Genomic DNA, 141324 nt, shown 5'->3' on the forward strand with positions numbered 1-141324 from the left:
AATAAACAGCTGGACACTCCAAGAAAGAAAGTATGAAACATATAACGGGATTGCAAGAAATAGGCTAAATGTTAGCATAACACCTTCCATTTTTTAACTATTTATTATTTTCTTCATTCAACACATATTTACACACACACTTACCAAACATGTTAAGGTTGCAACTGTCCACCAGCTTACCCATAGCAGGTATTCAGATTCTGTGAAGATTTGAACTGTTCCTGGGCAGGTGATTGCTGTCCATCCTAAATAAAAAATAATACATTTTTAAGTTAATCAGTTAACCACGCAGGCCAAGTATCTGATATAACAAAGTAAAAGAGTGAAAGAGTCGTCCGCTCGCTTGGATCGCGGCTGTAACGACCAAACACCTTCGAAACAGTATAGCCTGAATTAGGGTTCTGCGTTAAATCGCCGCAAACCTACGGCGTAGGGTACGTGGCGACGCGCAACGTACGGTGCGTGTCGCCGCGTACCCTACGCCGTAGGCTCTGCGTCGATTTAACGCAGAACCATAAATCAGCCTTAAAACACAAACACTCACACAGACCGGGTCGGATCAAAACACGGGTTTTATTCCCCACTTCGCCAGCTAAACGCAGTTGCTGGCCAGCTCTCTGCGGTGCAATTAACCCCAATCTTCAGATAAAACTAGTTTGTTGAGGAAAAAATATTAACTCTTATTTGTAGCTGCAGGGGAAAAAAATAATCTCACGAGGAAAACAAAAATATTGCTCACGCCTCGGAGCCTCTTCAACATAATATAGCAGTCAAAAAAAAGAAAAGAGAAGTAAGAGGGATACAAAACATGTACTGTATGTTGTACTATTATACAAATTTATTGAAACACATGGCGAGTCAAACATTTACCAAAGCAGCTGCCAAACACTCCTAAACAAGGGAGCCTAAGACGTGGGTTGTGCAGAACTGCGGCAGTAAATCCTTATAAAGAGTGGCACTCCGACGAGGAGCTCCACTCTTTAGTAGGGATTTCATATGGATCCAGACCGTTAATAATCATTATTTTCTCCATATACTGCTCCCTAGCTTCCTTGTTTAAGGTATCCCCGTAAATTCCAGTTCCTTTCCAGCAGTTTAACATCTTTTTTTTTTGCGTTCCGTCTGTTCACTTGGTGAAACAGAAAAGCGTCCCGTCTTCTCTCAAAACAAATGCAGCGACGGGACAGGAGTTTTCCGGCAGTACGCGCTGGTGCTCATGGGAAACGTAGTGTTCTTTCTGGTAAAACACTACCGCTTTTGTCCAAAAGATGCCGCCAAACTCAGAAAAGCTGAAAGTTACGTTGTGCTGCTTTAAAGGCTTCACCTTCTCCTCTGTTTGGTATGCTAACGCTTAGTACATTTAACAAAGGCAAGCGCATTAACTAAAATGGCAGGATTAACTGTTTTTTTTATGAGAAAGAGGAGCAACTCGTGGACCACATGGCCTAATGGACAAGGCGTCTGACTTCGGATCAGAAGATTGAGGGTTCAAGTCCCTCTGTGGTTATAGAGCCTTCAGATAGTTAGAGCTGGTGTCCTAACTCACATTCAATCTTTAGAGGACACTTTGGTTTAGCTACCCTTTCTGGTCATTGAAAAAATAGGGAGAGATTAGAAGTTCTCTTGAGTAACCCTAACCCTAACCCTTATTCACGAAGAAGAAATAAAGATGACTTTTAAACAAAAGGAATTTAATAAGTTTATAAAGCGAGGGGTTTATTTTTTATTTATTTTTTTTATTTATTTTTTTTCTCCCTTGTCTGCACACATATTAATGATTGATACCATGACGGTAGAAACCAAAAGTATATATATGTGCATTATTACTATATTTAATATATATATACATATATATACGCATACATATGCGTACACATACATAAATATACACATACAAACCCAGTGATTTTTTTTTTTTTTTTTTTGGGGGGGGGGGGGTGACGACATCCACTGCCAATCCAGGAAGCAGGAACACACGGAAACACACGTCAAGCACTGGAAATCTGCAACAAAAAACCACAAACATCTTGAGATCTGATCGCAGTCTGAGCTAAGCTATCGCTACCGCTACCTAAACCCAAAAACTAGAGAGCCAGCATGCAGGTGAACAAGCCAGTGTGTATGTCTATGTGTGTGTGTGTGTATGTATATGATCATGTGTGTGTGTGTGTGTGTGTGTGTGTGTGTGTGTGTGTGTGTGTGTGTGTATATGCATGTGACTAAGTGACTATGTGTGTGTGTGTGTGTGTGTGTTGTGTGTGTGTGTGTGTGTGTGTGTGTGTGTGTGTGTGTGTGTGTGTGTGTGTGTGTGTGTGTGTGTGTGTGTGTGTGTGTGTAATACACCAAACAAAGTTCCACCTGAAGTGTATCTATAGTGGGGGAGGGGGGGGAGCAACCCTGCCACACGCGAGACCAGAGGCCAACACGGAAGAGACCGGAACCCAGGCCACCGGCAACCCCACAGAGGGGAGAAGTAGGAGTGAGGCAACCCACCGCCTGCGAGTTTTGGAAACTGGGCTAAATCAGACCAGAGTGTCTACAATCCTGACAGTTTTCGGGTACTGTAACAATGTGGAACGGACAGTCATTCAAAATTAGATAGATAAATAAATACTTAAATTATTAAATATTAAATTAATATGACAATGACATAAATACAACATTAAGTTCAATTGAAGCTGCAAGCAGCGATGAACGGGCCCTCGCACCCTTGTGCACATTCAGGCCGCAGTGAAAGCTTGTATGACTTGATGTAGATTCTTCAGGCCTGGACATTTAACGGATGACACCACCCACGACTCTCTATATAAAACCATTCAAAAGTTATGGCAGAAAGTAGGAACTATCACATATCGACCAATCAGATGAAGGGGCGGGGCTAATTTGCAGCAATTATGTTCAAGGACTCAAAACTGAGTCCGATGACACCACCCACTGTCAGAGTTTGACATTTCCCACAGTCTGTGTTTTCCGTTCTGCTCCTCCTGTGTCCCATCTGCCCTGATTGTCTGCACCTGTGTCTCGTTATCCCCTGGGTATATCTGGTCTTGTCTTTCCCTGCTCCATGTCGGTCCGTACCGTTTCCTCCCTCCATGTGTCTTGTCAGGTTTTTGGTTTTTGCGCTCTTGTTTTTGTTAATCCTGCTCTGCAGCGTTTTTGGTTCTTTTTGGTAAGTAAATCCTGTTTTTTTGCAACTCCTGCTCTCCTGCGTTTGTGTCCTCAACAAATCACACCCGTGACACCCACGAGTCTTTATGTCAAACGTTATTGCAGAAAATCTGAAAACCATTCAAAAGTTATGGCAGAAAGTAGGAACTATCAAATATGGACCAACCAGATGAAGTGGGGGCGCACTTTTTGGCATCTATCGTCGCCACGGTAACGCTTTTGACTGAGAAAAGTAATGCGCGTCGTCGCAGGACGGAGACGCACATTTTGATGTATAACACACCTGGGTGCACGTTACGGCTCGGGCTGTATTAACGGCCAAAGACATGGCATAAATTGCGGCAAAATTACACGATTAATTCAAAATGGCCGACTTCCTGTTCGGTTTCGGCCATGAGCCAAGAGACTTTTCTTTAAGTTGCCACATGATACAGGTGTGTACCGATTTTCGTACATGTACATCAAACCGTATTATGGGGCTTGAGGCACAAAGTTTTTTCTGTATGGACCAATCAGATGAAGGGGGGGGCGCGCTTTTTGGCGTCTAGAGTCGCCACAGTAACGCTTTTGACTGAGAAATGTAATGCATCCAGCAGGAAGAACTTTACACATCATTTGGCTGAATGTGTGTTAAAAATGTTGTCAGAAATGGGATTTGAACCCACGCCTCCACAGGGAGACCAGAAACCTCAGTGAACATGAAGGAAATAGTCAGTCCTTGAGTCTGGAGCCTTAAGGGCTGAGTATGGTTCTGCGTCACACACACGCAGAGCACACGGCGCACCCGTGACACCGTCACGAACTGTTCAGACTTCTCCGTCTCTCCATTTGGTCGCGGTGCAGTACCCCCCGCGGCCACTAGTTAGCGATCTTTTTCTGAATGGTTTATCCGACTTTTTCCGGTCACAGTAAATCAAAGAAATAAGGACAACTATTGTGCAAAAAACAAAAACAAAAAAAATCACACATAAACGAAGAAAAAAGCCCTGGAAGTTCACTACTGCTTCAAACCGGAAACCGGAAATGCTTCGCTTTCAAACGAACCAATCACAGCCCTCTCGGTCTGCGTGTGGACGGCGTCTCCTCGACGCGTAGTTACAATTTTCGGGAGGTGCACGTCACTGACGGCGCATGTGACGGCGTGTCCTCTGCGTGTACAAAAACCACACGCCGTAGACACGGCGTCGTTTTGACGCAGAACCATAATTCAGCCTTTAGACCACTCGGCCATCCTGACACTGCTGCTGTCACTTCACAGAGTTACCAAGGACAAAATATGACAATCTTGGAGATAGATAGATAGATAGATAGATAGATAGATAGATAGATAGATAGATAGATAGATAGATAGATAGATAGATAGATAGATAGATAGATAGATAGATAGATAAGAATGAGTTTGGGTTTTGATGCACCTTCAGATAATTATTACGTTTTACTTTTTGTGTGGAGACCATTGTAGGTATTTTCTGCAGATTAAAGGAACAGTTATGCTTTTCTCAGGTTCATACTGAAATAAAAGGTCAATGCATGATGCAGGTTCAGGAAGAAAGTTTGTTTTGTTGACACATGACTTTGTCAGTTGGGTTCCTGTGGTGATCGTCTATGCACTGTGCTTCTCTATGCTTTTATTGAGCAAAGCTGTTCCCTCTTTCTTTTCTGTCTCTTCATTTTCTTTGAATGTTCAGGCTCAGAAGGCTCGAAGGCTCAGATACCTGAGATTATGTTGCTTTTTGCACGTGGAATACACTGCAGAATGTTAAGCAAAATGTTTCCGTTTCAATAGAAACAGCAGAGGGCGGTGTTGCTAACTTTGGTAACGTGGACATGTTATCATTGCCATCGGCAAATCAGTTACATGCATCAGATACATTGTTATGAATACGAACTCTTTCATCAAACCCTGGACTGTCATCAAAGACATGTGATGTCATTGATGATGTCACCAGTCTGTCCCAGTAAAATCCATCTCAGTGACCGGAACAGCAGTGGAGGTGATTCCTTTCTGCTCACCTACAACCTGGACTCTACACTTCAAACAAACTTCATAAGTGTAGCCGGGCTTCTGATGTTAGTGCATTAAAACAATCATCTAAAAGAAAAGAAAAATAATGTTTTAGAGGAGGAAGATTTTTTTTTCATAATGCACTTCGAGAAAAAAGTCAGAATGTCGAGCAAAAAGTCGAAAAGTAGAGATTAATGTCGAAGTACAATTTTGAGAAAAAAGTCGAAATGTCGAGAAAAAAGTCAAAATGTCGAGAATAATGTTGAAGTACAATTTCGATGAAAAAGTCAAAATGTTGAGGGAAAAGGGCCCTGTGGCTTAGTGGTCAAAGCGCCTGTCTTGTAAACAGGAGATCCTGGGTTCAACTCCCAGCAGAGCCTTTAAACTCACAGAACAAGAATTTGTAGATGATTCTTCCACATGTTTGGATCAAGTCTTCACCTTCTCCTCTCCTCACACAGTGACTGATGAGAGTTCAACACCATAACATTATCTTTGAGCTGTCAGTGATGGAGCACACAGACATTTGTAGTACATATGTATGAGACCCTGCAGAGACCATGACCTAGATAGAGACAATTAATCAAAGAAATGAAAAATATAAAAGGCATTAAAATGTCCCAAGGTGTGAAATTTGTTTGACAATAGAAACAACAGGCATAGTAAGGAAAGTATTTCAGCTACTGAGGTTCATTCAGTAAGGCAGTGTTTCCCAACCCTGGACCTCAGGTCACACTGTCCTGCATTTTTTAGATGTCTCCTTGGATCAACACACCATTCAAATCATCAAAGTCTTGCTGTTTTGAAATTAGGATGTGAAGATTTTAACTCAGTATTGCATTGAACAATTTTAAACATTGCCACCCTAGGTGGGACTCAAACCCACAATCCCTGGCTTAGGAGGCCAGTGCCTTATCCTTTAGGCCTCTTGGGCTGTGGAAACCCTGATGAACTGCTACTGATCCAAATGCTGCTCCTCCACACATAAACATATTTTTTTGTGAATAAAGAACCTGAAAAAAGAATAGTGTTCAAATAAATGCTGAGGAAGAGAACGATCATGCTGGTGTTGTTGACTGGTAAAAGCTGTTCTGTTCAAAGATGCTCTCAGTCGTACCAGAGGATGTACTGATGGTATCATCACAAGTTTCAGACTAAACCCTCCTGCCTCATGTAGGCGGAGTTTTAGGTCGTCTTCAGTGAGTCTGAGGAAGGATCTGCTGCCAGCTTGTGAAAGGAAGACGTGCAGGTGTGAGATGAACACCAGCTTGTGAAAGTAAGACGTGCAGGTGTGAGATGAACACCAGCGAGTGAAAGGAAGACGTGCAGGTGTGAGATGAACACCAGCTTGTGAAAGGAAGACGTGCAGGTGTGAGATGAACACCAGCGAGTGAAAGGAAGACGTGCAGGTGTGAGATGAACACCAGCGAGTGAAAGGTTCTAGTGCTGAGGAGCAGTGATGTGAAACACTGTGGTAACGAGCTGCACAGAAGTAAACTGCTCTGCTGCTCACACTGAAGTCCTCCACGGTTAATGTGCAGGTCTGGTCTTTATCTCCAAGTAGCAGTCATCTCAAGACATTTGAGTTTAGAGGCTACAGAAACTGTGCAACAGGTTATTGATCATCATTCAGTTTCTATTTCTATTTCCAGCCGGTAAGGCGTAGTCAGTAAACCCTTTCCCCTTTCTTTAATTGGGCTCATTTTTTGTTTTATTGCCCCAACCAATGTGCCTTTTTTAAATAATAAAATATTGTTTGTTTGTATTAATAATAATAATAATAATGACTTGGATTTATATAGCGCCCTTCTAGGCACCCAGAGCGCTTTACAGAAATCATTATTCATTCATATTCTCACCGGTGGTAAGCTACATCTGTAGCCACAGCTGCCCTGGGGCAGACTGACGGAAGCGTGGCTGCCATATCGCGCCTAACGGCCCCTCCGACCACCACCAACATTCACACACATTCAAACACATTCACACGGGGCAAGGTGGGTAAGGTGTCTTGCCCAAGGACACTACGACATTATTTGATTATTATTATGGCGAAGCTCTCGATGTACCGGTCAATCTACGCCCCTACCCTCACCTATGGTCATGAACTTTGGGTAGTGACTGAAAGGACAAGATCGCGGATACAAGCGGCCGAGATGAGTTTCCTCCGCAGGGTGGCTGGACGCTCCCTTAGAGATGAGTCTCCTCCGCAGGGTGGCTGGACGCTCCCTTAGAGATGAGTCTCCTCCGCAGGGTGGCTGGACGCTCCCTTAGAGATGAGTTTCCTCCGCAGGGCGGCTGGACGCTCCCTTAGAGATGAGTCTCCTCCGCAGGGTGGCTGGACGCTCCCTTAGAGATGAGTCTCCTCCGCAGGGTGGCTGGACGCTCCCTTAGAGATGAGTTTCCTCCGCAGGGCGGCTGGACGCTCCCTTAGAGATGAGTTTCCTCCCTTAGAGATGAGTTTCCTCCGCAGGGCGGCTAGACGCTCCCTTAGAGATGAGTTTCCTCCCTTAGAGATGAGTTTCCTCCCTTAGAGATGAGTTTCCTCCCTTAGAGATGAGTTTCCTACGCAGGGCGGCTGGACGCTCCCTTAGAGATAGGGTGCGGAGTTCGGTCACCCGGGAGGAGCTCGGAGTCGAGCCGCTGCTCCTTCACATTGAGAGGAGTCAGCTGAGGTGGCTTGGGCATCTGTACCAGATCCTCCTGGACGTCTCCCTAGGGAGGTGTTCCAGGCATGTCCCTCCGGGAGGAGACCCCGGGGAAGACCCAGGACACGCTGGAGAGACTATGTCTCTCGGCTGGCCTGGGAACATTTCGGACTCCCCTCGGAAGAGCTGGAGAAAGTGTCTGGGGTGAAGGCAGTCTGGGCATCCCTGTCAACACAGGCCTTTAGAAACAATTTAATCCAGTTAATCCAGTTAATCAAAAACCAGTTAATCGTGCCATGTTAGTTAATGTGATTGTTAAATGTACCAAGTGTTTGAACAAGCAGGTAAAACTAATGTGACCATTAATTAGCAATCTAAATAGACAACTTTGTGTCATTTACATGATTTCAATTGGTTTCTCTGAATATATCACAATCCTGAAGGTGGACTCTACACTCTGAAGTTGAAAATCACTCATCTTGGAGCATTTGGAGCAATCCAGCATTTTCTTTGTACATGTGCAACTGAGTACTTTCTTTAAAAATACTTACACATTTAATACAAGTTTCCATGAAGTAGAAGGTACATTAGCTGAAATAAGCTGAAATAAATGTGTGTTTGTTTGAATCAGAAACATTAGTCTGATGTCCTCGTTAGTATAGTGGACAGTATCTCTGCCTGTCACGCAGAAGACCGGGGTTCGATTCCCCGACGGGGAGAAAGCCTGTTTTGGATATGCATGACTGATACATATGAACAATGGTCAACAAGATAAAAATCACTCTTCTACCCACCATAGGCAGTTGTGCTTTTCCTGCTAAAAAATCTGTCATTGATGAAGTTCTTCTAATACAAAACAGTGCTGTAAATCTTCCAGTGGATGATATGCTCTGTTCACTGATACGTCCTGATCCAGAAGTTCAGCCAGACAAGGACCTTTTTCATGTGAGACAAACACGATAGCCACTAAACTACAGAAACTGTGACATTTTAGTCTATGGTTAATAAACTGCAAGTTGAACCTGCACGGGGAATCCCCAATGGATTTCAAGTCCATCGCCTTACCCATTCGACCACAATTTGGCACATGCTAGCTCGCTAGCTAGATAGTTAGATAGGGTTAGGTTTGTCAACAATTACAATGTTTCTCAGTGTAGTAAGTTCTTCATGTAACATTTCCTAAGCAGTAGAAAGCAGACTGAACTCATCACATTTACCAGCCCTCATGGATATTGAGGTGATTATTGTTGCTCGTCAGTGAACAGTCGTTGGCTGACCGTCACTGCCAGGGTTCTTGAGAAAGCTTTGATCCAGTCAGGAGTGGGTACAAAGAGAGATCTCTGTTCATTCAAATGTCAATGACAGTTGTCATTATCAAACCTCTCCAAGTCTATGGTCTCTTTCTAAGAGAATGTTGTAATGCAATGGATGACAACACATGTCTAACTGAATATACCTGCAAACATGCAGCTTATACAACAAGAAGTTGATCTATAAGCTAAGGGACAAATGGAGGTAAGTAGCTTGTGATATTGAAGAAACCATCAACAAAGAGTTACTTTCCCTGACATGACTGCTCACCTTCTCATGTGGCTGGAAAACTGTGACGTCTCATTCAGCTGTTTCAGGTACTTTCCTGCAGCGTTGTTGGTATAGCAATCAACATGGCTGCTTGCCAAGCAGTTGACCTGGGTTTGATTCCCAGCCAATGCAAGAAACATGAGGTCTTCATAAGTGTAATGCTTTTTGTTGGGGAAGAATATGTTTTGGACAATCAGACTTTATGTATGTGTACATGGCTTCAAACTTTTTTTGGAAATTAGACCTAATTGTTGACTTGACAGACATTAAATTAGACATATAGTCTCACACATATATATATATACCTGCAAACATGAAGACGGTAATCTAGAAGTTGTTGTATAAGCTGAGGGACAAATATAAGTAGCTTGTGATATTGAAGAAACTACCTTGAACCCTGGACCCTCAGATTAAAAGTCTGATTCTCTTCCAGCTGAGCTACTCATGTCATGTTTGGAGTGTTTTGTTACTTCTTTTTCTTCATGTTTTTACAAATATAAAGCATTTCAAAAAAAGTCCTGGAGGAACTTTCAGTGGTTGTTCCTCTTAAACATGACAGGAAATGCTGCTCAATTCTGCTTTAAACTTTGCAGGTTTTTCTTCCATTGAAGTCTTTCTGTCTGGAAAAAGTCAGTCTTCAGTTTTCCAGTATTTAAACTTAATAACTGTGTATCAATGTCATTGGAAAGTCAGTGTCCATCTCCTTTTAAACCTTTATATCGGTGCAGGGGATCTTAAAGACCACCCTCAACAGAACAGTAACTTTAGAATCAGGCCAGACAGCCATGACTGAAGTAGAATCTTCTGAATCCCAATTCACGCCTTTCTTTTTATTGCTAAAATTAGCCTATCTACATACATGTTTGTTCAACTGAGGGCCCTGTGGCTGTGGCTTAGCTTAGTAAAAGCGCCTGTCTCGTAAACAGGAGATCCTGGGTTTAACTCCCAGCAGAGCCTTTAAACTCACAACAGTAAGGATGTAACTCAGGTTAAGTTTAAAACCAAACAGTTTATAGAGGATTCTTCCACATTGATTTCTGTGAGTTATGAGAGTTCAACAGAGCAACCTTATCTTGGAGCTGCCAGTGTTGGGATGGAGCACAGACATTTGTAGTGCATATGAAAATATGTTATTCTAACATACGTGCATCAAAATTACACTTGCATTGTATTTTCTCCATTCACCTGGTTCAAAAGAACACTAACATACTTGAGTTGAGTCCAACTTTGACCCGGGGCACCTGGCTTTTCTTTGGTGGCATTTATGCTCAATTCTGGGCAGCCAATGTTCCTCAGTCTTGTTCGATAGTTTGCCATTTTATACTTCAAACTAATTTTCCATCCATAGAAGCCAGTAACTGATCCCTGCTCCTTTAAACAAGGATACGTTGTTATGAGGGCCTGGGCCACGTCATCCAACTCTGAACTTGAAGGGTAAACTTTGTATTTGACAATTTCTGATGCCAAACCATCAAGTATATCCGACTTTAATTTCAGACTTGGACTCAAAAGAGTACCACTGTTCAGGAAGGCTTGGTTGGCCCTTTCCAACTGAATCTGTACCTCATAATTAAACTGAGGTATCTGGAAATGTTGGGGCCATGGCTGTGACCTAAGGGAAGAACCTGAAGATGTGGATTCGGGGGAGGAAAGTATATCTGTGTCTGATGCTGTGGACAAAGAACTGTCATCTAACCACCGTGAAACAGGTTGACATGTGGTTGTGTCTGACTCATCTGTTAAGTAAATGACTTTAACAGTGCTCTTGTCTTTGATTTGTGAGATCTGTCAAGTTCACAAACTCATTATTGAATTCAATGTCTCTGTATTGTAGTCTGAAACTTCCAGGCAAGCTGAGTTTTCTTTTGATGTCTTCTTTGAGATCCTCTATTGAATCCGGCATCCCATTGGGCAGAGTTAGTTTTGCTGCGTTGTCCTCTCCAAGTACAACTCTCAGTGAAGCAGCCATCTTGTGTTCATTCTGAAAAACAAAAACAAAACCACTAGATAATTTTCTCACATAAATCTCATCGGCCTTTGCATAATCAATTTTAGCATTGCAACACTTTAATTAGGAGAATATATATATATATATATATATATATATATATATATATATATATATATAATGTATATGTATATATATATATATATATATATATATATATATATATATATATATATATATATATATACATATATATGTATATGTATGTATATATTGTAGCGACCCAGCTGATCTGACGTCATTAAATAATCCAGCCGTTCACGCCCCTCTCAATGCAACCAATGAGCACACGCCAACACCCCTGCAAATTACTTCAAAACACACCCATCCACTCTTGTCAGACCTGCGGTAAAACACAGCCAAAGACACAACTAGAGTTGACACAACCAATATTGATTGATCTTACCTGCTACGGGAAGTCCTTGTTCTTAAAGCCATTGTGCATTGAAGCCCACGGTAAGAACCTCCTGAGCATCTAGCAGTTACGAGCATCTTTCAATTATAACCCTTGGTAAAAATAAGCCTTACTGAATCCACAGAGTTCCTAGCTCCATGACTGCTTTGTCCCCCAGACTGACCAGACTTTGCTGACGGGAGGTACAGTGTCTTGTTTTATTTTGTCTTTAAAATCATTTTCACCGTGTGGTGTGTTTACCTGACACTGTTTCCTGGTTGCCCGTAGGGTGGGGATCCGTGGTAAAACCCGGACCGGATCTAATTTTTGTATACTGGAATACACAGTCGGGGATCGGGAGTGGAATGACCGGAATTCCGGGATTATATGGAATGGACTGAAATACAAAGAAACAAACGGAAACTTGTGTTGTGTCTTGTCTGAATAATTGTTTCTTTATTGTATGTTGGTTATTTTGGAGCACTATCACATTGTTGTACGGGTTGAAGGTCTGTTTATTTTTGAGTTGAAAGTTATTTTTATTTGTCAGACGTGACTCTGACTGGCACCCCTTAGACCAGCCCGTTACAATATATATATGTATATATGTATATATATATATATATATATATATATATATATATATATAATTGGCTACACTGATGGTAAGGAACTGTGCTTGAAAAAGGTGAAAAAAAAGTTGAAAAAGGTCCCTTGTCTGGTTCTACCAGGCTGAACTTCTGGATCAGGACCTATCAGCAGGGGTGTAACGATACACTAATCTCACGATACGGTACGATACACGATATTGAGGTCACGATAACGATACGATATTATAGCAGTATTTTTTAACAACCTTGATAGAGGAATATATGACTGGAAAAATTGTCTTTTATTTGAAAGACACAAAATACAAAACAATGCTGTGCGTTTGCCCTGTTGTTACAGTTTGTAATGCTTTATAACTGTTTAAGTTTTAAAGAGAAAGCCAGGCCAACCATTTTCCACAAACTGAACTAAAAGTAAATGTCAGGTTTGCATTATGCATCTTCAGTTTCAGACAATAAAAATATTTAGACACAAACTGAATAGTTTCTCTCATGTATGATTTGACTTTTTTCTTTTCCAGAAATTTAACAACTAAAATTGAATAAATAAATACAAGTAAATAATTACATACAATTTTACATAATAAAAAAGATTGATTCGTGCTCACCTTATAAGTGTAAGAGGAGATTTATTTTTGTTAAGAAGGTTATTTTGGTAATTCAGGGTTCATTATTTTATAAATATATTCTTTATATTCTGATGTAAATCAGGGACTATAATGACACTAGTCAGTTTATCTGTAGTGATTAGTCTGTTTTAGATTGGGCGGAGTGATACGCCACAGTACGGCACTAGGTGCTGTGTTGATGTTCTAAAATCCTACACTGTTGAGGGACATTAAAGTACACTGGAACTCAGCAGAAGTTTCCCCGTGTTTATCCTACTCACCACCCCAAAAAGGTTTAATTTAATGTAAGGCTTAACTCTACACCAGACTTAAATAAGTAAAGGTTCAGGGCTCAAAACAGGACCGCAAAACGGGACTACTTTCTTCTGAGCGGAGTAAGATTTTGGTCCGCGGGTCGAGGCGCGGTCGTGGTCAGATGCACGTTACTAGTCAACACAATAGATTAATATTAATAACCCAATATCGCGATACAGTTTGTCACCTCCACGACACGTATCGTGACGTTTTTGTATCGCGAAATTTCGTGGCACGATATATTGTTACACCCCTACCTACCAGTGAACAGAGAATATCATGCACTGGAAGATTTACAGCACCGTTTTGTCTGTTTTAGCAGGGAAACCACAACTGCCTATGGTGTGTGGAAGAGCCATTTTTATCTTATTGACCATTGTTCATATGTATCAGTCATGCATATCCAAAAACAGGTTCACTCCCCGTCGGGGAATCAAACCCCGGTCTTCTGCGTGACAGGCAGAGATTCTGTCCACTATACTAACGATGACATGTGTTAAAGTTTGATAGAGAAAGTACTCAATGGCACATGTACAAAGGAAATCCTGGATTGCTCCAAATGCTCCAAGATGAGTGATTTTCAACTTCAGAGTGTAGAGTTCACCTTCTGGATTGCAGATGGAGGTTCTGTGGCTTAGTTGGTCAAAGCACCTGTCTAGTAAACAGGAGATCATGGGTTCAAATCCCAGCAGAGCCTCTAAAATCAAATGTGTTGAGATGCCTGAAAGATCACATGTCTCTCACTGCTGGTTCTGGCAGTATTTCTCACACTTATAGCAGAGTACTTTGTCAAAAGTACTCCTGCTCTTAGTGAACGTGCACTCAGTGATGTTGTTCATGTTGTGGTACATCTACTATAACTATTACGTTTTTACAGAAAAAACAACATAGTTTCATTGGAATAACATGTAAGGCATTTCAAGGCTACAAAACACAGAAGATACAAACGAACATAACTATCTCACTTAAATCATACATGCACACAAAGATACTCTACGAGAGCCTCTAAACTCTAAAGTACTCCTGCTCTTAGTGAACGTGGAGGCTCTCTGTTTTGTCCTTCTATTGGAGAACTTCTAATCTCTCCTTATTTTTGTAATAACCAGAGAGGGAAGCTGAACCAAAGTGTCCTCTAAAGAGTGAATATGAGTTAGGAGACCAGATCTAACTATCTGAAGGCTCTGTTACCACAGAGGGTCCACGACGGTCCGGTACAGCGTCCGCTGCACCGATCCGTCTGTCAATCTCTGCTCCATCGTTCCCTCACTCGTGAACAACGAGATACTTGAACTCCTCCACCTGAGGCAGGACTTCTCCCCCCACCCGGAGAAGGAACACCACCCATCACAGGACAACATTCACAAATGCAGAACAATTCACACGTGCGTAGGACAAGATACATGCACTTTTGTTAGAATAACATATTTTCATATGCACTAAACTTAACCTGAGTTTCATCCTTACTGTTGTGAGTTTAAAGGCTCTGCTGGGAGTTGAACCCAGGATCTCCTGTTTACGAGACAGGTGCTTTGACCACTAAGCCACAGGGCCCTTTTCCCTCAACATTTCAACTTTTTTTTGAAATTGTACTTCAGCATTAATCTCTACATTTTGATGTTTTGCTCGACATTTGGAATTTTTTATCAAAATTGTACTTAAACATTATTATCGACATTTTGACTTTTTTCTTGACATTTCAACTTTTTTCTCAAAATTGTACTTCAACATTAATCTCTATATTAAGCGCAGAGGTTTCGCAGGACATTCACTCCAGAGAGTGCTCTTCGAGGCCACAGAAAAGACCTTGCGGTGCTTGCCGTAGGGGGGATCTGTGGTGCGCTACTTGGACACAAGCCGGGGATTGATCACCCCCGGCTGGGGGAGAAATAGACATTTCTTCCCTGACCGGGAATTGAACCCAGACCGTGGTGGTGAAAGCACCAAATCCTAGCCATTAGACCATCAGGGACACATGTGACATCATGACAACTTCACTGCAACTTCACTGCATCGCCAGTGAGTGTCGCCAACAGAAAAAGCTTTACAAATGTGCATACGTCAGAATTGAGCGGTGCATGAAGCACCACAACTTCTCACATTCAAGTCACTTTCTGAACATCAGACCGTGAGTGTAGAAAGTGGCAAGGCAGGTGATTGTGCAGACTTGCATAATTCCAGGTACATATCAAAGTTTTCTGTTGCAGCTAAAGTTTGTCTGGTTGGTGAACTCGTGAGGATGGATAAAACAAAACTGAAACTTCATTTTGACCCTGATGTGAGTTGAACACATAACCTTCTGATCTGGAGTCAGACGCGCTACCATTGCGCCACAGAGCCTTTTCTGATATTATCTGAGGTTGTACACCAATATGATCATAGCGGCACACCTTCAAAACCAAATAACTTCCGTCTTGTTTTCATGAAGCTTCATCCATGTTTTAAAGTTCTGAGACAGTCCATCAAGGGGTTCAGTGGGTTACTATGATGCAGAGAAAAATAGATGTAAAATATATGAGATGTTCTACACTTGGAGCTTTGTTCATTTATTTATTTTTAATTACATCCAGTGTTTGAACAAGGTGTGACTGACTTATCTAAATATAAAAAAAACCTTGGTTGGAACCATGGCAATGGGGAGGGCAGGCCTTGGCAGCTTTCCCAAGCAACGCTACGACCACACTCGTGGAAAGGAGAAGCGCCAACTGGTCCAAGAGGAGATACGTGCCGAGATGGAGGAGGAACGCTGCAGCAAGATGGCCAGCATGTCAGAGCAAGGGGCGTGGACAAGGTGGGAGCATGCAGAACCTCGCAAACTCACCTGGGAAGAACTCTGGAGAGCTGAACCTCTGCGCACAAAGTTCCTCATTCAATCAGTGTACGACGTCCTCCCAAGCCCGGCCAACCTGCACACCTGGGGCCTGGCAGATACGCCTGAGTGCAAGTTGTGCCAGAGGAGGGGCACCATGGAGCACGTTCTGAGCTGCTGCCCAAAGGCGTTAGGAGAGGGGCGGTATCGCTGGCACCACGACCAAGTTCTAAAATCCTTGGTGGATTCCATCTGCACGGCGATACAGAACAGCAAGACCCAGGTCGCCCCGAAGCAGTCAATCACGTTTGTTAGAGCTGGGCAGAATGCAAAACACCAGCCAAACTCTGCAGGACTCCTCGCTACCGCTCGTGACTGGCAGCTCCAAGTTGACCTGGGAAGGAAACTCAAGTTCCCAGCTAAGATAGCTGCCACTTCACTCCGCCCAGATATGGTATTAACTTTGGAGTCCACCAAGTAAGTGGTCCTGCTGGAACTGACTGTCCCCTTGAGGGCCGGATTGGTGAGGCCAATGAGCGCAAGAGGGCCAAATACTCTGAGCTCACCACAGAGTGCCAGAGCAATGGCTGGAGAGCCCGCTGCGAGCCAGTTGAAATTGAGTGCAGACGTTTCGCAGGACATTCACTCCAGAGAGTGCTCAAACTCCTTGGAGTTAAAGGACTGCAGTTGAGGAGAGCCACCAAGAACATCCTCAAGGCCACAGAAAAGGCAATCACTGATGACGTGTCCAAGTATCACCGTAAGGTGTATTCAAGTTGTATACATATGGCTTATATATATATATATATATATATATATATATATATATATATATATATATATATATATATATATATATATATATATATATATATATATATATATATATATATATATATATATAAATATCTAAAATTCTGGAAAGGCAGTTTCAAGCCAGTTATGTGACTATTTGTATAGAAATGATCTGTTTGAAGTCTTTCAGTCAGGGTTCAGAATGCATCATAGCACAGAGACAGCACTGGTTCGAGTTACGAATGACCTTCTTATGGCCTCAGATAAGGGGTTAGTGTCCATACTGGTTCTACTGGACCTCAGATAAGGGATTAGTGTCCATACTGGTTCTACTGGACCTCAGTGCTGCTTTTGACACTGTTGATCATGGCATTTTACTGCACAGGTTAGAGCATGTTGTTGGGATTAAAGGGACAGCTCTACGTTGGTTTAAATTATATCTATCTGACAGGTTCCAGTTTGTTCATGTACATGAGGTTTCTTCAGAACAGTCGAGGGTCTGTTATGGTGTTCCGCAGGGTTCAGTGCTAGGGCCAATCTTGTTTAGTTTATACATGCAGCCGTTGGGAAGTATAATCCAGAATCACGGCATACACTTTCATTGTTATGCTGATGATACGCAGCTTTATTTGTCTATGAAGCCGGATGAAACAGAACCGTTAATTAAACTTCAGGCATGTCTGAGGGACATCAAGGACTGGATGTCCAGAAATTTCTTGCTTCTAAATTCAGATAAAACAGAGGTTATCATTCTTGGTCCAGAGCATCTTAGGAAGGGATTAGATGGTGTTAGTCAAGCTGAACTTGAGATGCTCCAATGTCTCATAATGCCAAGTGGACGAGAGTAGGTGACATCATGCAGCAGATGCAGCAGAGAATTGCTCTTTTCTGTAGATTGCTCTTTTCTGTATTGCATGCTCCCCCGCCCTCTCTGAGCTGACGTCACGCGGGAAACAGAACGCGGGAAGCAGAACGCGGAAGCAGCAGTGCAGCAGTGAACACAGCGTTTTGACAGCGTGGGAAAAAAATCCTACCACTACCACTGAACTCATTCACCTCAACGGGCCCAGCACTTGGGCCCGTGTCGGTAAGTCCCGCTCTCTACCGGATCCAAACCCACCCGATCTGTGACCACACACCGCCGCGGACTCCTCTTGGAGTCCTCGCGCGTAAGTTCCATTTCAGAACTCATCAGCTGAGCTGTACAGCACACGTAAACCGCAGCAAAAGCACGTCAAACACAGTTGCTGCCGTAGTTTTTGTTTTCTGGTTTCTAGGCTACCCCATCTTCCGCCATGGCTCCACTCAACTCCCCTCACGACTGCGACAGCTGCCTCCGCAAATCCCAGAAGATTGCAGAGCTGGAGCAGCGCATTTCCAACCTCCACTGGATCAGGAATGAAGAGACTCGCCTGGACTCAGTGATTATTCTGGGCGCCGGTCCTCCTGCCAACCCCGCTGATCTGGACTCCACTCTCCCGCCGCCTGATGCCGGCTCCCCCACCGCAGCGGTCGCCCCAGCTGATCCGGTCTCCACTCTCCCGCCGCCTGATGCCGGCTCCCCCGCTGCAGCGGTCGCCCCAGCTGATCGGACAGCCCCTGTCACTCCGCCCCACACTGCTGCTGTCCCCACAGCTACATCCAGCCTAGCCTCCTCAGTCTCTGCTTCACACCCGCATCCCCTGGCTGGAGACACATGGCTCTTGCAGGGGGCCAAGCCGAAGCCAAAATGGGTGACTAACAGCCGAATTTCAGAGGCAACTTTCACCCTTAACCCGAACCCGAGGCTCGGGTCCCTCACGTCCACCCCTATCCAAACGGCACGGCCCACAGTCAATGGGAAAGAGCGAGGAACACCCAACCCGCCCCCCTCCTCCCCCCCTCCCCCCTGCGAGCTCCAGCTGGGAAACAAATACAACATCCTGAGCCTTGAGGATTTCCCTCAACCTGTCCATCCTCCTCCAGCCAGCCCCGTTACAGCCTCGCTGCCAGCAGCCCGAGGGGGTCGTGGGTCTGCTTCGGGTCCTCCATCGTCCCGGTCTGTGACCACCTCCTCCTCCCGTCGCAAAATTGTGAAGGAAGCTGCTCTCAGGGCGCGACGCTCCAGTGATCTACCCCGCTGCAAAGTGGCCGCAGCTGCACCTACAACCTCGTCAAGGTCCCCTCCAACAGAGGACCAGTGCCTGCCGCCCCGCCCTCCCCCACCCCTGTTTCCCCCAACCACCGCTATAGTGGGGGACTCCATAATCAGGAAAACGCGATTTTTCAACGCCTCCACGCACTGTTTTCCAGGGGCCACAGTCACAAAAATCATCAAAATACTTCCAGGTTTACTCCAAACACTTCCCCACTCGATTAATCGTATCATCCTGCACCTTGGGACCAACGATGTGTTCCGGAGTAACCCCGACGTGCTGAAACGGGACTTCAACAGCCTGTTTGCCATGTTAAAAAACTGTGGAAAATCAGTCTTCATCAGCGGCCCTCTGCCCACCCTGGGCCGCGGCGAACAGAACTTCAGTCGCCTCCTTCACCTCCACTTCTGGCTCCAGGCTGTCTGCGGTATCCATGGCTTTCATTCCATTGACAACTTTAATTTATTTTGGAACCGCCCTTCATTCTACCGGCACGATGGACTTCACCCGAGCAAGCTAGGCAGCCGCATGCTTACAACAAACATACAGCGCACTGTACACACCATTGATTACATACAGGACACCCATGCATGACTATTTACATGCCACGCCCACTCCCCCGTGCCACCAGTGCCTTCTTCTTCTCCTCCCTCCCTCGGTGAATCACTCCCCCTACAGGCCCCTGCTGTCACTACATCCCTTGCCATCTGTGAATCGCTCCTCCTACAGGCCCCTGCTGTCATTACACCCCCTGCTGTCGGTCGCCCAATTCATACCATTATAACTGTCAGACCCCTCCGTTTCCATGTGACTTTCAAGGAGCCACGCCCCCCTCCCCGCACAGACCGCCATATCAATCCTGTCAATCACAGTGTACTCTCTCCCCTGCCCAAAGCAGCTGCATATACACCACTCACCTGTCTCAAACTCTGTCTTCTCAATATCAGATCACTAACCAATAAGGCCCTTCTCATCTCTGATCTCATCACCGACAAAACTCTGGACATTTTCTGCCTCACAGAAACGTGGCAACAGCCGAATGATTTCACTCAGTTAAATGCAACCACCCCACCTGGCTTTTCCTTTTTTAGTAAACCCCGCACCACTGGAAGGGGGGGGGGCCTGGCTCTCATCTACCGTAAAAACATAAAAGTCACTGCTCTCACTGTCCCCCAACACTCCTCCTTTGAATGCCTAGCTGTAAAACTCTCTGGACCCAAACCCATCATCATCATTACCATCTACAGACCACCAAAACCCTCCGCTGTTTTCCTTACTGAATTCTCATCACTGTTAACATCTGTATGCACAATGTCCCCTACTGTTATCCTCCACGGTGATTTCAACATTCATATTGACGACCCATCCTGCACCCTAGCAAACGACTTCACATCACCCCTGAACTGCCTTGGTATCACACAACACGTCAACCTCGCAACACATAGCAAAGGTCACATCCTCGATTTAATCTGCTGCACAGACATAACTCCCGCCAACCTCACTATCATGGACTTCCCCATCTCGGACCACAAAGCCATACTTTATGACATCCACACCCATTTGCACAAAGTCAAAGAACAACGGATCATCTCCTTCAGAAACATCAAACACATCAACCCCACAGATCTGTCTACCCTTATCAGCTCCTTCCCCAATCCCCCCTCATCCTCCTCCCCTGCCGATCTGGTACAACACTACAATAACTGTCTCTCCTCCTCTCTCACGGCCCTGGCTCCACTTAAAACCCGCTCAGTTTCATTTACCCACTCTGCCCCCTGGTTCACCCCTGACCTCCACCAGCTCAAATCCACAGGCCGTCAACTGGAGCGACTCTACAAAAGGACCAGACTCACTGTGCACATCCAAATGTACTCCGATCACCTTCAGCTCTACAAAAATGCACTTAATACCGCCAAATCATCGTATTACTCCCACCTCATTAATTCTGCCACAGGAAACAATAGAGTCCTTTTTTCAACCGTCAACCGCTTACTTCAGCCTCCAAAAACCCTCCCTCCAGACATCTCCACTGACCAGTGCACCGCCTTCCTGGACTTCTTCAGCTCCAAAATCAACATCATTCACCACCAACTGGCCTCAACACGCTCTTCCACAAATGAGCCACCATGGATAACCACCACCAACCAACCCCTCTCCAGTCCTCTCACCAATTTCACTCCGGTATCAGAACACACCATCTCAGAACTCATTCGTAAAGCCAAAACCACCACCTGTCAGCTTGATCCCCTCCCCACCCTGCTTGTCAAAGCATGTCTGCCATCCATTTCCCCTATGATTACCAAAATAATTAATTCTTCCCTCACCACTGGAACCGTTCCCCCAATCCTCAAACTAGCTGCCATCACACCCACCCTAAAAAAACCAGGTGCAGACCCATCTGACCTCAATCACTACAGTCCCATCTCCAACCTTCCCTTCATCTCCAAAACTCTGGAAAAGGTGGTAGCAGCACAATTACAGTCCCACCTCAATCTAAATAACCTCCACGAACCCTTCCAATCCGGTTTCCGCCCCAATCACAGCACTGAAACAGCCCTGGTTAAAATCACTAACGACCTCCTCCGTGCAGCTGACTCTGGCCTACTCACCATCCTCATCCTCCTGGACCTCAGCGCAGCTTTCGACACCATTTCTCACCCAATACTCCTGGACCGCCTGGCTGGCATTGGGATCACTGGTGTTGCACTCTCCTGGCTTTCATCTTACCTCACTGACCGTCAACAGTTTGTCCAACTAAAGAACCATAAATCCGGGTGCACGGGTGTCACAATGGGTGTCCCCCAGGGGTCAGTACTGGGTCCACTTCTCTTCACCATCTACCTCCTACCCCTAGGTTCAATTCTCCGTCACCATGGGGTCCATTTTCACACTTACGCCGATGACACTCAGATATATATCTCGTCCAACCCCACCGCTGCCATTCCTCCCGCTTCCCTCACCACCTGCCTACACGACATCAATACCTGGATGAGCAATAACTTCCTAAAACTCAACGGCAATAAAACTGAGGCTCTTCTCATCGGCTCCAAATCCACCCTCACCAAGTCACAACCCTCTCCCGCCCCTCCCATCATCATCGACGGCTTCCCGGTACCCTTTTCCCCCCACGTCAAGAGTCTCGGCGTCATTCTGGACAATACACTCTCATTTGCACCTCACATCCACAACATCACCCGGACTGCATTCTTCCACCTCCGCAACATCTCCAGACTCCGTCCAGCACTGTCCCAATCCAGCACCGAAATTCTGGTCCACTCATTCGTCACATCCCGTATCGATTACTGTAATGCTCTCCTCACTGGCCTCCCAACCAAACTCACCAACAAACTACAACTCATTCAGAACTCGGCCGCCCGGATCATCACCCGCATCAAGTCATCTGACCACATCACCCCCGTCCTTATCCAACTCCACTGGCTCCCAGTCCAATACCGCATCATTTACAAAAACCTCCTCCTCACCCACAAAGCTCTTCACAACCTAGCCCCCACTTACCTCTGTGACTTACTGAAAGAATACACCCCCTCCCGTACCCTCCGCTCAACCTCTGCTGGACTTCTTTTCACTCCCACCTCACACCTTAGCAGCATGGGTGCCCGAGCTTTCAGTTGTACGGCACCCAGACTCTGGAACTCCCTCCCCCCACACATAAGACAAATAGACTCCATCACCACATTCAAAACGCAACTCAAGACTCACCTGTTTAAACTTGCCCATTCACTTTGACCGGTCACCACACACTACTTCCCACCATACTGTTGCGTTACCTGTACTGTTGCACCTCAGTTGTCCATTGTATATGTGTCTGTATTATAATTTCTATTGTATTTCTATTGTATTTCCTGTATTTGTATTTCTATTGTATTTTTGTTTTGTTTTATTCTGTAAGGTGACCTTGGGTGACTTGAAAGGCGCCGCTAAATAAAATGAATTATTATTATTATTATTATTATTATTATCACGTCACCACTCCCCCTCGTTTTCATCCCCACCCTGATCAGGAAGCTGAGAGCCAAAAGCTGTTTTAATTTCAGCTGTAGCGCTGTTAATATGCCACTTTATTAAGTTTTAATATTTTTTCAGGAAAAGTAACCTTTAAGATCCCCAACCTGGGCTCAGTTTATCCAAATAACGCCTGTTAAGAAATTTGATCTGAAAATGTCGGAATTTCTGCCTGTCTGCCGGCTCCGGAGCTGATTTATGGTTCCGCGTTAAATCGACGCAGAGCCTACGGCGTAGGGTACGGCGTACGGCGTACGGCGCCCGGCGCCGCGTAACCTACGCCGTAGGCTCTGTATCGATCGTCACACCATATGAGGAAGCCGACAGTTAAAAGCTGTTTTAATTCCTGCTGTAGCGCTGTTAATATGGCACTTTATTAAGTTTTAATATTATGCCCCGGGGCACAGCAGCTCCTCTCCTCTCCTCTCCTCAGGAGCTCATCTCCTCCTACGTAACCTACGGCGTAGGTTACGTAACGTACGCCGTAGGCTCTGCGTTGGTGTAACGTGGAACCAGAACCGCGGGCTGGGAGGCGTCCCCACGGGCCGGGAATTTTTATTAAATAAATGGATCGAGCGTTGAAGACGGCGGTTAAGTTAGCAGACTCTTTTATTATGACATCCATTTATTTAATAAAAAATCCCGGCCCGCGGGGACGGGCTGGGAGCGGGCTCGGATGCGAGGCTGCGCTCAAAACTGGTGCTACAGTAGCACCAGTTTTGAGCTGGGCCAGGAGCCGGTGCTTAGGCTGTGTAAAACCAAAGAACTGGTGCTAAGTCTGGCTCTAGCCCAGAACCAGCCCTGGAACCAGCTTGGTGGAAAAGGGGTAATTGAAGACAAAAGTCGAATAATTTGATACAATAGAAATGGGAAAAAAAATTAAAGCATTTACCTTATATAAATGTTATGCATGAGTTTTTAAGTCTCTGAACAAATGTACATAGATGTGTTCATGTAGGCCTAGTACTCTTCAGAGTGACTCCAGGTATCTGTTGTGTCTTTATCCTGTGCCATATGAATACATGTCTTTCTTAGGTTAAAGGTTTGGTTTTTCTTAGGTTAAAAGTTTAGAAATTGATGCAGCAGGTTAAAGATTTATTTGAAATTTCTTCTGTGCACTTGGAGTTTATCCCATTAAGATTACTATGTTGCTGGTGTAATCATGGTAAATGCCACAAATAAAGGATTGACAACATCAAAACTGTTAGACAACATCAAAAGTGTTACATATATTTAAGAAACAAATAGATTTTCACGTTACAAAATTGATTGATTAAATATGAAGGTGCAAAGTTTTCTCTTACAAAATCGATAACTATTTTATTTTGAAATATGTTGCGCGCACTTCCGGTCCAAAACGGCCTCACGCTGGAGGTGGTTTTATTTTGAAGGAGGAGGTAGGCCTGAGACGAGCATAGACATATAGGCCCAATCCCAATCTCCACCCTCGCAGACTCGTAGACTTACGTGCGCGCTCCCGCACCTTGCGTAAGGGCTTAGGGCTGTCCCATTCCTCAAGTGGTTAAGTGCGCGAGGGCTCCCGGCAGCCATTTTGAGCCCTTACTGCCCCCTTCCCGCAAGTCAGCATCCCAGCACACTCTGGGAAAGGGAATTACCCACAGTTCATTGCGTTGTGACATAAAAGGAGGTTACCAGGGAGAATGTAAACAAAACAGGGGGCGGAGGAAAAGGAACCATGTGCGACTGTGAGAAGAAAGTTCACCTGTAAATATAAATACATATCCCACTGGTGATTTAAATTCAGAAACTGTTGTCCCGTGATGATTTTTCAACGGCCCTATTATTTCCTTTACAAACAGGGAGCGACCAACAAACATATTATTTAACTATTGTTCTTTGGTTTAAATATATATATATATATATATATATATATATATATATATATATATATATATATATATATATATATATATATATATATATATATATATATATATATATATATATATATATATATATATATATATATATATATATATATATTTAGCATGTTCGAAATAAAGTTTTTCATTCACTCATTCATTCATTCAAACGGAGGAAAGAAATCCAAAAAAAGGACAAATGACGTTTTGGACTTTCTTCAACACTAAAGACAAAAAGAGAGGCAGAGGGAGCTGGATGAAAAGGAGGAGGAGAGGGAAAGGAAGAGGGATGACCAGTTATCTAAGTTAATTGACATTTGTGGGAAGATGGAGGACAAAATGTTGTTTTCTTCATCATTTTTTCATTCATAATTTGAGGTTCAATTTCATTTGTTTTCATTTTATATTAGACCAGTGTTTTTCAATCCTGTTCCTCGTGGGCCCCTGTCCTGCATGTTTTAGATGCTACCCTGCTTCAGCACACCGTGATAAAAGTACCTGTGTCATCAACAGAACTGTGCAGACCTTGGTGACAAGCTAATGAGGACCTTTAATTAGAATCAGGGCTGTTGGTGCAGGGAAACATCTAAAACATGCAGGACAGGGGCCCACGAGGACCAGGATTGAGAAGCACTGGATTAGACAAATCCTCAGTTGACCTGCTGGTGTTGAATAAACAAGACTTGCTTTTCTTTCATCTGAGTACAGTGTTTGAATTAAGATTCCCTATGTTAACAGAAATGCATACATGTAAATACTAGCAAGATAGTTTTAGATCCAACACAAACAAGTCAGGCAGTAATTTGGTTATTCATTTATTTATGACCACAAAATTTAAACAATTTCAGCAAGTTGAACAAAAACGTTGCAGTAAATAGTAATAATATAACTGAAATATTTAGCTCAGGTTACCATCAGTTTATACGCTCTCTTACAAAAATGAAATGACATCATGCTGAAAAATGGAAAGTAATATTAGATGGTCATAACACAGCTGGAATATTTAACTCAGTTTACACGCGCTTACAAAAAAGAAATTACTGGGCGATTGATCCTGGCATACTGGATGTGCTGGTATGGGTAGATTGAAAGAAAGACAATGTTAACAAGGAAATACATATTGTACTGTGCGCATGTTTAAATTGTGTTCTTTGTTGAATTTTATGCTCCTTTATATAGGCTACCACTTTGTTTTCAAACATCCGGATGATCATTCCCAAACTTATAATACCGGTAGGTAACATTTTGATCTGACTAGGAATTTTGTAAATTGAAATTTTAAATAAAGTTTATTGAAAAAAAAAAAAAAAAACAGACGTTTTTATCTGACTTGTTTCCGGTTTCTGCTAAGTGTGTCCCATTCCTATTTATACCATTTGGAGCCCTCACACCCTCTCACACTTGATCACGTGACGCTGACGTCACTGAAAGTCTGTGAGGGCTCAGGGCTGGAGGGTTTAGGGTGGAGTTTGGGATTGGGCCATATAAAGGCTAGATCAGGGGTTCTTAACCTTTCTGACCTTGGGGCCCAATTTTTTCAGTACAGAGTGGCCCGGGGCCCATTAAATATAAACACTGTATAGCAGGGGTATTCAACTTTAAGAGGTCCATTTAGAGAAAATTTACTCAAGCGAAGGTCCAGAACATCATAATATATATATATATATATATATATATATATATATATATATATATATATATATATATATATATATATATATATATATATATATATATATATATATAATATATATATATGTGTGTGTATGTATATATATTCAAGTAGCCTCATAGTTGTATCAACATCTGCATCTGACTGTTATATTAAAAAAAGTACATATTTGCCAATTTTTTATTTTTTTCTCTTAAAAATAAAGTAGATTTTATTTTATTTTTCAAATGCTATCTTATTTTATTTCTCTACCAGCAGTTTGAATTTCCCCTTTTCTTTGTTAATTGTCTCAACACATTTTTATACTAAATTAATATAAACACATCTTAACAATTTAAGGTTCAGGTTCAGGTTCTCATATGCATGTGGAGGTGCTCATTGATGAGCCTGAAACGATATTTAGTTTTAATTATGTTCACTGTGGAGAAAGCTGCTTCACAGCTGTATCTGGACCCAAACATGGGTGTTTTAAGATGGTCAGCTTATATTTCTGTGACTTCAGTTCAGACTTGAGTGGATATGTTTGATGAAAAACTTTGTGTTTTGTTTCACTTTCGCACTTTGAACGCCACGGTCTCTGAACGTATGAGACACTGGTTTTGTCCCAGTGGGAAGACTGAACAGGATGAATTTGTCCATTCCGGGTTGCATATTTAAAAATACAGCGAGGACAAAACTTAGTTTGATTTTACTTTAAGTTATTTACATTAATAAATTGTCAGGACTCAGTGTGTCGGGTTCATCCGAGCCTGATCAGCTGCGACGGGCACAGCCCGCACCGCAGCTCTCTGGTCGCGCTGCAGCAGTTACTTTCTGATGCTTTTTCGAAAGCCCGAACAGTCCAGTCCAGCAGACACGACAGCCCACGCATCTACATCTACCATCCTTCAGCAGTAACGACGGAGCCCACCGCCCGAGCGGCAGCCTCAGCCGACCTCCCCGGCCGCGGGGACGCGTCGGGATAAATGAGCACGCCGTGCTCGCTCGCTCTGGGCGCAGACCCAATTAATCGATCCCTGATCCTGGCGGATCTAAACCTACTCTGTGCAAAATGAAGGATTTTCTCTGTAAATACACACCATTTCTCTTACTATTACACCTAGAGCTAGCTGAGTGTCTTCTTCTCCTCATTTGGTTGGGAGTTGCTATGCAGTCCCGCGGCCCTCGCGGCCCACACGTACAAAACTGAATTTTTTTTGGCGGCCCACTAGATGGCGCTCGCGGCCCAAGTGTGGGCCGCGGCCCTATGGTTAAGAATCACTGGGCTAGATGACTCACGGCGGAGTCTCCAGCGTCGTTCACCCGCGGCCATCTTGCCACAGGAGACTCTCTGGTGCGCATGCGTGCGCTATAGTTGTTGCTGTTGGAGGGTGAGTGGTCTGTACAGACAAAAATACTCATAACTTGCTGAAATCTTGACGGATTTACAAACGGATTGGTTCATCATAAACGTCATTAACGTGGGTATAATTCGGGATGCTTGGACATGTTGAAATTGTATCTCTTCGTTGCGAAAAACGACCTAATCATGCAGCATATATGTGGCAGGGTGCGTGCCACGGGGGCCCGCCCGAAGGATGGAGAGGACACAGGCTTGTGCAGACCCTTTTTTATTTCTCACACAAAACACCCCAACACAGTGCAGAAACACACAGCAGCTCCTCCGACCCTTTTCTGCTCTCCAGCTCTGCGTTATAAAGGCAGGCCGGGTGGAGGCGTGGCAGCCACTCAGGTGGATGGGACACAGGTGCGTGTCCCGTCAACCTCTCCACCCGGCCACAATATACAATAGTTGTGTATCACCACTAACTAACGTTAACGTTACCTGCCCAAGTTATCAAGGGTGACCACCAGTACTCAAGTTGTAAAAAAAAAAAAATCAGGGGGGATGGTGGATTTGATCATATGGGGACAGATAATTTGTGCTGATTACAAATAATATAATATATTACAAATAATAGCAGTGACCAAAACACCTGCAGAAATACTGCAGGAATGACATAGCAGCAGTTAAATGCAGCCTTCTGTAAGCTTTAAATATCCACTGGGCTTACATCAAATACATCAAAACACAACAATAAAAAACACTTTTCTGAACTTATCAATATGACTCTGTCCTTCACAGGATAAGTTAAATGGATCACTGCAAAAACTCACAATCTTAACAAGAATATTTGTCTTATTTCTAGTTAAAATGTCTCATTTTAGTAAAAAAAATCTCATTACACTTAAAACAAGACTCATCACTGGAAAAAACAAAAATTTTCACCTGTTTCAAGTAGATTTTCATTTAAAATAAGTAGAAAAATCTGCCAGTGGAACAAGATTTTTTTGCTTATAAGAAGATAAATCTTGTCTCACTGGCAGATTTTCCTACTTATTTCAAGTGAAAATTTACTTGAAAACTGGTGAAAATTGTCAAATAAGTTATTTTTCTGGTCTTATTTTTCTGGTAATGACTCTAAATGTTGAAATAGCAGTAAAACCACATTCATTGATGAAATGACATAAGGGATGGAAAGGGGGGGTGGATGGGTGGATGGATGGATGGATAGAGGTGTGTGTATATATATATATATATATATATATATATATATATATATATGACACACATATGTAATGTCATGACGTAAATACATCATAATGTAATAATATATTAATATGTTATGTCATATGAATACATGTTATATGGTAATAATATGTGTATATATATATATATATATATATATATATATATATATATATATATATATATATATATATATATATATATATATATATATATATATATATATATATAATGTTATATGGTAATAATATGTTATAATGTAACTATAAATATTACTAAGAAAACTATAGAAATATTGATTAAATATGAAAACCATGTCAGCTATCTGTTTCTGGTTATTTTCATATAAAAGTACGTTTTTCAATGTTTATAATTATTCACAAGTATGCAGTGTCATAACTACATCTCTGACGTTCATGACAAACCAAACTGTTTGAAAATCTGTTGAGAATTGAGCAAGTTAAGGCTGTTTAAGCAGTACAGGCTCCATTGAACACAATGTTATTCTGAGCGAGCTCTCCTGTGGCAAGATGGCCGCCGTGTGACGACGTCGCTCTCCATTGGCAGCAGCGCGGACGAGTCATCTAGCCTTTATATATGTCTATGGCTCCCACGGCCAGAAATCAGATTCTGGCAGAAAATCATTTTACCTGCAAAGTTTAAAGCAGAATTGAGCAGCATTTCCTGGATTCTGGCAGAAAATCATTTCACCTGCAAAGTTTAAAGCAGAATTGAGCAGCATTTCCTGTCATGTTTAAGAGGAACAACCACTGAAAGTTCCTCCAGGACTTTTCAAAAGCTCTGAAATGCCTTATAGTTGAAAAAAATGAAGAAAAAGATGAAAAAAAACCCAGTCCAAACATGACCTGAGTAGCTCAGCTGGAAGAGCATCAGACTTTTAATCTGAGGGTCCAGGGTTCAAGTCCCTGTTCAGGTGCATTAACTGCTGACAGCTATTTCTGACTGTTAAGTAATGAATCATCATTTTCAATATCCATCTTAAGCTATTAAAAAAACAAATGGAGGAAAGACAGAAACAAAGTTCTCATGCGAGACCTCGGTATCTCAGATGTCGAGCATCAGACTCTTAATCCGAGGGACCTGCATGTTTCCAAACAATAATGTAACAATGTTAATGGCAGCAAAGTGGGACTTGTTCACTCTGAGCCAGGACAAAAACTAGTGAAAGTCCAGATTAAAGATAAGGAGGAGGAAGCCGGAGAACAAGCTGCAGCAGAACAATGTGAGAGATGTCCGATCAGGGAGGAAGAAGAACAGGCTTCAGGCAGAAGGAGATCCAGATAGATGGATGTCTCATCTTCCACCTCATTCATGGTTTTGCTACTGCTCCATCATCGTCTCCCACGGCACCAGGAGATGCTGGACTCGCAACTCGTGGACCACATGGCCTAATGGACAAGGCGTCTGACTTCGGATCAGAAGATTGAGGGTTCGAGTCCCTCTGTGGTTATAGAGCCTTCAGATAGTTAGATCTGGTCTCCTAACTCACATTCATTCTTTGCATGTCACTTTGGTTTAGCTACCCTCACGGAGGGTACGGAGTTCAATAATACACACAATATTTGATCATTTAAAAAAGGGTGGCATCTAAAACATTCAGGATTAAAGTACGTGTGCTACCGAAGTAACACAACAGGGAGTTCTCTGTGAGCCCCATTTAGATCCCCCTGGTGTTCCACCCTGGATTCCAATGGTTGCCTTACCGGAGGACAGAAATGGCCTTGGGAGTTTGCTGCCTCTAAGGCATTCTTTTGTTTCTTATTTATTTGTCTCTTAAATAATTAGTTGGTATTCATTACAGTTTGAAATGATGTATTAATCTGCTATAAGTTTAACTTGTTTAAAAGAACGATTTATTTTGGTATTTGGTCACTGATGACATCATGTCCTGTTAGGCACTTCCTGTTCTTGAGAAAATGGTGGCAGACATGTGCTGCATGCTCTGAATATAATCTGCGTCCGTCTGCTAGGAAACATCATAGAGGCAATGCTGTAAGTTGCTATATTTAATGTTTAGGATGTTAAAAAACATAAATAGTAATGCTTTGTTAAAAAATTACATTTGATGAACGGTTAAAAAAGAAAGTTTTATTTACATTTACTTACATGTTAAAAAACATTTTAATTTCTACTAATCGTGCATAGAGTGATGTAAATTAATGTTTAAATTCATGTACAATGCAATATTTAGTTAAAAACTGAATATTTTGTATTGTTTTATTCACAGTTTTCACCACGATGTTAATGAAGAAGTGTGACAGTAAACGCTCAACCTTACTACGACTCTGTCTTCATTAGCGATGGTTTAACTTGGTGTTTAGTCGGAGTTTCAACACACTGAACGAGAACATTGAGAAGCAGATGCAGCCATGGTGGAGGCACAGGTGTGGGAAGATGCTGCAGAAGTACATGCCATAATGGAAAATGGAAAATCCGAATCAGAAAAGGTTAGAATACAACGCACCAGCGAATCGAAATATGTTCAAACTCAGATTGACCTTCAAAATCAGTCTCCCTCCCCACAGTTACCGGATCCACCTGTCAAACCTCCAGTACCTGCACAATCACATGACAGCTTCAAGACATGGCGACCAACTGTGAACATTACAGAATCAAACCTACCTGAGCCAACCAGAGTTGAGGCAAAATCTGAAGTCAAAAAGGAAGATTCTCCCATAAACTTACACGCTCAGTACCACACTCCCCAAAGTAAACCTCCAGCTATCACACCGTCTCTCCCAGAATCCTTGGCACAGTACTTGGCACGACGAGATCTAGTTACATCAGGACTGTGCCAATTCAATGATAAGCCTGAGAATTTTTGTGCATGGCAGTCCTCATTCACCAATGCAGCAGCTGAAGTGCATCTCACAGCAATCCAAGAATTGGACCTCATGACCAAATGGCTAGGAAAAGAGTCTGGCGAACAGGTTAGACGCATTCGCTCAGTGCATGTAAAAAATCCCAACCTGGCTTTACAAAAAGCCTGGGAGAGACTACATGATTGCTACGCTGCCCCTGAAATAATTCAACAGTCACTGTTTCAGCGGTTGGACAGTTTTCCTAAGATTTCAGTCAAGGATCACACCAAGTTGCGTGAACTTGAAGATCTGCTTATGGAGATACAAGGCGCCAAGGAGGATGGATACCTTACAGGTTTGTCATATCTCGACACCTCCCGTGGAATTGGACCAATTGTGGACAAGCTCCCATATGGGCTTCAGGAGAAGTGGGTGTCGTCTGGGTCATGGTACAAAGAAGACAACCACGGCCGCTTCCCTCCCTTTGACTATTTTTGTGCTTTTGTGTGCAATGAGGCAAAGAAACAAAATTACCCTAGCTTCTTTCATCAAAGCAACAACACGGCCCTCGCAAAACCAGATACATTCACTGTGAAGAACTTTAATACCAACAAACCCATCACAGTACACAAAACAGATGTCTCTATGACCAACAACGACCCTAACAAGAACTGCCCACTACACAACAAACCGCATCCGCTTACAAAATGCAGGACATTCAGAAACAAACTCCTCAAGGACAGAAAGGCCTTCCTGAAAGAGAAAGGAATATGTTTCAAGTGTTGTGGTTCAACCTCCCACCTTGCCAAAGACTGCAAATTTTCTGTGAAGTGCTCTGAATGTGACAGCACCTATCATGATGCAGCCATGCATCCTGGCCCATCACCTCAGAGCGTCAACGCTCCTCCACATCCACAAGAGAATGGCGGGGAGGGAGAAGGTTATTCTAACGTGACTGATGTTACGACAAGCTGCAATGAAGTTTGTGGCCTAGGTCAGTGGGGTCGTTCATGCTCTAAGATCTGCCTTGTAAAGATTTATCCCAAGGGTTTCAAGAACAAAGCCATCAAAGCCTGCGTAATTCTTGATGACCAGAGCAATCGTTCCTTAGCTAGACCAGAGTTCTTCGAGGTGTTCAGTGTGGAGAGCGAACCATTCTCGTATCATCTCAGAACTTGCTCTGGCATTATAGAAACATGTGGCAAGAAGGCAGAGGGATACCAAATCGAGTCACTGGATAGCAAAGTCCTCATGTCCCTTCCACCACTCCTTGAGTGTCCTGAGATCCCGAACAACCGGATGGAGATTCCAACACCCAGCGCAGTTTTGCACCAGCCTCATCTCCTTCATATTGCCAAACACATTCCAGAGCTGGACCCAGAGGCTGAAATACTTCTGCTACTCGGAAGAGACGTGCTCAGAACACACAAGGTCAGGCGGCAGATAAACGGACCACATGATGCTCCCTTTGCCCAACGTCTGGATCTGGGCTGGGTGGTGATAGGAGAGGTGTGCTTGGGTAACGTACATAAGCCGACCGTTAACACGTTCAAGACCCATGTGCTGGATGGCGGTCGCCATTCCATTTTTCAACATTGTACAAGCTTTATGCACGTCAAGGAAACACAACCAAGCTTTAACGGGCCTGGCAGATCACCAGAGAGGCATCCTCTTAAAAAGAGACCATAGACTTGGAGAAGATTGATAATTGACATTTGGCATTTGAATGAACAGAGCTCTCTTTTTCTACCCACTCCTGACTGGTTTAAAGCTTTCTCAAGAACCCTGGCAGTGACGGTCAGCCAACGACGGTTCACTGATGAGCACTGAGAAACATTGTAATTGTTGACGAAAAGGTTCCTCCCTAACAGAGGAGAGGACTTTATCCAACCGTGTGGAAAACCCAGAAATGTGATACTTTTTTTACACAAAGTACGTGGTTTTAAACATTACAAGAGTTACATCCTTACCTTTGTCTTCATGACTTTAAAGGCTCTGCTGGGATTTGAACCCAGGATCTCCTGTTTACAAGACAGATGCTTTGACCAACTAAGCCACAGGGCCCTCAACACACGTCTTCAACTTGTTATAAAAACCCTGTTGACACAACAAGTTCATTCTACCTCTGGAGCAGCTTTATTTCACCTCACTGTGATATATTTAGTACACAAACCTGTTCCACTACTGTCCTGGCTTTATGTGAAGTAACAGAGCTATGAAGGATGGTAACTTTTATACTTACCATATATGGTTACCTGCCCTGAAAAGGGTTCAGTTAAAGCAGGTCTTGTGTGTTCCAGCAAAGATCTGATGTTGTCATTAGATTTGAATAACTCAAGACTTTAAGCTGGTCTGATTTTTGCTGGAACCAGAATTATAATTCAGGCTTCAATTCTGCCAGTATGTGATCAATTATACCAATAATATCAATTATATTGTTGTCAGCTTTATGTCAGTTTTATCTTCACTTGTGCCACAAGGTGAGGCACTGCAATTCTTCATGAGCAAATGTGTATTTCTTTACGTGGTGTCTGACAGATTTGGTCCCAGTGGTCAAAAGGGAAAGAGCCTCCCCCAAAGTCAGGGATTGTGTGTCTGAGTCACAACCTGGTTGTACAGCAGAGTGTTACAGCGGAAGCTGCTGGACCATAACCCATGTCTTATAATAAAGCACCTGATATCATTTACAAAGCACAAACAACAACAACATGTTTTGATGACATTGATAGTTCAACCATGGTGGTGAAATGGAGAAATGACATGTAGCTTCATAAGACAAGAAAATCAAATCGAAGGTTTCTTAACCAAACTTAATTCAAACATTCAATTCTTAAAGTTCTTCTAAGAGATGTGGACTGCTTTAGAGCGGGTAATGTCTGGTTCCTCTCCTTTTAGTCAGTTATGACTTCAATACTTTGCTGTTATTCCCCTGTGCCACAAGGTGGAAACTCCTCCAACTCTTCTTGTATTTGTATCTTGTATTATTGTATCTTGTATAACTCTACATACTGTATGAGACCCTGCAGACACCATGACCTAGAAAGAGACAATTCATCAACGAAATTAAATATATAAAAGGCATTAAAATGTCCAAAGGTGTCAAGTTTGTTTGACAATCAAAACAACAGACATAGTAAGTTAGAAAAAACAACTTCTGAGGTTCAATCAGTAATGATTGAATGAAAGTGCAAATCTTGCTGTATTAAATTAGGATCTGAAGATATTAACTCAGTCTTGCATTGAGCAATTTTAAACATGTCCACCCTAGGTGGGACTGGAATCCACAATCCCTGGCTTAGGAGGCCAGTGCCTTATCCATTAGGCCACTAGGGCTGTGGAAAGGATTCTTCCACATGTTTGAATCAAGTCTTCACCTTCTCCTCTCACACAGTGATTGATTTATCTGAATGTTGGACAGTTCACCCAGGGTGCAAAAGTATCCAGGACCAACTCTGAATTGTGCACGTTACCAAATGTAGCAACAGCGCCCTCTGCTGTTGTTCTTCTTCCTTAATCTTATACAAAAACATCTAAACAGGTATGAGACATTTAAAATTGCTGGTTCAAACACTTGTAGAAATGGTCTTCATGGCTGTTGTGCTTCAACATTTGTTGTGTTATTTTCTTGTTATTAGGGCCCGAGCACTTACAGTGCGAAGGCCCTATTGTATCTGTAGAAATTTTGTATTCTTTCGTCGTTGTTATTCTTTCTTCTGACGAAACGAGGGCCTTTTTTCCCCCTAAACGTGCCCAAAAAGTCACCAAATTTTGCAACAAGCCAGGCCTGGCAAAAAATTTGATATTTAATGGTTTACATTAATGGGCGTGGCAAAATGGCTCAACAGCGCCACCTAGAAAACTTTGTGCCTCAAGCCCCACAATACGGTTTGACATACATGAACGGAAATCGGTACACACCTGTATCATGTCGCAATTTAAAGAAAAGTCTCTTGGCGCCATGGCCGAAACCAAACAGGAAGTCGGCCATTTTTAATTAATCGTCTCATTTTGGTGAAATTTATGCCATTCCTTCGGCAGTTAATTCGGCCCGAACCGTATCGTTAACCCAGGTGTGTTATACATCAAAATGTGCGTCTCCATGCTGCGACAACACGCATTACTTTTCTCTTTCAAAAGCGTTACCGTGGCGACGCTAGATGCCAAAAAGCCTGCCCCGCCTTCATCTGATTGGTCCATATTTGATAGTTCTCCAAAAGTCACCAAATTTTGCATGCAAGCCAGGCCTGACGATAAATTTGATATTTCATGGTTTGCATTAATGGGCGTGGCAAAATGGCTCAACAGCGCCCCCTAGAAAATTTTCTCTGCCTTAACTTTTTAATGGTTTGACATGGAGAGTCGTGGGTGGTGTCATTTCTGATATGCTTATGGGGGGCGGTGGCCGTGAGTGTGAGGGCCCGTTCATCGCTGCTTGCAGCTTTAATTCTTATTTTATTCATGTAAAAATGTGCTTTATAAAACAGAGCTGATCAGCAGTTTTCATTCACCATAAAGTTTAAAGATTATTTACATTGAGTGTGGGTGCATTGCCTACAAATTGTTCAACTGGTCCAGATGAAGCTGATATGCTGCACCTGGGCAGCAGAGGGAGGAGCTGAAGAGAGTCTGACTGAGCGTCCTGGGTGTGTTCAAAACACCCCACTACATTTGGAAACATTTGCAACGTTGTGGATAACGTGGAAGATTCATACTTCACTCTAACCTCTCTGTCACCTCAGAGGAGCAACTCGTGGACCACATGGCCTAATGGACAAGGCGTCTGACTTCGGATCAGAAGATTGAGGGTTCAAGTCCCTCTGTGGTTACAGAGCCTTCAGAGAGCTAGATCTGGTGTCCTAACTCACATTCATTCTTTACAGGTCACTTTGGTTCAGCTACCATCACGGAGGGTACGGAGTTCAATAATACACACAATATTTGATCATTTAAAATCATCTAAACATTCAGGATGAAAGGAAAAATTAGGAACGCTCCATGATTGTAGTTGTCATCCTTGCGTCCCCCTGGAAACCCTTCTTTTCTGTTCCATTTGTTCCATTTCTTGTTCCAAGTTCCACCAGCCAATCACAGGTCCGGGTTGTTCAATTTCGAGAATCAAGCTTGAGTCGACCAATCAGAGCCCGAATTTGTTCCAATTTTGGGTTCACTTTTTGTGTCACATTCTCGTCTCACCTTCAGTAAGTAAGGACATATACAATATTTTCCAATAACTAGTTAAACCAGAACATGACCTCAGTAACCGTGGTGTTTTTACAACTTTATATTGTAAAATGACCAAGTTTGGGCCGGTTAAATCGACGCAGAGCCTACGGTACACGGCGGTGGACATTTATTAAGAAAATAAAACACTTGAGGGCCGACAACTTAAGCTTGACTGTGGACACTGAAAGCAACTAAAAACTTATTTATATATATTATTTATTTTTGCAGCTGCACCTGAAAGAGAAACACATTTAATATGAACCATGTTATGGTTTTATCTTTATCGGGGCAGGCGGGGCACACTGTCCTGCATGTTTAATTATTTCCCTTCATCATCACACCTGATTCTAATGAATGGTCCTAATTATCTCGTCATCAAGGTCTGCACAGTTCTGTTGATGACACAGTCTGTACACGTATCACGGTGTTCTGAAGCATCAACATCTAAACATGCAGGACAGTGTCTGGTTGGAACCGCTGATCTGTTTTATCCTTTTATCCGTTTGTTGTTTTGGTTCATTTTTTCCTCCAGCAGATGGAGACATTTCCCCGAATCAGGGAATTTCTCCTCAGAAAACCTTCACAGCAGCAGGAATAATCCAGGATTTCTCTCAGAAAACCTTCACAGCAGCAGGAATAATCCAGGATTTCTCTCAGAAAACCTTCACAGCAGCAGGAATAATCCAGGATTTCTCTCAGAAAACCTTCACAGCAGCAGGAATAATCCAGGATTTCTCCTGAAAACCTTCACAGCAGCAGGAATAATCCAGGATTTCTCCTGAAAACCTTCACAGCAGCAGGAATAATCCAGGATTTCTCCTCAGAAAACCTTCACAGCAGCAGGAATAATCCAGGATTTCTCCTCAGAAAACCTTCACAGCAGCAGGAATAATCCAGGATTTCTCCTCAGAAAACCTTCACAGCAGCAGGAATAATCCAGGATTTCTCCTCAGAAAACCTTCACATCAGCAGAATAATCCAGGATTTCTCTCAGAAAACCTTCACATCAACAGGAATAATCCAGGATTTCTCTCAGAAAACCTTCACAGCAGCAGGAATAATCCGGGACCAGGTCTTGGTCCTGGTGCTGGTCCAGGCTCGGCAAAAAACCACATCCATACAAGCCCCTGAATGACTTTGCTTTCCATTACAAATGTATTACTAATTAATTTAGGTTGAGTTTTTCTTGATATCATTAACACAAATACATTGTTTAAGAAGTACGTTACAGCATTGTAACAGGTGCTAATCACGGCTAACTCGCTTAGCTTCATTTAGTTTGATACAGTATAATAATAAAACGTTTTGTAATTACATAAAATGATATCAAGATAAATATTATCTCTCATCAAACCTTTATATGGCCCTTTATTCATAAGCAAACTCTGTATCCACCGCAGTTTGAGGTTTACAGGACACGAACAGCCACTTCTCTTACCAAAAACAACCGGGGACGAACTTACTAACGTTTGCACACCATGTTCCACACATGTCAGGATGTAGTGAAATCCCCTTTTAGTAATATAAAGAACTAAAACCTGCTTTTATACACCACAATATGTTCTCCTAAATGTCCTGAAGGCAAGAGAGATAATCCAACCTAAGACATATACGACCTGAACACAGAACCTTGAATATAATTGAATATAATTGGTATAAATGATCACATACTGGCAGAATTGAAGCCTGAATTATAATTCTGGTTCCAGCAAAAATCAGACCAGCTTAAAGTCTTGAGTTATTCAAATCTAATGACAACATCAGATCTTTGCTGGAACACACAAGACCTGATTTAACTGAACCCTTTTCAGGGCAGGTAACCATATACGGTAAGTATAAAAGTTACCATCCTTCATAGCTCTGTTACTTCACATAAAGCCAGGACAGTAGTGGAACAGGTTTGTGTACTAAATATATCACAGTGAGGTGAAATAAAGCTGCTCCAGAGGTAGAATGAACTTGTTGTGTCAACAGGGTTTTTATAACAAGTTGCAGACGTGTGTTGAGGGCCCTGTGGCTTAGTTGGTCAAAGCATCTGTCTTGTAAACAGGAGATCCTGGGTTCAAATCCCAGCAGAGCCTTTAAACTCACGAAGACAAAGGTAAGGATGGAACTCCTGTAATGTACATGTGGAAAAAAAAGTATCCAATTTCTGGGTTTTCCACACGGTTGGATAAAGTCTTCTCCTCCGTTAGGGAGGAAACTGTTTGTCAACAATTACAATGTTTCTCAGTGTAGTAAGTTCTTCATGTGACATTTCCTAAGCAGTAGAAAGCAGACTGAACTCATCACATTTACCAGCCCTCATGAATATTGAGGTGATTATTGGTCGTCAGTGAACAGTCGTTGGCTGACCGTCACTGCCAGGGTTCTTGAGAAAGCTTTGATCCAGTCAGGAGTGGGTACAAAGAGAGATCTGTTCATTCAAATGTCAATGACAAACCTCTCCAAGTCTATGGTCTCTTTTTAAGAGGATGCTGTTTCCACATGTCTAACTGAATATACCTGCAAACATGAAGACGGTAATCTAGAAGTTGTTGTATAAGCTGAGGGACAAATGGAGGTAAGTATCTTGTGATATTGGAGAAACATCATCAAATAGTTACTTTCCCTGACATGGAGACTGCTCATCTGGTCGTAATGCTGGAAAACTGTGACGTCTCATTCAGCAGTTTCAGGTACTTTCCTGCAGACATCTGAGATACCGAGGTCTCGCATGAGAACTTTGTTTCTGTCTTTCCTCCATTTGTTTTTTTAATAGTTTAAGATGAATATTGAAAATGATCATGTCATGACTTAACAGTCAGAAATAGCTGTCAGCAGATAATCCACGTGAACAGGGACTTGAACCCTGGACCCTCAGATTAAAAGTCTGATGCTCTTCCAGCTGAGCTACTCAGGTCATGTTTGGAGAGTTTTGTTTCTTCTTTTTCTTCATGGTTTTTCAAATATAAGGCATTTCAGAGGTTTTGAAAAGTCCTGGAAGAACTTTCAGTGGTTGTTCCTCTTAAACATGACAGGAAATGCTGCTCAATTCTGCTTTAAACGTTGCAGGTTTTTCTTCCATTGAAGTTTTTCTGTCTGGAAAAAGTCAGTCTTCAGTTTTCCAGTATTTAAACTTAATAACTGTGTATCAATGTCATTGGAAAGTCAGTGTCCATCTCCTTTTAAACCTTTATATCGGTGCAGGGGATCTTAAAGAGCACCCTCAACCCTCACAGATCAGTAATTTAGAATCAGGCCAGACAGCCATGACTGAAGGAGAATCTTCTGAATCCCAATTCAGTGTCACTGCTTTCTTTTTATTGCTAAAACTAGCCCAGGGTAGTTGTATATGTTGTAATTTTTTTTGAGAAAGTAAAGCTTGCTGTTTTATTTCTTCTTATTTTTTATTTTCAAGCTAAATTTGAAATAGAAATAAGGTGTAGGACACAATAAGTTCCATGCATGAGCTAACAGGGTTATCCGTGTATACATGGTAATTAATCATTCAGGATATCTGGATCAAACCAGCGACTCACAGAGAACTTCATGACGTAATTCCCGTCATTTCCGCTTTTTCTTCCTGTATCCAAATCCAAAACAACAACAGTAACAGCAGTACGGAGGATAATCGGACCCGCTGGTACCGTTTTGTTTCTTGGTCCTGTAGTTCTCCTTTTCCAGCGTCTTCCAGCGGAGCTTGATCTGGTCTGGTGTTCCTACAAATGCTGCTTGCTATATCAATTATATTCTAGTCAGTTTTATGACTTTAATGCTTTGCTGTCACTCATGCCACATGGTGGGAACTCCTCCAATTCTTCTTTACCAAGTGTGTATTTCTTTACGTGGTGTGTCTGACAGTCAGTTACCCCCCAAGTGTGAACTCAATTAGAACGTCTCTACTTAGTTTGGGAGACTGTAACTCAAGGTTTTACACACACTTGGGGAAGTTTCCATATTTTCAAGCTGCTGTGACAAAATAATGTTTCTTTTTCAGGTGTTTTTGTCAGATTTCTTTTGTTATTATTGTTTATTTACTGATTGCTGTTTTTAACCTCCAGAAACATCATCTTTGGTGATGTCATTAATGACAGCACCTGCTTCTGATGACATGGAGTTTTTGTTGGCCAGTTGTGTGTTTTATGGCTCGTTGGTCTAGTAGTATGATTCTCGCTTCGGGTGCGAGAGGTCCCGGGTTCAATTCCCGGACGAGCCCCAGAGATTTATGCAATTGGTGGTTTTCTCCTCCAAGTAGCAAAGTTTCAAGACTGTCATACACTGTACTGCTTTACCTGAAGACAAACATCGCCATGATGTGTAAATGCTGAAAACCCACATCTTGCTCCTCTTTCATGCCAAGAGATCAGCTGGTAAGCCGTAGTCCATAAACCCTTTCCCCTTTTTTGTGTTATTTCACCAACCCATGTGCCTATTTTAAATGATAAAATATTGTGTGTATTATTGAACTCCTTCCCCTATCTCCCTCCCTGAGTGAAGGAACCTTAGTGTCCTTTTGGAGAGGTGATAATTGACCTTTAGTACGGGTCCCATACTGGCACTGAGCAAGCTGCATGCACTTATGACAAGATGATCACATGATGGTGTCCTTTTAGACGTAGCTTTCTTGTATAAAGGAACTGTTGGGGGTAAGAAAAGGGAAAAAAAAGAATACATTCTAGCACTGGCATGGCAGCACGTGTGTCCAACTGGACTCACAGCAGGTTATGTTCATATGTGAGGCCCCAGTTGTTTCTGGTAGGAGGAATCACCATGGAGACAACGTAACTGAGAGGTTAAGTTGATGGACTGCTGATCCATTCTGCTCTGTACGCAGAAGTTGCAGAGGTTAGTGCTCTAAACATAGCACAGTGCAAACAAACAATAATTTATTATTTAAAAAAGGCACATTGGTTGTACTACAGTCTTGAAACTTTGCTACTCGGAGGAGAAAAACCACAAATTGCATAAATCTCTGGGGCTCGTCCGGGAATTGAACCCGGGACCTCTCGCACCCAAAGCGAGAATCATACTACTAGACCAACGAGCCACAAAACACATATCTGGCAAACAAAAAATCACGGTCACATCATACCTGTCTAGATGTTTTTTTATAACATTAAGGGGGAATAGAAATAGAAACTGAATGATGATCAATAACCTGCTGCACAGTTTCTGTAGTTTAGTGGCTATCGTGTTTGTCTCACATGAAAAAGGTTCCTTGTCTGGCTGAACTTCTGGATCAGGACCTCTCAGTGAAAAACTTGAGTTACAAATGTTGAAGGTCTTTCCCCTCTCAACTTTTGAGTTAACCCAACACAAAACATCTTGTTCACTGTTAAAATACATGACATCTTAAAAGATGGAGAGCTATTTTGGCAGTAAAGTGTCCGGATCCCTTTTGTTTTTTTACAATGAGATGTCATCTATTGGATTTTGAATTTTTGATTTAGATTTTCTTGTAGATGCAACAATCAACACAAAATGGGAACTTTCAGGTCCAGCATTCGGGCTCCGTACAGGACTAAAACTGAGAATGGAAGTTGCAATGAAGCCATCTAATCATAGAAAACGAATAAATGTGATATTACATGCAAATGACATTCACCACTTACTTTGCTCCACCAATACTGGCATGGGATTCAATGTCCTTGATTGGGAGGTATTTGTTGCATGTTGGGCATTTTATCTAAAACCAAAATAGTCACTTCCACACACTCAGTCCCCTGGTACACCCCTGAACTCCACTAGATCCTGCAAGCGTCAGCTCGAAAGACTCTTCAAAAAAACTGGCTTAACCATCCATCACCAAGCCTATACGGACTATCTCCACCAGTACAAAGACGCCCTCAACTCAACTCGGTCCACCTACTACTCAAACCTCATCCACTCCGGCTCATCCAACCCCAAGGCTCTCTTCTCCACAACAAATAAACTCTTTAAACCCAGTGATAACTTATCCAGCTCCTTCACAGTAATCAAATGCATCAACTTTCTCTCATTTTTCCAGAACAAAATAGACACCATTCACAGTAATCCGGGTCACAGCACCCCTGTGGCAGCCAGAGTGCTTCTCAACTTTTTGGAAAAAGACAGAAAAGGTGACACGGCCACAACAAAATCCACTAGGGTGTTTGGATCAGATTTTCACACCATTCACACTTCAATTGATTGCGGTGGAGAGGGGGGTGCTACGGCCCGGACACTTAGCCAAGGACAATGGACTCTGCCAGTGGTAAGGACCCGGCAAGGGGCGCATAAGGGAGACTATGCCCAAATTCCAATCTCCGCCCCAAACCCTCAAGCCCTGAACCCTCACAGACTTAAGTGACGTCAGCTGGAAGTGATCAAGTGTGAGAGGGTGTGAGGGCTCCAAATGGTAGAAATAAGAATGGGACAGCACTTAGCAGAAACCGGAAACACGTCAGATCAAAATGTTACGTATTATAAGTTTAGGAATGATCATCCTACGGATGTTAGACAACAAAGTGGTAGCCTATATAAAGGAGCATAAAGGGTGTGCCGCCCCTGTCGTCAGGTATGGGCATTTGCCTCGAATGAGATATGAGGAAGGAAGAGAATGAATAAAAGAGGTCCCATGAAAGACAAACATAATGCATGAGCCGGGGCAGCTTTGTTATCCATTGCGCCACTAGCCCTTTTTGATTGTACCATGTGGAAACACACGTGGTGTAACAACTCAGATGTCCCAACCAAAGTAGATGGCAGTGGCCAAAGCCATAGCCGAGTACAGTGATGAAATAGAGTCCCGCTCTGGGCAGATGAAAAATAATGGCAGTCCTTCGAGCTGGAGTTGAACCAGTGACCTAAGGATACCTGTTTTACTGGTGCTACAGTCCTCCGCTCTACCAACCTTATGTGCCACAACAGACGAGGTGGCCGAGTGGTTAAGGCGATGGACTGCTAATCCATTGTGCTCTGCACGCATGGGTTCGAATCCCATCCTCGTCGCGCTTGTGTCTTCTGTGCTTTTAGGTGTTCCTTAGAGTTACTATGAGGTGTTTTTATCCCAGCATGGCATGATGCTGTCCTTGCTTGAAATAACCTAAGATGCTCAGTAGCATTACCACTTATTCATATAGTATAGAGTCAATACAATACAAGCTAGGTCCAAGCTAGGTGCTTTCCCTCTCTGCCGGGAGCCCTTGAGCATTAAACGACTTTAGGAATGGGACAGCCCTAAACCCTTACGCAAGTCACGGGAGCGCGCACGTAAGTGTGTGACTCTGTGAGGGTGGAGATTGGGATTCAGCTTATGTTGGACTTCACTGCATCCCCAGTGAGTGTCGCCATTGGACAAAACCTCAGAAATGTGCGTGCATCAGAATTACTGTGTGTATGAAGGACTACAACTTGATCGTGATCATGCAGATTTGAACAATTCCAGGTACATATCAAAGTTTTCTGTTGCAGCTAAAGTTAGTCTGGTTGGTGAACTCGTGAGAAAGGTAAAAGTATTTGGTCAGACCACCAGTTGTCATCTTTATTTCTTCAAGGCAGGTGATCCTGCAGACGTGAATAATTCTTGGTCCACGTCAAAGTTAACAAAGAAGCATACAATCTTTAAAATCTGAAACTTTTTAAGAGTTTAACTGGTCACCAGTTTGGCCAGTATGGGGATTGAACCCATGACCTTGGCGTTATTAGCACCACGCTCTGACCTTCTGAGCTAACCGGCCTTCATGTGACGTGGTTCTTTTTCGTATGTATCTAGGTATGTGTATGTAGTGATCCAGGCCTTGTTTGCAAAACCTTGAGTTACATGCACTGATACTTCAGTCGTTCTAAAATAGGACCATAATGCAACACCGGATTTATTCTTCTGCTTAAAACTGGCTCAATAATTAATAAAGTAGATTATTTATCAAATTGAATCTTCAAAATGAATTGATCAAAACGGGGCACCACCTGATGTAATCAGAAAAATGATAACTAAACAGCAACATCAGTCTCAAACTAAGTTATTCTTCAGAATAATAGTGAAGGGGAGGGAGTCCGAGCACAGACCTTTGTAACCAGCAGTTGTGACAAATGTGTGTGAAATAAACACAAACAACTTCTCTCATTCAAATCAATCAGAATTTATTTGCACAAGTATGAAGAAGATGGTAAAACAACACTTTGGATAAATTCTGATGGCTAAACTACACAAAACAACAACTAACATAAACACAAAACTTCCAATCATCCATGTGTGTGTGGGTATCAGTGTGTGTGTGTGTGTGTGTGTGTGTGTGTGTGTGTGTGTGGCTCACGTCACGTCATGTGGACATATAGCCAAGATGACGGACCACGTCACATCACGTGAACCAAAGGGAAAATGGCGGACAACGTTACTTAGACCAAAAGTAAAATGGCGAAACAACGCCACGTGAGCCTAACAAAATGGCGGAACCCTTCACAACCAAACAAAATGGCGAGATAACGTCAAGTGGATCTACCGTACATGTGATGGGCTGAGACAAAGGAAAAGATGGCTGACCAAGTCACGTGGTGACTGGGTCGCGCGCTGTTTAACTACAGGGAAGGTTTCTCTACCCCGGTCTCTCTATCCTCCCGTGCAGCAGGACCTCTGCCACCTGGTCAAAAACAATCATCTAAAAGTGTCTGTAATGTGAGGTTTCATCAGGGTTTCAGAGTAAACCAGTTTTCTGTCTGGACTCCTCTGGACACCCAGACAGTTGAAGGACAACATGTGACTAAACTTGTGATTTGTATTTTCTAGTTTTACACAATTGTAGATGTTCACAAATTGGCCATTTCAGAGGTGTCAATTTTGGTGTCAACTACCTGGTGATGACGTCACCTACTCTCGTCCACTTGGCATTATGAGAGCATTTAGCAGGAAAACCACAACTGCCTATGGTGTGTGGAAGAGTAATTTTTATCTTATTGACCATTGTTCATATGTATGTCATGCATATCCAAAACAGGTACACTCCCCGTCGGGGAATCTAACCCCGGTCTTCTGCGTAACAGGTAGAGATTCTGTCCACTATACTAACGATGACATGTGTTAAATTTTGTTAGAGAAAGTACTCAATGGCCAAAGAAAATCCTGGATTGCTCCAAATACTCCAAGATGAATGATTTTCAACTTCAGAGTTGAAAATCATTCAAGAGTGTAGAGTTCACCTTCTGGATTGCAGATGGAGGCCCTGTGGCTTAGTTGGTCAAAGCATCTGTCTAGTAAACAGGAGATCCTGGGTTCAAATCCCAGCAGAGCCTCTAAACTCCAATGGCTTGAGATGGCTGAAAGATCACATATCTCTCACTGCTGGTTCTGGCAGTATTTTTCACACAATTGCTTATATTATTATCTTAGTGGATGCTGTATCATTCTATTGGAGAACTTCTAATCTCTCTCTCTTTCCTCTAAAGAGTGAATGTGAGTTAGGAGACCAGATCTAACTATCTGAAGGCGCTGTAACCACAGAGGGACTCAAACCCTCAATCGTCTGATCCTAAGTCAGACGCCTTGTCCATTAGGCCATGTGGTCCACAAGTTGCTCCTTTTTCTCATAAAAAAAACAGTTAATCCTGCCATTTTAGTTTATGTGCTTGCCGTTGTTAAATGTACTAAGCGTTAGCGTACCAAACAGAGGAGAAGGTGAAGCCTTTAACCAACCTTGTGGAAGACCAGACATTGGTCTTCCACACAAAGTCTGTGTTTTTTTAATATTAAAAAGCTCTCTTCCGGCTCTCAGCGAAGGCGGACGCCTCTCCCCTCATCTTCAACGCCTTCCCCGGCTCCAGCTCCCCTCTTATCAGCCCCCCTAACACAGTCTCTGGGATCGAGCGCAACGAAGGCCACGGCGCTCACTTGGATGCACCGTCTCTACAGATTTTGGAACAATCTATAATAACTGATAATAACTGGACCAGCACTGCCTTTTTGGCACAACACTGCCCTGTCCTCGTGTCGAGAAAAGATTTGGTCAATTGTGTTTAGAGACGAGCTAACCAATTCCATGATTTTATAAATTTTTGCAGGATATGAAAAGAAGAGGCTCAGAGAGCATCCACGTTCACTAAGAGAAGGAGTACTTTTGACAAAGTACTTGTGTGAGAAATACTGCCAGAACCAGCAGTGAGAGATATGTGATCTTTTGTTTGAGTTTAGAGGCTCTGCTGGGATTTGAACCCAGGATCTCCTGTTTACTAGACAGGCACTTTGACCAACTAAGCCACAGAACCTCCATGTTATAGCTCTGAAGCAGCTTCATGCCACCTCACTGTGCTACGTTTAGAGCACTAACTTCTGTGTACAGAGCAGAATGGATCAGCAGTCCATCAACTTAACCTCTCAGTTACGTTGTCTCCATGGTGATTCCTCCTACCAGAAACAACTGGGGCCTCACATATTAACATAACCTGCTGTGAGTCCAGTTGGACACACGTGCTGCCATGCCAGTGCTAGAATGTATTCTTTTTTTTTCTTTTCTTTTGCCCAACAGTTCCTTTATACAAGAAAGCTACGTCTAAAAGGACACCATCATGTGATCATCTTGTCATAAGTGCATGCAGCTTGCTCAGTGCCAGTATGGGACCCGTACCAAAGGTCAATTATCACCTCTCCAAAAGGAAACTGAGGTTCCTTCACTCAGGGAGGGAGATAGGGGAAGTTCAATAATACACACAATATTCTATCATTTAAAATAGGCACATGGGCTTGGTGAAATAACACAAAAAAAGGGGAAATGGTTTATGGACTACGGCAGGGGTAGGCAATTCCGGTCCTCGAGGGCTGGTGTCCTGCATGTTTTAGATGTTTCCCTGCTTTAACACACCTGATTCTAATTAATCATTGTCATCAGCTTGTCATCCAGGGCTGCACAATTCTGTTAATGACACAGGTACTTTTATCACGGTGTGCTGAAGCAGGGTAACATCTAAGACATGCAGGACACCGGCCCTCGAGGACCGGAATTGCCTACCCCTGGACTACGGCTTACCAGCTGATCTCTTGGGATGAAAGAGAAGCGAGATGTAGGTTTTCAGCATTTACATCATACCGATGTTTGTCTTCAGGTAAAGGAATACAGTGTACTACAGTCTTGAATCTTTGCTACTTGGAGGAGAAAACCAGCAATTGCATAATTCACTGGGGCTCGTCCGGGAATTGAACCCGGGACCTCTCGCACCCGAAGCGAGAATCATACTACTAGACCAACGAGCCACAAAACACATATCTGGCCAACAAAAACTCCATGTCATCAGAAGCAGGTGCTGTCATTAATGACATCACCAAAGATGATGGTTCTGGAGGTTAAAAACAGCAATCAGTAAAATAAACAACAATGTACGTTTGACAAAGTACTCTGCTATAATTAAGCAAGCATGTGAGAAATACTGCCAGAACCAGCAGTGAGAGATATGTGATCTTTCAGGCATCTCAACACATTTGAGTTTAAAGGCTCTGCTGGGATTTGAACCCAGGATCTCCTGTTTACAAGACAGATGCTTTGACCAACTAAGCCACAGAGCCAATAACAGTTCTCTTGTTATAAAAACCCTGTTGACGCAACAAGTTCATTCTACCTCTGGAGCAGCTTTATTTCACCTCACTGTGATATATTTAGTACACAAACCTGTTCCGCTACTGTCCTGGCTTTATGTGAAGTAACAGAGCTATGAACGAGGTGAAACAATGCTATTTCTTTTCTTTCTTTCTGTTAAGAATTCCTGGAAATAAGCTTGGTATCTAGGTATACAGTTACCATAAATGGTTACCTGCCCTGAAAAAGGGTTCAGTTAAGAAAGGTCTTGTGTGTTCCAGCAAAGATCTGATGTGGTCAGTTGTTATTGGACAGGTCAGTTGTTATTGGACAGGTTTGTTTGTTTGTTTGTTTGTTTGTTTGTACTGTTTATTCCGAATATGCCAGGAAGCAAAATAATAAAGCATAGAAAAACCGAAAATAAATGACATATTCGAAAAGGAGTGAGAAGAAGCATAGCTTATTAGCTCTCACCCCTTTGTCTAAAATAAAAAAAAAATATATATATATATTATATATATATACATACACATATACACTGTATATATATACATACACACATACATATACGCATACATAGTCTAGATACTGTATCCATATATACACATACACACATACCTAAACATACCTACTGTTGTGCAACTCATAGGTAGCTTGGCTGTCCAGTTATCAAGGCTAATGATAATTCTATTAAAGAATTATTAATAATTAATAAAGTTGACTATTTATCAAATTGTATTATCAAAAATGATAATTCTCGTAGGGGCACCACCGCCGGGGCCTTACTTCCGGTGGGATTCGATAACTAACAGCAGAAAATCAGTCTCATTATGATTTGAATTATCCTGCAGAACAGCAAATCTTACAGAATAACAGTGAAGGCGTGATATCCGAACACTAGGCTCTGCTTAAACAAATCAATTTGTGACCAAATCTTGCATGAAATAACACAACCACTCATAAAGAAATCAATCAGAATTTATTTACATACGGGTGTCAAAAGATGATAAACGCAACACCCAAATAAACCTGATGGCAGAAATGGCTTAAGTATCCATAAAACAATTAATTAACTAGAAAAACAACAATCAATAAAATGAAACATAAACGTTAAATGCATGGAATGAAAAAAAAGAAGAAATCAAGCAATAATAACGAAGATACAGAACATCTGCAGTTCAACGGGGCTCCTGTGGTCTTTTAAAGATGGACGCGCCCTCTGGGCCACGTGCAATTAGAACGGATGGTGATCCCGGTGTTAAACCGTGATCAACTGCAGAAAACAGCGCTTTAAAACATGAATGACTAACAGAAAGTAGTGACTACAAATTAATGAAAACAGTCCTTATAATGATGGTGGTGTAATCTCAGCTCTGAACACAGATTTAGCTCTGTAACACTCCCAGTTAAACTCATACACCCAGGTCTCAAAACCTCACGCCTCCTCGGGTCTCCGGGTGCCGATCAGGGGTTCCTGCCGGGTCTTTGGTCGGAGTCCGATCCCAGAGAGTCCTCCCGCCTCTCCCGCTCCTCCTCCTGACTCTGGAATCACGAGAGGACGGGGGTACAGCTGAAGCAGCCGGCGCTCCAGCTCCGGTCCGGAGGCTATCACGTCGTCTCGGGGGCGCGCGGGGCCAGTCTACTTCTTCTGAGTGCTGGTGCCCGTCGGCCTGAGCGCGTGGCCCCGGGACGGGCAGCGGGATGCGTCTCGGTTCTGCGCGGGGCAGGCTGTCCACAGGTCCTTTCAGGTGAAGTTTAAGAGCAGAGAGAGAGGTTAGGAAAGAAGAACGGGTCTCACCCTGGGCCGGGGCCGAGCTTCGAAGCGGCTTCCCCCCCCTTTCCAGCTCCCAGGGACCGGGGACACGTGAAGCAGGACTCTGGATGAAAAGTTGAGACCGAGAGCTGATGGGGGCGGCTCCGTGCACCGCGGCTTCAACGGGCTGCAGGTCCAACGGAGCGGCCCGATGGGGCCTTACACCTCCCCCCAGCCGGGGGGAGAAAGGGAGATGGGATCTTGGCCCAGAGCCAAACGATCCAGCTCGGATGAGAGGGTGATCGGAAGAGCAGCGAAAAAGAAGCAGCGGCAGGGGTTTTGATCCTACGCGCGCTGCAGTGACGTCATCGGTGCCTCATTGCGATTGGATGCGCGCGCTTTCAGGCGCCGCCCCATCCCGCAAGGCATGCTGGGATTGTGGTTCATGGCACGGTCGCCATTTTATGAGGCACATTAAAGCCATTTCCAGGCTGGGGGGGTTGCTGGTAGGTTTTGTGTCTGTCCAAAGAGGCCTGGTTTTAGGGCTCCGCTGCGTCCCGACCCCTGCTTAGGTGTCATAAAACCCCAAGGAAGTCTGTTTTCCCTGGCAGAAACCCTGCTGGGTCCTTGTTTTGATCTCCGGCCATGCAGTGGGGTCGTAAACGGACTATCTCGACCCAGGCCGAGATAACCAGGAGTTAGCAGCAGGGGGTCGCAGGACTTCAGGAAGAAGGGGCAAAGTCTGGTTTTACAGGTCCTCAAAATCACAAAATATTCATACATTTATAAGTCCAGATTTCACATGGGCGACGCACAACACTACACATACATGCACACATACACATATACACATATATATACCCACACATACACACACACACAGGCTTCTCTGCCTCTCATCACCATGCCATATCAAATGAATGATAATAAACAATAATCATACATGAACTTTATCCTTCGTACCCTTTAAACAACATATTTTTGTACATTTTCTTGAACTGTTGGATATTTGGACTTTGTTTGAGTTCCTCACTTAGGTTGTTCCATAGCTTGACACCGGTAATAGATATACAGAAACCTTTCAAGGTTGTTCGTATGTTTAAGATTTTGAAGTTATGTTTCCCTCTTAACTGATACCATCCCTCCCGATTCCTAAATACATTTTGGATATTTTCTGGTAATTGTCTGTTTTTTGCTTTATACATGATGATTGCTGTTTGGTAAGATATGATGTCAGTGAATTTCAGTAATTTTGATTGTATAAAAAGTGGATTTGTGTGTTCCAAGTATTTGACCTCATGAATAGTCCTTATTGCTCTTTTCTGTAGGATGGTAAGTGACTGTAATGAAGTTTTGTAATTATTTCCCCAAATCTCAGCACAGTAATGTAAATATGGCAAGACCAGTGAACAGTAAAGTGTGCGAAGTGAATTGTGATCCAGTAGTTGTTTTGCTTTGTGTATGACTGCAATGCTTTTTGAAACTTTGGACAGGTGTTATTGCACAGGTCAGGTGTTATTGGACAGGTTAGCTGTTATTGGACAGGCTAGCTGTTATTGGACATGTCAGGTGTTATTGGACAGGTCAGGTGTTATTGGACAGGTCAGGTGTTATTGGACAGGTCAGGTGGTATTGGACAGGGTTTGAGCTTCATAATCTGAAAATCTGACGTTTTAGCGCTATCGCTCAACGACGTGCTGCCACTCACTCGCTTTCTTTTTGTTAGTGATGCCACTACTGTGACCACAAAATAATGTGTTGATCTTAGTCTCCGTGAAATTTAGTGGCACAGTGGCTCGACACACGTCTCATTCATCCTGACGCAGCATAAACAGACTGCAGGTGGCGCTGCACATGCTCAGCAGGCTCATTCATATGCAAATACAGTCATCATGTAGTTTGGATTCACCATTCATGGTATAAAGTGGGCGTGTAGCGGGCGGGGTATGAGGCGAATACACGTGTGCAACCTTCCAGCTGGACTGTGATTTATAAAGCGAACATTACGCGCAGATGGCACGGTTTTATAAATCAGGATTTTTTTTCTGCACACGCCATTTTCGGCTTTTGAGCGCACATACACTTTTAGTATGAATCCTACACACTCTTTTATAAATGAGGCCCCAGATCCTTAACAAACTACAACATCGGTTATAATTTCTGATGTTACTGCACTGCGCGTGAGATTGGGATGGTTTCCATAGAGTCTCAGATACCTGAGATTATGTTGTACACTGCAGAATGTTAAGCAAAATGTTTATGTTTCAATATAAACAGCAGAGGGCGCTGTTGCTACATTTGATAACAACAAATCAATTACCTGCTTCAGATACATTGTTATAAATACAAATAATTTCATCAAAACCTGGACTGTCATCAAAGACATGTGATGTCATTGATGATGTCACTGGTGACATCAACACACAACAGTGATTCCTTTCTGCTCGCCTTCAACGTGGACTCTACACTTCAAACAAACTTCATAAATGTGACTTCAGCCCAACGTGGGGCTCTAACCCACGACCCTGAGATTAAGAGTCTCATGCTCTACCGACTGAGCTAGCCGGGCTTGAGGAGCTGTTTGTAGACGGTAGAAAGTACCGGGATAGTGAGATTTAGAAAAAGTTGAGTGAAACGTTGCGTGAAGCAGCATTTGTAGGAACGCCAGACCAGATCAAGCTCCGCTGGAAGACGCTGAAAAAGGAGAACTACAGGACCAAGAAACAAAACGGTACCAGCGGGTCCGATTATCCTCCGTGCTGCTATAATAATTATTCTATATACCATTTTATATACATACATTTTGCTGAATCCCCACACAATCACTACCTCATGTCTCCTCTTCCCTGTATTTGGTAAAAATCAACAAGATTATAAATTGTTCTCACAGATTTCATCTCTCCACTGGCTGGGTTCAAATAAAACTAAACCTGAAGGTAAAGTGTCGCCTGCAAAGTTTAAAGCAGAATTGAGCAGCATTTCCTGTCATGTTTAAGATGAACAACCACTGAAAGTTCCTCCAGGACTTTCTAAAACCTCTGAAATGACTTATATTTGAAAAAACATGAAAAAAAGAAGAAACAAAACTCTCCAAATGTGACCTGAGTAGCTCAGCTGGAAGAGCATCAGACTTTTAATCTGAGGGTCCAGGGTTCAAGTCCCTGTTCAGGTGGATTAACTGCTGACAGCTATTTCTGACTGTTAAGTAATGACATCATCATTTTAAATATTCATCTTAAGCTATTAAAAAAACAAATGGAGGAAAGACAGAAACAAAGTTCTCATGCGAGACCTCGGTATCTCAGATGTCGAGCATCAGACTCTTAATCCGAGGGACCTGCATGTTTCCAAACAATAATGTAACAATGTTAATGGCAGCAAAGTGGGACTTGTTCACTCTGAGCCAGGACAAAAACTAGTGAAAGTCCAGATTAAAGATAAAGAGGAGGAAGCCGGAGAACAAGCTGCAGCAGAACAATGTGAGAGATGTCCGATCAGGGATGAAGAAGAACAGGCTTCAGGCAGAAGGAGATCCAGATAGATGGAGGTCTCATCTTCCACCTCATTCATGGTTTTGCTACTGCTCCATCATCGTCTCCTCCTTGTCCAAACCCTCTCTCTGCATCTATTTATTCCAGCTCCAGGACAAATTCTCTGTCAAAACACAGCAACGAAAAGTAGTTATTTCATGAAAATACAACGAACTACCGATATATAACGTTGTCATAACACTTAGTTCACTTTTATTTACGTAGCAAGCACACTAAGATAACTAACAAAAACCTAACATACTATTAAAAACCCACAATTTTTAATTGTTGTCCTTACACTAAATTGAATTAAAAAGGTTATATATTAAAGTCACTTACATTTATATTCCTCCTTCTCCCTCTCCACGGTGCAATTAGTCCTTTCTGCCTTCACATCACATCATTGTCCGGTTGCAGCTGTTTTCTCAATATTTTGAACAATCAAAGAAAAAAGCGCTGCCCGGCCGAGGCCGCATTGCATTCTGGGATATAGTAAGCGGGGTAGGCTGGTCTGAGCATGCTGCAAATTTTTTTACAAATCAGTACAAAATCCGGGTATTTTTCGCATACTGCAGATTTCCTTCTGTTCACATACAGCATACTACTTACTACACTTTGCCCAAATCAGTGTATACTTGTAGTACAGTATGCGAATTCGGAAACGACCCATGTCTACGTGCCTAATTGCATTGATTTGCTGTCATGTGATTGGCTGGTTAGAAATTTTCGTCGAAGAGCAGTTGGAGCAGTTATTTTACCTAATAAAATGGCCGGTGAGTGTAAATGCATACATATGTATGTGTCCCATATATACTCCTCATGACCATTAAAGCTTTGTGAAGGGATTGATGTTAAATAGCAAGCAGTAAGTCCAACTCATCTTGTGAGTTTGTCTAACTGTGAACATAATTCATCCTTTATGGAACAATAAGTGTTGCTGATAACTCTTTCTTACTTCATTGGGTTTATTAACACAAATAATGGAGATGCCACCATCGCACAGTTCTGGCACATCAACGTCATAATTTCGGCAACACACTGCATGTTTTTGATGCCAAATTCTGACCATACCATCCGAATGTCGCAACCGATATTGAGACTCATCATACCAGGCAACGTTTTGCCTTGCCTTGTCATAATTTGGTGAACCTGAGTGAATTGTAGCCTCAGTTTCCTGTTCTTAGCTGACAGGAGTGTGGCTGGGAATCAAACCCAGGTCAACTGCTTGGTAAGCAGCCATGCTGAGTGACCACTACACCACCAACGCTGCAGGAAAGTACCTGAAACTGCTGAATGAGACGTCACAGTTTTCCAGCATTACGACCAGATGAGCAGTCTCCATGTCAGGGAAAGTAAGTATTTGATGATGTTTCTCCAATATCACAAGCTACTTACCTCCATTTGTCCCTCAGCTTATACAACAACTTCTAGATTACTGTCTTCATGTTTGCAGGTATATTCAGTTAGACATGTGGAAACAGCATCCTCTTAAAAAGAGACCATAGACTTGGAGAGGTTTGTCATTGACATTTGAATGAACAGATCTCTCTTTGTACCCACTCCTGACTGGATCAAAGCTTTCTCAAGAACCCTGGCAGTGACGGTCAGCCAACGACTGTTCACTGATGACCAATAATCACCTCAATATTCATGAGGGCTGTTAATGTGATGAGTTCAGTCTGTAATTGTCCGTAATTGTTGACAAACAGTTTCCTCCCTAACGGAGGAGAAGACTTTATCCAACCGTGTGGAAAACCCAGAAATTGGATACTTTTTTTCCACATGTACATGGTTTTAAACATCACAGGAGTTCCATCCTTACCTTTGTTAAGGTGTTCATGAGTTTAAAGGCTCTGCTGGGATTTGAACCCAGGATCTCCTGTTTACAAGACAGATGCTTTGACCAACTAAGCCACAGGGCCCTCAACACACGTCTTCAACTTGGTATAAAAACCCTGTTGAGACTTCCGGTTATGACGAGAGGGTGATTGGATGCGTGGCGTTTGCTCCTGAATACTAAGCCGTTTTTCAAACTATACACCTAGATTTTGTGAATTAAGGACTTACACTGAGACTTCTCTTGAGCTAAAATGAGTAAGTCTCACACAACTCGCAACAAAAATCAATCACAACTGACCGAACATTTCAATCCGCTGGAAAAGGAAATCAGCTGTGCATCAGCTGTTAGCTGTCAACCACTAACTCTCGCCATGCTTGTCGGAGAATTAGAGAAGCTACGCAAAGGTTTTACAGATGAATTCACCACCACTTTGAATACTGCTCTGGCCCCAATTCAAGTTTCTCTCCAAAAAATCACTGAGGTCGTGGCCTCACACACCGCCACCATATCTGGAATGGAAAAGGCCCTTACTGCTCATTCAGACGGAATTACGACGCTGGAGAACGAAGTAGCCACCTTGAAGCTGAAGCTGGAGACAACCACCCAGATGAATGAGAAACTGCACTTGGCAGTTGAGGACCTGATCTCACGCTCCAAACGACAGAACCTCCGAGTGGTTGGCATTCCAGAAGGAATGGAGGGGAAAGATCCTCGACTCTTTATGACAACTTTGTTGAAGGAAGTAGCCTCGGAGAGGTTTTGCTGGACGCGGACTTGGGACTGGATCGGGCGCATCGCAGTTTGGGTCCGAAACCGACGCAGGGCTCCCGTCCCTTCATTGTCCGCTTCCATAGATATATCCAGAAGGAACGTGTGCTGCTGTGGGCTAAGAAGAACCGAGATGTCTCGTATCGTGGGCATCCTATCAGGATCTTTGAGGATTTCAGCGCCACAATTGCCAGGAAGAGGGCCACCTTCAACAAAGTGAAGGCTCTGCTCTCAAAGACGGAATACGCTTTGGACTGATATATCCAGCCCGTCTGCGAGTTACAGTCAACGGTCAGACCCGTATATTTGACACCGCTGAGGACGCCGAAGGTTTCTACCGAGATAGCAGAAACAAGTGAAGAGACTGGACTTCTGTCTCCAAGAGTTAACGTTGGTTTTTTTTTCTTCTTTCCCCTTAGCTACATTTTTTCCTCTCCTCTATGAGGTGACATGATTACAGTAACAGACATTTTGCTGTGTTAAACACTTATTTGAAACTTCTTAATGGAGAGCGGTGCTAACTTTTGTAGAGGTGATCTTTTTCCGATTTACTTATTATTTATTTTTTTCTTTGATAACTGATGCAGTTTACAGTCGTACCTGATCCTTATATTGAGTTATTTAATAAACGGACAGACTAGACTCAACTAGGACATTTGTTTCAGTTGAACTATGTGTGTGTGGGGTGGGGATTATTTTCTTTTTGTTTGTTTTATTTTTTATTTTTAAGAGGAACCCTTTCTTTCTATTCATTAACGTCATTGCATTTGGTTTGTTGGTGTCATCTAACTTTAATTATTTACTAAATCTGGTTAATACACAGGTGCATTATATCATTCCAAAGGCTGTTATTCTGATTTACAACTTACGATTAATATAGTTCAGGTAGGTGTGCTAGGAACCATCAGGTTTGTAAGCTGGAATGTTAAGGGTTTGGGTGGGCCCATCAAAAGAGCGAGAGTATTTTCACATCTTAAGAATATAAATACAGACATCGCATAAAAAGCACAAAAAACAACACATTTTTTTGATGACATTGATAGTTCAACCATGGTGGTGAAATGGAGAAATGACATGTAGCTTGATAAGACAAGAAAATCACATTGAAGGTTTCATAACCAAACTTAATTCAAACATTCAATTGTTAAAGTTCTTCTAAGAGATGTGGACTGCTTTAGAGCGGGTAATGTCTGGTTCCTCTCCTTTTAGTCAGTTATGACTAGTGGGACTTCAAATAAAAAGGTCTCTACTTGTTTTGGGAGACTGTGCATGTAACTCAAGATGTTGTAAACCTGCCCTGGATCACTATGAACATCTGAATGAACAAACTTACCACAGTAACAGCTGAACAATCATAAAGAACTCTACATACTGTATGAGACCCTGCAGAGACCATGACCTAGAAAGAGACAATTCATCAACGAAATTAAATATATAAAAGGCATTAAAATGTACAAAGGTGTCCAGTTTGTTTGACAATCCAAACAACAGGCATAGTAAGTAAAATATTTCAACTTCTGAGGTTCAATCAGTAATGATTGAATGAAAGTGGAAATCTTGCTGTATTGAAATTAGGATGTGAAGATATTAACTCAGTCTTGCATTGAGCAATTGTAAACATGTCCACCCTAGGTGGGACTGGAATCCACAATCCCTGGCTTAGGAGGCCAGTGCCTTATCCATTAGGCCACTAGGGCTGTGGAAAGGATTCTTCCACATGTTTGAATCAAGTCTTCACCTTCTCCTCTCACACAGTGATTGATTTATCTGAATGTTGGACAGTTCACCCAGGGTGCAAAAGTAGCCAGGACGCCTCTGAATTGTGCACGTTACCAAATGTAGCAACAGCGCCCTCTGCTGTTGTTCTTCTTCCTTAATCTTATACAAAAACATCTAAACAGGTATGAGACATTTAAAATTGCTGGTTCAAACACTTGTAGAAATGGTCTTCATGGCTGTTGTGCTTGAACATTTGTTGTGTTATTTTCTTGTTATTCTTATTTTATTCATGTAAAAATGTGCTTTATAAAACAGAGCTGATCAGGCAGTTTTCATTCACCATAAAGTTTAAAGATTATTTACATTGAGTGTGGGTGCATTGCCTACAAATTGTTCAACTGGTCCAGATGAAGCTGATATGCTGCACCTGGGCAGCAGAGGGAGGAGCTGAAGGGAGCCTGACTGAGCGTCCTGGGTGTGTTCAAAACACCCACTACGTTTGGAAACATTTGCAACGTTGTGGATAACGTTGGCTTTCGGTGTAAGATTCATACTTCACGCTAACCTCTCGGTCACCTCAGAGGAGCAACTCGTGGACCACATGGCCTAATGGACAAGGCGTCTGACTTCGGATCACAAGATTGAAGGTTCGAGTCCCTCTGTGGTTATAGAGCCTTCAGAGAGTTAGATCTGATCTCCTAACTCAGTGCTTCTCAATCCTGGTCCTCAAGTACCACTGTCCTGCATGTTTTAGATGTTTCCCTGCACCAACACACCTGATTCTAATTAAAGGTCCTCATTAGCTTGTCACCAAGGTCTGCACAGTTCTGTTGATGACACACGTACTTTTATCACGGTGCGCTGAAGCAGGGTAGCATGTAAAACATGCAGGACAGGGGCCCACGAGGACCAGGATTGAGAAACACTGTCCTAACTCACATTCATTCTTTACAGGTCACTTTGGTTTAGCTACCCTCACGGAGGGTACGGAGTTCAATAATACACACAATATTTCATCATTTAAAATAGGCACATGGGTTGGTGAAATAACACAAAAAAGGGAGCCCAACTAAAAACAGGGGAAAGGGTTTATGGACTATGGCTTACCAGCTGATCTCTTGGCAATCTGAATTATTTTACTTTGAATTTCTCATTTTTGACTCTTGAAATTTAAAACACTGAAAAAATAGTGGAGAAAAGAAAGTGTTGAAAAATTAAGGAGTTTAATTCAGTTACAGAAAAATGTAAATCAATTAATTTACTGCGTGAAATCTTGCGGGGTGAAATTCAAAGAATTGTAAAGTTCAAAATCTGATTTACTTCCATAGGATCGGTGTTTCTACTGAGATCTGTTTTCCACTTTGACACTAAACTGGATTATTAGCTGAAAAACCACCTCCTGGAAGTGTAAAAACGTGTATTGGATATTCTGGAGGTTTTTGAATTAGAGCCGTCTCCATTGCAGGATTTCTGTTTGGATATCTGGGTTTTCTCCCGAACCTCACGGTAACGGAAACGCGCCTGACTGGCATCCTGCAGTCGTGGTCAGCAGCGCTCAAAAAGAGGTGAAGACACAAAAGAGGTTTCAGAAATCTATAATAAAAGATAACTGCACAAAGAGATGTATTATTTTGTTATTTAAGCTTTAAAAATTGTATGATTATGATCTGTTAACTGCAGGTCTGGATCTGGACCCTAGTGGTCTGTAGAGGACCTGCAGGTCTGGATCTGGACCCTAGTGGTCTGTAGAGGACCTGCAGGTCTGGATCTGGACCCTAGTGGTCGGTAGAGGACCTGCAGGTCTGGATCCGGACCCTAGTGGTCTATAGAAGAACTGCAGGTCTGGATCTGGCTGTTTCCAACATTGATTTGGTCATAAATATGTTCTAGTCAAGTTGTACGGAGGCTGACACCAGGACTTGTTCCCCTTTTGCATCTTTGGACAGTAGTTGGCATCGATGTTGATGGTTGATTTGTACGGACAAGATGGCAGCAACCAGAATGACATTTATCTAAGCGGCTTAAAGAAAAACCAACACTCATGTGGTGACATCATAAACACTTTAATATTGATCAGTAATCCACAAAACCCCCTCCCTGAGCTGCAGTCTGCACTCTAGATGCTGAAACAGCTTCTGATGGAGGAAAACAGATGATTATATTTGGTATCTACAGAAATACAGATTTGGTAGAAATGTGATCCAGTGGACGATGGACCAAAAAATCTGTGGTTGCAATAAAAACATCTTATTTCCAAACAGTTTTCTTGACTCACTGAATCATTAGGTGAGAAAATGAGAGCTGAAAACAACGTTACAGATGACTGTACAGATCATGGAGGGTTTATCCAGTTCTACTACAGTCTAGGAACCATAGAAGCGCATTATTGTTGTTGATTTCTCCTTCTACTGACAAATGTACATAAAAATCATTATAGTACATTTAAAATCAACAAGGCCGACCCCCGGGACCCTGAACATGAAGAAGCCGTTCTAGATAATTGATGGATCATCTTATTCATCTTAGTGAGAGCTCACATATAAACAAACCCTTTACCATGACAGAGACCTGACAGTCCAGTAGTGATGTCATGGCTGGAACAGGAAGTGGTGAGAATAAAGACCAGGATGAACTCTGGCTGCACAGCAACCTTGTGCTCAGATCTGACAGCAGGTTGTAACTTCATCTGGGCTGATTGCAGCTCAGTGATTCCTCTCTGACGTCACAGTCGGTCACATGTGCAGCAAACTACCTGCAGCTGACATGAACTGAATGATCTGAGCTGAACTGAGCTGCAGAGAAACAACATGCTGCTGTTCACCGTGAAGCTCTGACTGGAAACAGACGGAAGAACAACATGTGGATCCTGGAATAACGGCAGTATCCACCTTTAAAGGACCGGAAGAGGAAGAAGTTTCCAAGTTCTGATGGAGACAGAGACAGACATGTACAGACTCAACTATCTGTCCAACAGAGACAGTTTCTCTGACAGGAGGAGACTCTTGAGACTGAACTCAACTCAGAGACACTGAAGAACCAGAACCAAACCTGAACCCAGGATAGAGAGGTTCAGTGAATGTGGTGTTGAAGGTGTGGAGGAGGATCAGTCTGTCAGAGGAGACGCTGTAGAAGGACAGAGTTCCAGCAGGAACGTCCACGTACACCGCTGCTCTGTCAGAGACTGAGGAAGAGGAGGAGGAAGATGTTACTTTGTTATTGTGACAGACATGGTACCGACCATCATCAGAACATTCCAGACTCCAGGAATGATCGTTCCCTCCAAACCTACAGTCACCAGAGAATCCTTTCCTTCTGATTCTTCTGTAACTCACTGATACAGAAACAGGTCCTCTCTTCTGGACCTCCCAGTAACAACGACCCGTCAGAACTTCTCTACACAGCAGCTGGTACCAGGAATCAAACCTGTCTGGATGATCAGGATATGACTGATCCTTCCACACAAACATCATCTTCCTGTTGTCATCAGACAGTTTGATGCGTTTGTGGACTGTGTTTGTGTCGACGGTGAGTTGACAGGAATCTGATGGAGAGAACAAACAACCCAGCTGCAGTTATTATTGATCAGTTATTGATCATTGATGGACTCATGAAGGAGTGATGTGACAGTGTGAAGATGGATGAACGTGTTAATGAAATAAAAACACACTTACACTTCCTCAGACCTGGTGTCATCCATCGTTGTCCAGCAGGCTCCACCCTGAAAGGAAGAGGGGGGTCAGACCAGCTCAGTCTCTCTCAGCAAACATGGACATTACATGGCTCTCACACACGGATGAAGGAACAGTCCAACACTTGGACAGATGCACTTGAAAATGCAGCCTCTCTGAAGTCTGTCCTGTGGACGTCACCTTCCAGCACAGTTTCAACACATTCTTTTCATCTGATTTCATCTCTGCTGAATCAGCAGCAGGAGGAGACCGTGTCATGGATGAGTGAAGGTATAGCTGTTATTGTGCTGTGATGGGCCTGAAAACCACACTGCAGTGGTTCTGGGATGTTTACCGGGTCAAGAACGGCTCAGAGTTGTGAACTGCATCTATCAGCTCTGCTGCAGCACCAGATGAGCTGCAGCAGCTCCGTCTGCTCAAAGATCTCTGCTCAAAGTGTCATGGAAAACATTCACACATGATATGGTTTGTAACAAAAGGCCAACAGCTGGAAGGAACAGGATGGAAGAGGAGGATATAAAACATGTAAATGTAGATGAAAGGGTCACATCTCTTTTGTAATGTATACCTTCCTCTAAGACACATGTGTCAAACTCAAGGCCCGCGGGCCAGATGTGGCCCGCCATGTCATTTTGTGGCCCACGTAGGCTTGCCACCCATCCCTTGAAATACAGAATTGTGACATAATTGGGAATTAAAAGTTGCGTATTGAACCAATAGGAACGCAGTTGATTCCGTATTTGACAATTGTCCCATGCACGTCTGTCATACACGCACATGAACAACGAACTAACAATAATGAACAGAATAAAGGACAGGATATATTAAAGAGAGCAACATATGTCGGTACGCTCTCTGTCTGCGCTCTCTGCCTGCCCTGCAGATGGCCGCCCCTTCACGCTCTGTTGCCTAGTTACCTCTCACTGCTGCTCACTGCACCGCGCGCCTTTTAAAAACAAGTCAAGTGAAGATGTTTACAGAGGCTCCAGACACCCCACCTCGTCCTAAAGAGAGGAAACGTCAGCAAAAATGTTGACGGGAGTGGGAAGCATCATTCATCCCACCCGGGATGGTGCTGCTCTTATGTCTAGAAATCTGGCCAATGTTATTAGACACTCCCCCTGACAATGCAGGGTCCAGGCCAGGATGCAGAGCTGTAGTTTAACACACTTCTCTGCTGCTTCTCGAGGACCAACGCCTGCCAATAAAACTAGGATTGCATTATGTAATTAGCGACTCTAAAACTGTAGGATTACATGATATTGGCGACTCTAGCCAGGTGCCTAGCAAAATGGTGGTTGCAGTTCCCCGCCCTCCAAAAGTTCGAAAAATTAGATGCGGATTACTAAATATACGATCATTAAGCTCTAAGTCTCTGTTAGTGGTACTCTTGTAAGTCTGTAGACTCTTATCGTGAATGGAAAGATATTCTAATAGTATATAAAAAAGCCATTCGCAAAGCCAGAACAGCTTATTATTCAACGTTGATAGAGGATAACAAAAGTAACCCACGTTTTCTGTTCAGCACTGTAGCCAGGCTGACAAAGAGTCACAACTCTGTTGAGCCGTGCATTCCTGCAGCTCTCAGTAGTGAAGACTTTATGAGCTTCTTTAACAGTAAAATCACGAGAATTAGAGAAGAAATCAACCAGCAGGTTGTAGGTGTTTCTTCAGCTTTAGCGACTTCCCTAGGCTCTGACTTGACTCTAGACTGTTTTGATCCTGTAGACCTCCCTGAGCTGACCTCACTCGTCAATAGAGCTAAGTCAACCACATGTATGTTAGACCCCAACCCAGCCAGTTATGTGACTATTTGTATAGAAATGATCTGTTTGAGGCCAAAGTTCCGGGGGCCGACCTCGGTGCCGGGCAGACCAGCGAGGCAGTTCCGGGGGTCGGTCTGGGGGCTTGGCAGGTGGATCCGTGGTTCGATCTGGGGGCTTGGCAGGCGGATCCGGGGTTCGATCTGGGGGCTTGGCAGGCTGGCCCGGGGGTCGGTCTGGGGGCTTGGCAGGCTGGTTCGGGGGTCGGTCTGGGAGCTTGGCAGGCTGGTCCGGGGGTCGGTCTGGGGGCTTGGCAGGCTGGTCCGGGGGTCGGTCTTGGGGCTTGGCAGGCTGATCCGGGGGTCGGTCTGGGGGCTTGGAAGGCTGGTCAGAGGGTCGGTCTGGGACTGCGGCAGGCTGGTCAGAGGGTCGGTCTGGGAGCGCGGCCGGCTGGTCGGGCCGGGGCTGGGCAGATCCATCCAGGATCGCCTCAGGAAGGGGAACAGAGACTGGCGGGACCGCCACAGGAACGGAGACTGGCGGCGGGACCACCTCAGGAACAGAGACTGGCGGCGGGACCGCCTCAGGAACAGAGACTGGCGGCGGGACCGCCTCAGGAACAGAGACTGGCGGCGGGACCGCCTCAGGAACAGAGACTGGCGGCGGGACCGCCTCAGGAACAGAGACTGGCGGCGGGACCGCCTCAGGAACAGAGACTGGCGGCGGGACCGCCTCAGGAACAGAGACTGGCGGCGGGAACGCCTCATGAACAGGGACCGGCTCAGGAACAGTGGGCTGCGGGACCGCCTCAGGAACAGTGGGCTGCGGGACCGCCTCAGGAACAGAGGGCTGCGGGACCGCCTCAGGAACAGAGGGCTGCAGGACCGCCTCAAGAACAGAGGGCTGCGGGACCGCCTCAGGAACCGGAGTCAGGGCTGACAGGAGGCGGGGAGTCGGAATCGGGGCTGACAGGAGGCGGGGAGCCGGAGTCGGGGCTGACAGGAGGCAGGGAGCCGGAGTCGGGGCTGACAGGAGGCGGGGAGCCGGCTTTGGGGGACAGAGGATCCCCAGAGCTGGTTCGGGAAGACCCCGGGTCCTCGGAGCTGCCTGAGGAGGAACCCGGGTCCGTGGCGCTGGCTGCGGGGGTGCCCGGGTCCGTGGCGCTGGCTGCGGGAGAGCCCGGGTCCGTGGCGCTGGCTGCGGGGGAGCCCGGGTCCATGGCGCTGGCCCCCCCTCAAGGGACAGATCACAGATGTCCCAACAGTCCACACAGTTGCCTCCCCTGAGCCTGCAGGCTCCTGGGCCCACCCAGAGCCAGGCGTGTTCCCCAGAAAGGGGGAAGAGACTGGGGTGGGTCCGGGACCACCTCGGGAACAGCAACAGGCCGGAACTGGGGGCATGTCCCTGTCCCCTTCACCGTACGATGGTAGAACGCCACTTGGTCCCCATAAAAAAAATCCCATAAATCCTCTTCCTTACGTGGTAGGTCCATGTTGGCTGGGTTCATTCTTTTGGCCAGATTTTACTGTCACGGCTCAGACAGTACAGAGAACCCAAATGCACAACACCAGGCAGATCAGAGTCAAAGAGGCTTTAATCTTAGTCAAAGGCAGGCAGGGGTCAAACCGGGTAGTCAGGCAGATCAGGCAAACAAAACCAAAACGGGCAGGCAAAAATCCATAAACCAGGAATCAGGCAGGGTCACAGGCAGGCAGGCAGGCAGAAACAGAACAGGACATGAAGGCTGGAAAGCGAGGCAAAAACACACGACAATCTGGCAACTGGTATGAGGAAATGGGCCGGTTTATGAAGGGGAAACTGATGAGGGAAACCAGGTGTGGAGCTGGGCCGGGGAAGCACAGGTGAAGGGAATGAGGCTGATGAGGGTGGCAGGATCCAGACGACAGGAGAGTCAGTAACACAGCAAAAAAAAACCATGAACTGTGACCATGATAGATGTCGCCCTCGGTGAAAATGAGTTTGACACCCCTGCTCTAAGAGGACTAACATCCACATGTCCCGTGCAATTCAATTCAATTCAATTCATTTATTAAGGACTGCACGACAAGTCGGCAGAATTTGCTTTCGGCACAGCATAGTGCCAGCACATAGTACTGTGGCAACAGACATCAGTTATACATTTAACATACATGCATGAGCAGACATCGACATTAAAGCAGACATTTACATACAGACTATACATTTAACACAGATGGAGTACGGAGATGAGTGGAGTTCAGTAGCCTGATGGCAGTGGGAAAGAAGCTGTTTTTGAACCGGGTTGTTTTTATTGAAATGGACCTAAAGCGTCTGCCGGAGGGCAACAGTTGAAACAGGTGGTTAGCTGGTCGTGTTGAATCAGAGATTATTGTATGTGCTCTTGTTATTGTGCGTTTATGGTAAAGTGAATCAAGTGATGGGAGGGGGGTGTTTGTAATTAGAGATGCTTTTTTTATGATACGTTGGAGTTTGCTGCGTGAGTGGGTGTCCAGACTGCCGTACCAGACTGAGATGGAAGCTGTGAGGATGCTTTCTAGGATGGCTGTGTAGAACTGAAGGAGGAGATTGTGTTTTACTTTGTATTTCTTGAGCTGCCTGAGGTGGAATAGTCTTTGGTTGGCCTTTTTTATTACATGGCTTGTGTTAAGGTCCCATTTGAGTGTGTTGTTGATATGAATGCCCAGGAACTTGTAGGAGTCTGTGATTGTGATAGGTTGTCCAGAGATGAGTAGGGGTGTTTTGGGGGGTGGTTTGCTTCTGAAATCTGTTATGAGTTCTTTGGTTTTGGAAGTGTTGAGTTGGAGGTTGTTGTCCTGGCACCAAGTTACAGCTTGGGCCACCTGCTCTCTGTAATGAGTTTCGTTGTTGTTGGTGATGAGTCCAGTTATGGTTGTGTCATCCGCATACTTATAGATGGAGACTGTCCTGTGGTGAGATGTGAGTAAGTTGGTGTAGATGGAGAAGAGCCAGGGGGAGAGGACACAGCCCTGGGGGGCACCAGTACTGAGGGTCAGAGGACCGGACAGGAGTCCGCCTATCCTAACCCTCTGACGCCTCTGCCACAGGAAGCTCCTGATTAGGTAACATAGGGAGGGGTGAATGTTCATGTCCAGCATTTTGTTGAAGAGTTTGACCGGATCTATGGTGTTGAAGGCAGAACTAAAATCCATAAAAAGGGTGCGGGTGTAGGTGTTGGGTGAGTCCAGGTGCTGGAGTGAGCTGTGAAGGGCCAGGTTCACTGCATCTTCCACAGATCTGTTTGAGCGATATGCAAATTGGTGAGTGTCCAGTAGGGGGGAGGTGAGAGCTTTCAGGTGGGAGAGAATAATGCGTTCAAATGTTTTCATAATTATCGATGTTAGGGTGATGGGGCGATAGTCATTGAGGCAGGAGATTTTGTTGGATTTTGGCACAGGGATGATGATCGAGTCCTTGGCACAGTTAGGAACAGTGCAGTGACGAAGCATGGAGTTGAACAGTTTGGTGAATGGTGGGGCAAGCTGTTCTGCACAGTGGAACAGTGTGTCTGGGCTCACTCCATCGGGCCCAGCAGCTTTCCTTCTCTTTACTTTCCTGAAGGCCCTCCTGACCTCCTCCTCTGTGATGGCAAAGGGGGGGCAGGGGGGCGGGGTGGGTGGAGAGTATGGAGATCCAGGGGACTGTTCAAAACGAGTGTAAAATTTATTTAACTTGTCCGGTAGCTGGGGGTCTGTGCTGGATATGGGGGGGGGGGGGTATTTTTTGTGTTGGTCATGTTTTTTAATTTATTCCAGACTGTTTTGGTGTTGTTAGATGTGAGCTGATTTTCTAAGTGTTTTCCATATCGTGCTTTTGCTTTCCTGATGGCTGATCGGAGTTCTGAGTTTGCAGAGTTATAGAGTTCCTTGTTTCCACTGTGGTAGGCTGTGTTCTTTTTTTTGCGTAGAAGTTGAATTTCTTTGTTGAACCATGGTTTATTATTGCTGTGTATTCTCACGGTTTTGGTGGTGATGTACGTCTCCTGGCAGTAGTAGATCCATGACGTCATCGCGTCATACTGCTGATCGAGGTAATCAGCGCTCTCCACACCTGGTCTGAAAACGTCCCAGTCCGTGCAGTCGAGGCTGGCACGCAGGGTGTCGATGCTGGAGATGGACCAGGATTTAGCTATTTTTTCGGTGGCTTTGATGGATTTAACTTTCTGGCGGTATCTGGGAATGAGGAGGAGGATGGCGTGGTCCGAGTTTCCCAGCGGTGCCCGCGGAAAAGACCGGTATGCATCGCTGGACGCCACATAGCAGTGGTCGAGCGTGTTGTTGCCCCTGTTGGGGCAGGTCACCTGTTGGATGTAGCTAGGGAGCTCGGTGGACAGGTCGGCGTGGTTGAAGTCGCCCAGCGCGATTACTGCGGCATCGTGGTGATGACTTTCCACAGAAGAGATGTAGTTGGCGAGCTCGGTGATGGCGGTGTTAGCGTTGGCTGAGGGTGGAATGTAAACTCCGACCAGGATCACCGAGGCAAATTCTCTTGGAAGGTAAGACGGCCGGCATTTCACGCTGATGTATTCCAAATGTGGGGAGCATGAGGTGTTGAGTGTGGAGCTGTTGCTGCACCATAGGTTGTTGATCATGAAGCAGATGCCTCCACCTTTAGCCTTGGTTGACAGCACCTCAGACCTGTCAGCGCGGTGGAGAGTAAAGCCAGGTGGGGTAACCACCTGGTCTGTCACGGTGTCGTCCAGCCAGGTCTCGGTCAGGCAGAAGGCAGAGCAGTTCTGAAAATCCTTGTTGGTTTGGGTGAGGAGGAAGAGTTCATCGGTTTTGTGTCTCAATGATCTCACGTTGGATAGCAGGAGGGCCGGTAGTGGGGGCCGGTAAGGGCGCTTCCTGAACCGGGAGAAGACACCAGCGCGGCGCCTGCCTCTGCCCGGTTTGTGCTTCCAGGAGGTCGGATCGCTGAGCGAGTTGTTGTTTGCTCTTATCTCCGCGGGTAACAGTTTGATCAGAGATTGATCTGTGACAGGCAGGTTGAAACTTAATTTCATCAGTTCCAGACGGGTGTACATTAACGTACAATCAACAAACAACACTGAGACTAGAGTGAGACACAGTACTATGGCTTGCGCCGGGGCGAGCCTCACGGCCGCCATGTTGGTGCAGGTATCTGTGTTTTAATTAATAAACATTTCCACAACAAAATCCAGAGCCACAAAGATGATGTCCACAACAACACCATGAAGAGTCCAGCACACTGATGTCCTTTTGTCTTCCTACCTGAGAGTGTCCAGTCTCCAGTGGGGATCCTCCAGTCTAGACAGAAGCTTCCCTGCTGACTCTCCTGGATGGTTGTATCTCAGGTCCAGCTCTCTCAGGTGGGAGGGGTTGGAGCTCAGAGCTGAGACCAGGGAAGCACTTCCTTCCTCTGAGATCAGACAGCCTGACAGCCTGCAGATACACAACACAACACACATGCAGAGACTCTGAGAGAACTGCTCTGAGACTAAAGGTGACTCTGTCCTCGTGTTCACCTGATGATGGCGCTGAAGGAAAAGTCAGAGGATCAGCAGAACACATCAACAATCTTTCAATATCAACCACAGTTGTAACGTCACTAGTTGAACACTTGGTGGATTCTGACCTGAGAGACTCCAGGTGACAGTGTGGACTCTCCAGTCCAGGACACAGCTTCTTCAGTCCTGAATCCTGCAGGTGGTTGTTACTCAGGTCCAGTTCTGTCAGACTGGAGGACTGAGAGCTGAGAACTGAGGACAGAAGTGGACAGATGTCCTCTGAGAGGTTACAGCCACTCAACCTGCAGAGGAGATTAAAGAGAGTTCATGAGGTTATTTAGGAAAGTTTCTGTACAACATTTCATGTACAAGAAAACTCAAAGGGCTTAAAATAAAAAGATTTAAAAAAATGAATTAAAGATTTAAGAATTTAAAAGCAGTAATTAAATACAGACAGACATAAGTCAATAAAAAGGTAAACAGATAAAAATATTTTCAACTTCATTTAAGGCTATAGAGAGTTTCAGCATCCCTGATGCATTCTGGGAGTTTGTTCCACAGGTGAGGAGCAAAAGCTGATTGCTTTTTTGGTCATCATGGACCAGGAGATCAGAGATTTATTTTGATCCAAAATCAGTCAGAGATTCATAAACCAGGAGCATGATTTAACATCTATTCTTAGACAGACAGGAAACCAGTGTAAAGATCTTAGAACTGGAGGTGTATGGTCCACTCTCCTCCACATGTTCTCTAGGTTAATAATTACCAGAATGTGTTATTAAATAAGTTAAGCTGCTATGGTTTTGAATCAGCTACTATTGCATGTAGAGTTATTTGTCTGATGGGAAAAGCACTGTTTACTTTAATGGTAGTGATTCCAAGCTGAGAGCGTGAGCTGGGGTTCCCCAAGGCAGTTCTTTGGGTCTGCTTTTATTTTCAATATTCATCAATGATTTACTGTTTATTCTAAATCATGCCACCATTGCAATGTATGCTGACAATTTGACAGTTTATACATCGGCAAATGTGCCTGCTGAATTCACTTCAGATTTAAAGGGTGGATTTAAAATTAACATAAAAATGGATGATAAGAAACAAATGAGTTCTGGATAAGGTGAAGAGAAAGTGTACTGTTTTAGGTTCAAAACATGTATTAATAAATGACCCTGTGCTATGCTTAACTATGGATGAAGTAGTAAGAGAGCAAGTAACAGAAGTGAAGGTATTAGGGGATGTTATAGAGAGTCAAATGTCCTGGAATAGACAAGTTGACCAAATAGTGCATAGAATGGGTAGAGGTATAGCTGTGATTAAACACTGGCGGAAATTTCTGCCTAATGATTTGATTAAACAGGTGATACACGCATCGGTCTTGTCAAATGTAGATTATTGCTCTGTGATTTGGTCCAGTACAACCAAACGTAACCTGGCCAGGCTGCAGGTAAATCAGAACAAAGCAGCTGGCTGAGTCATTCAGCAACTTTATCAGACCAGTGGAAGTAATGAATCCCCATCCATCCTGGTGAAGTGGAGAATGTAGGAGGAAATATTAATTGATGAGTTTAATCAATAAAGTAGTTATGACTAAAACACAGTCATTTGTCGGGGCGAACATCAGCAGGTCATTTTCTGTTGCCTCCATGTAGAAGTCACTTAAAACAGAAGACAATGGGGCCGCTTGGTGGCGCAGTGGGTTAAGCAGCGGCTCATATACTGAGGCTACAGTCCTCCTCCTGCAGCGGTCGCAGGTTCGAATCCCGGCCTGCGCACCTTTGCTGCATGTCATCCCCATTCTCTCTCTCTACCCCTTTCCAGTCTGCAACTTCAATAAAGGGCCACTAGAGCCCAAAAAAAAATCTTTAAAAAAAAAAAAAACAAAAAAAAACAAAAGACAATGAATCACAGAGCGATGGTGGTGTGGAGTGAATTACCAGAACTTTGGACTTGAGATAAAATGATAAGCTTTAACAAGAAGCTCAAGTTATTTTTGTTTATTATGGAAAATAAAATGGAGTGTTAAGAATTGAGCTATTAAACTGTTTATTGTTTTGACACTGTTTCCTTTTCCTCTATTTATTTTGTGTTTGTGTGTAGTTTTGCTAAAAGGGTGTGGGGGGTGTTAAAATGTGAACAGCACATGATTGTTTGTTCTATCTCACACTGTCCAGAAAGTTGTTGTGTTGTTGAAAAATTGAAAATATTTTTGTATTCTTTTTAAATTGAGCTCTTGATTTGATTTCTCTTAATATCTTTTTTTTTTTTCAAGATGGCGCCGCGGTAGTGGCGACACGTTGCAGCAGCTCCGTCGACTCGTTTTTTATTTATTGTCTGTTTTTACCTATTTGGACCTTTTTTTTCTTCGGTCCTGTCTCCTGTGGAGACGTGCTTTTTTTCTCTGTGCTCATCGGGCGGCATCATGTTTGGAAAAACAGTGAGGCTGGCCCTTTTATTTCTACTATTTTTCACCTGGTTCATCACCCCAGCAACCACCGAAACAGGAAGTAAACGCTCAATTTTTTACACCCGCGATCAGCTGTTAGCCCTCCGTAGCCAGGGGAAGCTAACCGGCTGCAAGCCCGATGTTCCCCCCGAGCTGAAGAGGAGGAAAAGAGGACAACGCTCGGGTGTTATGTGCCGGAAAAAGAAACGCTGCTTCAAGCCCACACTCCCCACCATCATCACCGGGAATGTGAGATCCATCTGTAATAAGATGGATGAGCTAGCGGCGCTGGCACGGCACCAGCGGGAATACCGGGAATGGAGCCTGATGCTGTTCACAGAGACCTGGCTAACGGAGCAAACACCGGACTCCGCCGTCGCTCTGGACGGATTTAACCTCATAAGGGCAGACAGGACACGGGACAGCGGTAAGAGGAGAGGAGGGGGGCTTGCTGTGTTTGTGAACGATAGATGGTGTAACCCTGGGAACATCTCTATCAAAGAGCAACTCTGCAGCACGGACATTGAGCTGCTAGCCATTAGCATGAGGCCACACTGCCTGCCGCGGGAACTCTCGCATGTTATCGCGATAACTGCGTATGTCCCGCCCTCCGCTAATGCCGACGCAGCCTGCAATGTCCTGCACAGCAGTGTGAGCAGGCTGCAGACACAGCACCCACATGCCCTCCTCCTTATTACCGGGGATTTTAATCATGCCCCTCCCTCATCCACACTTCCAACTTTCAGCCAGTATGTCAACTGCAGCACCAGGGGAAATAAAACACTGGACCTTTTTTATGCCAACCTTAAGGAGGCATATACACCATCCCCCCTGCCCCCGCTTGGAAGATCTGATCATGATCTGATCCACCTTCTCCCCCTGTATCAGCCTCTGGTGCAAAGACAACCAGCAGTCACCCACACCAGACATATCTGGTCTGAACAGTCTCTGGAGACTCTTCAGGACTGTTTTGAGACTACGGTGTGGGATGTGTTCTGTGAGGACTACGGGGACCACATCGACAGTCTCACCAGCTGTATCACGGACTACATCAACTTCTGTGTAGACTCCACCATACCCACCAAGACAGTTAAAGTGTTTGCAAACAGCAAACCTTGGATCACACCTGAGATTAAAGGCCTGCTCAGGGACAAAAGGAGGGTCTTCAAATCAGGAGACAGGGACCTGCTGAAGACGGTGCAGAGGGACCTGAGGAAGAAGATCAGGGAGGGGAAGAGCAGCTACAGGAGGAGGATGGAAGACCAGCTGCAGCGGGACGACATCAGCGGGGTCTGGAGGAGCCTGAACACCATCTCAGGACGTAACAACTCCAGACCTGCGCTGGACAGGGACCAGGAGTGGGTGAATGACCTGAACCGGTTCTTCAACCGGTTTGAACAACCAGACACCCCTCCCACCACCCACCCAGCCCTGCTGCAACTTCCCCCGACTGGAGCCTCTTCTGCTCCAAGAACTCTCACCTCAACCCCCCTCCCTGCTACTCCCCCTCCACAACCCCCCAGCCCACTCTCAACTCCACCGAACCTACCAACCCCCCTCCCTGCAACCCCGCCCAGCCCACCCACCACCCCCCCACCCAGCCTACCCACCACCCCCCACCCAGCCCACTCACCACCCCCCCCGCCCAGACCACCTACCACCCCCCCGCCCAGCCCACCCACCACCCCCCCACCCAGCGTGGTGCTCTCCACAGCCCAGGTGGAGAGAGGACTGGCCAGGCTCAAGGTGAGGAAAGCAACGGGTCCGGATGGCATCACCTCCAGGCTGCTCAGATCCTGCTCCAGGCAACTGTGCAGGATCGTGGAGCACATCTTCAACATGAGCCTGAGGCTGCACAAGGTACCACAGCTGTGGAAGACGTCCTGCGTGGTACCGGTGCCCAAGTCATCTTGCCCCAGCGACTCCAGCCACTACTGGCCGGTGGCCCTGACATCCCACCTGGCGAAGACCCTGGAGAGGCTGGTCCTCCAGCACCTGCACCCCCTGGTGAGCTCCACCGCCGACCCCCTGCAGTTCGCCTACCGGCCGAGCATCGGAGTTGAGGACGCCGTCATCTTCCTCATGCAGAGGTCATTAACAACGGAGACGAGACGGAGTACCGAGAACTGAACAACAGATTCGTGGACTGGTGCCAGCGGAACCGCCTCCAGATTAACTCTGGTAAAACGAAGGAGCTGGTGGCGGACTTCCGCCGGCGCAAAGTCCCCCCCTCGCCAGTGAACATCCAGGGAACGGACATAGAGATTGTGGACTCTTATAAGTACCTGGGTGTTCACCTGAACAATAAACTGGACTGGACTGTAAACACCCAGGCTCTCTACAAAAAGGGCCAAAGCCGACTCCACCTGCTGCGCAGACTGAGGTCCTTCGGAGTGAGGGACGGCCTCCTGAGGACCTTCTATGACTCTGTGGTGGCGTCGGCCATCTTTTATGGTGTGTCTGCTGGAGCAGCAGCATCACTGCAGCAGAGAGGAAGAGACTGGACAAAGTGGTGAGGAAAGCCGGCTCTGTCCTGGGCTGCAGTCTGGACCGGGTGGAGGTGGTGGGGGAGAGGAGGATGGTGGCTAAACTGTCCTCCATCATGGACAATGTCTCCCACCCCCTTCATGAGACTGTCAGAGCCCTGGAGAGCTCCATCAGTGACCGGCTTCGTCACCCATGATGCACCACAGAGAGGCATCGCAGGTCCTTCCTCCCCGCTGCCATCAGACTGTACAACCAGGCCTGCTCTCAGTAGCCAGTGGACAATAATATGACAATAAGATGTGCAATAATATAAGATGTGCAATATCTGCCAATCTGCCAGTCAACCTCACAACACTCCACCTGCTTTTCTGCACTGTTTAACTGTATATACTGTTCATATCCTGTGTTTATACATATTTTATACGTATCTTTTTGTATTTTTTATATATTTTATATTTTTTATTTCTGACTTTTCAGTCTTTTTACCCCTCCCCTATATGTGTGTACTGCTGACGACAAATACGTTTCCCCACTGAGGGAGAAAACAAAGGATATCTTATCTTATCTTATCTTGTTTGAGAGTGTGATGAGAAAAATTTAAATCCTGACTTTAAAAAGAGGAAATGTACAGTCATAATGCCATTGTGCTGATTATAATGTTATTTTTGTACTTTTAGCTGGTGTCCTACTGTCTGTTGTCTCTGAGTTGTGAGCATGTATGTTTACGTATTTTAATTAATGATAATGTTGTAATTCAGCTGATGATTCTGATGAGACCCCAGAGAAGCTGCTCTGAAAGGTCACCAGCTAACGGGGATCTAATAAAATAACCAAATAAAAAGTTGTAACGGTCACTAGTTGAACACTTGGTGGATTCTGACCTGAGAGACTCCAGGTGACAGTGTGGACTCTCCAGTCCAGGACACAGCTGCTTCAGTCCTGAATCCTGCAGGTGGTTGTTACTCAGGTCCAGTTCTGTCAGACTGGAGGACTGAGAGCTGAGAACTGAGGACAGAAGTGCACAGATGTTCCCTGAGAGGTTACAGTCACTCAACCTGCAGAGGAGATTAAAGAGAGATCATGAGGTTATTTAAAAGTTGATTGTCCTTTAACAACGAAATGATATAATATCAATAAATGCTGATTATTTAAACTAATAATCAATAAGTATTGAGTTTCCTGAGATGAATCATTGAGGAGAACTGGTCCCACATGAACCTGAACTTAGTTGAACAGTGAATTTAATGGTTTCCTCCAAGAACACATGTGATTGTAACTAAAACAGATGTGTCTGTGTTCGTCCTTACACAACTTTCTTGGAGGCTTTGACCACCGGCAGCAGCCTCTGTAGAACCTCCTCTGAAGCTGAGAACTTCTTCAGGTCAAACACGTCCAGATCTTCTGATGACAGTAAGATGAAGCCCAGCGCCGACCACTGAGCAGGAGACAGTTTATCTGTGGAGAGACGTCCAGACCTCAGGTACTGTTGGACCTCCTCCACCAGAGAACCATCATTCAGTTCATTCAGACAGTGGAACAGGTTGATGCTTCTCTCTGCAGACAGATCCTCACTGATCTTCTTCTTGATGTATTTAACTGTTTCCTGATTGTTCTGTGAACTTCTTTTTTTTAGTTCCAACAGACCTCGTAGGAGAGTCTGATTGGTCTCCAGTGAAAAACCCAGGAGAAAGCGGAGGAACAAGTCCAGGTGTCCGTTAGGACTCTGTAAGGCCTTGTCCACAGCACTCTGATGGAGGTCAGTCACGGCTCTGGTTTTAAACCACCTGGAGGTGTTTCTTTGTTCCTCCAGCAGGTTGACTCCAGACTTAATGAAGGTCTGATGGACATGAAGAGCAGCCAGAAACTCCTGGACACTCAGATGGATGAAGCAGAAGACCTGGTCCTGGTACAGGCTGCTCTCCTCTCTAAAGATCTGGGTGAACACTCCTGAGTACACTGAAGCCTCTCTGACATCGATGCCACACTCTCTCAGGTCTGGTTCATAGAAGATCAGGTTTCCTTTCTGCAGCTGCTCAAAAGCCAGTTTTCCCAGAGACTCCACCATCTTCCTGGTCTCTGGACTCCAGTGTGGATCTGTCTCAGCTCCTCCATCATACTTGACCCTCTTCAGTTTGGCTTGGACCACCAGGAAGTGGATGTACATCTCAGTCAGGGTCTTGGGCAGCTTCCCTCCCTCTCTGATTTCCAGGACTTTCTCCAGGACGTTCTCCAGGACCGTAGCAGTGATCCAGCAGAACACTGGGATGTGGCACATGATGTGGAGGCTCCGTGATCTCTTGATGTGGGAGATGATCCTGCTGGTCTGCTTCTTGTTCCTGAACCTCTTCCTGAAGTATTCTTCCTTCTGTGGGTCAGTGAACCCTCTGACCTCTGTCACCATGGAAACACACTCAGGAGGGATCTGATTGGCTGCTGCGGGTCGTGTGGTGATCCAGAGACGAGCAGAAGGAAGCAGGTTCCCCCTGATGAGGTTTGTCAGCAGCACGTCCACTGAGGTGGACTCTGTAACATCAGTCAGGACCTCATTGTTGTGGAAGTCCAGAGGAAGTCGACTCTCATCCAGACCGTCAAAGATGAACACGACCTGGAATTCTTCAAAGCTGCACATTTCTCTGGTTTCAGTGAAGAAGTGATGAACAAGTTCCACCAAGCTGAACTTTCTCTCTTTCAGCACATTCAGCTCTCTGAAGGTGAATGGAAGCAGGAACTGGATGTCCTGGTTGGTTCTGCCTTCAGCCCAGTCCAGAGTGAACTTCTGTGTTAGGACTGTTTTCCCGATGCCGGCCACTCCCTTCGTCATCACTGTTCTGATTGGTTCATCTCTTCCAGGTGGGAGTTTAAAGATGTCTTCCTGTCTGATGGTTGTTTCTGCTCTGTCTGGTTTCCTGGAAGCTGCTTCAATCTGTCTGACTTCATGTTCATCGTTGACCTCTCCAGTCCCTCCCTCTGTGATGTAGAGCTCTGTGTAGATCTGCTCCAGAAGGGTTGGGTTTCCTGCTTTAACAATCCCCTCAAACACACACTGGCACTTCTTCTTCAGCTTAGACTTCAGCCGCTTTCTACAACCTGCAGCAGAAACATCTGAATACACATGAAAAAAAAACAATTAGTGTTTTATAAAGTTCAACTTAATTCTCCTAAAGAATCAGGATGTGAACCGACACTGATCGTCTCTAACGTTACGATGAGCTATACAATATTGAGTAGAATCACTTTTACCACCAAAACAACTCTGAACATTCAGGACGTGGAAGTGACAAGAACATCTGGGGGTCCTGGAGTTTCTAGTACCAGGATGTTAGCAGTACAGCCCTGATGGGTTGTGTGTTTATGGGTTGTTGTGTTCTTGTTATTGTTGTGGTGTCTGTGAAGTGGATTTTCCAGGTTTAGGATTTGAAAACACCAGAAGATGACCTGATCAAATAATCTGTAGAACCATCAAGACAATCTAGAGTTCAGCAGGATTGCTGGAAGAGGAAAACCAGGACTAAAATCTTCCAGTTATCTTGTGGTGTTTGTTGGTTAAAAGGATGGCAGTAGCTCAGGTGGTAGAGCGGGTCTTCCAATAATCGGAAGGTTAGTGGTTTGAATCCTGCTCTGTCCCAATTGCTGCCGTAGTGTCCTTGGGCAAGACACCTTGCCCCGTGTGAATATGTATGAATGTTGGTGGTGGGGGTCGGAGTGGCCGTTTGGCGCGATATGGCAGCCACGTTTCCGTCAGTCTTGCCTTTGAGATTAATCGAATGTAAGTGTTTTTATAAGTTAAGTTCATTATTAAACATGTTTATTGATGTCCACTGCTGCCCTGTACAGGGAGGGTGATACTGTAGGGGGGTGCTGGGACCATGTGGGGGCAACTGACCTGCAGAAATATTTAGCTGGGTGTCAACGGTCAAAATAACTTTCATGTGGATCAAGAATGCAGATTTGATTCCAGCAGAACATTGTTGGAACAAGAAGAGCAGTACTTCATCTTTCAGTAGTTTTAATGTTGTGGCTGATCTGTGAATGTTGTTCATGTCCTGAGGCATTCTGGAACATTTATCCAGCAGCTTAAATGTTCAGAGAAATCCTCTTACTGCTCTGCAGACGCTCAGCCAGCTCCTCCTGCTTCATTCTCCTCAGGAAGTTCACTGTGATCTTCACAAACGCCTCTCTGCTGCTCCTCTGCTCTTCATCCTCACCCTCCAACAGATGCTCTAGGGATTCTGGGTAATCTGGACTCAGACCCCTCTGGATCTTCTTCAGCTCGTTCTTCACAAACAGGACAATGTTGTCCTCCAGCAGCTGGAACAGAAGACCACATGAAGGACACAATCAGACTGAAACCACGGAGACAAACATCAGACCCATGTTGGACAGACTGACAGTCCACTGGTCTCCAGAGACCAGCATGGAGACAAACATCAGGTCCATGATGGACAGACTGACAGTCCACTGGTCTCCAGAGACCAGCATGGAGACAAACATCAACAGAACAGATGGAGAACAGTTGATGCTCATGTACAGACCTGAAAGATGGAGTCCAGCTGTGTCTGATGCTGCTGGACAGACGGACCACTGGGGGACTCTGAGATCTGCTGGTCCACTCTGTGGAGGAACCAGGAAGAATTAGCTCACATCATGTCTGTCCTCACAGAGACAAACAGCAGCTGAAGGTCCATGAAGTCCTGTTGGGATGAGGACAGTCCATCAGAGGACTGGTGGTGCTGAAGGTTTACTAGTCTTGCTGATCCACTGAGAACATGTAACCTCAGTGAGAAATCTGCTCATTCACATGATCATCATCAGGATCAGTAAGAGGAACTCTGGACCATCATCAGGATCAGTAAGAGGAACTCTGGACCATCATCAGGATCAGTAAGAGGAACTCTGGACCATCATCAGGATCAGTCCTCTGGAAGGTGAGACCTCCAGATGTGTTGACCAGAGGAAAAAGCTTCTGACAGGAGATGAAGATCTATGAGGAGGAAGCTCAGATCTCCATCAGGTGATGGAGGACCACAGGGGTCCAGGACTACATGATCTACTCAGGAAGAAACATGTGGACATTTCCTAACACGAGGATTTAAATACATTTAATGTGTTTAAATACATCTCACCTTTCTGTAGATGACTGTTGGTCTCCTTTAAAGTTAATAAACCAGTCCCTTGACCGGTCGCTCTTCAAGGACAAACAGCTGGGTTCATGTTCAAGAGAGTCTCCTTTCTGATGGACCCTGATAGAAGACACACGTTCAAAATGTAAATATTATATTTATATAAAAAAGAAGTTACACAGATAAAAATATTTAGTCTATTTAAACAGTATTAAACATAAATCATTGGCAGCGTTTGGATACACTCACCTCTTTACGGCCGAACGTTGCTCTCCTTTGAAGTTAATAACATCGTCCATTGACTTGTCGCTCTTCAAGGACACACAGCTGGGTCCAGGTCCAGGTCCAGGTCCAGGTCCAGGTCCAGGTCCAGGTCCAGGTCCAGGTCCAGATCCAGATCCAGGTCCAGGTCCAGGTCCAGGTCCAGGTTGATTCCTGTAATAATGATGTTTGGTGATGTGAGTCTTGAGCTCTGACATGCAGAAGAGTCAGGGACAGTTAGAGATGCTCATCTCACCTCTGAGCTTTGCTCCGACTCTCATGTTCCCCACACAGAGAGGTTTTAGAGGGAGGGACTCCCTCCTCTCCGTCCTCACACTGGTCCATTCTGCTGAATTCACGTCCACATCAGCTCACACACACACCTTCATCTGCAGAGGAAACACACATCACTGGTGTTGGACAGAGATCAGCTGATCCTGCTCTGGTTTGTTCCTCTCTTTAGTGTTAATGTCACTAGAATGTAGTCAGAAACCAGTGGGAGGTGGAGGAAGTCACTGATACAGCCGTATCTGCTGATCCAAGCTGCTCTGAAGCAGTTTTTTTCTCAGTTGCTCCCTTTTCCAAATATCCACAACATTGTAGAACCTTTTCAGTCTGGTTTTAGAACCCTTCACAGGACCGAAACAGCCTAACTTACGGTGACTAATGATCTGCTGCACACTTTAGATCCAGGGGAAAATGCAACCCTGATCTTATTAGATCTTAGTGCTTCATCCGACACTGTGGATCATAACATTCTTCTCACTCACCTTGAACAGTGTTTAGGCATTAAGGGGACAGCCGTGGACTGGTCCAATTCCTATCTTAAACATAGGACATTATCTGTGTCCATTGACCGGTTCTCCTCATCTATTGCCTCTGCCTCCTATGGGGCCCCTCAGGGGTCCATACTAGGCCCATTGCTCTTTTTCCTCTACATGCTTCCCCTTGGCAACATCATCAGGAAATACAATATCTCTTTTCATTTCTATGCAGATGACTCTCAACTGTACCTCCCACTGAAATCCACCAACTCTGTACAGTCTCTCCTGGACTGTTTGAAGATATCAAAGTCTGGATGTCAAACAACTATCTCCAGTTTAATAACACTTGGCAAAACAGAAGTCATCATCTTTGGTCCTCCTAAATCAACAAACACTGTTGCAAGTAAACTAGTTCACCTCACCCTGCATGTTAAATCTCACGCCAGAAACCTGGGGGTTCTACTGGATTCAGGGCTCAGTCTTGGCAAACAGATAAGGTCTGTTGTTAAAAACTGTTTTTATCAGCTACGTAACATCTCCCACCTTAAATTGTTTTGAACCTATAATGAATTGGAAAAAGTAATCCACGTAATTCATTACATCTCCCTTTGATTACTGCAATTGCCTCTACCTTGGCCTCCCCCAGTCTTTATTACCATGCCTGCAGTTGGTCCAAAATGGGGCAGCAAGACTGCTGACTGGTACAAGGAACCGTGGACATGTCACCCCTGTCTTGGATTCACATATATTTTATAATTAAATAAAAGTTTTACTTATGGATTTTAAGGCTCTAAAAGGGCAGGCCCATGCTTATATCACTGACCTTCTTTAGTTCCAGTCAGCCACCAGTCCCTGAGCTCCTCTAGTCAGAGAAAACTGGAGCTGAAAGGTGATAGGGCCGTGGAACCAGTTACCCTCAGACATCCGATGTGCCCCCACTATCTCCTGCTTTAAGATTAAAAACCCACCTCTATTCACTAGCTTTCCCACTCCCCTAATCCTGTCATTTCTTGCATCTGTGTTTTTAGGTCAAATTTGTGATTTATTTGTTGTCACTGAACCTTCTTTCTTTCTTTTTTTGACATCATTATCATCATGTACAGCACTTTGGTCAATAATATCTCTGTTTTAAATGTGCTTTATAAATGCCCTTTACTTAATTACTAACTCTCAGCACTTTCCTCATTTTCTGTTTTCTGAGATTAAAAACATTAAATTCTGTGAACAACAGAGTTTTACTGCAGAAACAGGAAGTTGAAAAACTTAAACAAGCAGAAAGAGACTGGGCCTCTAATTTTCAATTTCAATTCAATTTTATTTATATAGCGTCTAATACAACAGAGTTGTCTCTAGACGCTTTACAGAGACCCATACCCAGAACATGAGGACTCTACATGAGTCTGGTTCCTGTAAATGTGAAGAAGCTCAGAGGTGAAACTGTCTCCTCCTCCTTCACAGCCTCATCACACACTTACACAAGCAGCAAACAACTTCCTCCAGGAACCATGCTTTATTTTGAAAGGCTCCACAGGAAACAGCAGCCTGACTTTAATGTTGGAGACGACAGGTTCATTCCAGGAAATAAAAACACCAAAGTTTGATTGATGAACAAAACTAATCATCGGCTGATCATCACGGTCTTTCTGATCAATAATAACACCAATAAAAATGTTGTCATTAACAATCATGTAGATTTGTCCTCAGACACAAGAATGATCAAAGTTTGCAGGTAAATCAGAAGTGAGAACGAGTTCCTACCTTCACCTCTCTGAGTTAAAAGACAAAGATCAGGAGTGAAATAAACTTTTAAGTATTGATCCGGTTATCAGCAGTTGTTCTCCGTCCTCGGATCACCTCACCGGGCCCGTTTAACGCCTGATCTTCCAGATGTGTTACTGCAGATGTACTTTCACTCTGACCGAGAGTCGGGCGCATCCACAGCAGCTGCTTGTGGGCGTTTCCTGGTTCAGCGTGGACGGTCCGTGTCATACCGGCCGCCGCCACTAGGGGGCGTAAACTCGGTTTAACACGAGCGGACAAAATACAACAAGGAGATAACTGCTTTAAACTACCGAGTAAAGGAAAACTAGAACACCAACTACATTGTTCTAGCAAAAATAACACAAATATAAAAGTGTCTTAGTGGAATTGTGTGTCTGGATTGAACTGGTTTGAGCTGGATTCTGTATCGACCTCATGAAGCAGAAGTGTTGCAGCTCCGTTTCAGTCTCTGGTTTAGTTTATCCCCCAAACTACTGGAGACTCCTGCATCAGTCATTAAACAAATCAATACGGTTTTATTTCATTTTATCTGGAAAAACAAATATCATTATCTCAACAAAAACATCCTGAGTAACTCCTACAACCAAGGAGGATTAAATGTTCCTGGTTTTGAAACTTCAAATGTGATTTATTATCTGAACTAATTAAAATAAAATCTAAGTAAAATTCCATTATGACTCTTGATTCCAAATTTTGTTTTTCAACAAATTGTATTATTTTCTCCTAAAACGTGGTTTAGCCGTTAATAAACCATCCAGTTATCAAATGTTCATAAACAGACATAACTGTGCTGTCGTCTGATTTATAAACATCATCATTTCATCTGGAATAACCAGAGTATTAAATATCAGAAGAAATTAATCTTGGATGAAAAATAATATTATTTCCGTGTCATCGGTTATTGAAAGCTCCTTCTTACACATGGGGAGGTTTTAACAACATTATTCCAATAACGGCCAAAGAACACGGGTGCGGCTGTGACGTCATCAAGTCCGTCCAATCAGCAGCAGATGTCGCTGTTTGACTGAACCACGTGATCCGAAGCAGCGAGTCCATGGATGGATGTTTGGTTTCTGATGTTTCTAAACTTTGTTCTAAACATGACAGATGTGGTTCTGACACTGCAAACTTATGAATAATTATCAGCAGAGATTCTACAGCAGAGCTACAACCAGGGACTTTCTGATGGAAATAAACAGTTAGGAGCAATGAACACACACTCCAGGTAATTGTTAAATCAATGTTTGGGCTACTAAAACTCAGTTTACAGAATAAACATACATATTTGAAATATTGGAATATCATTCATATAATAGTTTAAACATGTAATAATTCAAATCATGTTATTATATTAGTAATATTTATATGATTACTTCATAAATATTCTCCTTTATGTCTTCAACGTCTGTAACATATTGGACATAAAAGTGACATTTATTTGCAAAACAAAATAGGTCCCAGATTTCCTTTACAAATATCCATCAAGAAGTGCAGCTTGGACCCCCCCCCTCCCACACACACACACACAGATGTTGTGGAGATAAACACATGGAGGACAGAGATGAAACAAAGATGTCAGTGAAACAGTGGAATTAAAGAAGACACTGAAAAGGCCTCCGAGTTACATTAATATACAGTTAAAGGACCCGACTGAAGACTTCACTAGACAACAGGGCATCACAGAGTGGGAGAGAACTTCAGACCAACACAAACTACACCTAAGGAATAAAAGTGCACACTCTTTTGAAACTACATGAAAAGAAGGGAACAAAAAACATTGTTTGGGCTAAAACCCTTGGAAAAGGATGTTGAAGATGAGCTGAAAGGTTTCAAATGGTTTGTAAAGCATGTTTAAACCAGACAGTCTGCCCCGTCCTGTCAAAGTCCTCATTCCTGAAGAGCTCGTCCTGTCAGACACAAAACCAGCCCTTCTTAGGGAAAGTTCCCACTTCCTCCTCCTCCCTCTGGTTCACAAATCTTAAACATGGGAGAAACGTACCCACATTTATAGATTATTGACTACATTTTCAAGCCTGCATCCCTATTAAGGGTAGGACAAAAACACACCTGAATTATCATATTTTGGGTAATTGTTTCTTCAAATCTTTACAAGACCGACTGACTTGAGGGATGTAGTGGGTGTAAAATATTGAATCAAATGTTGCACTTTATTTTCACTCTCACTTTTAACTTCACGATGCGCACATTTACAAGTGGATCGCCAATATTGTCTCCAAGTGCATTTTGGGTAAAACTCGTCCACCAACGTCATCATCAGTCACTTGTCAGCAAACCAGCATCTTTACGGACTAAGTTAACATGAGTTCACTGCACATCAGCATGAAGGCGGAGCGGCAAAGCCAGAAGAAAAGGAACAAGGAGGTGAAGGAAGATGTGAGGGAGTCAGCAGTCGCTATCTGCTCCAGGGAGCAGCAGACCTGCTGCCTGACCAGCAGCCCCCTCCTCACCGGCGCTGGACACTGGAAATGGAAGCAGCAGCAGGTCTGGTCCCGCTGCAGACCGCCGTGATGAAAACCTCCTCTGAGATGTTTCTGACTCAGTCGGCCTGGGGTCCGTTTCACAAAGCAGGTTTAGTGAAAACTCTGAGTCTGTTAACCCTGAAATGAGGGAAACTCTGAGTTTTCCGTTTCACAAAGGGAGGTAACTCAAACCAGAGAAAGAGGAGTAACTCTAGCCTGTTTCACAAAGAGAGGTAACTTAAGCTCTCGGTCAGTTACCGTAGTAACAGATGCTCTGAACCTAACCTGGTCAGTTACCGTAGTAACAGACGCTCTGAATCTAACCTGGTCAGTTACCGTAGTAACAGACTCTCTGAATCTAACCTGGTCAGTTACCGTAGTAACAGACTCTCTGAACCTAACCTGGTCAGTTACCGTAGTAACAGACTCTCTGAACCTAACCTGGTCAGTTACCGTAGTAACAGACACTCTGAACCTAACCTGGTCAGTTACCGTAGTAACAGACTCTCTGAACCTAACCTGGTCAGTTACCGTAGTAACAGACACTCTGAACCTAACCTGGTCGGGACCAGGTTTATATGAATGAACCTGGAGTTTCTCTGCGTCTCCGCCTCTTTCAGAGCCACACGCACATTTGATTTCCTCATTCATTCAGTCAGCAGGCGAGTTTTGGCGAAGTTCTGCCGTCTGTCATTAAAAACAGAGTCAGTATATTAGAAGTCCATTGTCACGAACATGGCATGTCCTTTTGATGAAGACACCATTGATGAAGGTGCAGAATTAATGCGCAGAGAATTAAATATTCGTCGGGAGATGGTTATCAGACCACGTAATACATGTACATTATATACATAGTCTCATTACAGGCAAACCAATATATGTTAATCCTTTATTTGTTATTATTTTGATGATTGAATTGTTTAATGATTTCATAATATATTCTAATTTTTTTAGATTTTTTATTTGGGGTTGTCATAAACTGTGAGCCGTAATCATCAAAATTATAACAAATAAAGGCTTAAAATATCTCACTTTGCATGTAGTGGGAAATAATATTTGTTTCAAACTTAAGTTGAATTTACTACGAATGAAGTTTTCCAATATATTAAAATTTTCAAACCTCCACCTGTACATTATTACATGAATAAATAAGAGCATAATACAGGGGTCTCCAACTCCGGTCCTGGATCCACCTATCCAGCATGTTTTAGGTGTCCCCCTGCATGAACACACCTGATTCTAATCAATGGTCGTCATTAACTTGTCATCAAGGTCTGGACAGTTCTGTTGCTGACACAGCTCCTTGTATCATGGTGTGCTGAAGCAGGGAAAGATGTAAAACATGCTGGATAGGTGCTCTCCAGGACCAGGGTTGGAGACCCCTGGCATAATATGTGTCTGTATTGGTTCAATACGGAACGCAACTTTTAATTCCCAATTACGGAACAATTCCGTATTTCAAGGGACGGGTGGCAACCCTACATAAACCTGTCCAAGCCATCAAGGAGTTCCACAGGATTGCAGGTGAATGATGTGGAGATCTGTTAAATTAATTTTATATTATTCTGTGCTGCGGTTTTACTCTTTTTTCGAAAAACATGTTCAAATTCGCCGTATGCGCGCATTAAAATCTCTAATTCCATTCGGGTTAAAAAGGACACGGCGTGAAGTATGTGGATCTTCAGATGCAAACTATCGTTTCCTCAAAGGGATTTTGTAAATTGAAATGATAAATAAAGTTTAAAATTCAAAAAAAGAAAAGGTATGTCGCTCTTTTGTTGTCGCCGGTTGCCATGGTGAATCCTTGTATCAGCGCTCTACTGATGATGGCTTTTTATTTCCCTCACGCTCGCGCTTAACTCCAGGTGAAACTACTTAGAGTTGAGTAAATTACCTCAAATCTGCTGTTCTGGAACCGAAAACTCAGAGTTTCCTATCTCAGAGTAGATCAACTAAGAGTTCAGGATTAGACTCAGAGTTTGTTGAACCTGCTTTGTGAAACGGACCCCAGGGGCCTTATGTACTAAGAGTGCGGCGCACAAAAAACGTGCGTACGCCACTTTTAACGCTCACGGTCGGATGTACAAAGAATGACGTGAACGTAGAAAGCTGCGGTCCGTCACTCACACATTAAGGCTGGTTCACGCACTTTTCTGAGGTTTTGTCCGTTGGCGACACTCACTGGTGATGCAGTGAAGTGCAGAATATGAGGAAACCTAACGTCAACAATAAGTTCACGACCACGTGAAGGACACGACAGTCCCCACATCACCAGATAAGTTACACAAGAGTGGAGCTGCAACAATCTCACAATCAACCACATGATCTGAACAAACAACTAAAGGAGCTCAACGATGGAACCCGCAAATCCTGATGGAGCTTTGGCTCCGTTAGAGGAACCTGCTGATGCAGGATCAGGAGCGAGTCTTCAGGGACCAAACTGATCTGCTGGTCCAGGACTAAGACTGGACCATCAGCTGGTTTAGTCTGGACCTGCTGGTCCAGGACTAAGACTGGACCATCAGCTGGTTCAGGTACCAAGAGGATCCTCCTGGATCTCTGCCTGAACTGGACCAGCTGCTCCGGTTCAGACCAACATGATGCGTCAGCTGGAGCTGCAGGTCGGACATCTGTCTGTCGTCATGACGACCGTATGGGAGGACTACTGATAAAAGCCAGATCCTAAACATCCCATAACTGTGTCTGGACAGAAATACATTAAAATTAATTTTGAAGCAAAAACCGGTGTTGTGCCAAAAAGTGATTGTCTGCCAGAATCTGATTTCTTCTGATTTGTGGCCGCGGGAGCGCGCACAGCAGCCCGCTGAGCGAGAGCGCTAAACCGTCAGATTTCAGATTATGAAGCTCAAGAATGAGATCAAGTCATATTTAGGCAGAAACAACTTTTCATTAACTGTATTTGGCCTTCAATCACTTTTTGGCACGACACTGTCTCTCCTCCTGCGGATGCAACACTCCGAGTTACAGCAACTTTGCTCTTTATTTCTCACGTTTGCACCTCGATAATCCCGTCGGCACAAATTGTCTTTATTTCTGCAGCAGAGGAATCAGATCGTGATGCTTCATGTTTTAAATATAAATGTATTTTGTTCACATTGTTATACTTATGAGAGAGGTGATCGCGGACATCCATGTGTAAGACTCAATAAACGTGTACATTGGTCTTAATCCGTTAGTATATAATATGCATGACAATAAAGCAGAACGAGGAGCCGTTTTTCATCCACCAAAAATTCTGGTGTCGGTTCTTAAAATACAAACAAGAAAAGCAGAGTGTAATGATGCCCTAACGCTGCCCATAAACATTAACAAACCCGTACGATCATAATAAACCACAACTCTTCACCGAACGCAACGCAAAGCAAAGAACACCATAATGTAGGGGTCAAACTGAATCCCAGAAGGGCCGGTGTCCTGCATGTTTTAGATGTTTCACTGCTTTAACACACCTGATTCTAATTAATCATCGTCACCAACTTGTCATCAAAGTCTGGATAGTTCTGTTGATGACACAGTCACTTGTATCATGGTGCAATGAAGCAGAGAAACATCTAAAACCTGCAGGGACACCGGCCCTCGAGGACCGGAGTCCGACACCCCTAAATGCCCCAAAATGAATTATTTATTCCAGCTCAGAGCATTTTCTTGTTAGGATGAGCGGTTTTTAATGGATAATTATCTTCATATCATATTCAAACATATATTTGAGGGAGGAGACGGGGCGGAGTGTTGTGCTCCCGCATGTGCGCTCATATCCACGATGATTGGGATGTACAGAGAAACCTGCGTGGATTTGGGCGCACGCACAGCTTTGTACATATGAATTTTTGTGGTCTTGTTAATTCCACGCATGGATTCAAGTTGAAATCCACGCACTCTTAGTACATGAGGCCCCAGATCTTACTATCTGAAGGTTAGCATTAGCATACCAAACAGAGGAGAAGGTGAAATATTTAACCAACAATGTGGAAGACCAGACATTGGATACATCTGAGCTACCAAGGTTTTGTATGAAAGCTTTGTTTCTGTCTCTCTCTATTTGTTGTTTTTATTTGATAGGTTGAGATTAATCTTGAAAATGACCAGGGGCCTCATGTACAAAGACTTGCGTGGATTTCCTACTGAAACATGGCATTCGCTTAAATCCAGAAAACGTCCTACGCACAAAAAAATCCAGATGTATGAAAGTGTGCGTAGGCATGAATCCAAGCACATTTCCTTTGTACATCCCAATCAACGTGGAATTGAGCGCACATGTAGGAGTACCAGACTCCTCCCTGTCCACGCCTCCATTTAAATATGCACATGTATTTAAATAGGCCCTCGAGGGCCGGTTTCCCTGTTTAATTGCACCATGATACAAGGAGCTGTGTCATCAACAGAACTATCCAGACTTTGATTACAAGCTGGTGACGATCATTAATTAGAATCAGGTGTGTTGAAGCAGTGAAACATCTAAAACATGTAGGACACCGGCACTTCTGGGATTCAGTTTGACACCTGTGACATATTTTTTTATTTTCTTTAATATTCTTTATTTCATTCAAAAAAATAAAATAATTCAATATAAATACAAATGTTCTTAATTCGTGAATGAAAAGCAAGCAGAAAGAAGAAGAATCTTATCTGATCTGCCCCGTTTTCCAAGAAATAACTTCACAAATAACATAAATTAATCATATAATCTGTACATTAATGGAATGAAAATGCTTCCTGTTAACGTACACATATTCATCCAGTGATGGTGCTTTTATAGCAATGTGTGTGCAGTCGATAGCTCCGATTATATTAGGAAAACCGGCTAAATATTCTTTCTCTTCTTACTGCGTCATTTGTGATATCTTCTAACACTGCCAAAGCTGCCATTGTTGTTAACGGTATTTCTGCACCACTTTGCTTTTATATCCACTCGTGTAATTGCAGACAGTTGAATGTGTTAATTGTTCATCAGTGTCTCTGATGTGCACATCACTCTGAGGGCTAATTGTTTTCACATTATTAACAGTTTCCCAGCATCACCACTAAGTGTCGCCAACGGACCAATAGCTGTGGAAACGTGCGTACGCCAGCCATGAAGTTGGCGTCGGGCACCGCACATTTCCACGCTCATTTCACTCTTGATTCATCTGAACGTTTGCGTGGAAAAGGGCGTACGCCATGTTTTTGTGCGTACGCACCCTTTGTACATGAGGCCCCTGGTTGTTTCTTTACAGTCAGGAATTGTGCTCATCAGATAATCACCTGAACAGGGACTTGAACCCTGGACTCTCAGATTAAAAGTCTGATGCTCTTCCAGCTGAGCTACTCAGGTCACATTTGGAATGTTTTCTTTCCTCTTTTCTTCATGTTTTTACAAATATAAGGCATTTCAGAGGTTTTGAAAAGTCCTGGAAGAACTTTCAGTGGTTGTTCCTCTTAAACATGACAGGAAATGCTACTCAATTCTGCTTTAAACTTTGCAGGTTTTTACAAAGGAAATCCTGGATTGCTCCAAATGCTCCAAGATGAGTGATTTTCAACTTCAGAGTGTAGAGTTCACCTTCTGGATTGCAGATGGAGGTTCTGTGGCTTAGTTGGTCAAAGCATCTGTCTAGTAAACAGGAGATCCTGGTTCAAATCCCAGCAGAGCCTCTAAACTCAAATGTCTTGAGACGCCTGAAAGATCAAATATCATCAGTCCTGGTTCTGGCAGCATTTCTCACACTTGCTTAATTATAGCAGAGTACTTTGTCAAAAGTACTCTTGTTCTTAGTGGATGTTCTCTGTTTTGTAATTATATTGGAGAACTTCTAATGTCTCCTTATTTTTGTAATAACCAGAGAGGGTAGCTAAACCAAAGTGTCCTCTAAAGGTCGAATGTGAGTTAGGAGACCAGATCTAACTATCTGAAGGTTAGCATTAGCATACCAAACAGAGGAGAAGGTGAAGTCTTTAACCAACCATGTGGAAGACCAGACATTGGATACATTTTTTCCACAAAGTCTGTGTTTTTTATCATTACATGAGTGATATTGTTGATTCTTAGTGTAAAGGCTCTGCTGGGATTTGAACCCAGGATCTCCTGTTTATAAGACAGGTGCTTTGACCAACTAAAAGAATACATTCTAGCACTGGCATGGCAGCACGTGTGTCCAACTGGACTCACAGCAGGTTATGTTCATATGTGAGGCCCCAGTTGTTTCTGGTAGGAGGAATCACCATGGAGACAACGTAACTGAGAGGTTAAGTTGATGGACTGCTGATCCATTCTGCTCTGTACACAGAAGTTGCAGAGGTTAGTGCTCTAAACATAGCACAGTGAGGTGGCATGAAGCTGTTTCATAGCTATAACATGGAGGCCCTGTGGCTTAGTTGGTCAAAGCACCTGTCTAGTAAACAGGAGATCCTGGGTTCAAATCCCAGCAGAGCCTTTAGACTCAAATGTCTTGAGATTCCTGAAAGATCACGTATCTCTCGCTGCTGGTTCTGACACTATTTCTCTCAAAAGTACTCCTTCTCTTAGTGAACGTGGATGCTCTCTGAGCCTCTTCTTCTCATATCCTGCAAAAATGTCTAAAATCATGGAATTGGTTAGCTCGTCTCTCAACGCAATTGACCAAATCTTTCTCGACGCGAGGACAGGCCAGTGCATCCAAGTGAGCGCCGTGGTGCTCGAACCCGTGGTGCTACTCAGCTATTATCCTTGATGTTATCAGCCTGGTACCACCATGGTTGAACTATCAATGTCATCAAAACATGTTGTTGTTTTTTGTAAATGATATCAGGTGCTTTATTATAAGACATGGGTTATGCAAACTGTTTGACATAGAGAGTCGTGGGTGGTTTCATCCGCTAAATGTCCAGGCCTGAAGAATCTACATCAAGTCATACAAGATTCCACTGCAGCCTGAACGTGCACAAGGGTGGAGGAACGTTCATCGCTGCTTGCAGCTTTAATTAGGGCCCGAGCACTTACAGTGTGAAGGCCCTATTGTATCTCTAGGAATTTTTCTTTCTTTCTTTCTTTCTTTCTTTCTTTCTTTCTTTCTTTCTTTCTTTCTTTCTTTCTTTCTTTCTTTCTTCTGACGAAAGGAGGGCTTTCTTTTCCCCTAAACGTGCCCCAAAAATCACCAAATTTTGCATGCAAGCCAGGCCTGGCGAAAAATGTGATATTTCATGGTTTGCATTAATGGGCGTGGCAAAATGACATCGAGAGTCGTGGGTGGTGTCATCAGACTCGGTTTTGAGTACTTGAACTTCATTGGTGCAAATTATCCCCGCCCCTTCTTCTGATTGGTCAATATTTCATAGTTCATATTTTCTGGCATAACTTTTGAATGGTTTGACATAGAGAGTCGTGGGTGGTGTCATCTCTGATATGCTTATGGGGGCGGTGGCCGTGAGTGCGAGGGCCGTTCATCGCTGCTTGCAGCTTTAATTATCTTTGTGTCTGTGAAGCGTCTTTGAGATCTTTTAAAAGCTCTCTATCAATGAAATTGAATATTATTTGATTATTATGCCCTCTATGATTAAATTGGTGTTAATTAAACAACTTCAGACATTAAAAGGCCAGAAATGGCTCTGTGGTGCAATGGTAGCGCGTCTGACTCCAGATCAGAAGGTTATGTGTTCAACTCACATCAGGGTCAAAATTAATGTTCAGTTTTGTTTCATCCATCCTCACGAGTTCACCAACCAGACTAACTTTAGCTGCAACAGAAAACTTTGATATGTACCTGGAATTGTTTCCAGGTACAATCCTTTATGTAAAAATTCCTGTTACTGATTTCTCTTCCTAACTGTATGAGGTGTAATGACACATTTAATGGAGATGCCGGTGATTGACCCGGGGCCTCATACATGCTAAGCATGCGCTCTACCACGGAGTGACCCGCAATCGTTCAGACGCTTCAACGAAGGGAACGGGGACCGTGCACAACGAGACTGGAAATGATCATCCTACGGATGTTTGACAACAAAGTGGTAGCCTATATAAAGGAGCATAAAGGGTGGGCCGCCCCTGTCGTCAGGTAAGGGCATTTGCTTCGAATGAGATATGAGGAAGGAAGAGAATGAATAAAAGAGGTCCCATGAAAGACAAACATAATGCATGAGCCGGGGCAGCTTTGGAAACATTATGGAAGACGGCCTATCCTGCAGCACCTTTGAAGTGTACATTTCCGGGCATACACAGAGACAAATGAAGTAAGCTCAAAGCTCAAAAAAACCCACAGATTAGTTTTGAAAGACATTTTAGTTTATGGTTAACAACTGTAAGTCTTCTTGAATGTTAAAACATTAACCCACTAGCTCCACCACCAGAGGACAGCAGCATCACCACCAGACCCCAGGAGCATCACCAGCAGACCCCAGGAGCATCACCAGCAGACCCCAGGAGCTTCCACCACCAGACCCCAGGAGCTTCCACCACCAGACCCCAGGAGCTTCCACCACCAGACCCCAGGAGCTTCCACCACCAGACCCCAGGAGCTTCCACCACCAGACCCCAGGAGCTTCCACCACCAGACCCCAGGAGCTTCCACCACCAGACCCCAGGAGCTTCCACCACCAGACCCCAGGAGCTTCCACCACCAGACCCCAGGAGCTTCCACCACCAGACCCCAGATTTGGTGGCTTTTTGGGCACATTTAGGGGGGCAAAAAGGCCTTCCTTTTGTCAGAAGAAAGAAAGAAAGAAAAAGAAAGTCCTACAGATACAATAGGGCCTTCGCACTGCAAGTGCTCGGGCCCTAGTTCCTAGTGGAACAGGTTTGTGTACTAAATATATCACAGTGAGGTGAAATAAAGCTGCTCCAGAGGTAGAATGGACTTGTTGTGTCAACAGGGTTTTTATAACAAGTTGAAGACGTGTGTTGAGGAACCTGTGGCTTAGTTGGTCAAAGCATCTGTCTTGTAAACAGGAGATCCTGGGTTCAAATCCCAGCAGAGCCTTTAAACTCATGAAGACAAAGGTAAGGATGTAACTCCTGGAATGTTTAAAACCATGTACATGTGGAAAAAAAGTATCCAAGTATCCACACAGTTGGATAAAGTTCTCTCCTCTGTTAGGGAGGAAACTGTTTGTCAACAATTACAATTACAATTCTCAGTGTAGTAAGTGCTCATCAGTGAACTGTCGTTGGCTGACCGTCACTCAGTACGTGCACATGCAGCGATTCAAGGTGGTTGGAGATCTGATCAGATAATGACATGCAGAAGATTGGATCAACTTGTCTGATTACACATGCTGTTCTGAGATCAGATTGAATAAGCCACTGTAACCAGAGCATGGCTGACTCCGTGACGCTAGGTGGCGCTGTACCCGAGGTAACCATTTCAACAAAGAGCCACTTCCGGTTGACCTCCGCTTATCAACAACAAGAAAGAAAGATGGCGTCCGAGCACCTCGACGAGGCTACCGCAGCCTACATTTCTTGCATTATGTACCTTTTAGTGGTAATGATGAAAAGAACAATGGATCTTTTGACTGCAGTCACTGCAAATATGATAAAAGAACGACGCTTGCGACGCCGGCGGCGAGTAACACGTCCAGGGACCATAGAGAGCCCGGACCAGTCGATGGATGCTGGAGCGTTTCTGTTTCTAAGGAGGTCTCAACGTTCATGCTGGATGCGGGTCAGGAGCAAAGATTGGTGGGAGCGAGTGGTGCTAAAGGAATTTAGCGACGAGGAGTGGAAAGAGAACTTTCGAATGAGCCGCAGAACCTTCGACAAGTTATGTGGATTGATGTCATGCGTTCTGAAACCCGAGGACGTGACTGTTCGGGCACCGGTGCCGCTTCAGATGAGGGTGGCCATTGTTCTTTACAAGCTGGCCAGTTGTTCCGAGTACAGGGTTGTGGCAAACCAGTTCGGCGTGAGCAAGTCTACTGTGAAAAAGTTTGTGTACATTTTTTGCAAAGGAATGGTGTCGTCAGTCCTCCAGAAAATTATCGTGGTTCCCACTGCAGAGGAAGCCAGCGCCATTGCACGTCGGTTCGAGCAAAAGTTCCACATCCCCCAGATAATCGGTTGCATCGACGGCACCCACATTCCTGTTTTACCACCAAGTGAAGGCTACAAGGACTTTGTTAATCGAAAAGGATGGCCTTCCTATGTCCTCCAAGCTGTGGTGGACGACACGTATCGGTGAGTTGTGGGAAAATACATTTAAATACTGTGCAGGATCTAATTTGAACCAATTTTTACAGTCGAGATAAGAAAACACACCTCGAAAGAGAAATGTAAAAGATTTGTCTTCATGTGACCAAGTATACACACAAATGGAAATATTTCAACTTTTGTGCAACTGATACACACTTTGTTGTTTGTTTGAATCACATTTATTCCTAAATTCATTTTGACTATTAATGGTGGTGAGGGGATACTGTGAAATGCCAAAATATGCACCGTTTTTGAGCGTTAAAGAACGCTTTGCCACCCACCCGCTGTGCAGTCTGAGCATCATGAACTTAATGCGGCTATTATGTCTCATAGGTTTTGGAACATAAGCTGCAAACTGCCTGGAAGTGCCCACGACGCAAACGTTCTTAGGCACTCGGCGTTGTTCAGCCATGCAGATCAGCTACCTAAAGTAAGTCGTCCTATACACTCCAGGTATCTTACTGGACATGCTAAGTCAATATTCAGTATTACCTCTGCATATTATTCTTTCTGGGACCTTAATGTGCAAATCACTAGACTACCATCAAACGCAACACACTCTGAAATTTATTTTTCATTATTATCTTGTCTTTTTCACTCAGGGCCTAAGGGAAATCAACGGTGTTGCTATCAACCATTTCCTTCTGGGAGATCCGGCTTATCCTTTAATGGAGTGGCTGATCAAGGGGTACACCCATTCCCCACGCATCACCCCTGAGCAGGAGTCATTTAATGTCTACTTAAGCTCTGCAAGGACCACTGTCGAGATCGCCTTTGGGAGACTGAAGTCACGCTGGCGAGTTTTGCTCAAGCGAAGTGATTTTCATTTTACATTCACCCCTCATGTGATAGCTACATGTTGTGCGTTGCATAACCTGTGTGAAGATGAGAAGGACAGTGTAAACCCCACCTGGACCGATGAGGCTGCTGCTTTAGCCGCCGACCTACCACAACCTGGTGCCCGTGCCCACAACACAGACACAGCAGGTGGTCAGAACATCAGGGAGGTGCTTACAGATTATTTGAGCACAAACTTCCCTCTGCGCAGACCTTTGTTTTAGCATTTCTGTTAGCTTCATCTTTTGTTTCTGTACAGCACACTGCATCTTTCATGCCATTAATAAAATCATTTCATGCATCTTGTTACTCAGTACCTCATTACAATGCTGTGCAGTCATGTAGAAAAATAGGAGGGAGGTGGTTATTATTTGAAAATGTCCAAATCATGGATCACTCCAGATTTACAGAGATCTTCAAAAGAAAAATTATATAAAAGTTTTAATCCCAGTCCATTAATATTGCAGTTTATAAAAAGAACTTTCACAAAATTAATACGCACTGAAAAAAAAAACAGAAATCCCGAAATTGTATAAAAACCACCTGGAATCACATTAATGAACTCTTGAATAATTGTTTTTTTACTGTTATGTTTTATGTGCAAAATAGACTAAACTTTTTTTTTTTTTTTTACAAACAAAGAGCTAGATATTAGTGTTGAGTGTATTTTTTATTAAGATACAAAAAAACAAAACAAAACTATATACAATCAAACATGTGTAAAAAAAGATAAATTAAATATGTGCAAAAAAGATGACTTAAACGTGCAAAAAAAGCTGAATTAAAAAAAAAACAAATGTCTACAGGTCGCGGTACTTGGATGGACCTGGGAGGGCACTGTGGTAGCCTGGGTAGGCTTCCGGGTCGGAGGTCATTGGCGAAGAGGGGGTGGATGGCGTTTGTGGCTAGTACGCCGGGCTTGATGGGCCTGGGAGGGCACGGTGGTACCCTGGGTAGGCTTCCGGGTCGGAGGTCGTTGGCCTTGGCCGTGAGGGGGTGGATGGCGTTTGTGGGTGTGGGTGGTACACCGGGCTTAATGGTCTTGGGAAGGCCAGATGATACCCTGGTCGTGGGGTGGAGTTCCTAGGTAGGTGGGAGGTGGGTGCCGGAGGCGTCAGTCTGTTGATGGAGTCCAGGACTGCGCCGAACAGTCTATTTGTCGCTCTTATCTCCCCGATAAAAGAGGCCAGCATCCCCTCCTGGCGCTCGTCGCTCTCCCTCTGACGCTCGTCGCTTTCCCTCTGACGCTCGTCGCTCTCCCGATGACGCTGTTAGGTTTAAACATCAAACCCAGCTTTTAACAAAGAAAAACACCAAAGACTTGGAAATGAGTTTTTAAATGGGCTCTTGCAAGAGGGAAGCAAAGCCAGAGCCTTCTTGAGCAACGGAGCTCTCTGTGAATGCTGCTGATAGTGCTTCGACATTCCCTCAGTGCATTGCCCTTTTATTGAGATTTCAAACAGGAAACTTTACCATATTCGGTACACAATGAACAATTAGAAGAAACAGATGGAGAAACAGATCAGATGATTGTTGAAAAGTCATACGTATGACTTTTCAGTTAATTAACAACTTATCTGTGGTGTGCAGAGCAACAGACATCCTTTTAAGAATCCTTAAATGGTCAAGAGGTTATTGTTGTCATCAGATGGTCAACTAACAATGGGATAGTTGTTTGGTCAGACCAAACTCAGGAAGAGCTGGCCTGTCATCTGTTAACATGTGATAACCAGCAGCCAGGGTACAAGTCTTTAAGAACCACGAAGGTCAAAGGGGTCAAATGAGGCCCCCTCTGGACAACAGGAACTACTGGACAACTGCACAATAGTCAACTGTTTTGACAGAGCGGACAACCCCCCTAAATACCCGCAGGAAATGGTCTGTCCTGTGACTTCTGTTAACAATAGTAAAGATGTGCAAACCGCAGCAGTCAGCTTTCTCTGAGCTGACCTAATTAAGCCTATTCCGATAGTTTTATAATTTCATAAGGACAGACTTGTTTAAACACTTCAGATTAATCTCACAATTCCCTCCTGTTGTTCTTATGAACCTTCAACTAATATCCGTCCATCAGGCTTAGGATATGAGCATCATACTATAAGTTCAACATATGAGAAATATCAAGGGGAAAGTGTATAACATACTTAATGCAAATTTACTAATGCAACTATTGACAAACAAAATGAAACAGTTTACATTCTGGTGCCATCATGGACATTCTCGTCATTAATTCTGTTGGGGTAGCCACATTCTTCAGGTTAGGTTTGTTGGAGTTGCTGGTAATGGACTTCAGAATACTGGACTAATGAAGTTTGGATGGACCTTTGGACCATCGCACGGAGACACGGAATGATACAGGCAGTAAAAACACAGAACAGTACCAGAACAGTAATGAATGGAATCATAATTTTAGTCATTATGTCAGTCCAGTGTCCTGAGATCAGCCAGGACCAAAAAGTGGTACCTGCTGAGCGCCTGTCTTCTGACACGACTTTGGCCAACTGACGTAATTCGGCTATAGCTGTAGTAATATTCCCTTCAGTACCGGTTTCATCAGGGATGAATGTACAGCAGTGTTCCCCAATCATTGCACAGACTCCACCATCCTTAGCAGTTATCAAATCCAACACAGTTCTATCTTGGAGCTCCATTTCTCTAATGGCAGCCATTTCAGTTGCCACTCCTCCTAAGGCTTTAAGAGTGGAGTTAATGAACAGACCCATGCGATAATTTATAGTCTCAATCCTTAACATGGTCTTTGCGACTCCCAACTGGGGAAGGGCTGACAAAACTATCTTTTGGCTTGTTGACCAGAGTTTATGGTCATCGGGGACATCTCTACCCCAGACTGAGTCATGGGGGAGGATACCTGTGGCACGTTTAGTACGTGCGGGGGTATGGTGTCCACGAAACACAAATGCGTCTTGAACCAATCTTACCATCATACATCTACCTACCCATCCTGGTGGGAGGAGTAGATAGATTGAGTTGCCACACATCCAAGAGATATCATCTTGTGGGTCAGTCCCAACTGCATCAGGAGCTGCATAGTACTCAGTACAAGTGGCATTCGTGGGCAAAAATGTTTTGTCAAATTTGGTCGGGTCAGCTGTGTTCCGGCCGCAAGCGGCTAGATTAATGGAGCACTTAGAGATTGGGACTTCTCCTACGAATGTGGGTTTCCCAAAATCTATTTCGTTGCTGTAACAGACTGCTTTAAGGTGTTGTGGGAACGGTATTTCCTGTATCATGATTGGGGAAGACCAATCGTATGATAGGAGATGGCTAAACCCACGGCCTTTATTAGCTGGGGCCGTGCTGTTGAATCCTTTAACGTAATTTAGCAAATAGCCTGAGCTGTACCTGGATTTCAATATATCAGGGTAGTACGAACCATTGCGTGGGTCTATGGGAATGGGGTGTACTGGTGGGCTACCTGCTGACAAAGGCATTCGGCTACACACATAGCAATTAGACATGTTCTGTTCCTTAGCTATAAACCCAGCAAAATTGTACCACATGTTCATTTCAAACCGAGTCTTGGGTTGTTTGACTTCATACCACTTGCGGATTGGTATGGCCGCTATTGATCTCTTCTCTCGGGGCTCCTCTTCATTCTTCTCCACCAGGAGCCAGATTGTGGTCAAGAGGACCACAATGGCCATGATGATGAGTGGAATTCTCATGATGGCAGTGCAAGGGGGCACGACCCGTGGCTGGCGAGTAGGCGTCAGATGAGTTCTTCGGCGGACAAAGGTTTTGATACCGTCCGACTTCCGGCCTACTCAGGGTCTGGAAAGTTTTTTACTAGTTTGCACTGCGACTGGTGAACCCACGTAGATCGTTCAGCAATCTTTACTGCTGTCGGGGTCGTGATCTGGACGACAAAAGGGCCGTCCCATCGGGGTGATGACCACGTCTTTCGTTTCACCACTCGAACCAGGATCTGGTCACCTGGTTTCAGCAATTCCTGCGTAGAAGGGAGAGGAGAAAGCGGCAGCTTACAGGAACTTTGAACATCTTTCTCAGCAAACAATTTACTCATCCACTTCGAAAGGGGATCTGCCTCTTCGGTTTTCTCTTGCCACGGCTCTCCCTCCCATAGGGGGAGTTGGAACGGGCGACCATGCACTACCTCAAAGGGTGTGAGCCCTGATGGGTTTGGAACGATTCTCATGTACATTTTGACTAATGGCAGGCATTCAGGCCATGGTTTTCCAGTTTCTTCCATGGTTTTTCTGAGCCTTAGCTTAACAGTGCCATTAGTTCGTTCCACTAGGCCTGCACTTTGTGGGTGATAGGCACAGTGGTTCTTTAGATTGATACCTAGGTGTTTAGCCATGTTTTGGACTACAGTGTTCACAAAATGTGCACCATTATCACTCCAAATTAATCTTGGAATGCCATGTTCTGGAATTATGTGTTTGCAAATGGCTTTAGCTACTGTGAGTGCGTCAGCTGTTTTGGCCGGGACTATTTCAACCCATTTGGATAATGAGTCAATTAACACTAGGCAATACTTGTATTGCCCACTTCTGGACAGCTCAATGAAATCCATATGGATAACTTCAAATGGATATGTCCCTTGGGGACACTGACCTCTTTTAGGTCTCATATTCCCTTGCGTGTTGTGCCTGCAACATGTTAGGCAGCTCCTACAAAAATTTTTAAAGTAGGTATTTAGACCTGGTGATGTATGGAATATTTCATGTACCATACTTTGCATCCCTCCAGTTGAGACATGGGATTTCCCATGGCTCAATTTAGCCACCAGGGGGAACAGATTTTTGGGGAGTACAGGTTTGTTTTGCACTACATAGAGGCCTTCTAAAGTTACAGTAGCACCCTCTTTCAGCCAAATGTCTTTCTCTCTTTGCGGAGCATTGTCTTGCATGTCAATTAAAATTTGAGTTGGAATGGTGTCCATTTGTGTGTTGGTCATGATGTCAGTTGTGGTTTTTTGAGCTGCTGCTTTGGCCGCTTCATCTGCTTTGGCGTTTCCTTTGGTGATTCTGTCGATTCCTTTGGTGTGAGCCCTGCATTTGCATACTGCTATTTCTTTGGGGAGCAGTACTGATTTGAGGAGTTCTTTCAATAAGGCTGCATGTTCCACTGGTTTCCCTGTGGATGTCTTCATTCCTCGCCGGTTCCATTGGGCGGAGAATACATGGAGAACCGAGTGTGCATATTGGCTGTCTGTGAATATTGTGACTATTTCTCCTTCAAACAGTTGACAGGCTTTTGTCAAGGCTTGGATTTCTGCAGATTGAGCTGATTGGTTGGACGGCAGTGTTTCAGCATGCAGAACTTCGTCATCCGTGACTACTGCATAACCAACTTGGTTCTTTCCTTCAGGTGATTTTGAGGCTGATCCATCTACATAGACATATGTACTGTCTGGGATGGGCGTGTCTAGTAGGTCAGGTCTTGGTTTGCAGCAGCTGTCTGTTCTTTCCACACAGTAGTGAGGGTCGCCGTCTTCTTCTGTTGGGAGAAGTGTGGCTGGATTCAGAGTGTTGCATCTCTGCAACGTCAGGTGTGGTTGGGATAGCAGTGTTGCAGTAATTGACAGGTGTCTAGCAGGCGACATGAACGACATTTTAGTGCTGGTGATTAGCATATCAACAGCATGTGGCACTTTTAGGGTGAGGGGGTGAAACAACACCAGTTCAGCTGAGGCCTGGATGGCCAATGCAGCTGCGCACACTGCTCTAACACAAGAAGGCAGTGCAGCTGCTACTGGGTCCAACCTTTTGGAGTAGAACGCTACTGGCCTTAGTTTGTCCCCAAATGTCTGTAGTAGCACTGAGGTCATGAATGTACCTTTACAGTCTACTGTCTGGATAAATGCCTTGTTGTAGTTTGGCAGGGCCAGGACTCCAGAGTTCAGAATCACAGTTTTCACCTCCTCAAATGCTTGGGTGCCTTCTGGGGTCCATGGAATGGGGTCTTTCATTGACATTTCCACGGTGTAGATGAGATCCAACAGTGGTTGTGTGAGCTCTGCAAAGTTTGGGATCCAACTTCTGCAATAATTGGTTAATCCTAGGAATGCCATCATCTGCTTTTTGTTAGTGGGTTTTGGACAATTTCTGATGGCTTCCCTTCTGTTCTCGGTCAGGCTCTTTCCTGCTTGAGAGACATTGTGTCCAAGGAAAACCACTTCCTTCTGGCAGAATTGGAGCTTCTTTAATGAGGCTTTGTTTCCAGTTTCCTCCAGGTGCTTGAGCAGAGCAATTGTTTCTTCTTTGCATTCTTCTTCTGTTGGACTGGCTATTAGAATGTCATCTACATACACCAGAATCTGGGTCATTGGTGAGTGTTGATGTGTACTCAGACATGCCATTATCTCCTGAGAAAAGATTGTTGGGCTATCACAAAACCCTTGGGGAAGACGGGTATATGTGTACTTGTGGCCTTCAAATGTGAAGCCGAACCAGTGGCGGGCCTGTCGATTCAGCGGAATGGAGAAGAAGGCGTTGCTGAGGTCTACCACGGTAAAATACTCTTGTTGGGGTTTTAGCTCGTTCAGCAACGTGTATGGATCTGGTACACAGGGGGCCCTTGACTGGACAGCAGTGTTGACATGTCTGAGGTCATGGACTAGTCTCCATGTTCCACTTTCAACCTTCTTGACCGGAAAGATGGGGGTATTGCACTCGCATGTGGGATCTTCAACTAGCACACCCGCTTTCACCATGTCCTTAATTACTGGTCTTATTCCTTCAATTGCATCTGGTTTTAATGGATATTGTTTTAGTCTAGGTCTATGAGAGGTCTTAGGTGTGATGACTACTTCCTTGGCTGTAGTCATCAGTCCTACATCGGTCTTTGATGCTGACCACAAGGTGGCTGGGACACCAGGGAAATCTTCTGCAGTGTGGCAGATAAGGTTCTGATGTCATTCTGTCAAATGGGTCTTTGCCTGTGCCACAGTGGTCCAGCTGAGGGCTGTTCTCTTTACTAGGCCATATTCTTTGGACTCATATTCAGCAGTTTTTGGTCCAGTTTGTGTCCATTTCTTTTCTGGCATGCTCTTAAATGTAAATGCTATTTGGCCTAGGTCTTTCCAGCGTCTCCCTGGTTTTTTGGAGAGGGAGATGTGTGGTGTGGTGTTTGGCCAGAAACACCAGAGGGTTCTTGCTTTGGTGGGCATACTGACTGTAACCCATGCATCTCCACTGGTGGTGGTGAACAAGTGGTTAACTGTGAGCGTTTGGGGGCCCAAGTGTTCAAACTTGTGGTCGTACTGCTCGTCTCCAGGTCCAACTCTCATGGTGACGTGGAGAGGCCACTTGGTTTGATGTTCACCTTTTACTGCACTGATTTTGCCCTTCAAGGCGCTTACTACTGAACCGGGACCCCCAGATATGGGGTCCAAGGTGTAGAACTTTTTTGGTTCTCCAATCCCTTGGATCGCATGGACGTTTATCTCGTTACTTAGATCATCAGTGGCTTTCCTGGCTTCTATCCCATCGTCGGTCGGGATTAGACTGATCTTTAATTTCAATAGGAGATCTCTCCCTAGAAGGTTTACTGGACAGTGTGGACTTAGCACAAACTCAGTTGTACTAACATCTCCGTCTTCGTCTTCGAAATCAATTGGTTTGGACCATTTCAGTAAACAGGTGTGGCCCCCCGCGGCGACTACTGTGATCAGCTTTTTTCCTGGTTCTACTCCTGGAGCTTTATCTTTCAGAACTGATTTATCGGCACCGGAGTCACACAAAAACCTTTTCTTGAGGGGCCTAATCTTAGGGTATAATATGGCTTCTTTGGATCTGATGAGTTTAGAGAGCACAATTGGGTCAAGTCGAGGATGTCAACAGGGATAGGGGTCTCGTTGTCATCATCCCTTTTTTTCTCCACTGGATTCTTTTGGCGTCATTCTTGGTGGTCACCGTGATGCGGGTTTTGTGGTGGTGGACGCTTTTCTTTGGGAGTCTCAGAGCAGTCTTTAGAGTAGTGACCCAGTCTGTGGCAGTTGTAGCATTTGACAGGCTCGGGGCAGTCTCTAATATAGTGGCCTAGTCGATGACAGTTGTGGCATTTACCATTAAAACGTATTGGTCTTCTTGAGCGTCCTTCTCCGGGGCGATCAGACTTCCTGGGGAATCTTTTATTTTCTTGGTAAAGAACTTCTTCTTCTTCTTCTTGATCTTTCTCTGAATGGGTCAGGGCTGCTAGAGCTTGGGCCAGGGCGTGGACTTGGGTGGTGGGGGAGGTTTTCTTCTTGTGGACTGTCTCAGCATGAGCAGCCCACTCCATCATTTGTGCCATGTTCTGGGTGCGATGGGTAACACAGTGTTTGGTGATGAAACCTGAAATTCGTGGGAGGAAGCCTGCCATGATGCTTTGCTGTAGTTGTCTTTGGTAAGCACCTTCAGGATCCTGGTCTTCCTCCAGCCCACTATGGGCTTTGAAGATCTCTTCCATTCTTCCTCTGAACACATGGACATCTTCATCTTCCCTTTGGGTGGTGGTATTGATTTTACCATAATCTGGGGCGGCGGTCCAGGCGTCGCGGACTCGTCTCATCACTTCATCCACCCGTCCTCTGAGGGCATCTCCTGGTTGTAAAATGTCGTTTTGGTTATCCCTTGGGTTAAAATTTCCTTTAACCCTCGTCCAATTGTGGCCCAAGCTGGTTCTGAAAGCTCTTTCTACCTCGATCCCATTTAGTCCATATGAATCACAGAGTAGACGGAAATTTTCGATCCATTTGCCGGGGGTAGCAGTGGGGTCCCCCAGGCCTTTGCAGGCATCTCTGCATTCGGTCTCAGTCCACGGGCGAAAAACTCTCAGGGTCCTGTCCTGGTCATTGTCGAGACCATAGTGGGGGTTTGCGACCTGGACTAGGGGGTAGAGCTGGGATGGTGGTGGCCCAGGTTGAAGTTGAGCGGGTGGATATGGTGGTGGGTCTTCATAACCACTTGGGACAGTGAGTAGAGGGTAAAGCCTGTCTTTTCCCTTCATCTGTCGCCGATTTCTGGTCTGTACTGGTGACCAAACCTCGTTTCTTTCATGGGTTGTGGCTCCCTCTAGTGTGCGGACTACAACTGTAGGTAAGGCGTCATGTTGTGGAGGTGGGGCCAGCACTGGGATGGGCTGTGGGGGCGGAGCCAGCACTGGGATTGGCTGTGGGGGCGGAGCTTGCACTGGGACCTCATCGGGCTGGGCGCTGCGTGTGCGTGCGCCTGTCTCCTCATCTGCTCTAATCCTCATCATATAGCTTTCTTTTTTCAACATTTTTCTTTCTTTCTTCGCTTCACGATCTGCTTCTCTTTGTCTTGCTTGTACAATCCACACTTCAATATTCTTCAACTGTTTTCGTATTTTATCACCCGCTTTGCCATTCGTTACCCTCTCTTCATGCTGCAATGTTCTTTTTATTTCAAGCAGTTTAGAAATGTCAAATTTACCATCAAAACCATGTTTCTTCTGCCACTTTTTCACAGGTTTGCAACTTTCAGGAAAACGTTGCATCATAAACCGTGTATCTGGTGGTAACTTTTTGCTGGACTTTTGTCCCATTTTGAACGTTCAGTCAGTTTTTCTTTTAGCCTTAAATTATTTTTTATCTTTTAAGTCCTGTATATTTTTCGCACAATATTTTGTCACAATCTTTTATTTACCTATTTCAGGGACGTCCCGTCAACTAAAAGTTTTTTGGAATATTTTCTTTAGGTTCACCATAAGTTTTAGTTTAACCCCGTATTTGCTATTTTAGCGATCTTTGTTTTAACTTTCTTCCAGTTCATACATTTTGTGTTGACAGTTTGGTTTTTAGCGCTGATTTATTTAGTGGGCAATTCAAACTTTTAGTTCATATTTTTAGAAACCACAATATTGTCAATAGACAGTTTCAATCACGAACATTTAAACAAAAAAAACATTACACAAGACAAACATTAAACAAAAACCATTAAAAAAAACATTCCCAAGAAACCTCCTCTCGGAATTCTGTACTTCGAAAAGTCCCCTGACTTCACAAAGCCGGTCCTCGACCGAGTTAGATGTTGGTCTTACGCACTGCTCTTAAGCTAGTATTTTTAAAAGTCCCCTGACTTCAAAAAATCGGGTCCCCGACCCGCTGCCAAACACTGTTTTCGCTAACCTCTTGTTAGTATACACAGAATTTTCACTTGTATTTTACACAAAATACTTCAATACCCCACGTATTTTAAATAAGAGGAGGTCTTACCAGACTCAGGTGTCTTCCCTGGCTCGGAAACCCGTCACTGGACTCCGGACCAGCGCAGGACCAACTTCTGTTAGCCCTGTTCCTAAAGTCGGAAATTTTCAGGTGGCCTCTTCGGTCCTACGCCGTTCCCAGTCACAGATCTTAGGTCCCGGATTTTCAGCACCAAAAATGTTAGGTTTAAACATCAAACCCAGCTTTTAACAAAGAAAAACACCAAAGACTTGGAAATGAGTTTTTAAATGGGCTCTTGCAAGAGGGAAGCAAAGCCAGAGCCTTCTTGAGCAACGGAGCTCTCTGTGAATGCTGCTGATAGTGCTTCGACATTCCCTCAGTGCATTGCCCTTTTATTGAGATTTCAAACAGGAAACTTTACCATATTCGGTACACAATGAACAATTAGAAGAAACAGATGGAGAAACAGATCAGATGATTGTTGAAAAGTCATACGTATGACTTTTCAGTTAATTAACAACTTATCTGTGGTGTGCAGAGCAACAGACATCCTTTTAAGAATCCTTAAATGGTCAAGAGGTTATTGTTGTCATCAGATGGTCAACTAACAATGGGATAGTTGTTTGGTCAGACCAAACTCAGGAAGAGCTGGCCTGTCATCTGTTAACATGTGATAACCAGCAGCCAGGGTACAAGTCTTTAAGAACCACGAAGGTCAAAGGGGTCAAATGAGGCCCCCTCTGGACAACAGGAACTACTGGACAACTGCACAATAGTCAACTGTTTTGACAGAGCGGACAACCCCCCTAAATACCCGCAGGAAATGGTCTGTCCTGTGACTTCTGTTAACAATAGTAAAGATGTGCAAACCGCAGCAGTCAGCTTTCTCTGAGCTGACCTAATTAAGCCTATTCCGATAGTTTTATAATTTCATAAGGACAGACTTGTTTAAACACTTCAGATTAATCTCACAACGCCCTCGCCAGAATTCCCTCGTCTCGTTCATCTGGTCGCACAGGAGAGCGACGTCGCTTCCCTGCCGCCTCCGACGAGGTCTCTGAGCACTTATCTCTGAAGACAGAATTGGTGTAAAACTTATTACATGTCCTAATGTGGGTATATTTTTAAAAATAAAGAAGCATTGGTTGTTGCAGCCAGCATATTGCAGAACTTACCTAGTAACTCAGAGTTGCTCTGCAGCGGGGAACTGCACCTTGAGGTCCCAGCGACCGGGCAAGCCTCTTCTCCATGCTCTGCTGTGTCAACATGGCCGCCCATCTCGGTTTCTGCTGTTGACTCCATGTCTGTTGCTGCTTCTGCAGAGGCTTACAAAAATGAAAAATGATTTATATCTTAGTCATTTTATGTCAGACATATGGATTTCTGTGGTCTAGTTGTCACAATAATCACATTATTGGTTCCATATTATGTTCCTTGCAAATATAATCGTGTCTACTTTCATTAAATTGTGTTTTAGGTCCTTTGTTTCATAAACAGTTACACCAGGTTCATTTTGACCCTGGAAAACAGCTGTGATTGGTTTTAAGTCAGTGTTCTGATTAAACCTTATCAATACAAACGTGTTTTCATTAAACTCAGACAATAACCCCCCCCCAAAAAGTACTGTATTCCCAGTTATTCATAGTCGTTCAGAGCATGCAAGCCCATATGGTGTGTGTGCCCCCAACCACTCGCCTATCAGGGGTAAGCAAAACATTCTTTAAACAAAGGCAACACGTTTTAGCAACTAAGTTTGCAACTCACCTTGGTTGGCTGCCGGGAATCTGGAGTCCACCCCATTTTGTCCGGCTTGGGACAAGGGACGACCCCCAAGCAGGTCGTCTAAAATAGCGAAGTGTGGACAACTTGCCGGATCGTGTCCACTTCTATTATTTTTATGTTTGGCGCTAATATACGCCGTGCGTAGGTTCTTCCATTTAATCTTCAGCTGCTCCGGTGTCCTCGCGAAGCCAGCCTCAGCCATCGCTCTGGCAATCTTCTTGTAAAGGTCCGCGTTACGGCTTTTCCGCCCATCCATAAACCTTAAAATGTTTAATTCTTGCATCTGGCTAAGAAGAAACCGCGTCTCCTCATCTGACCAAAAATGGGTTCTCCCTGAAGACATGTTGAATGAATGAAAGAATGGGTAAACACGCACCGCCTCCTTTTCAACTACTGAGCACGCGTCGTCTCCTTTCACTTCCGGGTGAATCTCCTCCCCCCGGGGGAAAACCCCACCCGGGGGAAAATCTCGAGCATGCTCGATATCTATGTCCCCGTACACATGGCATTAACAAGGCGGTTGCGACTGGCTTATCTAAGTGCTGCAAGCGGGTTGATGAATCCAGTCTGATCAGATTGACTTGACTGACTTAAGGTGTTCACATGCAGTTTAAAAGTCAGTATGATGTGTGCAAATGATCTCCAACCAGCTTGAATCGCTGCATGTGCACGTACTGACTGCCAGGGTTTTTGAGAAAGCTTTAAACCAGTCAGGAGTGCATAGAAAAAGAGAGCTCTGTTCATTCAAATGTCAATTATCAATCTTCTCCAAGTCTATGGTCTCTTTTTAAGAGGATGCCTCTCTGGTGATCTGCCAGGCCCGTTAAAGCTTGGTTGTGTTTCCTTGACGTGCATAAAGCTTGTACAAGGTTGAAAAATGGAATGGCGACCGCCATCCAGCACATGGGTCTTGAACGTGTTAACGGTCGGCTTATGTACGTTACCCAAGCACACCTCTCCTATCACCACCCAGCCCAGATCCAGACGTTGGGCAAAGGGAGCATCATGTGGTCCGTTTATCTGCCGCCTGACCTTCTGTGCTCTGAGCACGTCTCTTCCGAGTAGCAGAAGTATTTCAGCCTCTGGGTCCAGCTCTGGAATGTGTTTGGCAATATGAAGGAGATGAGGCTGGTGCAAAACTGCGCTGGGTGTTGGAATCTCCATCCGGTTGTTCGGGATCTCAGGACACTCAAGGAGTGGTGGAAGGGACATGAGGACTTTGCTATCCAGTGACTCGATTTGGTATCCCTCTGCCTTCTTGCCATATGTTTCTATAATGCCAGAGCAAGTTCTGAGATGATATGAGAATGGTTCGCTCTCCACACTGAACACCTCGAAGAACTGGTCTAGCTAAAGAACGATTGCTCTGGTCATCAAGAATTACGTAGGCTTTGATGGCTTTGTTCTTGAAACCCTTGGGATAAATCTTTACAAGGCAGATCTTAGAGCATGAATGACCCCACTGACCTAGGCCACAAACTTCATTGCAGCTTGTCGTAACATCAGTCACGTTAGAATAATCTTCTCCCTCCCCGCCATTCTCTTGTGGATGTGGAGGAGCGTTGACGTTCTGAGGTGATGGGCCGAGATGCATGGCTGCATCATGATAGGTGCTGTCACATTCAGAGCACTTCACAGAAAATGTGCAGTCTTTGGCAAGGTGGGAGGTCGAACCACAACACTTGAAACATATTCCTTTCTCTTTCAGGAAGGCCTTTCTGTCCTCGAGGAGTTTGTTTCTGAATGTCCTGCATTTTGTAAGCGGATGGGGTTTGTTGTGTAGTGGGCAGTTCTTGTTAGGGTCGTTGTTGGTCATAGAGACATCTGTTTTGTGTACTGTGATGGGTTTGTTGGTTAGCTCGTCTCTCAACACAATTGACCAACTCTTTCTCGACGCGAGGACTGGCCAGATGTCCTGGGACCAGGGGTTGGGAATCACGCCAGTTAGGAGACCAGATCTAACTCTCTGAAGGCTCTCTAACCACAGAGGGACTCGAACCCTCAATCTTCTGATCCGAAGTCAGACGCCTTGTCCATTATGCCATGTGGTCCACGAGTTGCTCCCGACTTTCTCCCCCTCTAATTTCTCTCTCCGCTCTAAGTTTCTCTCCCGAGGAGGCCTAGTTGAATGAGAGCTCGTTGAATGAGTACTGGTTGAAATAGTATAGCCTACCAAAACAGACGAGGTGGCCGAGTGGTTAAGGCGATGGACTGCTAATCCATTGTGCTCTACACGCGTGGGTTCGAATCCCATCCTCGTCGTGCTTGCAGCTTTTCGTTATGTAGTATAGAGTCAATACAATACAATCTACCTGCTTTCCAGAGACCAATCACATGACCCCCAAACAACTCTCAAAAAAACACTGGTAAGGGACAAAACCCCCTTTCAGAGAGAACACCTAGCTCCTGAAAAGTGAGAGTGAGGAAAAAAAGGATGAAGAACAGAGAAAATGTTGTCAAAGGTAAAACAAGTGCAGATATATTAGTATTAATGAACCGTTAACAGGACAACTACCAGTTCGATGTAAATAAGACTCATTCCTGGTTAGGAATTAGGATGAATTAGGATTAGATGAATAAGGACTAATTGAATAAAGACTTGAATGAGGTTTTATTGAGCAAGGACGAGTTGAATAAGGTTGAGTTGATTGAGGACTAGTTTACTAAGGACTAGTTGAAAGAGGATGAGTTGAATAAGGGATAGTTGAATGATGCAGAGTTGAGTAAGAAATAATTGAATGAAGACTAGCTGAGTAGGGACTAGTTGAATGAAGATTAGTTGAGCAAGGATTAGTTGAATGAGGACTAGTTGAATGAGGACTACTTGAATGAATATTAGTTGAGCGAGGACTAGTTGAATGAAGATCAGTTAAATGAGAACTAATTCAGTAAGTACTAGTTGAATGAGGAGTAGTTGGAAAATGATTCATTGAGCAAGTAATGGCTAGTTAAGTGGGGACTAGTTGATTAAAGACGAGTTTCAGTGAAGGTCCAAGGTTCAGTGAACGTCCGAGGTTCAGTGAACGCACCACGACATGTGGTAGTATCGCGAGAGCTACGAGACAGCAGAATCCGACATGGCGAGGTAGTTTGTTATTCTTTCACTAAAAAGCTTCAAAAAATGAATAGAAACTCAGTTTAATATAACGAAAGGGTCGTTTATCGTTTACAGTTTAGAAAGCAACCTGGAGAAAAGCGAATCTTTTGACCCATTCATAGACGAGTGTTTTGAGTCACTCAGAGCCAACGTGTCCACTCCAAAGCGATCTCGGGCTGAGAAGTCTGGAGGGTCAGAAGTGTCCCCTGGAGCAATCTCTCCCCCAGGAAATACCACCGACGACATTCTGAGGTCTATCGACGCCCGTTTGGCCTTCCATGACGCCCGTTTATCCCTGGTGGAAGTCCTGCACAGGGAATTCCAGTCATTACAGTTTTTCTCTATTGCCAAAACACAAAACCCAGTACTCTAAACCAAATGACCAGTTGCCTAAACACATTTAGTAAAACTACCCCCCTTTTGCCACAACCACAAACACAATTCACCTGTAGACACTGTTCACAAAACCCATCCCCTTTTTCTCAAAACTCTAAACACATTTTACCGTGCTAAAACACATTTTGCATATAACTCTGCTCCAATATGCATTGTGAAGCTCATGTGATGCAAAATGCTACCCACAATCAGCAAAACTTGAACACAATGAACATACCTGGTTTCAATCAGTAAACACAACTACTCATAACACCTATTGCAAATGATGTGACCACACCTATATACAGTTTTTCTCTATTGCCAAAACACAAAACCCAGTACTCTAAACCAAATGACCAGTTGCCTAAACACATTTAGTAAAACTACCCCCCTTTTGCCACAACCACAAACACAATTCACCTGTAGACACTGTTCACAAAACCCATCCCCTTTTTCTCAAAACTCTAAACACATTTTACCGTGCTAAAACACATTTTGCATATAACTCTGCTCCAATATCCATTGTGAAGCTCATGTGATGCAAAATGCTACCCACAATCAGCAAAACTTGAACACAATGAACATACCTGGTGTCAATCAGTAAACACAACTACTCATAATTGAAAACACCTATTGCAAATGATGTGACCACACCTATATAAGTCAGTGCAGTTTGCTGAAGCCTCAAAAACAAAAATAGATGATCAAGACAGGAGAAGAGGAGTTCGTGTCAGATGTGTTTGGCATTTGAGAAGGAAATACCATTTAGTGAAGAGTTAACACTGTTTTGAGGGTAGAGTGTGCTTTTGCAAGAGAAGTGTAGGATTTTGCATTTTGTGTGTGAGTTTTGTAATTTGTGTTTAGAGTTTTGAGAAAGTGAGGTAGTTTATCAGGAAATGTGTTTAAACAATTGTGAAAAACTGTAACATCAATCAGCAATTCATTAGTGTATGTCTGCCACCCTACTCTCCGTTCCTAAACCCAATAGAGGAGTTCTTCTCATCATGGCGGTGGAAGGTCTATGACCGCCAACCTTACACCAGAGAGAACCTTCTCTGGGCTATGGACCTGGCCTGTGATGATGTGGCTGTGGAGGTGTTCCAAGGCTGGGTGTGGCATGCCAGGGCATTCTTCCCACGTTGTTTGGCTATGGACAATATTGCCTGTGACGTTGATGAGGTCTTGTGGCCCCACCCAGCCCGACGTGATGCCGCCCCATGATTTCGGTGTCAACATACAACATACTGTGTCAATTTTCAAACGTACTGTAATAAAAGAAATACCACCCTGAACATTGTGTTCTCAATTGTTACTTTACTGTATCTATTGTGTGTAATGGATCCTCTATGGAGTTTACAGTACTCATTTTTGCATTGAGTTGTGATATTACTGCATTTTCTGCATTATGTAACTATTCCCATGAAATGCACAAATCTATAGTTAATGCCCAAAACATATTTGAGAATAAATAAGGGTTGCTCAAATGCATCCTGGCAGTTGTGAAACTGTAAAAAGAACAGTCTCACACTGTGAACATTGTGTTTTAAATTTTTTTGGTAATGTGGTTAATGATGCTCAGTAGTGTTTACATTTCTGCAAGCCTTGAGTGGTATTTTGGTGTCAGAGTTTGCTTTTGAGCATATGAGCAACTGTTTTGGTGTGATGGGTTGGTTTTTGTGCATATGAGCAACTGTTTTGGCGTGATGGGTTGGTTTTTGAGCATATGAGCAACTGTTTTGGTGTGATGGGTTGGTTTTTGTGCATATGAGCAACTGTTTTGGTGTGATGGGTTGGTTTTTGAGCATATGAGCATCTGTTTTGGTGTGATGGGTTGGTTTTGAAAAGAAACTGTGAGGTTTAGTGTACGTAGCTTTAGAAAAGTGTTTTGTGTTTAGAGTTTTGTGAAAAGTGAGGGCAGTATCGTGAAATGTGTTTAAGCAATAGTGAAAAACTGTAAGTCAGTGCAGTTTGCTGAAGGCTCAAAAACAAAAATGGATGATCAAGACAGAAGAAGAGGAGTTCGTGTCAGAGGAGGGAGAGGAGCAGGTCGAGGAGGGAGAGGAGCAGGTCGAGGAGGGAGAGGAGCAGGCCGAGGAGTGGGCCAAAGAGGACAAGAAGCAGTCCAAAGAGGAGCAGGCCAAGGAGGGAGAGGAGAAGGATGTGTGTCTGCCACCCTACTCTCCGTTCCTAAACCCAATAGAGGAGTTCTTCTCATCATGGCGGTGGAAGGTCTATGACCGCCAACCTTACACCAGAGAGAACCTTCTCAGGGCTATGGACCTGGCCTGTGATGATGTGGCTGTGGAGGCGTTCCAAGGCTGGGTGCGGCATGCCAGGGCATTCTTCCCACGTTGTTTGGCTATGGACAATATTGCCTGTGACGTTGATGAGGTCCTGTGGCCCGACCCAGCCCGACGTGATGCCGCCCCATGATTTCGGTGTCAACATACAACATACTGTGTCAATTTTCAAACGTACTGTAATAAAAGAAATCGCACCCTGAACATTGTGTTCTCAATTGTTACTTTACTGTATCTATTGTGTGTAATGGATCCTCTATGGAGTTTACAGTACTCATTTTTGCATTGAGTTGTGATATTACTGCATTTTCTGCATTATGTAACTATTCCCATGAAATGCACAAATCTATAGTTAATGCCCAAAACATATTTGAGAATAAATAAGGGTTGCTCAAATGCATCCTGGCAGTTGTGAAACTGTAAAAAGAACAGTCTCACACTGTGAAAATTGTGTTTTCAATTTTTTTGGTAATGTGGTTAATGATGCTCAGTAGTGTTTACATTTTTGCAAGCCTTGAGTGGTATTTTGGTGTCAGAGTTTGCTTTTGAGCATATGAGCAACTGTTTTGGTGTGATGGGTTTGCTTTTGAGCATGTGAGCATCTGTTTTGGTGTGATGGGTTGGTTTTTGAGCATGTGAGCATCTGTTTTGGTGTGATGGGTTGGTTTTTGAGCATGTGAGCATCTGTTTTGGTGTGATGGGTTGGTTTTTGAGCATATGAGCAGCTGTTTTGGTGTGATGGGTTGGTTTTTGAGCATATGAGCAACTGTTTTGGTGTGATGGGTTGGTTTTGAAAAGAAACTGTGAGGTTTAGTGTACGTAGCTTTAGAAAAGTGTTTTGTGTTTAGAGTTTTGTGAAAAGTGAGGGCAGTATCGTGAAATGTGTTTAAGCAATAGAGAAAAACTGTAATCCTGTCTGTACACTTATGCCTCACAATAAGGAATGCATTACAGGTGAGAACTAAAAACTATGAAAATAGTTAATGAAATATTTGTCACACTACACGATACACACGCACACACTTATTAGCAAGCCCATTTGTTCACATCCTTCTCAGACAAGATAGCATAATTTTCACCAGCAAATAAATGTGATGAGAAATGTGTGTATCGGATGAAATACTGTGAAGCATGCTTCGTCTGCACTTAATGCATCATTTCTGGAGTCCTTAAATGTCAAAATAGAGTTGTTATTTCAGAATGTCAATCTATCAAAAGATGATGTATATTTCAATTAGATTAATATTGCATTTCACCTGTTCCTCATTTTTCCAGAGACATACAGCTGTCAGCAGAGTTGTTGAGATCATTGAGACAACTGAGGGAGTGTCCTTCCCGAACAAGGAAAGGGTTATTCAAGGGTATCTCCATTTTGAGGCCCTTACAGAACATGATTACAAGTTTGCTTGTGTATCATGTGGATACAGTCCAGCTGTTGTCGTGATGGACCTCCACAAGAAAGGTGTTTTCAATATGCCATGTAAGTTTGACAAGTTTTTGGTTCTCATAATTCATAGAATTAAATGCTTAACTAACAAAACTAATCTCTCTGAATTATTAAACTGAACAGTCACAGGGTTTCCACATGTCCTGGACTACCTGGGAATTTATAAAGTAGTTTTCGAGTTGAAAAAAAAAATTGAAATGTATTGAAATTTAAGAACGTCCTCTAAATAATCCATGTTGTCCAGGAAATGCCTCATTTTAAATCTTTTTTTTCCTTTCTTGTTTTTTACCTCCTTTATTACTGTTAAAATAATCAAAAATGACACAATGTACTTGACATTGTTTTTCAAGTTGGGAGAGCCCAGATTAAGCTAACCAGGATAAAAAAATAAAAAAAAAAACAGTATAATTCACTCAGTTATTTTGTACTATAGACATCTAAACACAAACTTTTCCTTAAACAGTCAGTGACATTGAGGGGCCACCCCGAGACTATGATGGACAGGTGGACATCAACAAATTCTGGGATGCTGTTGCCACAGAAATCATCAGTCGGGGTTTCATGACATGTGTTGAGGAATTTATCAAAAACCAGTTCAGAAGTCCGCTCGTGGTATAGAGAGTTTTTAATCAGTGAGCCGGCGGTGAACATGACCAGCACAGATCGAGTCTGTAGTTGGTGTGTCGACACCAATTGGTTTGTTCAAAGGGTTTTTATACAAAAGTTACAGGAATAAACCAGCCCAGTGAGAGGTGGGACCCTTTAGCTTTGAGACCACCCCTGAGGGATCAGGAAGTCGTATATGGTCTTTGTCTCTTGTTACGGCTCGCTCCTCTTCACCTTCACATCCACCCCTCCCCCCTCACTGATTGCTCCATGGCTCAGCTCAGCACACCTGATGTCCCTCACCAATCTTCACACCAGCCTGCCAATCTACAATCAACCACTGCCAGTATAAAGACCCAGTCTGCACTTCATTCCTCGCCAGAGCTTCACCTGTCTACACGTATGGTAAAGTACTTCAGGCCAGCCTACAGTTTAGCTCTCTAAGTTGTAGCAGAACTATTTAGCCTCACAGCTATTGCTAAGCTGTTAGCTCCATGCAGTTGCAACCTTTGTTTTTCTCCTGCTGTGGTTTTTTCACCACTGACCCCGTTCTTCTCTTCTCCTCAGTTCTCTGGATTTCTATGCTGAGCTGCGGTCACCGGCGGAGCCCACACCCCACTCCAACTTCCTCATCACTGCTTTTGGGCTCTTAAATAAATAAGCCCACGGGCTTCACCAAGCTTACGTCTCCTCGTTGCTGTGCGCTTGGGTCACACTCACTAGCCATAACAGTAAGCTCTGGCCAAACTGACCCAGCCAGCATGACGGATAGGACTCCGCCCTTGACCCCGCTTCAGGCCCAGGAGGCTAAATTGGCTCAACACTCTCGTCTGCTATCCGAGGCCTCTACGGTCATTGCAAACATGAAGACTGATCTCCAAGCGGTTTTAAGTGCTCAGCAGGCCCAGGCCTCTTCCCAGCAGACCCAGGTCAGCCGTCTCGCCACCTCAGTCCAGGCCCTCACTGACCAGGTCGCCGCTCTCATAGCACAGACCGCTCCACCCTCAGCTCCTCCGAGTCCAGCGCCCAGGCCCAACTTAGTCCCTGAGCCAGACACGCCTCCACCACGGGAGCCCCATCTTGTTGCTCCGGCTCTCTACAATGGGTCATTCGCTCTCTGTCGGGAGTTCATAATGCAGTGTGAATACGTTTTTGATCTACAACCTAGCATGTATTCCACTGCCACTGCTCGCATAGCTTACATTGCTAATCTGACCACGGGGCAGGCTCGTCGGTGGGTTATGGCTAGTCGAGAGGGCTCTGCACCCTATATGCAAGACTATGCAGCCTTTATTGAGGAATTTAGGACTGTTTTCGATCATGATGTCCATGGGCAGGATGCCGATTCAGCTCTTTCCGCCCTCCAGCAGGGCTCTGTCTCTGTGGCAGAGTATGCCACAGAGTTTCGCATCCTTGCAGCTCGCTGCAAATGGAACGAGGCCGCATTATTCAGTGCTTTCCGGCGGGGCTTGGCAGAGCCTGTGAAGGACGCCTTAGCCGGTAGAGAGAGGCCTAGTACCTTGAACGAGCTTATCTCCCTCTCCATTTCTCTTGACGAACGTCACCGGGAGCGCAAGCGAGAGAGGGCTCACAACAGTCGTAATGTTTCCAGGCCACTCGCTCCGCCTCCGTTCAGCTTTGATCGGCCTGTCCAGGTCTCCCCTTCAACTTCTTCAACTTCTGCTGCTGAAGAGGAGCCTATGCAGTTGGGACGAGCTCGCTTGACTCCTGCAGAACGTGAGCACCGGAGACTACAGGGGCTCTGCATGTATTGTGCTAGCTCCGCACACTCTGTTGACTCATGCCCAATCCTGTCTTCCAGAGCCTCCTCAGCTCGGCAGTCAAAAGACAGGGCTCACCCGCTCGGGGGTTCCGAGTGAGCCGCTTGGTTAACCCCCAGTCCCTCTCCAGTAAGGCCAGGTTCATTGTCACTCTTGCCTGGCAGGGAGGGACGCTCACCACTCCGGCGCTGATCGACTCTGGAGCTGATGAGAGCTTTATTGACCATCGCTACGCCATGGAGGTGGGTCTCCCCATTGCACCTTTGGAGAGGTCACTCTCAGCATTCGCTTTGGATGGACACCCTATGGGGCCCGTCACCCACCGGTGCGACTCACTCACCCTCACGGTCTCTGGTAACCATGTGGAAGACATCCGCCCCTACATTATCAACTCTCCTGATATGCCATTCATCTTAGGCAGACCTTGGCTGGAGCTCCACACCCCTCACGTCTGTTGGAGCTCGGGCCGCATTCTCAGCTGGAGCATTCCCTGCCATGCCCGCTGCCTTCGGTCCGCCCAGACGCCTTCCCCGGTTAAGCGGCCCAGTCCTGTTCCTCCTGATCTCATCAAGGTTCCCGCTGAGTACCACGACTTGGCAGTGGCCTTCAGTAAGGAACGCGCCTGCACCCTTCCTCCCCACCGACCTTACGACTGTGCCATTGAGCTCCGTCCTGACGCCCAACTTCCAGTGAGTCGCCTCTACAATCTCTCTCTACCTGAGAAGGGGGCTATGGACCGTTACATAAATGACTGTCTGGCTGAGGGTCTTATTCGCCCTTCCACATCTCCGGTGGGAGCAGGGTTCTTTTTCGTCAAGAAGAAGGGTGGGGATCTGAGGCCCTGCATAGACTACCGGCAGCTCAACAACATCACAATCAAGAACAAATACCCTCTCCCCCTCATGAGCTCCAACTTCGAACCCCTCGTTGGTGCTACCATCTTCACCAAGTTGGACCTCCGGAATGCGTACCACCTTGTGCGTATCCGTGAGGGGGATGAGTGGAAGACCGCCTTCAAAACCCCCCGTGGACACTACGAATATTTGGTCATGCCCTTTGGACTCACCAACGCACCTGCAGTCTTCCAGGCTCTTATGAATGACGTGCTCAGGGACATGCTAGAGGTATTCGTGGTCCTCTACCTGGATGACATCCTTGTGTTCTCCCGGGGCCTCCAGGAACATGTCCAGCATGTCCGCATGGTCATCCAACGCCTCTTGGAGAACCGCCTTTTCATTAAGGCTGAGAAGTGTGTCTTTCACTCACCTTCTGTGGAGTTCCTAGGACTCATTGTTGAGGATGGCTGCATTCGTCCTGACCCCCGCAAGGTTCAAGCAGTCGTCGACTGGCCTCAACCCACCACCCGCAGACAGCTCCAAGGTTTCCTAGGATTTGCTAACTTCTATCGCCGTTTTATTCGGAACTACAGCCGCATAGCTGCCCCCCTTACTCAACTCACCTCTACTCAACGTCCCTACATCTGGACACCTTCTGCCGACGCCGCCTTTGCTGCCCTCAAGAAGCACTTCACCACAGCCCCAGTCCTCCTCCATCCTGACCCCTCCAGGCCTTTCATAGTGGAGGTAGACGCTTCAGAGGTAGGCATAGGGGCTGTCTTGTCCCAACGGTCAGCAGAGGACCAGAAGCTACACCCCTGTGCTTTCTTCTCCCGTCGGTTTAGTTCAGCAGAGGAGAACTACGATATCGGGAATAGAGAGCTGCTAGCCGCGGTGGCAGCCTTTGAGGAATGGCGCCACTGGCTTGAGGGCGTGGAGGAGCCCACAGTTGTCTGGTCTGATCACAAGAATCTAACCTTCATCCGGGCTGCCAAGCGCCTTAACTCTCGTCAGGCAAGGTGGGCACAGTTCCTGGATAGGTTCAACTATATCCTTACCTACAGACCTGGCTCCAGTAACACTAAGGCTGACGCTTTGTCCCGACTCCACGCACCTGAGAAGTCCTCGTCCGAGCCTGAGCCCATTATCCCTGCTTCTCGTGTCATAGGGGTGGTCACGATGAACATCGAGGCAGAGGTCAAACGGGCCCAACATGCTGAACCCGGGCCGGACGACTGTCCTCCTCACCGCCTCTTCGTTCCCCAGTCGGTGCGGTCTCAAGTGCTTCTGTGGGGCCATACCAGCAAGTTTGCTTGCCATCCCGGATTCCAACGGACCCTCTCCTTCCTGAGCCGGCGGTTTTGGTGGCCGTCCATGAGAGCTGACGTCCGGGAGTTTGTCGCTGCCTGTGCCACCTGCTCCAGAGCCAAGGCGTCACATCAGCCACCAGCTGGACTTCTACGTCCTCTTCCTGTGCCCAGTCGTCCTTGGTCTCACATCTCCTTGGACTTCGTGTCCGGGTTTCCCCCTTCCCACGGAAACACCGTCATTCTCACCGTAGTGGACCGGTTTTCCAAGGCTGTTCACCTGGTAGCACTTCCTAAGCTCCCATCCTCGGCTGAGACGGCTGAACTCCTCACCCAGCATGTATTCCGGCTCCATGGACTTCCCAGTGACATTGTTTCTGACCGGGGGCCCCAATTCACGTCCCAGGTCTGGCGAGCCTTCTGTAGGGAGATCGGCGCCACTGTAAGCCTCTCCTCGGGGTACCACCCACAGACCAATGGCCAGGCGGAACGGACCAACCAGAGTTTGGAGTCTGCCCTTCGCTGCGTCTCTGCTCTCCATCCCACCTCCTGGAGCAAGGATCTACCCTGGGTGGAATACTCAATCAACACCCTGACCTGCTCCGCCACTGGGACGTCTCCATTTGAGGCATCACTGGGTTACCAACCCCCACTCTTCTCTCTCCAGGAGTCTGAGGCCTCTGTCCCCTCTGTCCAGGCCAACTTCCGGCGATGTCGGCGGGTGTGGAAGGAGGTTCGCGCGGCCTTGGTACGCTCCAATAAGCGCTCCTGCCGTGGGGCCAACCGTCGCCGCACTCCGGCACCGGTGTACCAGGCCGGACAACAGGTCTACCTCTCCTCTGCCGATCTACCGCTCCAGGTATCCTCCAGGAAGCTGGCTCCGCGGTATGTCGGTCCCTTCGAGATTGACCACGTCCTGAGTCCAGCGGCTGTGCGTCTCAAGCTTCCGGTCTCCATGAAGCATGTGCATCCCGTGTTTCATGTGTCCAAGGTCAAGCCTGTCTCCTCAAGCCCTCTCATGCCCTCCGCCCCGGCCCCTCCGCCTCCTCAGATGGTCGACGGTCATCCCCAATGGACTGTTAGAGGGCTGCTGAAGGTGCGGCGGCGGGGTCGTGGGTTCCAGTACCTGGCGGATTGGGTGGGTTACGGCCCAGAGGAACGCTGCTGGATCTCCAGGAAGCTCATCATGGATCCCTCTCTCCTGCGGGACTTCTACCGGGCTAACCCCGACGCTCCCGGACGGTCGCCAGGTGGCGCCCCTCGGAGGGGGGGTCCTGTTACGGCTCGCTCCTCTTCACCTTCACATCCACCCCTCCCCCCTCACTGATTGCTCCATGGCTCAGCTCAGCACACCTGATGTCCCTCACCAATCTTCACACCAGCCTGCCAATCTACAATCAACCACTGCCAGTATAAAGACCCAGTCTGCACTTCATTCCTCGCCAGAGCTTCACCTGTCTACACGTATGGTAAAGTACTACAGGCCAGCCTACAGTTTAGCTCTCTAAGTTGTAGCAGAACTATTTAGCCTCACAGCTATTGCTAAGCTGTTAGCTCCATGCAGTTGCAACCTTTGTTTTTCTCCTGCTGTGGTTTTTTCACCACTGACCCCGTTCTTCTCTTCTCCTCAGTTCTCTGGATTTCTATGCTGAGCTGCGGTCACCGGCGGAGCCCACACCCCACTCCAACTTCCTCATCACTGCTTTTGGGCTCTTAAATAAATAAGCCCACGGGCTTCACCAAGCTTACGTCTCCTCGTTGCTGTGCGCTTGGGTCACACTCACTAGCCATAACATCTCTGTGGGGGCTGGAAGTCTCGGCAGGGATGCAAGACGCCGGACATTGCGTGACAATGTCCCGGCAGGGGTCTTTAGGAACTGGAACCTGCATGTCTATGTCTTAAGGGGTATATGAGGCTTGAGCAATCTGCAAGGCGTTGTTGTGTCCCTGCAGGGGGGCCAAACTGTAACAATGCTTCATCACATGTAAGTCATGCAGAAATGCGTTTCAGAGAACAAAATTTTATGTAAATAAGTGTGTGAATTCTTTGAATGTGGTCCCTTAAACATTAGTTATTGTTTCCCAAGAAGGTCGAAAGAATCCTTTTATCGTGCCCCCAAGCTACCACAACTGGGCTCCATGGATTGGCCAACATACCAGACAATCCACAACAGTCCTGAACACAGAACATGGCAAATTCCAAGCACCTAAAACAACTACTGACGTTGATGACCAAATGTGTAGTGATGGTGACATGCAGGTAACGGAAGAGCGTCTAGCTGATGAACTCCTTAATTTAAAGGTGAGTTCTAAAAGTGAAATAAGATTTCTGAAATAAATGTTGTGGCACTATAACAAACAAAATATGCTTAACATAAACATTGACTTAGAAATGCTTTTGTACAACAGGTAGAAGAGGTGAGAGTGCTTTGCAAGCAGTGTGGTTTGGACAGCAAAGGCTCCAAGATGGATCTTGTCCTCAGACTGCGTGAGAAGATGTCCAACAGGGTCACGTACAATAAAGTCTTTGAGAAGGTCTGGGGTGCCTCTGGTGCGTAAAATAAAATATTACATTTAAACAATTTTGAAGTAATTTAATCCCAGAAAATGTACAGCACATAAGTAATACTAAAAACAATGATGTTGTGTTATAGGTGGCTGTGCTGTAATTACATGTCCATGTGGCATTGTGTGCTCTGTCAAATTCAATATACGAGCAGAGAGTCCACGTGACTATATGGACATGTTACTGTCATGGAAACACTTTCCCAACGTCATAGTCTATGACTATGCAAGGGGTCTGGCGTTACATGGCAACCACAGACAACCAGGGACTTTCCATCCTTTTCAAGGACTGTTGGTGGAGCCTAATGTGGAGAACATAAAGCAGGCTTCAGAGGGAAAACTGACTGTTAATATGTCTTGGTTGAAGCATCCCAAGGTACCAGCAGATAATGATGGCCATCCTCTCACTGGGTCTTCAGAACATTTTGTTCTTAGCGATGTGTTCCACCAGGACAACAGCAGAGATGAGAGGGATGTGCTGAGAAGGATCCAACACGTGCCTGAGCTTGCTGGCTATATCAACAGCCAGTGTGTGGAGCAGCTGTTTTCAGGAATGAAGAAAAACAATTACTTCCTGAACATGACAACACCCTCAACCCATATATTTCTATATACTGCACCACTACAATGTGGAAAGGAACAAGAAAGCAGACGAGGAGTATAAAAAGCTTGTTCCAGAAAATGGGGTGATGCAGTTGGACAGCTGTGGAAGACTCATGTTGGGTATGCTGTTCCTTTGTGCTTTTTTCTCCTTTAACACTTGTCCAAACCTAGAAACAATATAAATATGAAAGCCTCTATATATTTTTGCTGTGTTAATGCCAATGCCATGAAATTTGGGATTTTTGTATAGAATTCCAAAATTGTAATCTCAGTTACAATTATAGATTTAAATTGTGTTGTGCACCAATTAAGCACATGGCCTCCAGTTTAAGTTTGTTATAGTGGTGCACAAGGATTAATACCTTTTTTCTTTTATGCTGTTATATCGGAAAGAAATAACCTCATTTCATTGAACAGCTCCTTCCCTACAACCTGTGATGTCTGCTACGTCCTTTGGCTGCGATGGTGGAAGTGAGGAACAACAGAATTGTGAGTCAGCTGCTCTGATTGACATTAGGTTTTATTTGAACTTTGATATATAACATGTTTTTTCTGTGTTCTTTCAATTAGTAAACAATGACAAAGAGCAGACAGACTTCACCAGTCTTCAGAAAGTCAAGCCAAACAAGGCATGCTGGGGTCAGGAGTTTCAGAACATGCAAAAAAAAAGGTGATATATAGCAAATGTACTATGAATTGTGCTTACTATTAAAAGGTACAGTTCTTGATTTATTTTATCTTCCCCTTAGTTAATGGATGTTTTGGATAAGACCAAAGACCCAAATGAATACCTGGCATTTGTGGACAATGCAGTCCTCACTCGATCAGACTTTTGTAGTCTGGGATTGACTGAGGACATGGACGGAACAGTAAGAATCAAGACCATACTGTCTTTATGCTAATGATGCTTATTGATTATGTAAGTTAGTTTAAATGTAACAATTTTATAACCCATGTGTCTATATTCTGGCAGATCCTGAACAGCTGTCTCAAAGTTATAGAAAAGGTAATGTTTGTAAAATATTTAAATTAAATGGAATCAATACACACAATTTATTTTCTAACAATAATGGATCAACTATATCTGTTACAGAGAGTGGCAGGAGTGTTTGCAGCGAACAGCTATGTCATAGCAGCTTGGTTTCCACCAGTGTCCTTGAACCCTATGATCACCTGCCGGTAATTTCTTTATTGATTCTTCAATATGTTAGCTTTTTAGTTTTTAAATAATTAAGTTATTCTTTTAATAAAGTAAGTACTCACATTTTATATTAACCTATTTCCCCTCTAGGCAAATGCAGCAACTCTGCAGTGCATTCTGCTCCCAGTTTGGATACCTGGACACTGGACTATATGTGTACGTAAATTTAGTTTTAGGCTTTTCTGTTCAAACTTACTATAAAACAAATTTTCCCATTGCCAATCTAATCATTGCCATAATTGCAGTGCACATCTCTACGTCTTTAAGCATTGCCTGTAGTTTTCTGTTGTGTTCTGTACAAGGTCAACCTCAAATGTCATAAGAAATGTGCATCCGTTCATATTCTAACACTTTTAACAGATAATGAAACCACAGAAAAGGGAGATTTTCTTTCTAGATACCCTTTATGGCATTGGCTGGAGAGATGGCAGTCGAACCCTACCATTCAGGTTTTTCGGGCAATAAGATTTTGTTCCATCTGGATGGTGGTAGTTCTGTTTTAGACCACCTGTCCTTTTTTCTTTTTTTCTTTTTTTTTCAATCTATGGTTCTGTTTTATATAAACTTTGTTTTGGCACATGAATGTATGAGACAAAATTCCTATGTAAAGCAAAAAGCGATAGAAACAGAACCATAGATAAAGCAGGGCAGTTCTGTTTGAGCCCTTTATGACAAGATTCTTATGACCTTGGAGGACTTTTGGTGTAGATGATAAGGTATTTCTTTAAGTAACTCTGATTAACTGTACCACTTGATCATCATTCTTTCATTAAAATTGTACATATTGCTCATACCACAGGGCCTACAAAAGCAAGGTTCATCCAACAACTGCGGCGTGTTTGTTTTGATGGTAAGATGTTGACTGTTCAGTATGTTTTACTGGTCAAATTTGTGTAGGAACGTTTTTCAACTTATGATGTGACTTGATGGCAGCCTCCTCTAAATCCTCAAATATATTCCAGGGGGTGTCATAAATCAAAATTGATCAAACTAAATCTATTTTTTTTAATTTAATTTTATTTTACAGTATGCGTTTTATGTGACGATGGAGGCACAGTGTGACTTCACCGAGGTATGCATAAATTATGACAACATTTCATCACTTGTAATTGTGTTTTTGCGATACGATCCAACACTTTAATAAAATCAAGTCATATTTTTTGTTGATTGTACTGTAATGGATCCACTTTAGACAGTTGGTTGTCCTTGCATTATTTTATGTTATAATGTAACAGCCTGTATGTCCAAGACACATTTCCTTTGGGACAAATAAATAATCTTGATCCTGATTTCCCAGCTGATTCCATCCGTCAGACTTCTGCTACCAATCAGGAGGAGCCTGTCAGTCTACCTGTAGCCTGCATGAGAAACATGATTCCAGTGTGTTTTGGAAATTACCATACAATTGTGTTATTTGTAATTTATTTATTTATTTCCAAAGGGAAACATGCATCAAATCAGGAGATGGTGGTGCCTGGTTCTCCTGGAAAACTTTCCGATGATGTAAGTGTTTATAACATTATTAAGGCTTCACTTTAAATTGTAACATCAATAGTCTCAATGATAATTATATGACTACATATTTTTAATAATGCATGGATATTATTGACTCACACAGATCTAAAGAGGAGATGAGCAAAAGCAGAAAAAGACGACTAGAACCTAAAAGAGCACTGGTATATTGTCATGATTAGTGGGATAGTTCTTAACCAATGTTTAAAGACTTGTATAAAGACAATACTTCAGGATGGCACTCAAATACATATTTTTGAAAACTTAAAAAAACTCCATGTGCACAACAGTGTTGAGCCTAGGTGTCAACTGGTGCAGAAAGAATGAGTGTTAAAACATTGTAGAATATTTATCGTACACTTCTAATACACACACTCCATTTGTACATATTTGCGATAGATCTGCTAAATTTTGTATCTTGTTTATTTATGAGTATCAGCAATGGGACGCAACTGTATTGTGGGCTTGTCTATCAGCATCTGAGGATTTAAATACACACCTGATCACAACTGTAAAAAATGTTATTTACTACAACGTTAAACAAAATGCCACTGTAATGATGGACTGTTTACAGATGGCACTGGACACCCAGGACAAAGACCAGCCATGTGCCAAGAGGCCTACCAGCTCTCCGCCAGAATAGTTTTTGGGAAATAGAAACACATGTTCTGTCTCGTGTTTTTACTTACTTAGGTCAAAGGTCAAAGACTGACCATTTCAAAAATTGTTATTATTATGATTGTTGTTGTTCGTATTGTCATTATTATTATTGTTGTTGTCGTTTTGATTGTTGGTGTTGTTGTTTATTGTGATAAATACACATTAAAATATATGACTTTTTTCATAATTTCAATGAAAAATGATGGTTGTTTAATGTTTCATTTAATAATGACTAAAACCAAAGATTAAGTTAAATGAAAAATGATGGTTGTTTAATGTTTCATTTAATAATTACTAAAACCAAAGATTAAGTTCATTAAAATATATTACTTTTTTCATAATTTCAATGAAAAATGATGGAGTTTTAATGTTTCATTTAGTTCATTGGATTAAAATCCCTGCATTTCGCCATATTCATAAATGGCTTCTTGTTGGTGGGGGGCGGGGTCACACGTTGAGGAGGCGGGGTCAACGGGTGAAGCCCGCCCCTCAACGTGTGACCCCGCCCCCTCAACGTTGAACTCCGCCCACATTGAGGGTCTGCGGCCCTGCAGTCAGGGATACATGGATTTCTCCGTCTACTGACAAATGTACATAAAAATCATCATAGTACATTTAAAATCAACAAGGCCGACCCCCGGGACCCTGAACATGAAGAGGCGGTTCTAGCTGATGGATGGATCATCTTATTCATCTTGGTGAGATCAAGGTTCAAGGTTCAAGGTGTTTATTTGTCACACAGAATGTACAAGTACATGCATTGTGAAAAACTTATGCTGGGTCGTGCTCCACAATACATAGTTAAAACAATAATAATAAAATGCTAGTCTAAAAGAAAGAAAAAAAAAAACGTTTAAAAGAACTAAAATCAGCGTACAAGGCCGTCAAATCATAGTGTTCATTTGAGTTTGTTCAGCAGTCTGACCGACTGTGGAATAAAACTGTTCTTCAGTCTGCTGGTATTGGCCTTGATTGACTGGTATCGTTTCCCTGAGGGCAGTAACTTAAAAAATGTGTTTTGGGGGTGTGTGGGGTCCTTTATAATCCTCAGGGATTTGCTGAGGCAGCGCTGTGTGTACAGTTCCTCCAGTGTAGGCAACTGACAGCCAGTGATGCGCTCGGCTGAGCGCACCACCCTCCTGAGAGCTCTATGGTCTCTGTCGGTGCAGCTCCCGTACCAGCTGGTGAAGCTGCTGGTCAGCAGGCTCTCCACCGTCCCCCGATAAAAGTTCAGGATGGTGTTATTGGTCAGGCCGAACTGTTTGAGACGCCTGAGTCCATACAGGCGCTGTTGCGCTTTCGCGACCACCACGGTTGTGTGTGTCTCCCATTTCAGTTGTTCGTGGATGTGTACTCCCAGGTATTTAAAGGTTTCCACCCTCTCCACCACAGCACCATTAATGGTGACAGGAGGTTGTGGGTCCCTCCCCCGCCTGTAATCCACAATGACCTCCTTGGTCTTGGAGACGTTCATTTGGAGGTGGTTCTCCTCACACCACCGCTCCAGGCTGGTGACTTCCTCCCTGTAAGCTGCCTCGTCATCACCGGTGATCCGCCCCACCACCACCGTGTCATCTGCAAATTTCACGATGGTGTTGGAGGGGTGTGAGGCCATGCAGTCGTGGGTGTAGAGGGAGTACAGGAGTGGGCTGAGAACGCAGCCCTGTGGTGCTCCTGTGCCAATAGTCAGTGGGGAGGAGGTGCAGTCGCCCACTCTCACCACCTGGGGTCGGCCCGTCAGAAAGTCCAGGATCCAGTCACACAGAGCTGTGTGCAGACCCAGGTCCTGGAGCTTACTGACGAGCCTAGATGGAACGATTGTGTTGAACGCTGAACTGTAATCCACAAATAGCAGTCTTACATAGGCGTTCTTCCCTTCCAGGTGGGAGAGGGTAGTGTGGAGGACGTGAGAAATAGCGTCCTCCGTACTCCTGTTGGCACGGTAGGCGAACTGCAAGGGGTCCAGGGTGGGGGGAAGCATGGGGGTTATTTGTGACTTGACCAGTTGCTCAAAGCACTTACTGGCTATTGGTGTGAGGGCTATGGGGCGCCAGTCATTGAGACTAGTTACTTTCTGCTGTTTGGGGATGGGAATGATGGTGCTGTACTTGAGGCAGGTGGGAACAGTTCTGAGGGAGAGAGACAGGTTGAATATTCCCGTGAATACCCCCGCCAGCTGGTGGGCACAGGCTTTTAGGACACGTTCCGAGAGCTCACATACAAACAAACCCTTTACCATGACAGAGATCTGACAGTCCAGTAGTGATGTCATGGCTGGAACAGGAAGTGGTGTGAATAAAGACCAGGATGAACCCTGGCTGCACAGCAACCTTGTGCTCAGATCTGTCAGCAGGTTGTAACTTCATCTGGGCTGATTGCAGCTCAGTGATTCCTCTCTGACATCACAGTTGGTCACATGTGCAGCAAACTACCTGCAGCTGACATGAAGTGAATGATCTCAGCTGAACTGAGCTGCAGAGAAACAACATGCTGCTGTTCACTGTGAAGCTCTGACTGGAAACAGACAGAAGAACAACATGTGGATCCTGGAATAACGGCAGCATCCACCTTTTAAGGACCGGAAGAGGAAGAAGTTTCCAAGTTCTGATGGAGACAGAGACAGACATGTACAGACTCAACTATCTGTCCAACAGAGACAGTTTCTCTGACAGGAGGAGACTCTTGAGACTGAACTCAACTCAGAGACACTGAAGAACCACGATAGAACCCGAACCCAGGACATAGAGGTTCAGTGAATGTGGTGTTGAAGGTGTGGAGGAGGATCAGTCTGTCAGAGGAGACGCTGTAGAAGGACAGAGTTCCAGCAGGAACGTCCACGTACACTGCTGCTCTGTCAGAGACTGAGGGAGAGGAGGAGGAAGATGTTACTATGTTATTGTGACGGACATGGTACCAACCATCATAACAGTCCAGACTCCAGGAATGATCGTTCCATCCAAACCCACAGTCTTTAGACCTTCCTTTCCTGTTGATTCTTCTGTAACTCACTGATACAGAAACTCCTCCTCTCCTCTGGACCTCCCAGTAACATCGACCCATCAGAACTTCTCTACACAGCAGCTGAGGAGGATCATCAAACCTGTCTGGATGATCAGGATATGACTGATCCTCCCTCACACGTGTCATCTTCCTGTTGTTGTCAGACAGTTTGATGTTGTTGTGGAGTGTGTTTGTGTCGATGGTGAGTTGACAGGAATCTGATGGAGAAAACAAACAATCCAGCTGCAGTTATTATTGATCTGTCATTGATCATTGATGGACACATGAATGAGTGATGTGACAGTGTGAAGATGGTTGAATGTGTGAATGAAATAAAAATACACTTACACTTCCACGGACCTGGTGTCAACCATCGTTGTCCAGCAGGCTCCACCCTGAAAAGAGGAGGGGGGTCAGACCAGCTCAGTCTCTCTCAGCAAACGTGGACATTACATGGCTCTCACACACGGATGAAGGAACAGTCCAACACTTGGACAGGAGCACTTGAATGCAGCATCTCTGAAGTCTGTCCTGTGGTCGTCACGTTCCAGGACAGTTTCAACACATTATTTTCATCTGGTTTCATCTCTGCTGAATCAGCAGCAGGAGGAGACCATGTCATGGATGAGTGAAGGTGCAGCTGTTATTGTGCTGTGATGGGCCTGAAAACCACCCTGCTGTGATTCTGGGATGTTTACTGGGTCAAGAACGGCTCAGAGTTGTGAAGTGCATCTATCAGCTCTGCTGCAGCACCAGATGAGCTGCAGCAGCTCCGTCTGCTCAAAGATCTCTGTTCAAAGCCAGAGAATCACAAAGATGAGGCCCACAAAGACACCATGAAGAGTCCAGCACACTGATGTCCTTCTGTCTTCCTACCTGAGAGTGTCCAGTCTCCAGCGGGGATCCTCCAGTCCAGACAGAAGCTTCCCTGCTGACTCTCCTGGATGGTTGTAGCTCAGGTCTAGCTCTCTCAGGTGGGAGGGGTTGGAGCTCAGAGCTGAGACCAGAGAAGCACTTCCTTCCTCTGAGATCAGACAGCCTGACAGCCTGCAGACACACAACACAACACACATACAGAGACTCTGAGAGAACTGCTCTGAAACTAAAGCTGACTCTGTCCTCGTGTTCACCTGATGATGGTGCTGAAGGAAAAGTCAGGATCAGCAGAAACACATCAACAATCCTTCAATATCAACCACAGTTCTAAAGGTCAACAGTTGAACACTTGGTGGATTCTGACCTGAGAGTCTCCAGGTGACAGTGTGGACTCTCCAGTCCAGGACACAGCTTCTTCAGTCCTGAATCCTGCAGGTGGTTGTTACTCAGGTCCAGTTCTGTCAGACTGGAGGACTGAGAGCTGAGAACTGAGGACAGAAGTGGACAGATGTTCTCTGAGAGGTTACAGTCACTCAACCTGCAGAGGAGATTCAAGAGAGATCATGAGGTTATTTATGAAAGTTTGTGTAAAACATTTCATGTACAAGACAACTCAAAGTGCTTAAAATAAAAAAATAAAAAATGAATAAAACATTTAAGAATTTAAAAGCAGTAATTAAATACAGACAGACATAAGTAAATAAAAAGGTAAACAGATAAAAAGATTTTCAACTTCATTTAAGGCTATAGAGAGTTTCAGCATCCCTGATGCATTCTGGGAGTTTGTTCCACAGGTGAGGAGCAAAAGCTGATTGCTTTTTTGGTCATCATGGACCAGGAGATCAGAGATTTATTTTGATCCAAAATCAGTCAGAGATTCATAAACCAGGAGCAGGATTTAACATCTATTCTGGGACAGACAGGAAACCAGTGTAAAGATATTATAACTGGAGGTGTATGGTCCACTCTCCTCCACATGTCTCTAGGTTAATAATGACCATAATGTGTTATTGAATAAGTTAAGCTGCTATGGTTTTGAATCAGCTACTATTGCATGTAGAGTTATTTGTCTGATGGGAAAAGCACTGTTTACTTTAATGGTAGCGATTCCAAGCTGAGAGTGTGAGCTGTGGGGTTCCCCAAGGGAGTTCTTTGGGTCTGCTTTTATTTTCAATATTCATCAATGATTTACTGTTTATTCTAAATCATGCCACCATTGCAATGTATGCTGACGATTTGACAGTTTATACATCAGCAAATGTGCCTGCTGAATTCACTTGAGATTTAAAGGGTGGATTTAAAATTGACATAAAAATGGATGATAAGAAACAAATTAGTTCTGGATAAGGTGAAGAGAAAGTGTACTGTTTTAGGTTTAAAACATTCATTAATAAATGACCCTGTGCTATGCTTAAATATGGGTGAAGTAGTAAGAGAGCAAGTAACAGAAGTGAAGGTATTAGGGGATGTTGTAGAGAGTCAAATGTCCTGGAATAGACAAGTTGACCAAATAGTGCAGAGAATGGGTAGAGTTATAGCTGTGATTAAACACTGCAGGAAGTTTTTGCCTAATGATTTGATTAAACAGGTGATACACGCATCGGTCTTGTCAAATGTAGATTATTGCTCCGTGATTTGGTCCAGTACAACCAAACGAAACCTGGCCAGGCTGCAGGTAAATCAGAACAAAGCAGCTGGCTGAGTCATTCAGCAACTTTATCAGACCAGTGGAAGTAATGAATCCCCATCCATCCTGGTGAAGTGGAGAATGTAGGAGGAAATATCCATTGATGAGTTTAATCAATAAAGTAGTTATGACTAAAACACCAGAAACACTACAGAAAATTATCATGTTTTTCACACACACAATAATTGGTCGAGTTGGACATCAGCAGGTCATTTTCTGTTGCCTCCATGTAGAAGTAACTTAAAACAGAAGACAATGAATCACAGAGCGATGGTGGTGTGGAGTGAATTACCAGAACTTTGGACTTGAGATAAAATGATAAGCTTTAACAAGAAGCTCAAGTTATTTTTGTTTATTATGGAAAATAAAATGGAGTGTTAAGAATTGAGCTATTAATCTGTTTATTGTTTTGACACTGTTTCCTTTTCCTCTATTTCTTGTGTGTTTGTGTGTAGTTTTGCTGAAGGGGGTGTTAAAATGTGAACAGCACATGATTGTTTGTTCTATCTCACACTGTCCAGAAAGTTGTTGTGTTGTTGAAAAATTGAAAATATGTTTGTATTCTTTTTAAATTGAGCTCTTGATTTGATTTCTCTTAATATCTTGTTGAGTGTGATGAGAAAAATTTAAATCCTGACTTTAAAAAGAGGAAATGTACAGTCATAATGCCATTGTGCTGATTATAATGTTGTTTTTTTTTACTTTAAGCAGGTGTCCTAGTTTCTGTTGTCTGAGTTGTGAGCATGTATGTTTACGTATTTTAATTAATGATAATGTTGTAATTCAGCTGATGATTCTGATGAGACCCCAGAGAAACTGCTGTGAAAGGTCAGCAGCTAACGGAGATCTAACAAAACAACCAAACAAACAGTTGTAATGGTCACCAGTTAAACACTTGGTGGATTCTGACCTGAGAGACTCCAGTTGACAGTGTGGACTCTCCAGTCCAGGACACAGATTCTTCAGTCCTGAATCCTGCAGGTGGTTGTTACTCAGGTCCAGTTCTGTCAGACTGGAGGACTGAGAGCTGAGAACTGAGGACAGAAGTGGACAGATGTTCTCTGAGAGGTTACAGTCACTCAACCTGCAGAGGAGATTAAAGAGAGATCATGAGGTTATTTAAAAGTTGATTGTCATTTAACAACGAAATGATATAATATCAATAAATGCTGATTATTTAAACTAATAATCAATAAGTATTGAGTTTCCTGTGATGAATCATTGATGAGAACTGGTCCCACATGAACCTGAACTTAGTTGAACAGTGAATTTAACTGGTTTCCTCCAAGAAAACATGTGATTGTAATTAAAACAGATGTGTCCGTGTTGGTCCTTACACAACTTTCTTGGAGGCTTTGACCACCGGCAGCAGCCTCCGTAGAACCTCCTCTGAAGCTGAGAACTTCTTCAGGTCAAACACCTCCAGATCTTCTGATGACAGTAAGATGAAGATCAGAGCCGACCACTGAGCACGAGACAGTTTATGTGTGGAGAGACGTCCAGACCTCAGGTACCGTTGGACGTCCTCCAACAGAGAACCATCATTCAGTTCATTCAGACAGTGGAACAGGTTGATGCTTCTCTCTGCAGACAGATCCTCTGTGATCTTCTTCTTGATGTATTTAACTGTTTCCTGATTGTTCTGTGAACTTCTTTTTTTTAGTTCCAACAGACCTCGTAGGAGAGTCTGATTGGTCTCCAGTGAAAGACCCAGGAGGAAGCGAAGGAACAAGTCCAGGTTTCCATTTGGACTCTGTAAGGCCTTGTCCACAGCACTCTGATGGAGGTCAGTCACGGCTCTGGTTTTAAACCACCTGGAGGTGTTTCTTTGTTCCTCCAGCAGGTTGACTCCAGACTTGATGAAGGTCCAATGGACATGAAGAGCAGCCAGAAACTCCTGAACACTCAGATGGATGAAGCAGAAGACCTGGTCCTGGTACAGGCTGCTCTCCTCTCTAAAGATCTGTGTGAACACTCCTGAGTAAACTGAAGCCTCTCTGACATCGATGCCACACTCTCTCAGGTCTGGTTCATAGAAGATCAGGTTTCCTTTCTGCAGCTGCTCAAAAGCCAGTTTTCCCAGAGACTCCACCATCTTCCTGCTCTCTGGACTCCAGTGTGGATCCGTCTCAGCTCCTCCGTCATACTTGACCTTCTTCAGTTTGGCCTGGACCACCAGGAAGTGGATGTACATCTCAGTCAGGGTCTTGGGCAGCCCCCCTCCCTCTCTGGTCTCCAGGACATTTTCCAGGACGTTCTCCAGGACCGTAGCAGTGATCCAGCAGAAGACTGGGATGTGGCACATGATGTGGAGGCTCCGTGATGTCTTGATGTGGGAGATGATCTTGCTGGTCTGCTCTTCTTCTCTGAACCTCTTCCTGAAGTATTCCTCCTTCTGTGGGTCACTAAACCCTCTGACTTCAGTCACCATGTCAACACACTCAGGAGGGATCTGATTGGCTGCTGCGGGTCGTGTGGTGATCCAGAGACGAGCAGAAGGAAGCAGGTTCCCCCTGATGAGGTTTGTCAGCAGCACATCCACTGAGGTGGACTCTGTAACATCAGTCAGGACCTCATTGTTGTGGAAGTCCAGAGGAAGTCGACTCTCATCCAGACCGTCAAAGATGAACACGACCTGGAGCTCTTCAAAGCTGCACATTTCTCTGGTTTCGGTGAAGAAGTGATGAACAAGTTCCACCAAGCTGAACTTTCTCTCTTTCAGCACATTCAGCTCTCTGAAGGTGAATGGAAGCAGGAACTGGATGTCCTGGTTGGTTCTGCCTTCAGCCCAGTCCAGAGTGAACTTCTGTGTTAGGACTGTTTTCCCGATGCCGGCCACTCCCTTCGTCATCACTGTTCTGATTGGTTCATCTCTTCCAGGTGGGAGTTTAAAGATGTCTTCCTGTCTGATGGCTGTTTCTGCTCTGTGTGGTTTCCTTGAAGCTGCTTCAATCTGTCTGACTTCATGTTCATTGTTGACCTCTCCAGTCCCTCCCTCTGTGATGTAGAGCTCTGTGTAGATCTGCTCCAGAAGGGTTGGGTTTCCTGCTTTACCAAGCCCCTCAAACACACACTGGGACTTCTTCTTCAGCTTAGACTTCAGCCGCTTTTTACAAACTGCAGCAGAAACATCTGAATACACATGAAAAAAAAACAATTAGTGTTTTATAAAGTTCAACTTAATTCTCTTAAAGAATCAGGATGTGAACCGACACTGATCGACTCTAACGTTACGATGAGCTGTCCAATATTGAGTAGAATCACTTTTACCACCAAAACACCTCTTAACATTCAGGACGTGGAAGTGACAAGAACATCTGGTGGTCCTGGAGTTTCTAGTACCAGGATGTTAGCAGTACAGCCCTGGTGGGTTGTGGGTTTGTGGTTTGCTGTGTTCTTGTTATTGTTGTGTTGTCTGTGAAGTGGATTTTCCAGGTTTAGGATTGGAAAACACCAGAAGATGACCTGATCCAATAATCTGTAGAACCATCAAGACAATCTGGAGTTCAGCAGGATTCCTGGAAGAGGAAAACCAGGACTAAAATCTTCCAGTTATCTTGTGGTGTTGGTCAGTTAAAAGGGCGGGAGTAGCTCAGGTGGTAGATTGGGTCGTCCAATGATCGGAAGGTTGGCGGTTCGAATCCTGCTCCATCCCAGTTGCTGTCGTAGTGTCCTTGGGCAAGACACCTTACCCACCTTGCCCCGTATGAATGTGTGGTGGTGGTCGGAGGGGCCGTTTGGTGCAATATGGCAGCCACGCTTCCCTCAGTCTGCCCTTTGAGATTCATTGAATGTAAAGTGCATTATAAGTTAAATTCATAATTAATGATGTTTATTGAGGTCCACTGCTGTCCTGTACAGGGAGGGTGCTACTGTAGGGGGGTACTAGGCCATGGGGGGCAACTGGCCTGCAGAAATATTTAGCTGGGTGTCAACGGTCAAAATAACCTTCGTGTGGATCAAGAATGCAGATTTGATTCAAGCAGAACATTGTTGGAACAAGAAGAGCAGTACTTCATCTTTCAGTAGTTTTAATGTTGTGGCTGATCTGTGAATGTTGTTTATCTCCTGTGGCATTCTGGGACATTAATCCAGCAGCTTAAATGTTCATAGAAATCCTCTTACTGCTCTGCAGACGCTCAGCCAGCTCCTCCTGCTTCATTCTCCTCAGAAAGTTCATTGTGATCTTCACAAACGCCTCTCTGCTGCTCCTCTGCTCTTCATCCTCACCCTCCAACAGGTGCTCTAGGGATTCTGGATAATCTGGACTCAGAACCCTCTGGATCTTCTTCAGCTCGGTCTTCACAAACATGACAATGTTTTCCTCCAGCAGCTGGAACAGAAGATCACATGAAGGACACAATCAGACTGAAACTACGGAGACAAACATCAGGTCCATGATGGACAGACTGACAGTCCACTGGTCTCCAGAGACCAGCATGGAGACAAACATCAGACCCATGTTGGACAGACTGACAGTCCACTGGTCTCCAGAGACCAGCATGGAGACAAACATCCGGTCCATGTTGGACAGACTGACAGTCCACTGGTCTCCAGAGACCAGCATGGAGACAAACATCAGACCCATGATGGACAGACTGACAGTCCACTGGTCTCCGGAGACCAGCATGGAGACAAACATCAGACCCATGATGGACAGACTGACAGTCCACTGGTCTCCAGAGACCAGCATGGAGACAAACATCAGGTCCATGTTGGAAAGACTGACAGTCCACTGGTCTCCAGAGACCAGCATGGAGACAAACATCTGGTCCATGTTGGACAGACTGACAGTCCACTGGTCTCCAGAGACCAGCATGGAGACAAACATCAGGTCCATGTTGGACAGATTGACAGTCCACTGGTCTCCAGAGACCAGCATGGAGACAAACATCAACAGAACAGGTGGAGAAGCAGTTGTTGTTCATGTACAGACCTGAAAGACGGAGTCCAGCTGTGTCTGATGCTGCTGGACAGACGGACCACTGGGGGACTCTGAGATCTGCTGGTCCACTCTGTGGAGGAACCAGGAAGAATTAGCTCACATCATGTCTGTCCTCACAAAGACAAACACCAGACAAACAACAGCTGAAGGTCCATGAAGTCCTGTTTGGATGAGGACAGTCCATCAGAGGACTGGTGGTGCTGAAGGTTTACTAATCCTGCTGATCCACCGAGAACATGTGACCTCAGTGAAAAGTTACAACAAGATCAGGAACATGCACAACTGATGGAGACATGAAGCAGCTGATGAACTCTGGACTATCATGAGGATCAGTAAGAGGAACTCTGGACCATCACCAGGATAAGTAAGAGGAACTCTGGATCATCATCAGGATCAGTAAGAGGAACTCTGGATCATCATCAGGATCAGTAAGAGGAACTCTGGATCATCATCAGGATCAGTCCTCTGGAAGGTAAGACCTCCAGATGTGTCAACCAGAGGAATTTAATTTATATAATATTTGTTATTATGGGCATGCCAAGTAGTGGCATGACCATATTGCAATCGTCCAGAATAGCCAAAAGGGCAATGTTGCTAGCATTTAGCTAAAAAGCTAAAGTCGCAAAAGTCCCCTGTCACACCAGCGGATGTGCAGCATGACCCCGCTCTGATGTGGAAAAAAAAAATCCCCAAAAAATAAAACACGCCCGAAAAAATTAGGAAAAACATGAAAATGAAGGCGATATATGGTATACAGAAAAGGTTTCCCTTTTCTTCCTTATTATTATTCCGCACTTTTTTTCGTCCGTTAATGCGGCCCGAACCGCAACGTGCACCCATGCATGCCATACATCGTTGGATGCGTCTCCATCGTGCCTCGATGGGCATTACTTTTCTCAGTAATATGGGTTACCGTGGCAACGCTAGTTGCCAAAAAGCAAAAAAAAAGGCGAAATTTTGCACGCTTATTGCTCGGCCAAACTTTATCGTAGAGACATCGTTCAAACTTTCAAACACTCGCCCCGATTGTCACTAAAGGACCGTACAACTTCATCACGCTAGTTATTACGGTTTTTGCGAAATTTAACTTTCAATTAAAAAAAAAAATCAATTTTATTTTGGACGCTTGTTGCTAGGCAACGGTTTGTCGTACAGACATCATTACAACATTGACAAACCCGGGACGCGTTGTACTACAACATAGTTTAGTCTCATCATGCTAGCTTTTACGGTTTTTGAGATATTCCACTTTGCTCATTTTGATACTAACGGAACTTTGGACGCCTGTTGCGCGGCAACGCGATATCGTAGAGACTTTGATTCAACGTTAAAAGACTCGGGTTGCTGTGGACTACAACATACTGAGGTCTCATTACGCTGTCGTTTACAGCTTGGCGATATAATGGTATACAGAAAAGGTTTCCCTTTTCTTCCTTATTATTATTCTGCACTTTTTTTCGTCCGTTAATACGGCCCGAACCGCAACGTGCACCCATGCATGCCTTACATCGTTGGATGCGTCTCCATCGTGCCTCGATGGGCATTACTTTTCTCAGTAATAGGGGTTACCGTGGCAACGCTAGTTGCCAAAAAGCCAAAAAAAGGCGAAATTTTGCACGCTTATTGCTCGGCCAAACTTTATCGTAGAGACATCGTTCAAACTTTCAAACACTCGGCCCGATTGTCACTAAAGGACCGTACAACTTCATCATGCTAGTTATTACGGTTTTTGCGAAATTTTATTTTGGACGCTTGTTGCTAGGCAACGGTTTGTCGTACAGACATCATTACAACATTGACAAACCCGGGACGCGTTGTACTACAACATATTTTAGTCTCATCATGCTAGCTTTTACGGTTTTTGAGATATTCCACTTTGCTCATTTTGATACTAACGGAACTTTGGACGCTTGTTGCGTGGCAACGCGATATCGTAGAGACTTTGATTCAACGTTAAAAGACTCGGGTTGCTGTGGACTACAACATACTGAGGTCTCATTACGCTGTCGTTTACAGCTTTTGAGATATTGAAGCCAAATTGTCCCATTCTATGCTATGGAGCTTGTTACCATGGCAACAAAAACCTATGCATTTGTATGGGGGAGCATGTGAATAAAACATCTGTTAATGCTGCTCGGACCGCAATGAGCACCCATGCATGGCATACATCGTTAGATGCGTCTCCATCGTGCCTCGATGGGTATTACTTTTTTCAGTCAAAAGCGTTACCGTGGAAACGCTAGATGCCAAAAAGCAAAAAAAAGGCAAAAATTCAGACGCTTATTGCTCGGCCGAACTTTTTCGTAGAGACATCGTTCAAACTTTCAAACACTTGGCCCGAATGGCACTAACGGACCTTACAATCTCATCATCATCATCATCATCATCATCTTCTCCCGCTTTATCCGTTACCGGGTCGCAGGGGCAGCAGCTTCAGCAGGGATGCCCAGACTTCCCTCACCCCAGACACCTCCTCCAGCTCTTCCGGGGGGAGTCCGAGGCGTTCCCAGGCCAGCCGAGAGACATAGTCTCTCCAGCGTGTCCTGGGTCTTCCCCGGGGTCTCCTCCCGGTGGGACATGCCTGGAACACCTCCCTAGGGAGGCGTCCAGGAGGCATCCGGTACAGATGCCCAAGCCACCTCAGCTGACTCCTCTCAATGTGGAGGAGTAGCGGCTCGACTCCGAGCTCCTCCCGGGTGACCGAACTCCTCACCCTATCTCTAAGGGAGCGTCCAGCCACCCTGCGGAGGAAACTCATCTCTAAGGGAGCGTCCAGCCACCCTGCGGAGGAAACTCATCTCGGCCGCTTGTATCCGCGATCTTGTCCTTTCGGTCACTACCCAAAGTTCATGACCATAGGTGAGGGTAGGGGCGTAGATTGACCGGTAAATCGAGAGCTTCGCCTTTCGACTCAGCTCCCTCTTTACCACGACGGTCCAGTACATCGACCGCATTACTGCGGACGCTGCACCGATCCGCCTGTCAATCTCACGCTCCATTGTTCCCTCACTCGTGAACAAGATCCCGAGATACTTGAACTCCTCCACCTGAGGCAGGACTTCTCCACCCACCCGGAGAAGGCATGCCACCCTTTTCCGGTCGAGAACCATGGCCTCGGTCTTGGAGGTGCTGATTCTCATCCCTGCCGCGTCGCACTCGGCCGCAAACCGCCCCAGCACATGCTGGAGGTCCCGGTCTGATGAAGCCAACAGGACAACATCATCTGCAAAAAGCAGAGATGAAATCCTGAGGTTCCCAAACCGGATCCCCTCTGGCCCCTGGCTGCGCCTAGAAATCCTGTCCATAAAAATTATGAACAGGACCGGTGACAAAGGGCAGCCCTGCCGGAGTCCAACATGCACCGGGAACAAGTCTGACTTACTGCCGGCAATGCGAACCAGACTCCTGCTTCGATCATACAGAGACCGGACAGCCCTTAGTAGAGGGCCCCGGACTCCATACTCACTCAGCACCCCCCACAGAATGGCACGAGGGACACGGTCAAATGTCTTCTCCAGATCCACAAAACACATGTAGACTGGTTGGGCAAATTCCCATGAACCCTCGAGCACCCTGCGGAGGGTATAGAGCTGGTCCAGTGTTCCACGACCGGGACGAAAACCGCATTGTTCCTCCTGAATCCGAGGTTCGACTATCGGCCGTAATCTCCTCTCCAGTACCCTGGCGTAGACTTTCCCTGAGGCTGAGAAGTGTGATCCCCCTGTAGTTGGAACACACTCTCCGGTCCCCCTTTTTGAACAGAGGGACCACCACCCCGGTTTGCCACCCCAGCGGTACTGTCCCCTTCCTCCATGCAATGTCGCAGAGGCGTGTCAGCCAAGACAGCCCTACGACATCCAGAGACTTGAGGTACTCAGGGCGAATCTCATCCACCCCCGGTGCCCGGCCACCGAGGAGCTTACGAACCACCTCGGTGACCTCGGCTTGGGTGATGGATGAGCACGCCTCCGAGCCCCAACCCTCTGCTTCCTCAGTGGAAGGCATGTCAGTCGGGTTAAGGAGATCCTCAAAGTATTCCTTCCACCGTCCGACAATGTCCCCAGTCGAGGTCAACAGCTCCCCACCAGCACCATAAATGGTGCCGGCAGAGTACTGCTTCCCCCTTCTGAGGCGCCGAACGGTCCTCCAGAATTTCCTCGAGGCCGACCGAAAGTCCTCCTCCATGGCCTCCCCGAACTCCTCCCAGACCCGAGTTTTTGCCTCCAGGACTGCCCGAGCCGCGGCCCGCTTGGCCTGCCGGTACCTATCTACTGCGTCAGGAGTCCCACCGGCCAACATAGCCCGGTAGGACTCCTTCTTCAGTCTGACGGCATCCTGTACTTCCGGTGTCCACCACCGGGTTCTAGGATTGCCGCCACGACAGGCACCGGAGACCTTGCGTCCACAGCTTCGAGCCGCCGCGTTGACAATGGAGGCAGAGAACATGGTCCACTCGGACTCGATGTCCCCCGCCTCCCCCGGGATCCGAGAGAAGCTCTCCCGGAGGTGGAGTTGAAGATGTCCCTGACAGAGGGCTCAGCCAGACGTTCCCAACAGACCCTCACAATCCGTTTGGGTCTGCCCGGTCTGTCCAACCTCCTCCTCCGCCAGCGCATCCAACTCACCACCAGGTGGTGATCAGTTGACAGCTCAGCCCCTCTCTTCACCCGAGTGTCCAAGACATGCGGCCGAAGGTCAGATGAAACGACAACAAAGTCGATCATTGACCTCCGGCCTAGGGTCAATCTCATAATGCCAATTAGTACCGTTTTTGCGATATTTACCTTTCTTTTTTTTTTAAATTTCCATTTGACTTTGGACGCTTGTTGCTAGGCAACAGATTACCGTAGAGACATCATACAAATGTTCCCAGACTCGGCACGCTGTGGACTTTAACATATTCAAATTTCATGAAGCTGCGATTTAAGGACATTTTATGTCAAAATC

The 141324-nt window shown here is 44.6% G+C and overlaps 3 protein-coding genes, 1 long non-coding RNA gene and 32 other non-coding genes across 40 annotated transcripts in view; 19 read left to right on the forward strand and 17 right to left on the reverse strand.

The window, feature by feature from the left end:
* Nucleotides 1–1434: 1434 nt before the first annotated feature.
* Nucleotides 1435–1507, forward strand: trnar-ucg (transfer RNA arginine (anticodon UCG)). The gene has a single exon. It is a non-coding gene; the product is annotated as a tRNA-Arg (tRNA).
* A 3973-nt stretch (nucleotides 1508–5480) lies between these two features.
* trnat-ugu (transfer RNA threonine (anticodon UGU)) lies at nucleotides 5481–5553 on the forward strand. The gene has a single exon. It is a non-coding gene; the product is annotated as a tRNA-Thr (tRNA).
* Nucleotides 5554–8465: 2912 nt separating this feature from the next.
* Nucleotides 8466–8537, forward strand: trnad-guc (transfer RNA aspartic acid (anticodon GUC)). Its single transcript has one exon. It is a non-coding gene; the product is annotated as a tRNA-Asp (tRNA).
* A 3222-nt stretch (nucleotides 8538–11759) lies between these two features.
* On the forward strand, nucleotides 11760–12276 carry LOC133452359 (uncharacterized). The gene is made up of 3 exons (XR_009783252.1): nucleotides 11760–11863; nucleotides 11947–12004; nucleotides 12090–12276. It is a non-coding gene; the product is annotated as an uncharacterized LOC133452359 (long non-coding RNA).
* A 1679-nt stretch (nucleotides 12277–13955) lies between these two features.
* trnat-agu (transfer RNA threonine (anticodon AGU)) lies at nucleotides 13956–14029 on the forward strand. The gene has a single exon. It is a non-coding gene; the product is annotated as a tRNA-Thr (tRNA).
* Nucleotides 14030–14810: 781 nt separating this feature from the next.
* trnat-cgu (transfer RNA threonine (anticodon CGU)) lies at nucleotides 14811–14883 on the reverse strand. The gene has a single exon. It is a non-coding gene; the product is annotated as a tRNA-Thr (tRNA).
* Nucleotides 14884–15229: 346 nt separating this feature from the next.
* On the reverse strand, nucleotides 15230–15301 carry trnae-uuc (transfer RNA glutamic acid (anticodon UUC)). Its single transcript has one exon. It is a non-coding gene; the product is annotated as a tRNA-Glu (tRNA).
* A 296-nt stretch (nucleotides 15302–15597) lies between these two features.
* trnaw-cca (transfer RNA tryptophan (anticodon CCA)) lies at nucleotides 15598–15669 on the reverse strand. Its single transcript has one exon. It is a non-coding gene; the product is annotated as a tRNA-Trp (tRNA).
* Nucleotides 15670–30079: 14410 nt separating this feature from the next.
* trnak-uuu (transfer RNA lysine (anticodon UUU)) lies at nucleotides 30080–30152 on the forward strand. The gene has a single exon. It is a non-coding gene; the product is annotated as a tRNA-Lys (tRNA).
* A 461-nt stretch (nucleotides 30153–30613) lies between these two features.
* Nucleotides 30614–30686, forward strand: trnar-ucg (transfer RNA arginine (anticodon UCG)). Its single transcript has one exon. It is a non-coding gene; the product is annotated as a tRNA-Arg (tRNA).
* Nucleotides 30687–34027: 3341 nt separating this feature from the next.
* trnat-ugu (transfer RNA threonine (anticodon UGU)) lies at nucleotides 34028–34101 on the reverse strand. The gene has a single exon. It is a non-coding gene; the product is annotated as a tRNA-Thr (tRNA).
* A 2689-nt stretch (nucleotides 34102–36790) lies between these two features.
* On the forward strand, nucleotides 36791–36863 carry trnar-ucg (transfer RNA arginine (anticodon UCG)). Its single transcript has one exon. It is a non-coding gene; the product is annotated as a tRNA-Arg (tRNA).
* A 2404-nt stretch (nucleotides 36864–39267) lies between these two features.
* On the forward strand, nucleotides 39268–39341 carry trnat-ugu (transfer RNA threonine (anticodon UGU)). The gene has a single exon. It is a non-coding gene; the product is annotated as a tRNA-Thr (tRNA).
* Nucleotides 39342–40089: 748 nt separating this feature from the next.
* trnak-uuu (transfer RNA lysine (anticodon UUU)) lies at nucleotides 40090–40162 on the reverse strand. The gene has a single exon. It is a non-coding gene; the product is annotated as a tRNA-Lys (tRNA).
* A 1224-nt stretch (nucleotides 40163–41386) lies between these two features.
* On the forward strand, nucleotides 41387–41458 carry trnap-cgg (transfer RNA proline (anticodon CGG)). The gene has a single exon. It is a non-coding gene; the product is annotated as a tRNA-Pro (tRNA).
* Nucleotides 41459–42217: 759 nt separating this feature from the next.
* trnap-ugg (transfer RNA proline (anticodon UGG)) lies at nucleotides 42218–42289 on the reverse strand. Its single transcript has one exon. It is a non-coding gene; the product is annotated as a tRNA-Pro (tRNA).
* Nucleotides 42290–44129: 1840 nt separating this feature from the next.
* Nucleotides 44130–44211, forward strand: trnas-gcu (transfer RNA serine (anticodon GCU)). The gene has a single exon. It is a non-coding gene; the product is annotated as a tRNA-Ser (tRNA).
* Nucleotides 44212–44865: 654 nt separating this feature from the next.
* trnai-aau (transfer RNA isoleucine (anticodon AAU)) lies at nucleotides 44866–44939 on the reverse strand. The gene has a single exon. It is a non-coding gene; the product is annotated as a tRNA-Ile (tRNA).
* Nucleotides 44940–46414: 1475 nt separating this feature from the next.
* Nucleotides 46415–46488, forward strand: trnat-agu (transfer RNA threonine (anticodon AGU)). Its single transcript has one exon. It is a non-coding gene; the product is annotated as a tRNA-Thr (tRNA).
* Nucleotides 46489–46687: 199 nt separating this feature from the next.
* Nucleotides 46688–46760, reverse strand: trnal-uag (transfer RNA leucine (anticodon UAG)). The gene has a single exon. It is a non-coding gene; the product is annotated as a tRNA-Leu (tRNA).
* Nucleotides 46761–47383: 623 nt separating this feature from the next.
* On the reverse strand, nucleotides 47384–47457 carry trnat-agu (transfer RNA threonine (anticodon AGU)). The gene has a single exon. It is a non-coding gene; the product is annotated as a tRNA-Thr (tRNA).
* Nucleotides 47458–48367: 910 nt separating this feature from the next.
* trnap-cgg (transfer RNA proline (anticodon CGG)) lies at nucleotides 48368–48439 on the reverse strand. Its single transcript has one exon. It is a non-coding gene; the product is annotated as a tRNA-Pro (tRNA).
* A 235-nt stretch (nucleotides 48440–48674) lies between these two features.
* Nucleotides 48675–48748, reverse strand: trnat-ugu (transfer RNA threonine (anticodon UGU)). Its single transcript has one exon. It is a non-coding gene; the product is annotated as a tRNA-Thr (tRNA).
* Nucleotides 48749–53007: 4259 nt separating this feature from the next.
* On the reverse strand, nucleotides 53008–53080 carry trnak-cuu (transfer RNA lysine (anticodon CUU)). The gene has a single exon. It is a non-coding gene; the product is annotated as a tRNA-Lys (tRNA).
* A 530-nt stretch (nucleotides 53081–53610) lies between these two features.
* Nucleotides 53611–53683, forward strand: trnak-uuu (transfer RNA lysine (anticodon UUU)). The gene has a single exon. It is a non-coding gene; the product is annotated as a tRNA-Lys (tRNA).
* Nucleotides 53684–55889: 2206 nt separating this feature from the next.
* On the reverse strand, nucleotides 55890–55963 carry trnat-ugu (transfer RNA threonine (anticodon UGU)). The gene has a single exon. It is a non-coding gene; the product is annotated as a tRNA-Thr (tRNA).
* Nucleotides 55964–60247: 4284 nt separating this feature from the next.
* LOC133452320 (NACHT, LRR and PYD domains-containing protein 12-like) lies at nucleotides 60248–82300 on the reverse strand. 3 transcript variants are annotated; one of them, XM_061731565.1, is made up of 12 exons: nucleotides 82145–82300; nucleotides 79873–80005; nucleotides 79605–79790; nucleotides 79359–79475; nucleotides 78768–78846; nucleotides 78336–78543; nucleotides 75543–77337; nucleotides 75117–75290; nucleotides 69437–69610; nucleotides 69073–69243; nucleotides 62040–62086; nucleotides 60248–61909 (listed from the first exon to the last, which is right to left on the reverse strand). In XM_061731565.1, the coding sequence occupies exons 2-12, from the start codon at nucleotides 79959–79961 to the stop codon at nucleotides 61383–61385; spliced, it is 3567 nt and encodes a 1188-aa protein (XP_061587549.1). In that variant the 5' UTR covers nucleotides 79962–80005; nucleotides 82145–82300; the 3' UTR covers nucleotides 60248–61382. The 3 variants fall into 3 exon arrangements, with proteins under 3 accessions (XP_061587549.1, XP_061587548.1, XP_061587551.1); XM_061731564.1 differs by having other exon boundaries at nucleotides 82139–82300; XM_061731567.1 differs by lacking the exon at nucleotides 75117–75290 and having other exon boundaries at nucleotides 82139–82300.
* A 7601-nt stretch (nucleotides 82301–89901) lies between these two features.
* On the reverse strand, nucleotides 89902–89974 carry trnak-uuu (transfer RNA lysine (anticodon UUU)). Its single transcript has one exon. It is a non-coding gene; the product is annotated as a tRNA-Lys (tRNA).
* Nucleotides 89975–90221: 247 nt separating this feature from the next.
* trnat-agu (transfer RNA threonine (anticodon AGU)) lies at nucleotides 90222–90294 on the forward strand. Its single transcript has one exon. It is a non-coding gene; the product is annotated as a tRNA-Thr (tRNA).
* Nucleotides 90295–90999: 705 nt separating this feature from the next.
* Nucleotides 91000–91073, forward strand: trnat-agu (transfer RNA threonine (anticodon AGU)). The gene has a single exon. It is a non-coding gene; the product is annotated as a tRNA-Thr (tRNA).
* A 1146-nt stretch (nucleotides 91074–92219) lies between these two features.
* trnaw-cca (transfer RNA tryptophan (anticodon CCA)) lies at nucleotides 92220–92291 on the forward strand. The gene has a single exon. It is a non-coding gene; the product is annotated as a tRNA-Trp (tRNA).
* A 1227-nt stretch (nucleotides 92292–93518) lies between these two features.
* trnat-ugu (transfer RNA threonine (anticodon UGU)) lies at nucleotides 93519–93593 on the forward strand. The gene has a single exon. It is a non-coding gene; the product is annotated as a tRNA-Thr (tRNA).
* A 678-nt stretch (nucleotides 93594–94271) lies between these two features.
* LOC133451756 (uncharacterized) lies at nucleotides 94272–95865 on the forward strand. The gene is made up of 3 exons (XM_061730897.1): nucleotides 94272–94789; nucleotides 95138–95234; nucleotides 95407–95865. Exons 1-3 carry the CDS (start codon nucleotides 94272–94274, stop codon nucleotides 95863–95865), a joined length of 1074 nt encoding a protein of 357 aa, XP_061586881.1.
* A 13692-nt stretch (nucleotides 95866–109557) lies between these two features.
* On the reverse strand, nucleotides 109558–109630 carry trnar-ucg (transfer RNA arginine (anticodon UCG)). The gene has a single exon. It is a non-coding gene; the product is annotated as a tRNA-Arg (tRNA).
* Nucleotides 109631–109759: 129 nt separating this feature from the next.
* trnas-gcu (transfer RNA serine (anticodon GCU)) lies at nucleotides 109760–109841 on the forward strand. The gene has a single exon. It is a non-coding gene; the product is annotated as a tRNA-Ser (tRNA).
* An 18520-nt stretch (nucleotides 109842–128361) lies between these two features.
* The window catches only part of LOC133452316 (NACHT, LRR and PYD domains-containing protein 3-like), a 92477-nt gene continuing 79514 nt past the window's right edge, over nucleotides 128362–141324 (reverse strand). For 2 of the 3 annotated variants that reach the window (XM_061731556.1, XM_061731555.1), the window contains exons 5-13: nucleotides 136369–136447; nucleotides 135558–135765; nucleotides 132770–134564; nucleotides 132343–132516; nucleotides 130110–130283; nucleotides 129746–129916; nucleotides 129218–129264; nucleotides 128569–129087; nucleotides 128362–128473 (exon numbers count right to left, since the gene is read on the reverse strand). In XM_061731556.1, the coding sequence (XP_061587540.1) occupies nucleotides 128367–128473; nucleotides 128569–129087; nucleotides 129218–129264; nucleotides 129746–129916; nucleotides 130110–130283; nucleotides 132343–132516; nucleotides 132770–134564; nucleotides 135558–135765; nucleotides 136369–136447 (3274 nt within the window). In that variant the 3' untranslated portion in view covers nucleotides 128362–128366. The remainder of the gene's footprint in view (nucleotides 128474–128568; nucleotides 129088–129217; nucleotides 129265–129745; nucleotides 129917–130109; nucleotides 130284–132342; nucleotides 132517–132769; nucleotides 134565–135557; nucleotides 135766–136368; nucleotides 136448–141324) is intronic. The other variant, XM_061731554.1, reaches the window with a different exon arrangement.

Source organism: Cololabis saira, chromosome 10, assembly GCF_033807715.1.
Source record: "Cololabis saira isolate AMF1-May2022 chromosome 10, fColSai1.1, whole genome shotgun sequence".
Taxonomy (NCBI): domain Eukaryota; kingdom Metazoa; phylum Chordata; class Actinopteri; order Beloniformes; family Belonidae; genus Cololabis; species Cololabis saira.

Excerpts from the sequence above, each read along its gene's own strand:
- LOC133451756 (XM_061730897.1), top strand. The coding sequence starts at position 94,272 with ATGCGGGTCAGGAGCAAAGATTGGTGGGAGCGAGTGGTGCTAAAGGAA. Across the intron at positions 94,790-95,137 it reads GTGGTGGACGACACGTATCG|GTTTTGGAACATAAGCTGCA; the intron begins GTGAGTTGTGGG and ends TATGTCTCATAG. Across the intron at positions 95,235-95,406 it reads ATGCAGATCAGCTACCTAAA|GGCCTAAGGGAAATCAACGG; the intron begins GTAAGTCGTCCT and ends TTTTTCACTCAG.
- LOC133452320 (XM_061731565.1), bottom strand. The coding sequence starts at position 79,961 with ATGGACCAGTGTGAGGACGGAGAGGAGGGAGTCCCTCCCTCTAAAACC. Across the intron at positions 79,791-79,872 it reads AGTCGGAGCAAAGCTCAGAG|GAATCAACCTGGACCTGGAC; the intron begins GTGAGATGAGCA and ends TCATTATTACAG. Across the intron at positions 79,476-79,604 it reads CAACGTTCGGCCGTAAAGAG|GGTCCATCAGAAAGGAGACT; the intron begins GTGAGTGTATCC and ends GTCTTCTATCAG.